This window comes from Eublepharis macularius, chromosome 3, assembly GCF_028583425.1.
Source record: "Eublepharis macularius isolate TG4126 chromosome 3, MPM_Emac_v1.0, whole genome shotgun sequence".
NCBI classification, from domain to species: Eukaryota; Metazoa; Chordata; class Lepidosauria; order Squamata; family Eublepharidae; genus Eublepharis; species Eublepharis macularius.
Genome location: NC_072792.1, coordinates 164204872 through 164326767, shown reverse-complemented (window position 1 = coordinate 164326767; position 121896 = coordinate 164204872). Strand labels below are relative to the sequence as shown.

The 121896-nt window shown below is 42.1% G+C and overlaps 1 protein-coding gene across 1 annotated transcript; it reads right to left on the bottom strand.

Moving 5' to 3' along the window:
* Window positions 1-4072: 4072 nt before the first annotated feature.
* TRPC6 (transient receptor potential cation channel subfamily C member 6) lies at window positions 4073-115001 on the bottom strand. Its single transcript, XM_054973969.1, has 12 exons — window positions 114868-115001; window positions 36067-36841; window positions 30976-31155; window positions 28146-28310; window positions 20458-20674; window positions 17022-17243; window positions 14654-14918; window positions 10467-10662; window positions 8988-9191; window positions 5668-5751; window positions 5105-5180; window positions 4073-4326 (listed from the first exon to the last, which is right to left on the bottom strand). Exons 1-12 carry the CDS (start codon window positions 114999-115001, stop codon window positions 4175-4177), a joined length of 2670 nt encoding a protein of 889 aa, XP_054829944.1. The 3' UTR covers window positions 4073-4174.
* Window positions 115002-121896: the final 6895 nt, after the last annotated feature.

Genomic DNA, 121896 nt, shown 5'->3' with positions numbered 1-121896 from the left:
TTTTACACATGTACAGACACAGACACTTTACTTTTTTATTTTATCCACATTTTCCCCTTTTTCTTTACACATTTTCTCAGATCCAAAATCTCCCTTGCCCTTCTGTTCTCCCATGCACTCAGTGTTTTCATCTCTGTTCTTCTCTCCTCCCAATCTAATTCTGAGCTTATTCACCTTCTCTTTTGATACACCATTTTATAAAATAGCCACCAAGAAGCAAATCTTAATTTGTGCCAGGGCTTACAAGGACACAGATATGAAGTATCTTTATTGTGAGCATATACAGAGTGCCTTTCCCTCACAGCTTGAAATCACTCATTGGAAAAATGGTTCTCAAATGAAAGGCTACGATTTCCGTGCTGGTCTATCATTATATCTAATTTTGAACCCTAGAGTGTGGATCATAAAATTCTCACAATAGGACCCGGAACAGACAGGGTATTCATCTCCAAGCCTGGGAGAAGCCCCAGGTTTGCATAAGAATATGAAAGGTGAGTTGGACAGAAAGAAAGGTTTGCAAAAGTTCTTATATTGCTGTCTATATTAATGATCTAGCTTCTGTTATTAGAGAGCCACTGCCAGAATTGCATCACTGATAACGATGTCCACAAATGTCAGTGGTGGTACCAGTGCCTTCTCTGGAAGTATATCTTGGATCAAGATTTGGAACAGTTTTTTCTTCGTTTCCAAATCTATAATCTGGCACATTAAAAGGTTCCAAGGGACAAACTAGATAAGAAGCCGGAAGATCTGTGAATGGTTCAAATGAGCTTTTTAAATTACAAAATAGCAGCTGTGAGGAGCACCAAATTAAAACCAAGGCTTTAGCCATGATATGTCCATACTTCATCCCACACTATTTTCTCACCCTCAAAAGTCCCTCCCCAAAGTAGCTGTTTGCTCTTCCACGGAATGTCCCCTTCCTCAGCGGAGCAAGTAACAACTCTGGGAGTGGGTCTTTGAGGTAAAAATTGGACTGGTAAAAAGATTATCCCCTCCCAATACAACAAGGCTCCATTCTCAACAAACACTCCAGAAATCTGCAGCATTTGAGTCCGGGGGCACTTTAGAGACCAACAAGATTTTCAGAGTGTAAGCTTTTGAGAGTCAGAGCTCCCTTCTTCAGACATCAGGAGCTGATGAAGGGAACTCTGACTCTCAAAAGCTTACACTCTGAAAATCTAGTTAGTCTCTAAGGTGCCCCATGACTCAAATCCTACTGTTCTACTACAGACCAACATGGCTACCCAACATGGCTACTCACAGGTCTCCCAACATTTCATCTATTCAGGGGTCATTTAGTAGAAAAAGAGCTGGAGGAACTCATTAGCATTACTCATTAGCATATGTCATGCCCCTTGCCATCACTGAAAGTGTGTCATGATTTGCATGTGCCACGCCCCCTGACATCACCTATCCTGGCTGTTTTGAACCCAATCCTGACTATTCAGGGCCGAAATTGGGCCCAAAATGGCAAAAAGGGGCTGAAAATGGCTGAAAAAGGGCCCAAAATCGTCAGGATTGGGACACTGCTGAGTAGCAGAGTGATCCACCACCTATCAGAGGCCCAATCTGGGCCATTTTGGCCCCAATCCAGGCTGAAACGGGCCCAAAATGGCTGAGAGTCAGGTGGGCAGGGCCACCTAATATGTGACCTCTTTGGGGAACTGCCAGAACTGCGTTCCTACGCGTTCCCCCTCGAAATGAGCCCTGCGTCTATTTCACCTGATGGTGGCTTTCAAGATTTGTACCTTTAGGGAACATTTTCCAATCTGCTGAACATTTGCCACAAAATCTTTCAAATTGCAGAGGAGTGTGGGTCCTGTTTAAGACCCCAAGAGTCTGTTCACACTTGTTACTGGCTAGGCCTCTCAGGCCTCTGCCCCCTTCTCTCACACAAAGCGAGGGCCAAACAGTACAAAATGCTCAGCTTCACAAATTATCAACAGTATTTTTTTTTTAAAAAAATGAAATGAGTCTCAGAGGCTCCAATTGGGAGGATCATGGAGGGAAGGGGTTTCATAGCCCTTTCCGTTGCTGCTGTTTACCCATTCAAAATATCCCTTCAGCAGCTTCCCCCTCCCCATGTTGTTGAACACAGGGACCAGTGGTCTAAGGCGGTTTGTTAAGGATGGCCATATTTCAAAGGTTTTTTTTTAACAATTCTTACCCTTGTGCTTTCTTATATTCTATAAAATACCTCTGATCTATACTCTTTTTCACAAAAAAATCTCATTTTGTTTCCCCTCCCTGAGAGAGGCCCTTAAAGCTTCTGAACCCTGAGTTCGCTGAGCCGCTGGCTCACATTATATTATATGGATCTAACCATATGCTCTAGTACTTGACCAAGTAGTTAAGGCTAACCCCTTTTGACTGAAGATTCCTAAAACTGTTATCTTCTCGACAAGATGGTTTCATGCAAAAGCAAAATAACAAAAAACAATATGCATTACTGTATCTTATTGCACTTAAAAATACACACAAATAACTTTTGCTTTCCAGACAGTAATCAATAAGTCATCAAGGAAACTGTCTTTTAGGTTGTTTGGATTGCAGCTGAAAGGTATTTGAACCCGTAGAGGGTTTTTGAGTCAAGTCTGCAACAGTTTATACAAGGCAAACTCTCCAAGAACATCAATCAGTCCATGGTCTGTTCTGACACCGTCAAAGGCAAATTGATCCAGCTACAGTGTCTTCCAGCTGAACCACAACTGGCCTGAGTCAGCTATGGCCATTAAAAGTAACCATCTCCAAATAGATAGAATTTCCCAGATTGCACTCGGTCATGAATATGGATATAAAATGGTTGCATTTCATGGACAGCAGTTGTTTAAATTCTTGATACAAATGGGAGAAATGGCAAGAATTTTCAAAGAATGTGTCCCAAACAATAGATCAAGGAAAGCCAACCAAAGAAAATTACCCCTCACCACATTCCCAAGCTTCTTGAAATTCTGTTAGCTCTATTCTGGCTTGGTGGCATTTGTTCCTACAAGATGACTAAGAGCGGGACCACAAGTGACGCCTGACACAGGTTGGACACTAGTCAGCTTCCCTCAAGTTTTGATGGGAAATGTAGGCATCCTGGTCTGACTGCTGTCCAATGGACTTTTCAACTGTCACTTGTCCAACATTCCGCCAAGCTGCCTACATTTCCCATCAAAACTTGAGGGAAGCTGGCAAGTGTCCAACCTGTGTCAGGCATCACTTGTGGTCCCGCTCTAAGTGATGATTTGTACAAGCCACATGAATGACTACAAGTGCCAAGCAACCAGAGAAGCACTGTCCATCACCTCTTACAAGGGATACTTCAGAGTTGCTATGTAACAATTCAAACATCTTTTCTAACATCCACCATCTATTATAGCTTCATGCTGGTATGAAACTGGCTGCATCAACACAGTGGCTACAGCTTCAGTGAGTAACTTGGATGTTCTTTGGGACAGAAAGGGGGGCTTCTGGTATTTAGCAGAAAGAATTGATGGTTGGTTCATGGGAAGGGGCACTGGATACTATGGGGAGAAGGGACCATCAAAATGCTCACTGCTTAGTACTAATTTAGTCACCCACCCATTTAGCTGTAGATAGGGGCTTTATGAGTTATTGAACCTGATATTAAAGGGAAGGCCACTTGCTTGATTAGGGCAACTGAATTCCCAACAGAGTGCACCTAAAAGAAGTGATGCTGTCAGGGCCTGTCCACACTTGAGTGCCTGTAGCCTCTGAGCCTATGCAGATGACCCAACTGCTCCAGGATGTGTGATTAGAACTCCACTCTTCAATGATGTTATTTGGAAAACACAGATTTCAATAGAAGTTACTTCCAACTAAATCTGAATTATTGTGTTTGTGTGTATTGCGGGGGGGGGGGGGTAGAATCTTGATTTCGAAATAACAAGCTGCATCTTTTAACTATGATGTTTCTCAAGTCATGTTTTGTTTGTTTAAACTTCAAATTATCCCAGAAGACTGATTTTTCTGGTAGATGGGATTAGATACCTCTGACTCAAATGCTGGTTTCCTTTAGTTACACATAAAGAAGGGGCATCCCAGATGTATCTGCTTTTGTAATCTGCTGTAAAAATGTCAACTACATTTGAAAAAAATAAAATACAGTTAATATGGCTTTCAACAGACTGCCAGCTTTGAGTTTCTTTTCAGAAAGAACTTCATGTTATCTGTTAATTTGTTCCTGTTTTGGCTCAATGCACAATTTCTCCCCAAGTTTTCTGATGAGTTCTGCCAGGTCTTCTGTGTTCTGTGATTTTTCTTCAAGGAGTTCATAACGCAGGCTTGAGATGTCCTGTTTAATTTCTTTCAACTCACCTGTAAGGGAGAAGATAATAGGTTTAGGAAAAAGAGAAAACGGGCCATAACCTTTAGTGCTAAAGGTGATTTTTTTTAAAAAAAGTATGTATTTTGATCTTTCTTTTCACATTTTGTGGAATTATTGCCAGCTCAAAAAATCACATCATTGCTTAGGAAAGATAAAGAGAGATTGAGCAAGAGGCTTAAGTACATGGGAAATGTATCCTTAATAAACATCAGATATACCACGTGCTAACTATGTAACATCCCCTCAATGAAATACATCTGCTGTCTGAAATGTGTTTGACATGCGGAGAGTTTACAAAGTGCTGGATGGGGAGCTGTGGAGGAATTCTGTGCTGGGAGTGCTGGGAGATGAGCGTGTCAGGAGTACATATTGTGTATGCATATATGTGGATGTGTACAGCTTGTATGTATGATGCTTGTGGTTCCTGTTATTTGTGTGTATGACTGGTCATGCTTTGTTTTTACTTCACACTTGTTTGAAATGTATCTTTACATGAGTGCAACGTAGGATAATCACTCCTGGCATTGTGGATAGGATGCTGAGCAATTACGCCACACACGCCGCACCATGCCTTGGCTTTTTGTTCTTAAAACTGTTGTGACGTACCACCTTCGAGCTGTATTGGCTAGGACGGGCTAGAAATTTAAGTGAAGAAAATAAATCTGTTGTAGCAAAGTCTCTGTAAAAATATAATCTTTGGTTAACCATTTTCTTGCCCCAGTTCGGCTACGTGATATTCAAAAGACATCTGCTTTAGAAGAAACCCACCTTCATTGACTTCATCACTCTCCTTGTCCACTTGAGCTTTCAGTACATATCTTTTAATGAGGCGTTTCATGATCTTCTAGCAAACAGAGGCAGAAAAGACAATCTGTCAGGCGCTGGCTTGTGCAGGTTTTACTCGCCTGTTCAACAAGTCTTAACTCTCAAGTAAATGATTGCAGGATCACGACTTAAAATGCAAAGGCATACACATGCAGTACAGTAAAACTCACCTCAGGATTTATTGCATTGGGCCAAAGGCCATTGCAAACAATAAAACAGTAGCAAAAACATAAGCAACAATACAGATAAGATATACAATACAAGCTGAATAAAACACTATTAAGAATTACACTATTGTACAATGGCACTTTTCTCCTAATAACATAACACATAACAGACGCCGTACACCGTACACTGCTTGAATCATGCAGTAACCGTTACAAAATCTCTGGCCACATGCAAGCAATTTATTGTCTACTGAGTTTCCTGGATCACAGACAATCTGTTGTTTTCATTTACTGGTCCAGTTTTATTATTGTTAGTCTCTGTTAGGATCTAGAGCCTACCTGATACTTCCTTTGAGGTTTAGTTAAGCTGTTTAAATTGAGGTCCTCTGTGCTTTTTATACTTGAATGCTTTCTTTGGCCTATCTGGAAAACAGAAAGAGGAAAAAAACTATTAAGCAATGAAGATTCTTAGCTGCTCTTCCTTTTCTTTCTACCGCCCACTTGCATTTTTTCAACAAAAGTCTTATGCCTGGAATGCACATCACAATAGGGTTGCCAAAAGATGAAGAAAAATGTCCTCTCTCTTTAATAGAGGCTTATTGTGTGGAAATGGGCAACTGAAGCTTTTCATGGCATGGAGATAAATGACATCACCTGGTAAACAATATCCCATTAAGCCCCTTATTAAAGGGACAGGGCAGTTGACAATTCTACTTGTAATATCTTAAAATTAACATATATTAAGGCAAAAGTTTCTGGGTGTACCAGAGATCATTTCAACAGACGTGTTAACTCTTTCTTTTGTGTGTATGTTTATATGTATGCACAGAGTAATACAGATGGCTCCAGAAAAAAATGTAAAACAATGGGGCCAATGAATCAATTGTGAAATGAAAAACAGCTCTGTCCATGGCAAACTGGACAGCCAGTTTGGTGTAGTGGTTAAGAGCAGCAGGACTGTAATCTGGAGAACCAGACTGATTCCCTCCACTTGAAGCCAGCCGAGTGACCTTGGGTCAGTCACAGCTTCTTGGAGCTCTCTCAGCCCCACCCTCCTCTCAGAGTGATTGCTGTGGGGATAATATTAACACACTTTGTAAACCCCTCTGAATGGGAATTATGTTGTATATAAACCAAATGTTGTTATTATTTCTTATGAAACCTCCAAAAGAATATAGAGTCACTCTCCTAGACAGCTGTTCTTACAGCTTGGTTAGAAGTCACTGCTTGCAAAACTTGCCAGCTTGGAATATAATGTATGAATGGGGCAAAGGTGGAAGTTGGGCACTCACAAAAGGGTCCATTTGATTCAGGAACATAAATTTCAGCACTCTAAGGCTCTCATATTATAGAACCATTACTTCTCCTATAGTTGCTTCCCACATTGCTTTAGTCAACCTGTGAATCCTAGCAATCACATGCAGGAGCTGATAACACAGGGTTGCACCCAAACTGAATTTTACACTAATGGAAGGTGTAATTTCCACCTTTCCCTCTTCCTGCTGCAGACCCTCAATTTGATACTTGTCCCATTCCCTCGAGTAGCATCTCAGAGAGATCAATGGTCTACTGTGGCTGGTGGGAGGCAAGAAAAAAATCAGAATTCACCCCACAGTTAATTTCCAGCACCCCTCTCCGTGCAATGATCACGTGAAACTTTCGTATCACTGGCTCCACCCTCTCCTATGATCTCTAAAGCTCAGTTGTTAGTGGAAATGACATGGGAAGCCAAAGTGGGATAGCACCGGCAAGAGTCCAGACCTCTTCTACAATGTAAGAAAGGGCCCGAAGTCTTTGAACAAAACAAAAGGAAACTCTCCGGTCACCAAAAATCATCTCGCAAGATTACAGAGAATATGCTGCTTTTCTAAACTCAGAAATCCTTCTACAAGTCCACTATACCCATGTTAAATATTAACATATCTTAAATCATTGGCCCATATAGTTTAGTACATGCATTTTCAGGCAATAAAGGACTTCCCCAGCACCTGCCACCCAACATCTTTTAACTGGAGATAACAGAGTGAAACTGGGATATGTGTTCTTCCACTGGGCAATGGCCCCACACCCCACCATTCATATGAACAGGCTGTGCATGTGAGCGCCATTTGTCAGGGCAAGCCACCTGATGTATGGATGGGTTTCCAAATCAAAACATGAAAGGAAGTCCTATATTTGCCAGACCAATGGTTGCATTACAACACAAGACCGCTTGGTGGCAGGATCTGCTACTTTTTCAATCTTTTAATGTTCTGGAGCTTTTCTTGAAGCATTAAATCAGCAGAAGTTGAGCTCATTGCTCATTTCCCGGGATGACAGGTAAGCAATACCAATTCATTACACCTACAGAAGCGAATCATCAAATTAGAGGTAACTGATAAATGCCTTGTCTTGTGAGATACGGAACTGCTCGCTTTAATATTAACCTGTTGCTTCTGCTACAAGTTGGCTTTTAACTTTTTTTTCCAATGGAGGAAAAACAGACTTGGAAGAGTGGTTTTTTTACAGTGCGTGGTTTCCTTCTGAAGGTCACCCTACCCCTTGCGTATCATTAGTTTCTTCCTCCTAAAGCTTTGATGTGTATTCCAAAGTCAGTACAAAACTGGCCAGAGGTTTACTGAACAGTCTCCAACTGGACTTATTTCTTGTTTCCTGCTAAGTGGATAAGTTGCTGATATGGAACAAATTTACACTAATAGTGGCATTAAGGGTGCCATGATAATCCGCCAGGATAATCTGATGTGAGTGCTGTAATGTGGGTGTTGTTGTTCATCCTGAATCTTTCTATGGCCAGTTTTATCTTAGATATTTTTTTCCTGGTGGGTGGGGATGGCATACTCAGCAGCCGGATATGCTAATTCTAGGAATGAAGGTGAAACGCCAAGACACTGGGATGTGCACACAAGTGAGTACTGCAATACCCTCAATGCAGCGTGCATTCCAATCCATAACCAGTCCACACACAGCGACAGCCCACTGTTATAATGCACACTGGTGTCCATGAACCCAAAGAAAAGAATCCTGGATGCAAAACGGTTGTTGGTAAAAGCAAGGCTATTTCTGTGAACTCTCCACAGATGTGAGAGAAGGTGCAGAGGCAAAGGCAGGAAACATAGGAACAAAGAGATGGGTTTTGCACATCCCCAACTGGTTTATTCTGTGCAATTATAATGATATCGTATCTGTACGGATGGTATAATGGCACCTTTTGTTTTGCTTTGGCATCAGATCAAAAACTAATGGGTACAAGTTGGCCATCAATGAAATCCGAAGGTTTTTTAACCATAAGAAATATAAAATGTTTCAGTGAAATGCTTCTAGGACCATGGGTTTTAAAAGATGTTGATAACGTTATATTTATTCTATATTAAATGTATTTGGGGGGATTTCATTCTGATGCCAAAGGGTATCTTCACACAATAGATTTTTTGGTGAATACTCTAGAGGCTCCCCTCTCAAATCCAGTAAACATTCATGGAATCATCTTGATAACTTGGGCTTTGTCAGTGAAAACCTAAATTGTATTTATTGTTATATGGCATGGATTTTCCCCCAATTAGCCAAGGAACGGATAACGTTATTTTACAGTGAACATGGTGATGGTTTATCTTGTTTCCTAAAGTTACCTGGTGACGGTTTATCCTGTTGCTTAAAGTTACCTGATTCATCTCTGCATCTTCGTGGAAACCTTTTTTATGGCAAAGTAACAATTTATAAATCCATTTCTTTATTCTGAGTGAGAGGTAAAGCAGAGATTTAGGGCTAGGCACTAGATTAAAAGGTACTGGAAGTGTTCTGCCCTCCTCAAAATAGGAGAACCACAGTTTTGCTCTTGCAAACTTCCATTCCACATCAGCATCGTCCTGGAAGGCACAAGAGAAGAGTTCTTCAAAACCTGAAACAGGACATGTTTTCTTAAATAGCCAAGAACCTCCTCTTAACAGAGATGGATACATGCCATCAGAACTTTTAGGAAGAATACTTTAGTCTTTGGGAAGAGGTTGAGGTTACTGGAAGTTTGGATATTCCTATGAGTCAAACCAACAGAAAGCCCTTTCTTGCAGCTTGGAAATGGCATTTTATTCATTGTCAATTATTACAGAATTAAGCAGATCAGTTTCAAGAGAGAAACCAAATTTAGCTAGCATGAGATCACCAAGCCTGCATAACTCCTGCACCCAGAGAAACTGACCCCATATTCTCATGTAATATTTAAATAAAATAGAAGAGATGAAGTTGGTGAGGATATCTAGTACAGGGATCCCCAAGTGGTGTCCATGGGCACCATGGCATCCATTGACACCTTTCCTGGTACCTACCAAATATTTTTTAAAAGTGGGTGGGAGCAGGTGGGATTTCTGTTCAGCAGGGCTTCTGATTGGCCACTGGAGAACTGATTGGCTGTGCAGATTTTTAAAAAGTTGCTACAGCTGCCACCCCAGCACAAGGATCTTCACTGTGTAACTGTGTATGTATGCATTGCAAGAAATGATTTTTAAACAATATATTCATTTTAAAAGTCATGCTGTTAAACAGAGTTTTTGCATGAAATGCTGTAGAGTTACTGTTAAAGAGTTGTGCATAACTTCACTCCTTTGGTGGCTGGCTCTGCCTCCCAGGGCAGCCATTTTGTGGTTGCACCCAACCAAGTTGTGTCAGAATTCCAAAAGTGCCCATAGACTCAAAAAGGTAGGTGACCCCCAATCTACTGTTCTGCCAAAGTGGTTTGAGGATAGAACAATTTGGTATTCAGTCTCTCAAGTCCATTGAACTTTCATCAGTTAACTGAAGTTTATCCTGTACTCCAAGACTTGCGTGAAATTATTTTATAGTTGAACTTACAAAGTCCAACTTACACCCTGTCCTAAGATAAAATATAACAATAAAATTACATCTGACAATTTGCCACTCTTTTTTAGTACTTGAACCATCCAGACCTGAGCTGCCACCATCATGGTAGAGCCATTTTGCAATACTCAGTTGTTTCTGGTTTTCAAACAACTATTTAGAATGTATCTAAACAGGTTTTAAAACAAATATTAAGCTTAGTTACAAACTTATCTTTAAAAAATACGGTTCCCCAAAACAAAATATAACAGCACAATGAGAAGAGCTAAGAAAACTCAACCAAGTTTTACCTCAATCTCCTGAAAAGAGCTGTTGATCATTGCAATAAGCATGTTCAGTAGAACAATGACCATGGTGACATTATAGACACCATAGAGGACATAACCGATGTTCTCGATGAATTTGTGATTATAGTTTATAACAACTGATTTCACTTCTGAGAGTCCAAATATTGCCCAGAACAAAGTTTTGAAGCTTTCTTCTACTCTAAAAAAAGAGGGGAAAAACAGGAATATGAAAGTAAAAACATATTTCAAACTGATATGTAACATTTTTATATTGTCTGAGGTACACATAGGAAACCTATATGATGCAGGACCAAAGGAACCTTAAAAGGTTGTACTTATTCCTCATCATTGGGAAATAGCAGCTGATTCATTCATTTGGCTCATAGCTAGAGACGGGCATGAACCAGAAAAAAAATGAACCATGCAGTTCGTGGTTCGTTGCATTTCATGAACCACGAACTTTCATGAACCTGCCCCGGTTCGCGAACCGGTTCATTTGGTTCGTGAAAATGTCACATCCAGGTCAGCAAATCGTCACTTCTGGGTCAGCAGAAGGTCACTTTGGGCCAGCAGAAGGTCTGCAGGAATTCCATCCCCTGTTGCCTAGGAAACTGATTGGCACCAGGCTGTCTGCAGTAACGAACCAAAAAATGAACCAAACAAACCAGCCTAAAGTTCGTGGCGGTTCATCAGAAATGGGCTCTGACGAACCGTCTGTTCGTGAATCACGAACCAGCTCGGTTTATCACGAACTTTGGTTTGTATTTCGGTTCATGGCCATCTCTACTCATGGCTGGGATGACGGGGCAGGAAAGAACCAAATACACAAATACTACAAAATCCTTATAAAGTCTCATTGGAAATAAAGAAGGGAAGTTCCATGGCACTGAATGTGGTCATAGGGCTACAAACAGCAACAACAGATTTTCCTTGGTGACCTGAACGTGTTAATCTATTTACCAGTAGGTCTCACATTATTTATCACCAAGGATTATTGTCCCTTTTTAGTCTATAAATAGGAGGCAAGCTGGAAGATGATCACTTTCTTACAAGTTTATCAATTTAGTATTTATAATCTAGTATCAATTTAGTACATATCATCAGTTCATACAAACCACTAAGTTCAGCTTATGTGTGGGCACATTAATGATTTTTCCCCTTTCCTGATACAGCTCTTTTGCCCATAACCTTCAGCCTAATCCCACACAGAGAAGGGGGTGGGGTGGAAATCTCACTCCAATCACATTTTTTAAAATTTTTTTAAGCTGGATTGCTAAAAGGTACGATGCCAGTGACCTGGTGATATACGGGTCCTTATCTTGTAGAAGAAAAGAAACGCTCTGATTAATATTTGTGAGCTCGTTCTTCTCAAGTATCAAGGTAATCCATCTCTGTCTCTCCTCACTGAAATTGGGACATTCAATAACTAGATGAGTGAAGGTACCTCTCTTCCCTGTATTGCAGAAACACCAGCATTCTTAAAAGGGAACTCTCAAAAAGTGACCTTTCATTTCTGAGGTTAATACAGCATTCAATCTAGCAGCAAAAACCTATCTCAACATCAGGGAACTGTCATGGACTCTAAATATGCCGGTAAGGTAGCTGGGAGTTCAATTCCTTTGTAGACAAGGGAACATACCCTTCTTGCTTGCTGATTTGTGCTTCTGGAATCTAGCATCACTAGCTGCTTTATGACCCTTTGGAATGCGGTTTTCTCACTTTCCATCGAGAGTAGTAAATCTGGAGTAAAGCCTAATTGTTCCTGTCTCTGATTAACCCGCCTCTTCCAGTTACTCTGGAAGGAATCTTCTCATAGTCTAAAAAAGAGTTTAGATCTCTAGTTAAAAAGAATTCTGATTCTAATGAAGGAATTGCTAATTCTTGATGAATAGCTAGATGGAACACACACTTTGGTAACCGGATAATTTTTCTCAGGAATTTTAATAAGGACTCAATAGACTCAGATATACTTTCTACCCACACCCCAGGGCCATGAAGTATCAGTTGATAATTTTACTCCTTATAGCTGCTGGGTAATACTTCCTCCTTCTGTGTGAAAAAAACTATCAAGGCATTTAAATATGGTGTTACCTTATAAGAAATATATTGGAACGGATTTTTCCAAGATAGGTCTTGGGAGGATATCATTCCTAAATATCTAAATGTTGTTAGTTGTTCAGCGTTGATATTTGCCATCCTCCAATCCTTTTTCTTCAATCAGCATCCTCTTGCAGAAATAACTACTTTGGATTTCTCAGCATTTATAGTTAAACCTTCATCAGCACAGCAGGAGCTAAAACTAGCCAACATGCGTTTCAACCCTATCAGTGTGTGAGATGATAACACAGTATCATCAGCATAAATTAGAACTGAAAGAAGTTGACGATTAAGGATAGGTGCATGATGAGTAGGCCCTGAAACGGCTTTAATGATATCACTGATGTATAGATTAAATAAATACGAGGATGAAAAAGAACTTAGTTGAACACCTTTAAAGGCTGGGATAGAATCTGTAGTCTGACCTTCAGGGCTACATCTAATGTTTGTGTCTGTGCCTTGGTATAATCTAATCAATAGCTACAGCAAGTGTCTGCTAATCATGGTTTCCTTCAGCTTCTGCCATGGTCTAGTTCTAGAGATGCTATCAAATGCATGAAGGCTACATACAGATGATTATTTACTGAAGAAGTATACTTCTCAATAAAATGGGCTAAAACCAGGCAGTGATCAACTGCAGAACATCCTTGGCGGAACCTGCCTTGTTCCTCACTCAAAATTCCTGACTTCTCCATTCATTCTTTCAATTATGCTTAAATAAGCTTCATATAGTTTCCCAATAACTGAGAGGAGGGTAATTGAGCAATAGTTCTGTAGGTTCTTTATTCTTAAAAATCGGTACCACCAGAGCTTTCTTCCAAATAGAATGAATACACCCTGAATTATTTATCATAGAAAAGAGAGGGTACAAAACTTAGGTCAGTTTGATTGTAGTAGATCTATTGATACTCCATCCATTCCTGGTGCTTTTTCCGATTTCCTGTTCTTTATTAGTTATTCAGTGGTCTCGATTGCCAGTGGTGGCCAAGGTTCCAGCTCCCCAATCTCAACCAAATTTTCCACTTCTATGTATCTAGTTATATTCCCTTGATATAAACAACTGAAAAAAGTAAACCATATATCCAGAGAGATGCAAAAAGGGATAAATGAAATATTCTTGCTGTTCTCAATATGTCAGAACTGTCTATTGTTTCCATTGTGGGTAGGGGATATCAGAGCTCTCCATTTTTTCATCAAAGTTGTCCATTTCTTAATGATTACTAGTTGATTCCGGCTCTGCATAGCAATCTTAAGTCTGGTTAAGGTATATTCTGATTGTTTCAATCTAAACTCTTTATGATAAGCTCTCACTTTTCTCAGAAGAATCCAGCATTTATAATCAAACCGATCATTCTTCCTTTGCTTTAGTTGGTTAAGGCAAAGTAGTTTGTATACAGATTTACAAAAATCTATGATCTGGCTCAAAGAATCATAATAAGATGTCACATCAACCGCTGAAGCACATTTGTTGTGCAGAAAGTGGCCTTCTTGTGAATGGATTATAGAACAAATTTCTTGTGATATCATTTTCTTATTTTTATTCTCTGGTTGATCTGCTCTGTGTGCAGAGTTGAAGATGGTGACTTAACTGCTTGTTTATCTATGGTTAAAGTTAGCATAAGAGGGAGATGGTTACCTCTAAGGAAGTCACTCACTTTAAAATCATAGATCTTAGTTAACACCTCTTCCAGTACAAGACAGTAATCTACTGTGCTGGCACCTTTAGGCATGTTAATGGTAAGGGAAGGCCATTCAGCAATAGTAAGGGAAGGTCACTGTGCAAACAGCTTCAGTGGCTCCCTTCTGGCAAAAGCGATCCTTTGCTTCTCTCTCCTTTGCCTCCTACCTGACACAATCCAGCCCAGCTACCCCCACTAGGTTGATCCGTCAAGTGCTCCATGGATGCTTGCATGGAGCTCCCCGTTCCTTCTCAGCAGTTCACCTCTCTGGCTCTTCCGGTGCCTGAAACTTTACTCTGATGTCACATGTCAGTGTCTGCCATGCTGCTGCCTGAAGATCCAAAGTGGGTTCTGGAAGGGCTGAAGACTAGTAATTGACAGAGAAGAATCAAGATTTTGGGAACAACAACTTACGTAGTGAATGCTTCGTTTTGCTTTGCTCCCAGGTAGTAGGAGTAGAGATTAAACATTCCTATCATGAAGGCCACAAACACCATGATAAATATCACCATGAATTTGAATATGTCTTTCACAGTTCTGCCAAGGGATATCTGCAGTGGCCCAAAACTTTCATTGGCTGGTAGAATGTAGGCGATTCTTGAAAAGCTTAAAACCACAGCGATTGCATACAGGCCTTCAGATATGATTTGAGGGTCTGATGGATCCCAATCTATTCTAGCTATAAAAAAAGAGAGAGAGAAAGAGAATATCTGTTTAAGATGTTGATGCAATTTTGTTCAAAAGGAAGAATGGGCTAAATCCTCAAATGGGGTAAATTGGCACTGTTCCCTAGAAACAGATGGTACAATTATTATTATTTTTAAAAATTTCCTTCTGTGCCTCTTTGTAGCCTCATGCCACAGTAAACCTAGTCAGTCAACAAATCCTAATTTTTACAAAACCTTTTTATTATCCATAGAGCTTGGTTGCTGATACACAAAGTAAGCCCAACATATTGGTACCCAGTGAAGAAGCTAATAATCATATTTTGTGGAGAACTAAACTCAGCGTAAACTGTAATAATGGTGCACGCAGGAGTGCATTCCAAGCTCATAAATCTGGACGTACTTCTGAGTAAACATACACAGACTTGGCCAATTGCATTGCAATCATAAGCAGAGTTGCATCTTCCTGAGTCTATTTTAAGTCAACGGTCCTAGAAGGGTATAACATTGATTAGGATCACATTGCTAGTTTCCTATTACCTGTGAAACTGGCATAGTGTTAAAGGGTAATGTACACTTCACTTAAGTTGCATCTCTTCTTTCAACACATTATTGGAGGCCTTTGGTGTTTCTGAAAAGCATGTTGGTACATAACTCTCAACTAATGATAGAACCAATGAATCTAAAAATAACAAACTGCATCTTGACAATACATCTCTCTCTAATGGTGGCATGCCCCTGGCACAATGAATGAATGGTATCTCTGGCAGAAGAGACTTGCATCAGGAGAAGTCTTCTTGAGCTGTTAGAAAGCACTACCATTGGCAGAATGGATCTTCAGGATTCTACCCAATGTTCTGTAGCGGGTGGTTTTCTTAGCATGGTATAAGATATAACTATATATGTGATTGCCTTTCATTAGTTCACTGCCAAGGGTAGAGAGATACTGCTGGTCTAAAGGGGCATCTTCCTTGGGTTTTAACATGTAGACATTAATACATTCAATGTAAACGGGGGGATTTCTTTATATGTTGCAGGTGACGGGTGATTTTTCTCCTACTTTTAATGTCATCGCTACTTGTTTCCTGTTACTAGATATTGCTAGAGTGCCATATGTTTCCAACATTATTTTGAACAGCACTACAGCACTACATATTATTCTTAAACACAGTTCTTATTGTACCCGAGATAAGTTTAATAGAAGTGATTTTTAAAAATCCACTTCTGGTACCGGTCTGTCCAGGGGCACAGATACCTTGCTCCCGCATGGAAGCAATTGTGCAGCACGGTTGGCCTGATGTGCAGGCAGGGTACCCTTAAGGGTCCAGAGCCCTTTGCCAAGCTGAAACCTGGGTGCAGAGACAGTTCGGAATGATGCGGTGGCTTAGGCAAGATGCTGGCTGCTGTTGCCAAGACAACCACCAGATTCCATGTTCTCTTCAAGAAATGGGAAGCTTCTGAAACATGTGGCTATTTAAGTTTTTATTTTATTTATTTATTTATTTATTTACTTTAGGCTTTTATGCCATCCTCCTTGCAAGCGGGCTCAGGGCAGATTACAGCAGTTTAAAACACATCGTATAATTTATACAAGTTGGGGAGTGACCTAGACAAGGAAGACTAAGAGCCAAGCTACAAGTGACGCCTGACACAGGTTGGACACCTGTCAGCTTCCCTCAAGTTTTGATGGGAAATGTAGGCATCCTGGTCTTGCAGCTTGGCTCTCTGACTGCTGTCCAATGGACTTTTCAACTGTCACTTGTCCAACATTCTGCCAAGATGCCTACATTTCCCATCAAAACTTGAGGGAATCTGACCAGTGTCCAACCTGTGTCATTCGTCACTTGTAGTTTGGCTCACAATCTGAGGCCAGCAGAGGATGGGGCAGAGAGGCAGGAGGAGGAGGACAAAGATTTGGCCTAACTACCTCCCCCCACCAACACTGAGACCAAGGAGCTCCAGATTGTTGAGCCCAGTTGACAGCTGACAGGTGGAGACAGGGGAAGGTGACACCAATGCCGGACACAGACAAAACCACTCACACTCTAAAAACCTAGTAATTTACAATTGTTTTTTGGATTCATACACAGATCTTCATGGTTCATAAATAAACTCACCCAAAGTGTAGTACTTTATGCTAGGTTCCAGCATTGCTGCTGACATGTTTGATTGAGCAACAATGTTCTGGGCTCTGGAAGCATGCCAAAATGCCATAAACCTTGCAATGAAGGAAGCAGCAAAAATAGCTAACATGCCAAAATCTAGCATATTCCATAACTCAAACAGGTATTCCTTGGGACCCTGAGACCAAATTTCTTTACATTCGGACCATATCATACCTATGGAAGGAAAGAGAGAGATCACACATTACATTAGCTTACAAGGACATCAGACAGAAAGGGGGACATTTGAGTAGGGTTGCCAGGCTGCGACCCTGCAGATCTGCAGGGAGCTTCTAAATTTCCCAGTATAGCAGGAGATTATTTCTCTTACCAGTTCCAACTTGTAACAAGCTGATGTGCTGTACAATAGGAAGAGGAGGACAAAGGGCCGAGGAAGGGTCAAATGGTGGAGAGACTGGTGTCGTCTTATCTCCTGCTGTGCTGGGAAATATTAAAGTACAGCACAGACTTCCAGGTCGCAATCTGGCAACCCTGCCAATGGAAGGTATTTTAGATGAACGGATATATGTGTTACAACACCCTTGTTACTTTAAATTTTCTTTACAATTTCAGGGTATCCATTCATTTCTTCACGTCTCCCATGGTCCCAATTTAATTTTTAAAATTACATTTTTAGATTAGCTCTCAAAGTGTGGCAGTTAATTAACTGGAAAGCAGTACCTTACCAAGCTGAATTTCTCTGATGTTGCATTTTAGTGCCCTCCAGTTGTCAATATTTTAATATGCTCATTAGTGTCAAGTTATTCCCGTGCCTGGAGCAAACAACTTTCCTTTAAAGACTGGCTACAAAAGATCTAATTCTTACAGGGCCATCCTAAGCAGAGTTGCCCCATTGAAATTAATGGGACAGCTGCTTAGGACAGCACTGACAGTAAGGCAAAGCAATCTGCAATGAAATTAGTTTGGTTTCATTTGGTGCCTGTTGTTAATTCTAGAGACGAATAGTTCTCCAAGCCTCGGATCCTTTCTAAACAACTTGTCACCTCTTTGTTCTGCGTAAGGCTAAGAAGAAACAGAAGACAGACACCCTTTTCATATCTGTATCAAGAGTAATATGTATATATGTTCGAACTGGATCCTTTTTTCTGAAGCTTTTGAAATGCAAATTGCAAATAAATTAATAACAACATGTCACTTGCAAGCTACTGGGTGTGTTTTAGATGTGACTATCAAGTATATTCTGTACTCTGCATATGTTAACTTACTAGTTTTATGTTTGAGAATGAGATTTATTAACACCCATTCAATGAACCTGATTCAGGGGAGGGGCTGTGGCTCAGCCAGAGAGCCTCTGCTTTATATGCAGCAGGTCCCAGGTTCAATCCAGTTAAATGGAGCAGGTAGGAAGGGATGTGAAAGACCTTTCCTTAAGATTCAGGAAATGCTGCCAGCCTGAGTAGGCAATACTGATGGATCCACTTGGGTCTGATTCAGTATAAGGCAGCTTCATATGCGTTCATAAAATTTATCTGTATTGGATCTAATCGGAACTTTCTATACATAAACTTTACATGGTCCTGTTGGGACCTGGGAAGACTTCAAGAGATGAAGCGGCATGCAAAATGCATAGGGATCTTTGAGTGAAACAGTTAGGGAATTTTTGGGGTGCTCTATTGTTTTCTATATGTGAGTCTTTGTGGTCTAAATTGACTAAAGAACTTGGGAATAAAACCCTTCTGTTTGCTTGTCACCCCTCATTCCATCCTGTACTCTGATTGTACTAGCATGAAAGCCTTGCTGTGTACAAGGTCTTGGGGATGTTCTTCCATAGCAATATAGAGATAACCATAGAGTCTTTCTGATAGTTTATGTTACATGACCTGAAAGGAAACATAATCTCGACCTGTCAATCTATCATGTCCTGAGCATTTACTTGACCACTTAGGTATTCTTGTAATGATCCTCTGTACTGTAAGCAATTGTTATTTACTTGCATCATGCCTGTATGATGGTATAAATGTAGGTGCAGCCTGATTGTTGGCATGCACCCTGTTGTAATAGTCTGCGCATCAGGCTTATTTGAGAATTTCTCATAATAAACCTTTTCTGCTTCTAAAATCACCAAGTTTGAAGCCCTGATTTATTATTCAGACAAGGAGAAAAGGGGGACCTCATAACTGGCAAACAGAGGTAATAAAAGTTTTCCCCAACAGAAACATAACAAAATTTCTTTTTCCACCACATCATCATTTTTTGTCTCTTCTTTGACTCTGTATTAGTGTGTCCCTTCTTTCTGTATCCCGATTGGTGGAGCAGAGCAAAAGGAAACACCTTGCAGCATTTGATACCCACTTAAATTTACATAAACTAAATACAGAATCTATGTGACTTTGCAAAGCAAAGTTGGTCCGCCAGACATGACAAAATAGCCAGCACAGAGGTTGCTCCAACAATTTCTAAAACTTAAGAGTTCAGGAGGGAGAAGTTGAGCTGATTGTACCACTATTTAAGTTCCATGTTGAGCCAATGAGGGGAGGTCAAAAGCAGTATAGAGGTCAGTCTCCTTTTCAGGAAACCAGCACAAAGCCATAATTCTCCACTCCATCCCCTCGTTCTCTTGTAATGAACAGAGGGGCTGGGAGAACTAAACAATTCACTGTTAAATGCATTACGTAGTATATATACGCATTCCTCTTCATCCCTTGGCAAGAGCAGAGATGGACACTATCACCCCTAAGGAGCTAGTATTGGCTATGAGTCTCTCTACACATTACTACGTACACTCACATGCAGGATTGTATGTGTAGTCTTCAATTCACATGCAGGCTGTTCTTGCTTGGCACATGTGCATGCTGCTTTCATGGGAGCTCCCTTTGTGTGATTGCACCTCCAAGTGTGTCCAGAGGGCAGAGCACCAATTCAGCTCTGTTTTCGGTGCAAGAACAAGTACTATAGGCTCCTTCGAATTGCCAATTTGCATTTCTTTAAGGGGTGAGAAAGTGTCAAGATCTGCATTTCAATGAATGGATGTGGGGGAAACTGGGAGACTTTTAGCAGTTGATATCAAATGTGTGAATGTACTCACACAGAGCAAACTGAAGTGTCATCGTGCAAGCAAGTGCATGGAAAGTTGGAGGGGGGCCACGTGGAATGAAGTTTATTGGAGCATCCCTAGGTACTTAGTAATGTGTACAGAGACTCTATGTGTGGTCCCACTGAAGGAACAGTGAGAGTATAAAAATAAAGATGATAGCATGGTTGGTGTACTCTTGGATTAAAATATTAAACAAACAGCAGAAGCTGACACCAAAATGGACGTTCTTTCCTTTGTGTTACTTACTTTGTTACAGTGAAGTAGAAATGAATCTAACAGAATACCAGTCCTCTTTGCTGACTGCAAAAAACAATTTTATGAAACTTTTATTTTTACCTATTACCCAAGAGATAATAAGCATCTCCATCCAGGAGAAGCACGATGTTTTCATCCTGAACAGCTGGGCCTCATTATCTGTTCTAGATTCATTAGGTTTTATTTTGGTGCCATCAAATCTGTCTGCCGCATTCATGACCAGCAGCCCCAGAAAAATGGTGAAAGAGGCAGCGTGTGCCACGAACTTCATGAACGGTCCACGCATTATCCTCCCCAACTGCAAGGTACATAAAAGAAGGCAAAAAGAAAGAACATTAATTTATTTCAATGTTAAGGAGACAGCTGGCAAAGAAAAATAACAGTCAGGTACAGGGAATGTATTGTGTAAAACATACCTTTCTCCAATAATCCAATTTTAATTATCTTTTATTAGCCATCTGTACCTTCTTACCACCTGTCTGGTGCTCAAATCATCCAGGTACTTAAGGTCTATGAAGTGGGCACGGGGCTGGCAAGTGGAAATATATGATATTGCTGGCTGCTGCACATTCCCCTCACCCAAAAAAACCAGCAGCAGCATTTCCCCTGCAACCCCCCCCCCCCACACCCCCAAAAATCCGGCAGCAGGGTTTTCCCGCATAGCAACTGCATTAAGTTGTCAACTTTCTGGGTTGTCTCCAGCTTCATTGCGTTTTCCCCCCAAATCTGCTTTGGCATTGTACTCATTGCCGGTTTGGAAACCATGTGGACAGAACGGTGCAGATTTCTACCCTCGGGTATAAAAAGGGGTGCAAAACGTGGTCTCAGGTTCAGTTAGCTCATTTCATGCTTCTTCTGTTGTGTAAGGGGCATAATTGTGTCTTTGCATGTATGTGGGGAGAGAGCCAGCATGGTGTAGGGGTTAGAAAGTTGCACTAAGATCTGGGAGAACCAGGTTCAAATTCCCTCTCTGCCATGGAAGTTCACTGGGTGACCTTGAGTCAGTCACACGCACTTAACCTAACCTACCTCACAGGGTTGTTGGGGGGGGGAGTGGAGGAGAGGAGAATTATGTAATCCACCTTGGGTCCGCATGGTGGAAAAAAGTGGGGTATAAATGAAGTAAAATAAAATAAAAATCAATAATAAACAATTGGAAAATCCCCCCCCCTAAGCCAAAATGCTTCCTTAGGGGTTGAGTAGGCCAATTACGCCTCCTTTTTCCCACCCTTCCTCCTCTTAACTGGCCCTCCATTGCCCTCAACATTCCAGGGATAATGAGGGTTCTCAGTGGGTCATTGCAGGGGCATCTTTTTAAATTTACCAATATTTTGCTGCACGCTTCAGGAGTCCCCCAAATATGCAGAAACCCATGCTTTATTTGTGTTGGTTCTGTTCCACTGTCAACAATGATAGTCAGCCATTAAGTTTGCTGCTAGAGGGAACGATCTTGAAGCCTTTTAGAAATCTGAGGGAAAGGAGGGGAATGAACAATTTCTTGGTCCTTGGAAGCTGAATTCAGACTGGCCCTATGATTTGCCTTTTTCCCCTGTCTCCTGCAAGGCACAGGACTTCAGGAGTGACATGGGACATAGAGATCAGAGGAGAGGGAGAAGTTGGTAGAAGCTGTAGCTGCCTCATGTCCCAATTCAGAAGCATTTAAAGCTAAAAGGGGATTCTCCAGATTGCCATAAAGGATGTGCACAGACATTTTATTTGGATGAAGATTTAGGTCATTTCTTTGCCAGTACATTTCCACCCAGATGCTTTTATATCACAATGACACAAGTCTGGATTAGTTAATCAATAAGAATAACAACATTCAATTTATATACCGCCCTTCAGGACACCTTAATGCCCACTCAGAGCAGTTTACAAAGTATGTCATTATTATCTCCACAACAAAACACCCTGTGAGGTGGGTGGGGCTGAGAGAGCTCTTGGAAGAGCTGTGACTGACCCAAGGTCACGCAGCTGGCTTCAAGCGGAGGAGTGAGGAATCAAACCCAGCTCTCCAGATTAGAGTCCCGCACTCTTAACCACTACACAAACCACTACACCACTACACCAATCAAGCAGGCAAATGTTGCCATTTGTTTCACTGGGAACACATTTTTCTCTCCATCTAGAATACACTGCCTTTGCATCTAAAGCAATGTTTCTGTAGATACAATTGCACTAGCAGAGTGCAGTTTCCCTGCCTCCAGGAACAAGACTGGTGGGGTAGCATTTCAGGCTACTGTGGAAGGGGGGGGGAAGTAGTGCTTCACAGGGAGAGATCATTACACCTATGGAAATACTGGTCTTGCTCCAAACCACTCTTCATCCGACCCAACCGAGTGGGATAAAGTTTTCAGGAATTGTAGCACTCAAGGCATTCTTCTTGACAAATTATAGTCCATATCACAGACAAGGTTTACATAGGCAGATGTTTAAAAGAGCTATCAGATAAGGTTAAAGCTGGGGAGGAGGAATGGGCTATTCTGTCAAGTGTATTTTTTAGTGCCTGTTATGTTTTGTTTTTTTTAATGGACCTTGCGGTTTACTATTACATCATATGCTTGCTGGTAGAGGTTACTGTGGGCTAACTTGAGCCTCTTCTGGAGGTGGGATCAAAATGCGCCGGGTTTTGTACATTACACAGACCTGTCTTGTTTTTTAAAACATTAAGGGCAGAGACTTGACTTAATGTTATCTAAAGCTCCTACTGTGGATGTACAAGGCAGTACTAGGAGCTTCTTTGCCAGTTTCATTAAATCTATCCAGTTCCAGACCCAACGTTTTAAAAAGCAGAAGGGTAGATTACAGATAATCCCTTTGTGGTCAAAAAAGTGGTGGAAAGAATGAACTCATAACTTTGCAGTAGTTCAAAAATATGGGCTGCCATTGAGATTTTGCATGTATATGAGGCTCCCAAGGCAGGAAGAGCATCAATTTACTGAGCCAGTGACACCACTCAAGTGCAGCCTCAGAACTTTAAATATGTACAAGTGGGGGACTTGCAAGATGATCTCAGTGGCTGTTGCTAGGCAATCATAACAGTTCAACCAGTATTCCAAGTTTGGTTGTTGTCAGTAAAAGGTGTGTGTGTGTGTGGGGGGACTTGCAAGGGACATCTCCTTTCCCCCTCCCCCACCATGTCCTCTTTCCCTTCACTGCCCCCCATCCCCTCTCCCCTTTTCCTGCTTTCTTCTCTCTATCCCACCCACCTTTGTCTGCTCCCATCTTCACTTTTCTCCTTCCCCCCCAGCAGCTTCTCCCCTATGGCCCAGACACGGTGCTGGCTGAGCCAGGCCCAGTTGCATGGTGGGGAACCTACAAGAACTTGCAGGGAGTACTTCACTTTCCCCTGTATCCCCCTTCCCCACAATATTTCCTGCTCCTGGCAGCCCCCATATGCTCACCTTTCCCTACATCCTTCTCTCCTTTAAACACACTAAACAACTTACCTGTACTCACAACAACCCTGAAAGGTAGGTTAGGCTGAGAGTGTTTGACTGGATCAAAGTCATCCAGTGAGCTTCCGCAGCAGAGTGGGGATTTGAACCTGGGTCTCCTGAATCTTACTCTAAATCTCTAACCACTACACTACATTGGAGGGGGGGCTGCTGCTGAACAGTAGCAAGTAGCCAGGCCTGGTTGAGTCATGAATGACTAGTAGTACTAAGTCACTTGGTGGTTGATTCTGGGCCTGGCTCCAATAAGTCCTCCTTCAAAGGCCAAAAGAGCCCTGGAAAGCTCCCCCCCCACACCTTTTACTGACAACAACCAAACTTGGAATACTGGTTGAACTGTTATGATTGCCTAGCAACAGCCACTGAGATCATCTGCATAAAACTACAGGTTCTCCTTTTATCATTTTGGATTTTTTAAAACCATCATCATGTATCTTTTTTGGCTATCAGGTTTTTTTGCAAACCTGGGGCATTTTTCAGATATGTAGGGAGATCTGTTTTGCCTGTTCAAGGCTATTAGTATATAAAATAGTTCCAGTCAAATGTGCTCCAAAGGTTGCAGAATTTCAGTATTCAATACATATTAACAAAAATAGAGCATTCATTACAGTAGCATTGGAGAGAGGGAGAATTAGGGTGGGTGGGTAGAGATAATGATATTGACTCATGTGAGAATAACGGTTCCATCCTAAGCAGTTATAAGTACCCCCTTCTATGCACTGAAGCCTGTGGACTTGGAAGGATGTCTTTGACTAGCCTTTTCTTCCAGCTGAGGGAACCCACACAGCCTCCTATAATTTTGGGGAACTAGGTTTGTTTTGAAATGTAAACCTTCCCCTCAGTTGCTAGATGTTTTTATGGCAGCAAATATAAAGACTTTGTGTTCACTGCCATGAGGTAAGATTTGTAATAAGAACTCAGAGATCACTGCAGCAGGAGGTTTATGAAAATAACAAACATTTATTTACATACAGAACAGGCCAGCAGCCCAGGTCTCCCAAAAGTCAAAGGAGAACCCTGGCTGAGGCACACAAATTTAAGCTAGTTATGACTTCAGATTGTGATTTTCATTCCCTTGAATGCTTTCAAGTACAAATGGTATCTACTAGGTTAGAACCCTTCACACACATACAGGACTCCACCCGCACCAGCCTGCCCTTTCCCAAGAGTCAGACTAAAGGATACGAGGGCTGCTCATCACCAGAGACAGTCCTCACATCTCCCAGAAGGAGAGCTAAACCACTCTGCCACATTATCAGGCAGAGCTACCCTTGACGCTGTCTGCTCCTTTGGTGAGGCAGATACCAACCAATTGCTGCTGTGCTTCCCTTAAATATTCTGTGCCCCTCTGAAAGGTGATTGGATGTTGGGGCAGCACTTCCATTGGCTCAGGGATGAAACAGCTGAGTGGCTGTTTTACCTTTCAGGGGCAGGACAACCTCCTGTCTATCACGGTGTCCACTGAAGCCTTTGGATGTAGAAGGGGGAGGGGAATTGTGGCTCAGTGGTAGAGCATATAGACAGTCCTGTGTTCAATCCCCAGCATCTCAGTTAAAAGGATCAGGTAGGAGGTGACAGGAAAGACCTCTGCCTGAGATCCAGGAGAGCCAATGCCAGTCTGAGTAAACAGTATTGACTTTGATGGACCAATGGTCTGATTTATTGTAATGCAGCTTCTTGTATCTGTGACAACTCTGCTTAAGAGGTCACTGCAAGAAAACAAAGGGCACACATAAAGAGTAATGCCAGTTGGAAGAATGAGATAGGAAATATACTTAAAATGCATCATTACCAAAGCTGCTTGAAAAGTAACAGAATTCTGGAAGGCATATAGAAGGCTGCCATTTGAACAACCCTATTTGCATAGGGCTGTGGAAGGACATCTGTTTTGCATGCCCAGAGTCTCAGGCTCACTCTCTGGCATTTCCAGTTAAAAGACCTAGGGTGGCATGTAGTAAGAAAGATCGGGGGGGGGGGGCTCTACAGCCAGAGTAGCCAGTGTTGAGCTAGCTGTTCAAAGACCTGACATGAACCACAAGTTGATGGTCCAGCATCTGCCAGTACTCACACAGCAGGCCCATCAAGAGTGGCTTGAATCCACCCAATTCTCTTGGCTCTCTACGTCCTCCCCCCTCCACTTGCCCTTAGAAGTGCCAGAGTTCAGCCTTTTAGCCAGAGCTCTTTTCCTTTGCAGTACCAGTTCAATGAGTTTGGTTCTCATTGGCAGCCAGCTCCCTTCAACATTTCCCTCCTGATGCATCATTGTGGTTAACACACAGTTATGTACCTCCTGTGTGGCCTCCTCTTCAAGGCACTTAACATTAACAATAATAAAAGCTGGACTGCTTGCCTGGGGTGTGCAGCATCCACCCGATGTGCTGATGCAAATGAACAATTCCATGCAACACAGGAAGAGGAACTTCTTGATTGAAGTGATTAACATTTCTGTGCATTGATGACAGTATAAGAAGTCCTCATTTCTAAAATTATATTTTCTAATTACTGTCTAAAGTGCAACATTTAGGAGCCTGACCAATTTTTTAAAAAAGGATGTTTGAATGAATAACGAGCAAATCAGTTAAAGGAATATACAATGAAAGCACCTTCAAAACACAACATAGTTTATGCCACAATTAACGTGGACTCTGTCAAGGTCAGGAAGCCCAAAATGCTTTCACAAGTTTGGGTTGCAGGGTTTTTTCCTGGTCCATCCTCTGGTGAAGTAAGTAAATAAATAAAAAACCAGTTTTGCCTTTTCTCTTGAAAAACAGTCACTCGCTTCTCTCAGCCTATGATAACGACCGCTGCTCTCAGTAAATCTTGTTTATACTGCCAAGTTCTTTTTTAATGCTTCTAAAGGGATGGTCACAGATCACAATGATTAAAGCCTACTTTGAAAATTATAAACACAATAACTTGACTGTGTTCTTTTAAATTGATTATCTGTCCATGTGCTGGGATGGAATTGGGAGACAGATGCCAAGGGAAAGAAAAAAGTAAAAATCCAGAGAAGACAAGAAATAAGCCAGGAACCCTGCAGCACCTTAAACACTAACACATTTTTATTCTAACACAAGCTTTCATGGACAAAAGCATGACGCCTGGTGAAGGAGGAGGAGGAAGAAAGCAAAGGAGGGGGAAGAAAAAAGAGAAGGAACACACATGCAACCAGCTGAATGGCAGAAAAGCCAAGCAAGGAATTTTGCAAGTTAAATATTCAAAAGTCTCAGTTTTATTGGCTGTATGTGTCTGAAACTGCGTCATAGGTGGGCAACATGAACTTTTCTCTTCCACCACACAGACTGCTTCCCCATACTGAAAAAGGCAGGAAAAGAACACTTTGGGCAGCCAACTACTCATTCATGCTGAAATTTCAATTCATAGTTAATATCCCTACATATAAGAGGGAAGGGGCAAAGTGACTGGTGAACTAATAGGAAAAAAGCCACCTGTATGAGATACAGATTAATCTGGTGTCCTATGTTTCTGCCTACAAAAACTCTTCTTCTTTTTTTGCCATCAAGTCACAGCCAATTTATGATAACCCCATAGGATTTTCAAGCCAGGAGACATTCAGAAGTGGTTTGCCATTGCCTGTCTCTGAGTAGCAACCCTTGATTTCCTTTGTTGTCTCCCAACCAAGTACTAACCAGGGCCAACACTGGGCTATCCACGTCAAAAACTCAATCCCCATAAAAATAGACTTTAACATGTCACAAGATCCTCTTACTAAACTAACAAACTAGAACGTCAGTTCAAAGACAAGCACTCTCACACATGTACACACATCGGTAGACATTTGCACTGGTGAATTTGTTTGCAATGCTGATATAACACGTTGCAACTCTACACAATATCATGTTTTGTAACGCTGCTATATATTCTTTATTGTAAGCAGATTTGTGATGGTAAAACAAGTGTAAGAGTCACAGTGTTTGTCTAATTTTCAGTGCAATTAAATATAAATGCTCTAGTTTCATAGGTTTACTGATTTGAACTGAGAACTGCTACGCATGTAATTGAAATACAACAGGCACAGAAATCACAGCAGCTGAGACAATATCTTTCAGTCACTGCTCCCTTCCATCCCTGCTGCCATCACAAATATGAAATAAATGAAATAGTTTAACCTAATGCATTCACTGCTTGTTACTGAGAATGTCAGGGCATATCATCCTGCAGTCACTCCATTACAATAAATAACATGGCAGTGACGCATTGCTGAGTGCCTTTTAGCTCAGTTTCAAATATGCCTGTAGACAGGGTGTAGAAGTTATTTTTTTAAAAAACCTGTAGCAAGTTTGCACGTAGTACCTTGCTGCATGGAGCAATCCAGTAAGCCGCCGATAGGAACGGCAACCCAACCGCAACGGCAAGCACCACTAAAAACTTCACCGCCATGGTCTGTTGTCGTAAACCTGACAGATTCTCATACCAGATAGAGAGCAGTTGCTGCTGGCAGTTGGGATGTGCTACAAACTAAAGGACAAAGAAAAAGAGTATAAGAGAAAATTACGACTCATCTGTCACTCAAAATTTGCCTGCTTATAGTACACAGAACATATAAGAACAGAAAGAAGTCAGGTGTGAGGCATTATTGTGAAGAAAACAGAGCAGGTTCTTCAGCTTTGTCACTGTGTCCAGTATACGCATATGACTGTTTACTGGAAGAAAAATGGGGCTATTCATTCACAGGACACACTAGATCTCGTTTTCGATAATTTCATGCTTTAGAAGGGTTTTTTTTTCCCTGCAGGTTTACCCAGAAGACTCTTACTACAAATAGAACATAAGAAATGCCAGTCTGGGTCACTGAAATGGCGTATTTTGCTCTCTATTTCATTCTTGGGCATCGTTTGAAAGATACCTGAGGGAAGCTCACAATCCAGCCACAATGGTGTTATCCATCCTCTTTTATAAGATCACAGCATCTGGCAGGAGACATTTACTATCTTTGAAAATGTAGGCTTCACTTTACGGCATCTTAACAGACATATTTAAGTAGTTATCTGTACAGCAGGCACCTTATGTTACAAGACATTACAGACCTTTGCCTCTCTGTTGATTTTCCCTGCATATTTGAAGAATGCTTAGAATTTGTGTTGCTTGTATTGGCGCAGCTTTCAAGACAAGTGAGAAGCAGATGTGGTTTGCCATTGCTTTCCTCTGCAGATCAACCCACATCTTCCTTAGTGGCCTCCCATCCAAGTTCTGACTGAGGGCCAAACTACAAGTGACGAATGACACTTGAACGGCAAGTGTATTCCTCCCTGTTCACTTACCCTCCACTTGCTCTCCACTCAATCCAATTGCCGTTCAAGTGTCATTTGTCACTTGTTGCTTGGCCCTAAGGCCAACCCTGCCTAGTTTTCAAGAGCTGACGAGACTGGTCTATACCATGCCAGCCTCCCTCTCCAACAATAATCACTATCATTTAGGCCACTCTTCTAATTTGCAACTATTAGAAGCTTTGTCCTGTGTTAATCCCAGAGGGGCAGTGGCATTTTACTGATGAGGGGACTGAGAATGAAACGAGTAGTACAATCCTATGCAGAATTACTCTAGACTAAGCCACTTGGGCTTAGAGTTACTCCGTTCTATAAACTCCCAGTCCAATTATTTATACTGTGGAGCACATTAACTCTCAAGCTGGCAGAGACTCTGTTTTGTCCCAGTTGAGATATTTTTTACTAAGTATTTTCCTGGAATGTTGCATAAGTATAAACAAACATCTGAATCTATACACATATTGCTATAAGGAGGCAAATCCCCTTTGACTAGAAAGGTTAAGCTGGATATAAAGTATCTACAGTGCCATTTTTTTTATCCTCCAATGAGTTAACTCTTTATAAACTGTGCTTCCTCCTGGTTTAGAAGTGATATATAAAATTGACTGTATAAAATTGCAAACAATGTAGTTAGGATAAGTCCTATACTGCATATTCTGTTGCTAGAGGCATCCCCCATTTTTACTGTGCAGTGCAGTTCTGTTCCCTTCCCCACCTTTGCCATTTGCTTACTGCATGGCCACAGTGATAGGCTTCTCAGTGACTGATTTTACACTACAGGACTATGCTGGAAGCAAAGAAAATCCACAGGAAAAGTCGTGCAACATAGAGCCGAAACAGACGTGATGAAATACCTAGATTCAACTCGTGTTCTCTTAGGTTTGTCGGGAAGTGTAGGAGTCCTTGCAGCTTAAAGTTTAGCATTTACAGAGCAGCAGAGAGGTAAGTGCGGGTGTCCTTGCAGCTTAAAGTCTCCCGGTGCAGCCAGGCATCGCTCTGCAGGGCCAGGCCGGGTGAGGGGAAGGGAAAATGCCGTGATGCACCTTGAGAGTGGGAGGAAAGGCGCCCCACGCCTGCACTTCCCTCCCTGCTGCTCTGTAAATGCTAAACTTTAAGCTGCAAGGACACCTACACTGTAAATGCTAAACTTTAAGCTGCAAGGACACCTGCACTTCTCTCCCTGGTGCTCTGCAAATGCTAAACTTTAAGCTGCAAGGACGCCTACGCTTCCCGACAAACCTTTAGGTAAGAGAACACGAGTTGAATCTAGGTATTTCGCCACGTCTGTTTTGAGTCTTAGAAGGTGCATTTTTTTCCTCTGCACAGAATACGGGAAGTCATGCAGACTGCTCTGTACTGGCACCTCCATATATGCATGTACTGCTGGTTTCATTAGGGCCAAATGAATTTGCAGACTGTTGAGAATCTCCTTGCAGATTTCTCTTGGCTTGCTAACTCTTGCAGGTAAGGCCAGTGGCACATAGTTTCTAACATGCTGGACTTACGGTGCAATCCTAATCAGAGTTACTCCAATATAAGGCCACTGGAATCAATGGGCTTAGACTGGAGTAACTCTGCTTAGGATTGCAGCGATACTCTATCGCACTAAGCAAAGTCTGGAGTCTTCCTCTAGCCCAGGAAGTCTTCCTTCAACTTAAGTCCCTCTTCCTCCAACAACTGAGCCCCTTAAGTTGAAGAAGTTCCCTGAGGCTGGAGGAATTTTACTTCGGCCTATGAAAGGACAGCATCCAGTATGTGTCATACTTGAGTATTGTCATACTTGAGCAGGAAGACGAATGAGAAGGAATCAATGGAAGCATCCCCAAGTCCAGGCTTAAGAAAGGTCAGAGGCTTACTTTTTTAACTTCATATTTAATTGCGAGTTTTAAGCGACTAAGGCTAGGACGCCCACGCTCCCCGTGGTTCATCTCAACGTCGCCATTCAGAATAGCTTCCACTTCTTCTGTGTTTCTGCACAGATCTAGAAGTCCGACTACAAAGTCCTTGCACTGCATAGACAGTTTTTTGTAATCATTCTATGAAGAAAAAGAAAAAAAGGCTGAAGAAAACATTCTTTACGACCACCAGCATAACAAAAAACACACCTGGACATATTCGATAAGGCCAATAGCCTATCTAACCAAGGATCTGGTTTATGAAGGCAACCAGCATCCTAATTTTTCAACAGAAATGTAAGGACATGAAATTTTGTTCTTGGATTCTGGCCACTCGCGACACAATATATACGTATTGTCTAAAGGACGAGATTGAGGAGTGTCTTCCCACTCCTCTTCCATGTCCGTGCAGAGGAGTTAGCCATGTTAGTCTGTAGTAGCAAAATCAAAAAGAGTCCAGTAGCACCTTTAAGACTAACCAACTTTATTGTAGCATAAGCTTTCGAGAATCACAGTTCTCTTCGTCAGATGTACGAAGAGAACTGTGATTCTCGAAAGCTTATGCTACAATAAAGTTGATTAGTCTTAAAGGTGCTACTGGACTCTTTTTGATTTTGCTACTACAGACTAACATGGCTAACTCCTCTGCATCTTAAACAACTGTGTAATTTCAGCAGCATAGCAAGGAAGCCAGTGCACTAAACTCTGTTCCTCTCATTATTGGATAACTGCTTAGTTCAAAATAAACACTTTAAAGTTCAAACTGTTCTAGGTATAGGGAACAGCACAGAAGGCTGTGAGTGTCTTACTAGGCTATACAATTCACAAAAGGCTGTATTACGACATCTTTTACAGAGCATTTAAGCAGAATGTGGGTACCCACAGGTCCTCCAGTATTGCCAATAACAAACAAACAACAGTCGTGTCTTGTTTACTGCAGCCCTTTACCAGAGCATGCGATTTAAACCACACATCTTTCTGCTACTCTGTGCCATAGGCACACATTTTGTAGCTGAAGAAATTGGATTTTGAGGGCTGTAATGACAGGGGCATTTCTTGGTAAACAGCAACACAAATGACTGCATACTTGTCTGTTTCTACTTGGATCTCCATAAAGAAAAAATGTTGAACATGAAGCAGCCCCAAGATAAAGATCATAGCCCACAGAGGGGCATGTTTTTGCTTCCTAGCGAGTTACCAGTCTTGCATTCTGCCTGCAAAGCCCATAAAACAGTTTACTGTATGTTTACTTCACATCATAGCAACAAGAAGCTCAATTTGTTTTGCTTTTTTTAAATAAATGAGGTTTAATTTATGTTTGCTCAAATCAGTTGGCAGTACTAACAGAAAACCTTCATTGGTAAGAATGTGAATCTGATTTCTCTTCAGTAGTCTGTTCCTATTATGAACATCTGAAACTAGCACAAGCAGCACATGTAAGGCCCAAAGGTATATATCAGTGGCTCATGAGAAAAGAGACTTTGTGCTTTGTCCAGAGAGGTAAATGCATCTGATGAAGTGGGATCTGGCTCACAAAAAGAGTGCAATCCAATGCAGAGTTACTCAAATCTACACACATGCAGAACAATGGCCTTAGACTGGAACAACTCTTCATAGGATCGTACTGTCAATTTGTTACAAGAATGAATTCAACTCTACCTATATGGTCTCCGTATTGCCCTACTAAATCTGAATACCAATTCTGAGAATGATGTAAGTTTGGATCCTATTGGGGAGAAAGACAGGGTATAAATGAAGTAACACAACACAATAAATAAAGAGGATATATTAATCCTACCTTGCCTACCTATCAACAGTTGAGGGTGATTCTCTACCACTCTGAATTGACTGATGACTCTTGATTGTTTTAAATGGGCCTCTTCTTATAATGTCACCTACTCCGACTCGCTATTTTCTCTTGTCTGAATTATAATATAACTACTTTGGAAGGACACTCCGAGGAAGTGAGCGCTGACTCACAAAAGCTTATGCTGTTAAATGTTGTTAAAGATTAAAGACCCCACTGAATTCCTATTTAATTACAAGATGCCTTGTTAGTCTGCCACTTTTTGGCTGTCCCCGAATTTAAGTTCTGTGCATGTCTGTGTTCCACATTAAAGATCTCACTGGAAACCTAATTCGTCTTCCTGCTCCTAATTCTCCGAAGTTAGAATATTCTTTCATCCAACACTGTAGCTTAGGAATTTATAAGCGCACCTGCTCGACACTATTATCCTTGCCTCTCCATTCCCTCCCATCCCAAATGAGAGTGTGAGGACATTTAATCCCTTCTGAAACTGGGGAGGGAAACAAAGGGCACACAACTATTGAGCATAGGGCTTTCAAGGCAAGGGATTTCAAATGAGGTCTGCCAATGCCTGCCTCTGAAGAGCATGCCAGCACTTCCGTGGTGGGATCCCACTGAAGTACTTACCAGGACTGACCTGGTTAGCTTCTGAGATCTAATGAGATCAGGCTAGCCAGGGCTGTCCAGGTCACAACATACATGCAATATACATTCACAATAGTTATTAAGTAAAATAATTCATCGTCATCATCAAATGTGGTATGTTTCTCCGAGGCCTTGCAGATTTTTAAAGCAACACTTTTTTTAAAAAAAAACTCTCACTGGCATTCACTGAACTCTCTTTCTTTCCCTGATTTACTGTTACTAAACACAAATGGCCACTTTTAAACATAAAATGATGTCACAATAACAAATCAATACTAGACAATGGTTGCCAACGTCTAGGTGGTGTCTGGAGATCTCCCAGAATTACAGCTGATCTCCAGACTTCATAGATCAGTACCTTTGGAAGAAATGGCTGCTTTGGAGGGTGAGCATTATAACATTATACCTCCCCCTCCTCATGCCCTCCTCCTCAGGCTCCATACCCCAAATCTCCCATGAATTTCCCATCTCAGAGTTGGCAACATTGGCACTTGACTGTGGCCAATAGGAGGTGGAGGCACTTTCTGTCTGATAAGTGATTTCCACGCTCTTTGCAAGAGGTGCTTGGGGCCATCAGGAGCTGCTGCTGCTACGACCAGGAATCATAATTCTACGCATTGCTGTTCTGTGAGGAGAGCTATTAAAGCTCCAGTTCTGAAATCTTCCAGGGATATGAGCTGTTCTTAAGCTACGGAGTAACTTTGTCTATCCAACCAGACTCACCATGAAGGACTATAAAGGTTTTCAGGTCAGGCTGGGACTTTGCCTGGGCCACAGCAGTATCCACTCTACGCTTGCATGAGGCCCAGCACTGGCATTCGGTTATTTAATATTTAGAAATTTTTATGCTACTCTCCAGGAACCTACCCGAGGCAGCTTAGAAAATAATTAAAAAAAATTTTTTAAAGGATATTAATTAAAAGCCATCTCAGCACAAAAACACAGAACATAAAAACAGACCACTGACAGCTTGAAATAATAGTTTAAAGACTAAAATACTGTTCTAAAAAAAATCAATCCCCTAATTAAAAGCCGGGGTGAACAGAAATGTTTCATGCTGGTGCCTAAAAGAAAGCAATGTAGATGCAAGGTAAGTTCTAAGGCCTTCCACACGAGAGGGGCCATTCCTGAAAAAGCCCTGTCTCTGATTGCCACCCACCTCACCTCTGAAGACAGAGCCATAGAAGAGGAGGCAGCCCTCCAGCTACCTAAAGAAATGTGATGCTGGAGGGCAAACAATCAGGGAAAAGCTTTTACCTTCATGCTCTCCTGGTGGGCTTCTAGAAGCCTTTTGATGGACAGAGGGATGGTGATATAGACAGACCATAATTTAGGCCTGGTTCGCATGAATGTTAAAAAAAGTCCAGGCCAATAGAAAAAGGGTACAAGCACAGAGAAAGGACTGTTCTCTCTGTTATGCTCTTTGAACACATGAACACCTGAATCAGAGCACTGGTCCATTAAGGTCAGTAGTGTCTACTCAGAACAGCAGTGGCTCTCCAGAGCCTAGGAATACCATACACCCCCCCCCGCCCCCACCCATCACACCCCACCCCCACTTACCTGGCTGGTGGGGGGGGTGTGCACCTTCTGTGTGTGCTCCCCTGCAGCGCTGTGCGCTCCTGTGCGCAGCAGCCGCTTGGATCGGCCCAGTTTGGCCTGAATTGGGGCGGCTGCGGAGCACGGGAGCCCCTGCAAAGTGTAGGCGTGCTCCAGGGGGGGAGGCGCCGTGTGATGATGTCACTTCCCAGAAGTGACATCATCATGCTTGCGGGAGCACGCGCAACCTCCCCCCCCCCCCCCCGGAAAGGTGAGTGCCAAGCCCCAAGCCCCCCGTGGGGAGGTTGAGGGGGACTGGCAATCCTACTGGAGCCTCAGGTGGAGGTCTTTCACCTGACCTTCTACCTGCTCCTTTTTACCTTTTGAGAGGCAGCGTGGTGTAGCCGCTGGTGTTTAACGAGGACCTAGAAGGCCCAGGTTAAAATCTGCCATGGAAGCTTGCTGGGTGATCTCTCTCAGCCTAACCTACCTCACAGGATTGCTGTATGGAAGAAATGGAAGAAAGAAGACTGCTGTTAGGAGAATCAGGGAAAGAGATACAATAGGCTACGGGGGCAGAAGATTTGGTAAAACAAGCATAAAGCTGAGCACAGAGATGAGATCTTTCTGAAACAAGGCATAACTAATTTATGTGGGCATGTTTTGCAACAGGGAAACTCCCTAGATTTTGTTTTTATTTATTCAAGTATTTATACTCTGCTTTTCTCCCCGATGGGTACCGAAGCACTTACAACATCATTCTTCCATCTTCCATTTCATCCTCACAGCAACCTTATGAGACAAGTTATGCTGAGAGAGAGCAACTGGCCCTAAGTCCCCCCCCCCCGTGAGCTTCCATGGCAGAGTGTGGACTCCAACCAGGGTCCCTCCATCCTAGTCTAACCATTACACCAAGCGGCTCACCATTCATGAAAAGGAACATTAAAAGCTGGAAACCACCAGCAGCTGCCTGAAGCAATGTGGTCCCTTCTACCACTTCATTCTTCTGCAAGGGTGAACACCTCACTCCCGTCATTCCCGGCTGCTGAATGACCTCTTACCTTGAATTCTTTTTCAATGTTAGCGAGCACAGCTAGCTCATTGCTGAGTTCTAAGGCAGTCATGACTGGATCTTCACTGGACAAGGACAGGTAAGCCGGGCTTGCCAAGCCTTTGTAGGCATTGATCCTGGACCTGGAATGGCTGAAAGAATCGTGTTTCTGTTTCTGATTGCATTCGCTACATTTGCAGAAGTAGTCGTGAGGCCTTTCGATACGAGCTCCTTTCCTCAGGAGGGTGTGGACGATTTCGTACTCGTGGCAGTGAGAGGCCAGGATGATGGGGGTAACGTCGTGAGAGAAGCGGGTCCCGTCCTCGTCGTAGGCATAGAAGTCGTCGTGCTGTAGCTCCGACTGGCTGGGACTCGTGGCGAGCCTCTTGCCTTCAGCAAATGCAGGATGGCTCAAGATGGCTTCCACTATTCGGACGTATCCTTTGCTGATGGCCAAAAGCAGAGCATCCCCGACACGTGACAGGTTCTCCTTCCTAAGCAAAAGTTCAGTGATCTCCAGGTGCTCGTTCGCTACAGCCAGCTGCAGTGCATTTTGCCCCATGTAGTCCACACAGTTCACGTTCAGCGAAATGCATTCTTCCAGCATTTTACGGATAACGGGAATATTTCCATATTCTGCTGCTTCCAAAAAACGTTCCTCTTCTATAGAAAGACTGGTCGAGCGGTCATTAAACATATATGCTGGGCCTCGATTGGCAAGCCTCCGCCCTTTTTCCCGAATGACAGTCTGTTGTCGGAGGGCATGTCTGTTCTCAACGCCTCTACTGTACAGAAAGAGAGAAATTGGTAATGTTTTGATGTTTTTTAAAAAATGTGTGTTTGAGCCTTAAGCGATACTAAATGATATTTCCTGTCAGTCAGCTCCTTGCAATTTATTACAGGCTAACAAAATAAAATTAGTCATTGTTGGTTATAATCTTATAGGGGCCTGCGACTGATACCGGAGTGTAATAAAGATGGCAAGATCCAACATAGGCCATTTTCACATGCCCAAAGCCTCCGGAAGATCGCGCGAAACTCATGGCATGAAGCGTCTTCCTAGCACTATTTCCCGGCATGATCCCGTTAAATGGCATGATTTCTGACATCATCTCGCCATTAAAGGGGATCGTGCCAGAAATCGTGCTAGGAAGACACTTCGTGCCGTGAGTTCCGTGCGATCTTCTGGAGGCTTAAGCATGCGTGTAAAAACAGCCTACGGGATACCTTACATTGAATCTCCTGCTCTGAACTGTTTCAGATTATCCATTATTTTTAAAAACACAGCCAGCTCTTCCATTTTTGCTTTTGTAGCTTTTGTCAATGAACCCCCACATTATTTTCTGAACTCAGCAAAACTGGAAAGCCGTTTAGGAAAGGGATTTTTTTTTTTTTGCTGACATGTAGTCTATAAAATAAATGTTGCATATCACTAAATAAATGCAAGATTGTTTCTCCCATGCCAGTATCCTATATCTACTACTCTCATATGAGAAACAGTAATGATCTATTGACCCTATAGACCTGCTTATCAACTGCATTGGGTTAGTTGTTGTTAGTCTATTATTGGAGCAAAATAAAACAAAATCTAGGGGGACTTTAAAGAAATCAATATTGTTAGTCTAGAAGGTACTATTAGACATTTCTTTTATTGCCCTGCTTGCCAAAATGTAATTATTTTCTAATTATGTTGGATTCTATGCATGTTGCTGACGTTTATTCATTGTTTATTTATTACAACCCACCTTTCTCACTGAGACTCAAGGCATACTACAAAATTTGAAAAGCAATTCAGTCAGAAAGCAAAGACCTCCAATACTCAGTGCAGTAGGACTAGGATTACCCTGAGCAGGGTCAGTCCTGGTTAGAACTTGGAGGGGAGACCACCCAGAAAGTCTAAGGTTGCTACGCAGAGGCCGGCAATGACAAACCACTTCTGTTCCTCTCTTGCCTTGAAAGCCACATGAGGCTGCCATAGATCGGCTGCAATTTGATAGCGCTTTTTTCACCACTACCACCAGGAGTAGGATTACAGATCTAGAAAACAACGCGAACAAAAACCGTTGATGGTTTGAGTGGTCTTTTATTCTACACAATCTTACCATTTTACAATGTTTCTTGACCATATTGTTCTTTGTCTGAGAACCAGAGTTTAGCCAACAGCCCCCTTTTTGCACTCACTTTTGCTTCTACTATTGTCAAAAATGGCTCAATCTTTCTGTGTTTTCAAATGCCCTTTTTCTATTTACTGGTCCACGTCTTGAATGCTAAAAGAAAGCATGTAAAACCTCCTGAAGGCTGGCTTTTCAGGCTCAGGGGAATTTTGACCTAGCTCCAGGACTACAATGCAATGTTCCAGTAGCTCTCAGGAGATGGCAAAAAGAGAGATAACTCTCTAACCAAACTCCAAGGAACTGTCCCTTTATATACTCTCTTATGACTGAAGAGAGAGCTGGGAGAGGAGCTCTGTGGGGCTATTACTAGTTAAATGGGTTGGGATAAAAGCTGTCTTAGAGCCAAGCTACAAGTGACGCCTTACACAGGTTGGACACTTGTCAGCTTCCCTCAAGTTTTGATGGGAAATGTAGGCGCCCAGGTTTTACAGCTTGGCTCTCCATTACAGCTGCAAGACCAGGATGCCTACATTTCCCATCAAAACTTGAGGGAAGCCGACTAGTGTCCAACCTGTGTAAGACGTCACTTGTAGTTTGGCTCTTAGAGCCAAGCTACAAGTGACAAATGACACTTGCCTGGCAAGTGAACAGACTCATGTGTATTCCTCCCTGTTCACTTGCCATTCACTTGCGCTCCACTTAATCAAGTGCAGCGCAAGCGAACAGGGAGGAATACACGTGAGTCTGTTCACTTGCCAGGCAAGTGTCATCCATCACTTGTAGCTTGGCTCTTAGCTTCAGTTTAGTGGGTTCCTGGGCTTGGTCAGACAATTTGAACAGGTCTCTTGAACCCACTTCACAGGGACTTTTTGAGCTGTGCATAGTGGTCTGCATGGTTCCCTGAAACTATGTAAACCAGCACCTGGGGTCTTTTGCATAACTCTTCCTGAGCATCAAGAAATTGGATGAAAATGACAGAAACACTTCTGATTATTGAGCAATTGGTTAGACATTTGACAAAAAAATTTCAATTAAAAAAATGAAATACATCAAAGTTTGATTCAGCTTTAACAAGAACCAGTAGTTAATTTGTCAGGTAGGCAACTTTGACTAAACTTCCCGATTTTGTGATTATCGGGATTTACTAATGCATCTGGACTACTCATTTAATGCTTGTATCTGGTGTTCTGGGCTTCCTCTGCACTGACTCACTCTGATAGTCTGTGCCAGATGCATTCTCTAGACCCAGGCTAAAGAGCATCTAATTAAAGTATCTTCTAATTCATCAGAGTTATCTTAGGTCGGGGATGTCAAGTTAAACCCATTTGAGTGTTACTGCCCTGGTAAGTTGATCTCTAGGTACAGAGCACTGCAGCACAGCAAATACTATCTGATGAAGGAAGCTTTGACTCTTGAAAGCTTATACCCTGGAAATCTTGTTGGTCTTTCAGGCATTTCTGGACTCGAATCTTGATTGATTGGATTTTTAGCCCGCCCTCCCCACAAGCAGGCTCAGGGTGGATTAGAATCATAGATAAATTACAACAAATAAAACCAAGAAAATACAACTCAGTACCAACATGAATTTCAACATTCGAGGTGGTGCACCCTTCCCCCTGTCCTTGCCCACCATACACAAGGGAAGAAAAGGGTGGAGGCGTGGGTTGGTGAACCTCTAACTCCTCAAGCATGGGGAGGCAGATGGACCATATGCTCCCCCCTCCACTGGCAGGAGACCAGCAGGGAGGCTAATTAGATGTATCTTGCCCTTGTAAATTATGAACTGAAGACAATTTGTCCTCTGAGTAAAGGACAAAGTAAAACTACCACAACGGAGAAGGCCTTGCTGCTGGCCTTCAACCATAAACAGTGGAGACAGAAGGCTACACGCTCAAAATGAGCTAGGAGAGAGATTAAGTTGGTCAGGAGAAACCTCTGAAACTCTTAACTCCAGCTTGCTTCACATAGTGAGAATCTTGGTGACCATGTCTTCACCAAAGAGAAGAATTAAACAGGTACTTCAGATGAGACCTAGAGGCATCATTTTGGGTCTGTAGGGAGCATCTATAGCTGTCTCTCTCACAGCTTGATGAATCTTTTGGAACGTCCCAATATTTTGTGATTGATCCTAGCCCCCATGACAGCCATTTTGCAGCTGGCTTCTCCCTCCCCTGGGCAGATGTTTTGTGATGACATTCACTCAATGTTCTCAGAATTCCCAAGCAGCTCACAGGCTCAGACTGCTGAAGAATGTCCTGCTCCACCTACTTACAACCTCTCTTTAAATCTTTCCAGTACCACAACATTTGCAGTGTGAAGTGCTCTGGCAAGACAGATTTTTCAAACACCTTTCCCCCTCCCCCAGGGCACACTACAAAAAATCCTTTGTAGAAGAAAAATGATTAAGTTGAACAATGTTGGTCACTTCAAAATAATCTGAAGTGCATTTAGATAGACTGTCTAGCATTTTCAAGAGTTAAAGAAAATCCCCAACAAAGCCTGATAGAATTCACTCTTTCTCCAAATCTCTCAAGTAAATATGAAGACAAGTTACATTTTTAACATGGCAGGAGCACATAGAACAACTTAGGTGTCTGAACAACTAAGGTACTTGACCATGTGGTAAGAGGCCTTTTAATTTGATTTGTTTATTCTCGCATCAGGGGACTCCTGTAAACAGGGAACCATCTAGCAACTGACTCAGAATTTAACATCCAAGAACCTCAACTTTGCTTTAAAGCGCTCAGTTATGGCTATGGAGAAAGACTGAAAGTGTGTGGCTTTATGTATAGAATCTGGGAAGCGGATGCTAGGACATCACGCTGCGCTGCCAGTTGTCAATCACTGATAAGAGTTGTCATTTTTAAAGACCACAGGATTTTACTCATGTGGTGTTACTAGTTACCTAATAACAACAAAATCCATCCACTTTGACACTTCTTCCATCACATCGCCCTGGCAAGAAAAGCTTCACTTACTAAATATATGCCCAGCTGCTGTTACATCAATTAGAATAGCGTGGCAAACCCAGCCATTACTCTGCATAGCTTCCAGTTTGTTCCACATGATTATTATCTGCCAATAAGAGAATAGCAAGTTCCTGACCTCCGGCAAAAACTAATTTGCAGCTGGGTCTTGCCGTCCCCAGCGACATTAAGCATCGCTTACTCAAGCAAAGAATTTTTCTCATCTCATTGCTGCTCGCTGGTTCTGCATTCATTTTTACTGATATAAAATGTCTCTCTTTTTTAAGCTTTCACATAAAAATGATACAAACAGCAACAAAACTGTTTTTATGACATTTCACTTCCTCAGGAGCATAAACTCATGTTATATGTAACAAGGGACATATAAAAAACACCTGACATTCTTAGAAGAGGAAATAAATTTTGTTCCTAGGCTGGGTGGGCTTGAGAGTTGTCACTTTCAGCAAGGTTTACATCTGTAAAGCTCAAGTTTATTTCACGTATCAGATTCATTCATTCATTCACTCATTCATTCATGGCTTTTCAGCTAAGTCCCAGAGTGACTTAGACTTCAATCCACTGCAATATACAATGCAAGTATGCGAACATACATGAAGCTGCCTTATACTGAACCGGCAAAAACAAGACAATTGGTACAGTGGGAGAATTCAGTGCAGCCGTCATTTTCTTGTTGCTTTTACTGAATCAGACCATTGGTCCATCAAGGACACTATCATCTATTCAGATGAGCAGTGGCTCTCCGGGGTCTCAGGCAGAGGTCTTTCACAGTTTGGTGTAGTGGTTAAGAGCGGCATGGCTCTAATCTGGAGAACCAGGTTCGATTCCCCACTCCTCCGCTTGAAGCTAGCTGGGTGACCTTGGGTTAGTCACAGCTCTCTCAGTGCTCTCTCAGCCCCACCTACCTCACAGGGTATTTGTTGTGAGGATAATAATAAAACACACTTTGTAAACTGCTCTAAGTTAAGTTGTCCTGAAGGGCAGTATATAAATCAAATGTTGTTGTTGTTGTTATCACCTACATCCTGAGATCCATTTCACTGGAGATGATGGGGACTGAACTAGGAACTTTTGGCAGATTCTCTACCACTTTGGTTGGAAATAGGTATGGAAGGAAGTTTTTCTGCTTGCTCCCATCTAACTTTCTTTTTTTCCTTTCTTTGTTCAGAGTTCCTCTTGCTAAATTCTACCAGGCTATTTTACTCCTTTTAAGTATTTTCAATTAGAGTTAATTGCTAAAATACACAACGAAAGAAGCTTTACCCAATTGCTGCAGCACCTGCTGAAGGCCTCAACTAGATGCAACAATGTCCCCGTGTCTTATTTAAAGAAATTCCTGGGGGCCCAACCCTGAAAACGAACCTGATGGCACTCTGGCTGGGCGGAGACTCAGAGCGGGACCACAAGTGACGCCTGACACAGGTTGGACACTTGCCAGCTTCCCTCAAGTTTTGATGGGAAATGTAGGCAGCTTGGCGGACTGTTGGACAAGTGACAGTTGAAAAGTCCACTGGACAGCAGTCGGAGAGTCAAGCTGCAAGACCAGGATGCCTACATTTCCCATCAAAACTTGAGGGAAGCTGACAAGTGTCCAACCTGTGTCAGGCGTCACTTGTGGTCCTGCTCTCAGGTGGTCTTCTCCTGGCTAGACATTCATATACAGCATAGGGGAGGAGGCAGGGAGACAGCAGATGTGAGAGGTCGTGCTTGCCAGTTGATGAGGGAGCAACCAGGTGCTGCAAGAGAGTTGTGCACCTAAAATACCAATCTCCCTACAACATGGATCTAATCAGGGCTATCAACTGATTTAAAAAAATTAGGCAAGGCATGCCTCTGATCAAATTAATCCACACTATGGGATTTCCCATTACTATGGATGGATGGATGTGAAAGTTGGACAATGAAGAAAGCTGTCAGGAAGAAAGTTAATTCCTTTGAAATGTGGTGCTTAAAAAGTCCTGGTATGTGCCCTTAAAGCACAGCCAAACTCAATAAAACTGGCCTTACTGAGCAATGTTTAAATTCCCCCTCCCCACTCTTGAATGTCCAGCAAGGGTCAGCGTAAGTTCTCTTCTCAAGGTCTCCTCTCCTCCTGCTCCCTGTGCTCTCACCTGAAGAGGTAAGAGGGTAGAGAGACCAGAGACGGAGCTTTTTTGGAAGCAGCATCGTGCCTAAGGAAGCATGTTCTCCTCCTTCAGGCTCACCAGGCACCTACTTTCCATTCCTTTAAGTGCCAGGACAAAGTATTTTTTAAGTACGGATTTCCATCTTTTTAAGATGATTCATGGTCTACTCCTAGCCTAAGGACAACTCCTTTTAGATTGCTCTATCATTTTATGTGCTTTTATGCTTTGGCTTGTTTTTCATGATAGTTTTACTTGTATGATTTTAATTATTACTGACTTGGAGTGTTTGATTCAGTTTTTAGTGTTATGATTTTTTAATTTTACGTTTTGTTTTGTTTTATCGTTGTGAGCTGCCTTAACCAGGTCTGGGTCAGGAGTAGATACAATGTTTAAATAGATAAACATCTCCTAGCATTCTGACAATCCAGAGACCACCAGGAGCAAACTGCAAAAGATTTCCTGCATATGTTAGATGGTTCAGTCTCCTATCCCTTTATTGATAACAAAATGGAGCTGGATGAAAAACTGAAAAGAACCAAAATTATGATTATCTTGTAAAGCTTCTTTACCTTTCTTCCTCATTCTCGCCAAGAAATCTTCTGAAATTGCCACCCCTTCCTCCTAGAGACTTTTACCATAATAGATACATGTCTAAAATCATCAAGAATATCTGTTCAGACACAAACTTTCCATTCAACAGTAATTCATTCTCCTCTTAAGGATCAAAAAGAAGAAGGGGAAGAAACTCATTTCTATGGCTAATGAGAATTGGCATCGTCTCCCTGTAGTTAATAGTCCAGATTTAGCTCTGAAAAATCTAATAAATGTACAGTTAAACGAAATGAAAAACGTTAAGTGTTCCCTATACAGTCACAGACAGGTTGTCATACGAATGGAGTATCTCCTTCCAAAAGAATAAAACAGGTTTAAATGTATGCTATAAAGAAAAGGATCTTCATAAAAAGCGTATTTGTAACATATTGCTAAAGATATGATTTAGATTGTGACGCAACTTTGGTGAAAAGCACTGGGGTACTGTGTTGTAAGACCAGTAAACACTCGTGTGCTTACCTATGAACAATTTATTTACTAGAACTATCTGGATATACTTGAACAAAACTTGCCCCGGTGGAATCAAATTGCCAAGTCTTAACCTAGCTTGCCTTCAGGCCCAAATCATTCTTTAGATCAAAGTAGCAACTGGCCATTGCCTGAAATTAGTAAGGTGTCTACTGCTGTGAATCAAGATGAATAAATGATGTAAATAATGTTTGAAACTGCCGCCCCCACATCACTTTACATGAAGTTGGGGGCAGCAATGGATAACAACTGGGTTAAAAAGGAAATATAATACAAATTTCATAAAGGAAGCAAAATGCCACAGGACGGTAGGCTGAAAGAAAGCAATTTGCCCGAAGTCACCCATCATGTTTCACAACAAGCAGTGATTTATACCTGGATCTTCTACATTCCAGTACTCTAAATACTAAGCCATATAGTTATTATAACTGCTTGGATTGTTTAATCCTTTTCCAATGGAATGGGAAACGCATTTCTACTAGTAACTCTTTTTATTTCTGAGTTGTGTAGCTGGGCAATTAGACAATCAGGATTGAGAGACTCCAGCACCGGACAGTAACAGAAAATCACAACACAACTTTATAAACCAGGCAGACTTGACTTAATACTAGGCTTTCCCCTCTTGTCTCTCTAGGAGGCGCTTCCCATCCAGACTCCCCTTTGACCCCTGAAGCCAGGAACTATTGTCAGTTTTCCATCCAAGGAAATGGTTAGAGGCGCACGCCTCCCTTATTACAGGCATCATCTCCCCTTAATTTCAGACAGGTGAAAAGAAAAAAAAATCCCATTTCATTGGGAATTAAATTTCACACTGATAAGAGTGAGCACAAGGAAGCAGGATAACATTGGGCTGTACGGTTTTCTTCCTTTTTCACGGGGTTAATGTAGCGGTTGGAGTATGTGTGTCTATTTTTAGGTAGTGCATGAATAAGGGGAACTAAAACCTTCCTCCTTAGTTTACTACTTTCCATTCATATTAATATTTTTCTCCCAACTTCAAGCACTGGAGCAAGGCGTGGCAGGAGTTAGGATGACCCGTGATTCTTAGCACAGCCCTTATATGTGGTCAGAGGACCACTTCCTCTTCCTCTTTCATCGATACAAAAGCTGTATGGATCCAGCCCTCACATTTACTTTACGTTGCTTGTCTTTTTTCCCCTGATGGGAACTGCAGTAGTAATTGCAAGCAATGGACATTTGTAGTGGAGAAGTGATGGGGCAGCATTTAAAATCTCTGAAATTTGATCTTCTCGTCATTTTAATGTATCTGGTTTTAAATTATGCATGATCTACTCAAAATTAAGGTTGCCAGATGCTTGCTGATGTTTTGCCTCTCTGCCTACCAATCACCAGAGGTAAGCCACTCGATGATCACCCACCACTGGCAGGCAGCCCAGACAAGCAGGTGCGCACGCCTCCATGCTCCATTGCCACTTCCGGAAGTGACACTGCCATAGGGGGCGAGGGAGAGCATGTGCTTTGCGCCAGGGCAATTTCTTAAGAATGGGCTTTGGGTGCGAAGCTTGCATGCTCCCCCTCCATGATAATGTCACTTCTTGAAGGCACAGAGGCACATGTGTGGGGATTAACAAGGTGAACCCCTGCACTCCCAATCTCCTGCCAGTGGCCAGGGAGACCTGGCAATTCTACCCATGATCCTGGGGCATATGTAATCTTAGCAAACAGATACATTTTGAACACACATTAACAGCAACTACCAACCAGTTACCACAATGAATGTCGCCAATTCTGCAGACCCAGAATTCCTTGAAATGTCGCTTGTTAAATTGTGGGGAAAAAATGAGCAATGTGAGCATATGGAGTGCCTGAACTGAAAGAAAGTGACATGGTAAGCAGGGTCCAAATAGGACTGAAAAACCAGAGAGATCAAGAAGATGGAGCAAAGTGTTTGTTCCCGGAGAGAGAATGGCATGTGTGTGTGGGGGGGGGGGAGATTCCCTGGACTTTGACTGGTTTTGTAGATTTGTTTGCTGTTTGTTTTGTATATTAAGAATCTTTTTGGCAAACTTTTTTCCCCCACATTATATTTCACAGCTCTCTTAGGAAAGCCACTACAATACACAATAATGTTGCACCAAATCAACGACTCAATCTAGCTTATAAAATCAGCATGCAGAATAAACAGCAAGGCAGCCTTGACAAACACATGCCAAAAAGAAAGTAAAATCATAATAAATAAATCTCTCTTTTGAAACTTTGAACATCTAAGTTTTCCTTCTATTTTTACAGGGTTTAATAATATATGATCACTGTAGCACTTACAATAACATACCAGATGCTTGCTCCAGTTTATCTACATACATGCAAGCCCCATGTCACCATATTGAGGAAAATAACCTTTCTGACTTTCACTGATCTCTTGCACCTTTTACCTGCGACAGACTCTCTTCATAATCAAAAGACCCCAGATTTTACAGAACCATGTTGCCACTGTAAAGATTATGATTCTAGATTGGTAGCTGTATTAGTATGTAGCGGCATATTATTTGTCCCGATATGCATGAAAAACAACTACTTGAGGTGGTGGTGGTGAAGGAGAGTGTTGTCAAGTCCTAGCTAACTTATGACAACCCCTGCTACAGTTTTCAAGGCAAGAGACTAACAGAGGTGGTTTGCCAATGCCTGCCTCTGCATAGCACCCTGGGTCTTTACTGGAGGTCTCCCATCCAATTTCTAACCAAAGCCAACCCTGCTTAACTTCCAAGATCTGATGAGATCGGGCTTGTCTGGGCTAATTGAGGATAGCTAAATAATTCTGCCTTTATAATGCTGTTGATTGAATTCAGGGCAGTATCTCATTAACTTGTCAAGCCAGGACATTTTTATCCTCTTTCCATGCCCACAACCCTACTGCTGAAACCTAATAAACGTGCTCAAAATAAAACTTATTGCCGAGTACCATTACGGAATTAATTTCTGTGGTTCTCTTTATTAATAAAATTATATTATATTGAAACATTTAGGAATACAAACATAAACCCAGAAATACTTAATATTCACTTTGTCAAAATAGCACAATACATTGAAAACGTGCAGTAACATGAAATGTAGAAATGAATTATCAGACCTGATTTTCACAGTTACCGTTACAGACATGTATTAGATGTTAAATGTCATCCCAGCAGAAAGGCTCTTAACGAACTCTTAGTGGGATACAACCAGCAGTTCCATTAGTAAAAAGGGAATGGGAGGACCCCTCTGGCTACCAAAAATGGTGGGAATGAGTCCTGCAGGGACAAAAGTCCTGTGGGAAAGGGATTGTAAATAATCCCTGAACTGATCAAGAATGAATGAAAAGGTCGGCTGGACCCATTCCCCTGTATTTAATATATATAATTTTAAAATATGAAATAAGGGAATACTACTTAGTAATGCTTTTCTCTGGTCTAATTAATTCATTTGCAGTAAAATCCTAAGCAGAGTTACTCCAGTCTAGGCCCACTGAAATCAATGGGCTTAGACAGGAGTAACTCTGCTTAGAATTGCACTGTCGAGTGCTTAATATGGTAAGCAAAATTTGGACATTCTTTTAAACAAAACTTCTTTAATGTTAACACACACTAGTAACATGGGGCTCTGAATGTACGCTTTTCTATTTCTTGGGGGGCAGAATGCCTGCATCCCAAGCAGCTGCAGAGCTCTCTACATCTTTTGAGGGTTACATTTTCATAACAATGGATACAACCAGGAAATCAAGGTCTGTGCAGGTGCTGTATTAATTAAAATTCCATCAAATCTCTAGAGAGGTGAGTTGTAACAGATCTCTGGTTGAGATAACGATTGCTGAAATTAAATAAACCAAGAGATATGTCATCCAGGAGCCTTTTACTTCAGCTGCTATTTAATTAACAGTCGTTAATTACTGCACAAAACATCCATCAAGCTGGTAAGCCCTTCCTTTTGCCATTTTCTAATACATACCTGAATATTCATTCGGTTACTTATAAATTGTTTTAAAAGAGCCCAGGGGGTGACAATTTGAACCTCCCCGTTTTCTACACCTTGCTGAAGTCTAAATTCTCATGGAATTAACAAATTTAGTATTTTTATATTTTGCTGTTTGCCTTAACAAATGTTCCAGATGTCCTTTGTTTTAAGGTTGGTTTGCAGTAGAGCAAGATTTGAGTCCAGTAACACCTTAAAGACCACCAGGATATAAGCTTTTGAGTGTAAAGCTTCCTTCATCACAATCAAGGAGTAATGGAAGTTTCCTTAATGGTCACCCAGTTTTGTACTGGAAGCCAAAGGCAGGCCCCAAATGGGCTACAATTGCTAAGCCTTCTTGCCTGTTATAAATTTTAATTCACACAAATAAAGCTGTTGTTTGGGAGTCTGGACAGGAATACTCCTTCTTGTTTCAGATCTATCATAATTACTTTAAAAACGGAGACATTTCTGTATTTTACACTATAAGAAGAGGAGGTACAAGCACTGTCCTTTACTCAGGTTTCAGAGTAAAACCTCTTCTTACTATGCACTCTGCTAACATATATACTTCCTGTTGAATTTTGTGCCTTGGCTTGCTCAACAAAGAAGCAATTGATCTAGTTTTTAAAAACAATTTCGCCACTATTAGCAATGCTATGAACCTCTTACAGTATGTGTTATTCTTTTATGTATGTTTGTGGCTTTATTATGTGTATGTTATGTGTATGTATGTGCATGTTATGTGTCGTCAAGTTGCCTCCGACCTATGGCGACCCTATGAATGAAAGACCTCCAAAATGTCCTATCATTAACAGACTTCCTCAGATCTTCTAAACTGGAGGACGTCGCTTCTTTTATTGAGTCAAGCCATCCATTTTAAGTATTCCTCTTTTCCTACTGCCTTCCACTTTTCCTAGAATTATGTTTTCCAGAGAATCCTGTCTTCTCATAATGTGACCAAAGCACGATAGCCTCAGTTTTGTCATTTGGCCTCTAGAGAGAATTCAGGCTTGATTTGATCTAGTACCCACTTATTTGTCTTTTTGGCTGTCCACGGTACCCGAAAAACTCTCCTCCAGCACTACCTTTCAAATGAATCAATTTTCTTCCTGTCAGCTTTCTTCATCGCCATACATGGCAACGGGGAATACCATAGTTTGGATTATCTTGATCTTGGTTCCCAGAAACACATCTTTATTTACAAGGAGCTTATCTAGCTCCCACAGCTGTCAGGTTCAGAATGCTGTGTTGTTGTGCTGCTTCGCCTAACCGACTCCATCTTTAATCCTTTCAGTGTTTAAGTGCTTTCTCCCCAGGTGCCAAGGTTCCCAGGCAGCTATCTCACAGAAGAGGATTGTTTTGGCTACCGACGTTCCACCAAGAACCGGCCTTGGGAACTTTCACTATCCTGACTTCAAAGGGAATGTTTTGAGAACTATGGGGGGAGGTTGGGCCTTCTGTGATCTGTTACTTTGTACCTCATGCTTTGCTAGTCATTGGTAACAATGCATATGTACCAACCTGAATATTGCATTCAGGCCTGTGGACTATAATGATCTTTTTCTTCATTAAATGCTTTTTGGAAACAATGGACTATTGTCTAATTGCAGAAGGCAGTCTGGAGTAAGGTTATTATCTAGCCACGATTCTGACATTTTGTTACCAATCACTTTTCCAATGCCTAAGCCGGATCAGACGGACTCCAAAGCTGTCCCAGTCAGGGATCCTTTGTTTGACCCGTATGCCTCTCCCGGCTCTCAAGGTTTGGAATCCCTTGAACCTGTACCGCGGGGAGACAGCTCCTCGGTTACAACGATTTATACCCTCGCTCCCAGCAACGCAGATACGCAGCCTAGAGCCACAGCCGTGCCACTCTTCAACTTGCCCACCCCGACGCAGTGGGGTGCAAGGCCAAGGGAAACGAGAGAGCGGAGGGCTAGCGCAATGTTTACACAGCTACAGTTGGATAGCCGGCGCAGTCTGGAATCCATACCCGAGCAAACCGGTGGCCGACCGTGGCTGTTTTGGAACAGGACGACCGAACAAACGGAATGGGAAACGTCCCGCCGTGGCGCCCTGAGTTGGGATTATGCGGAAGTCACCCCGTGGTCGGGGCAACAAGATGTAAGCGAGCACCAATGGGTGCAGCTTCAGAGCCGGACGATTGCCATTGACTCAGGGATCTCGGCAATCACTGGTCTGACGAAAGGAGTGTTAGCGGCGAGATCTCAAGAGGAACAAGGGTTAGAAACACCCTTGCTGTGGCAGCAGACGTTAACCACAGGACCGCTGCCCGAAGCTATACCAACTTCACAGACGATGAGAGATGTGGGGTCCACGGAATTACGGGAGGAGGAAACTACGGATAGAGTACAGCTGTTGGAAAACAGACTCTTAAGCATGGAAGAAAGTTTGGCGAATGCCGTCCACCTGCTGTCCGTGCTAGTGGCGGGAGACAGAAGTCAAGTTCCACCAACTGGTCTACCTGACATCAGCCAAAGTTTGGCTAACCTGCAAAATCAGCTGTGGCCGCAGCAGCCACCAGAGACGGGAGACGAGGACTCGGTCACCGGGGAAGGACCCTGCCCAGATGATCCTTGCCCCGATCAATCGTTTGTACCAGGAGATGTCGGCACCGGTGGGGGAGGTGGAGAGCCATGCCCAGAAGACCCTCGTCCCGATCGCCCTACAATTCCGACGGGCAATGGGAATGGAGGAGGTGGGGGAGAACCAGGACGACCGCTAGAGCCATCTTCCCCGGTCGTCCCACCACCCACAACTCAAGCGAGTCAGCCCCCAAGTCTTCCGAGAGGAACCACACCACCGGTCATCCCAGGAGCGGACAGGCCTCTTCCAACGCCGGGGCCGCGAGGGGATACGGTTCCCCTTCAACCCATCTCTCCTCACCCACCTCCGTTGCGGCCAACCCCCACTCCTCTTCAGCCAGCACCTGGGGGCCCACCGAGGGAGCGTCCGACACCTTCTCGGCCAACACCAGTACATCCGGCTCCAAGAGGACCCCAGCCAATCCCCCAGCCGATCCCGGGGGCGCCGGGGATTCCCCAGCCGATTCCGGGAGCGCCTCTGCCGCACCAACCTCAACCCTACCCTCAGCATCCTCCGCCACAGCTACCGCCAACGCCGCGACAGCCTCCTTTACAACTCGCTCCGCTGGACGCCTACCCAATGCCGGCACCAGCTCCTAGACAAGATCTTCCCATGGGATGGGTCAAACTGGACGCTACGTTTGATGGAGACCCTTCCAAACTGGGATTTTTCCTTGTGCAAGTGGTGCAATTTTTCAACCGATGGGGACATCTTTTCGGGAGTGAGGCCAGTCAAATAGAGCACCTGGGATCACGTCTCCAAGGTAAAGCTGCCGATTGGTATGTGGGATTGTATAACGTGGGGGCCCCCGAATTAGATACACTCCAAGGGCTAGTGGATGCGATCTGAGCCCAGTATGAAGACCCCCTAGAAGAAACCAGGGCCAGAACGGAATTGCAAGCAGTTAGGCAAGGCAGCATGTCGGCTAGAGACTATGCTACAAAATTCCGACAGCTCGCTGCCAAATGCCCAAGGTGCGAGGAGTCGACCAAGATTATTTTATACAAACAAGGGTTGAATCCTAAACTGCTGGACCGAGCTCTCATGCAAGATAACCCTCCTACGCTGTTAGGGTGGATACAATTGACCTGCGAAGTTGAAAATCGTTTACTAGAAGTTCGTTTAGTGGAACAACACCAACAACCTTCGGGCCAAAGACGGTCCTCCACTCCCCTCAGGGGAAGCCGGGGGGCTGGATACGCTACTCGTGGAGCAAGAGATGCTAGATGGCAACAAGGGCTATGTTTGCAGTGTGGCCAAAGTGGTCATTTTGCGGCACAATGCCCATATCGGCCTGTGCAAAGACCTCTGCTCCAACTAAGACGCCCAGCCCCCGCAGCCTACCCAGCGCCAGCGCGCCCAACTCCAGCTCCAAGAACCGCTCCAAGAGGTAGGGGAGCGACGAGGAGAAATCTTCCCGAGAGAGGGTTAGAATTGGAGGAAGTTATGGAGGCCGATCCGACTGCCCTAATAGGGGGAGAGAGTCCAGAGAGCCCCGCATCGGGAAACGAAATGGATCTGTCGTAAAGGGGCCCAAACGGCAGATCAAACCTTCGGGGGTCCCGGTTCTAAACCGACCCCATGGGTCCATACTCTTCATACCAGTAACGTTAGTGAATCCGGACAGAAAAATGCATATCCGTGTACAAGCTCTAATTGATTCGGGCTGTTCCAGAGACATTATCGCACCAGCTTTAGTTAATGGACTAGTGCTTCCAGTAAAAGATTTGGAAATACCGGTAATTTTCGAGCAAATGGATGGCACCAACATGAATCCAGTCACTACCGAAACCACACCGATCATAACTGGCATGGGACATCATTGGGAGGTGAGATCATTCGTCATTAGTGCCACAGAAAAATACCCCCTGATCCTGGGAAGCCGGTGATTATGCGATCATAACCCCTATATCAACTGGGCAGAGGGAAGCATTACATTCACCCATGAATCATGTAAAAATCACCGTTGGGATCAAAACTGGGGCAAGGACCCAACTATAAGTGAATCTGCTCTCCTCACCCAAGAAGAAATCAATCAAATACCCAAGCAATACAGAGCATACACTCAAGCCTTCACCGAGGAAGTAGCTAATGCTTTACCTCCTCACAGGAGGACGGACTGTGCAGTAGAAATCATACCGGGCGCCTTGCTGCCCAAGGGCCGTCTTTATCCCATGAGCCCCAACAAAAGAGAAGAGCTCCGCAAATTCATCGATCTCAATCTTCAAAGGGGATTCATCCGCCCTGCTAACAGCCCCCATGCAGCGCCGGTGCTCTTCGTCAAAAAGAAGGATGGGGGCTTAAGACTGTGCACCGACTTTCGGGGACTCAACGCCGTCTCCTCCAGCAACGCCTACTCCATCCCGCTCATCAAAGATCTACTCAACGTCGTGGCTCAAGGTAAGATCTTTACGAAACTGGATTTAAAAGACGCTTACTTCCATGTCCGTATTCGAAAAGGGGATGAATGGAAAACCGCGTTTAACACACCCCTCGGCCAATATGAATATTTAGTTATGTCTTTTGGCCTGGCCGGGGCCCCATCGGTTTTCATGTCCATGATCAATGAAGTACTGCACGAATTTCTATATAAAGGCGTTGTGGTGTACCTCGATGATGTGTTAATCTATTCGGAGACTGAAGAGGAACATGTGAACCTTGTAAAAGGGGTCTTAACCACTCTCATGGATAACAAACTGCCCATTAAGCTCTCAAAATGTGAGTTCCACAAAACAGAACTCACTTATTTAGGCTATTGTATTTCTCAGGAGGGCCTAAAAATGGATCCAGGCAAAATACAAGCCGTATTAAACTGGCAAACCCCCGCGACCCGCAAAGAACTGCAATCCTTTTTGGGCTTTGCCAACTTCTATCGAGAATTCATTGCAAATTTCGCTCAGATTACACTCCCCCTAACGGAACTATTAAAAACCAAAAACAAGGGGGACCAAGCCAAAAAGCCGAGCGCAAAACTGCCATGGACACCAGAATGCCAAACAGCGTTCAATCACCTTAAAACGCAGTTTGTCTCAGAGCCCGTTCTCCAACACCCCGATGAAAACCGCCCCTTCATAGTGCAGGTCGACGCCAGCGACATGGCGATTGGGGGCGTGCTCCTACAGCGGGGGGCAGACGGACAGCTCAAACCCTGCGCCTTCCTTTCCAGAAAGTTTTCAGAGGCGGAAAGGAATTGGAATGTATGGGAAAAAGAGGCTTTTGCTGTAAAAGCGGCTCTCACTAACTGGAGACATTGGTTAGAAGGAGCCCGCCATCCGTTCGAAGTCTGGACGGACCATAAGAATCTAGAGGCCCTTCGCAGCCCTCGCAGGTTAAACGCCAAACAACTGCAATGGGCGGAATTTTTCTCCAAATTCAACTTCACATTAAACTTTCTCCCGGGCAAAACTAATTTCTTGGCAGACGCCCTATCGCGCATGCCCCAACACAGAAGCAAAAAGGAGGAGACAATTGACACAGTCTTTTCGCCTACGCAATTAGGGGGCGTGGTGACCACTCGCAGCCGCACAAACCCCTCCCGTCAACCCGACCAGGGATGGAGAGAAAAGCTAAAAGGAGAAGTGGAAAAGGAGGGGGGGGGGAGGCACCCAAAGACAAGCTGCAACAGTCCGCCCAAGGGGAATGGCTTTGGGGAGATCGCTTCTATGTACCCAAAAGTTTGCGAAAAGAAGTTTTACACCGTTGTCATGATGCCCCCACGGCGGGGCACTACGGGTACTTAAAAACGCTTCACTTAGTGCAACACCAATTTTGGTGGCCGGGCATGCACAAGGACATTTCCCAATATGTTGCGTCTTGCCCCATCTGTCTCAGCGCCAAATCCCGAAAGGGAAAACCCCCAGGACTCTTGCAACCATTAGAAACGCCCAATTGACCATGGGAAATAATCTCTATGGACTTTATCACTGACCTACCCCCCTCAAAGGGGCATAACTGTATTTTAGTCGTGGTTGATCTGTTTTCCAAGCAAGCTCATTTCATACCGTGCACCACAATTCCTTCCGCTAGAAAACTGGCTGATATTTTTCTCAAAAATATTGTAAAAATACATTCTTTTCCATCAAAGGTGATCTCAGATCGCGGCGGACAATTCGTTGCCAACTTCTGGCGGGAGCTGTTACAACTGCTGGGCATTGAACAAGGTCTCAGTTCAAGCCATCACCCAGAAACAGACGGACAATCAGAAAAAACTAATCAGATACTAGAGCAATTTCTCCGTTGTTACATTAATTTCCAACAAGATAATTGGTTTGACTTGCTACCCTTGGCGGAATTCTCATATAATAACAGCGTCCATGCTTTCACAGGAGAAACTCCCTTCAAAGTCGTCTATGGCTTCCACTTCAAACCATTTCCGTTTGAAGCGCTCCCCCCTCCTACTACAGCTTCCAAAGACGTCACCGAATGGTGGGGGGAAGCAGCTCAACAATGGACTCAAATCAAAAAGCACCTCGACAAAGCCAAACAGGATTATAAAAAGTACGCCGACCGCCACCGTGCGGCGGAATGGGATTTACAACCAGGCGACCTTGTTTATCTTTCCACAAAGAATCTGAAAGTAACCCAAACCAGCCGCAAGCTCGCATTAAAGTACCTAGGACCTTTTTCCGTTCGCAAAGTAATCAACAAAGTGACTGTTGCATTAAATTTACCAAAGAATCTACGCCACGTACATGATACCTTCCATGTCAGTTTATTGAAGAAAGCCCCTCCTGCAAACCAGTGGCACACCCATGCTCCTCCCATCCCTACTTTAATCGATGATCAGACCCACTACGAAGTTCAACAAATATTAGACTCTAAAGTAAAACGTAATCAATTGTTTTATCTCATCAGATGGAAGGACTTTGACTCTGGGTTCGATGAGTGGGTGAATTCTGTACATGTACACGCTCCTAAACTAGTTAAATCCTTTCATTCTCGCTATCCACATAAACCTGGGGGGGAAGCATCTTAGAGGGGGCAGAATGTCAGGTTCAGAATGCTGTGTTGTTGTGCTGCTTCGCCTAACCGACTCCATCTTTAATCCTTTCAGTGTTTAAGTGCTTTCTCCCCAGGTGCCAAGGTTCCCAGGCAGCTATCTCACAGAAGAGGATTGTTTTGGCTACCGACGTTCCACCAAGAACCGGCCTTGGGAACTTTCACTATCCTGACTTCAAAGGGAATGTTTTGAGAACTATGGGGGGAGGTTGGGCCTTCTGTGATCTGTTACTTTGTACCTCATGCTTTGCTAGTCATTGGTAACAATGCATATGTACCAACCTGAATATTGCATTCAGGCCTGTGGACTATAATGATCTTTTTCTTCATTAAATGCTTTTTGGAAACAATGGACTATTGTCTAATTGCAGAAGGCAGTCTGGAGTAAGGTTATTATCTAGCCACGATTCTGACAACAGCTGCTCTTCTAAGTCTCAGTCTCCTTCTGATTTCTTCATTGCAGTCTCCCTGTTGGTTGATGATTGAACCAAGGAATAGAAAATCTTGGACAATTTCAGTTTCCTCATTGTCAACTTTAAAATGAGGAAATTGAAATAATAATAGGTAATAAATAAGATAAAGAATCCTAGTTCCTATTGAATCTTTGCAGAAGTTCTCTTGTCCTTATGTCAATAAAGTAGAATCTTCTGCAAAATTCACAATTTCGTTATGTTTCCTGTTATGGTCCAATAATACTAGGAATTCTGTCTAGAGATGGGGGATGGAAAATTTCCCAATTTATTCTGTTGAAACAACTATGTCCATGACATACCATACACAGTTCTTTGGGTATGTAAAATTCATGTATCAACAGTTTTTACTGACTTAATTTTTCCATAAATTTAAAAATAATGTAAGGGAAGTGCATGATCCATTGTTTTTACAAGTAGTCAAATGAAAATAATTTCCACATAAAGCTGAGGATTTGTCTGATGTAACATTTATGCCACACCATTTTTTCCCCTAATCAAATACTTCAGTTCACATATTTGTTGTTTTGGGGATATAAAATTAACTTAGGATGCTTTAAAAATTGTTAATTAAATATAAGTCAAAAGAAGTAAGCGAAATCAGATCATGTTCTATTTAGGGCACTAGAAATTTTTACCTGCAAGGAAAGAATAATGTCAGGCCCTCAATGGACAAGTGTGTGCAGCCTATAACAGTTCAAGCTCTAGCAATTTCAATGAAGAAGGACCACATGCCGCAGAAATTGGGGAAGAACATACTTTGGATGAGATCCCAGAGAATCACTGCTAGTCAGAACAGACAATATTAAGCTTGAAAAACCAGCTATCTGACTTGGTACAAGGCAATTTCATGTCTCCATGACCACTTGAAACATTTGACCTGTGGCGAACTTTCAGTTATGGGAAGAAGACCTTTCCTGTACACTTTAGGTTTTCAAATGGCAGAACTGGCTTCTCTGAGACTGTAAGGTGCCTTGATATGTGCCAGCCATTTAGTTTACTTGTTAGTTTTCCCCCTAAGATCCTTTAATCTGGACTTTTCGGGAATTGAACCTGGAATTTTCTATAGAAAAAGAATGTCTATAGAAAGACCCATCTTTTCCCATCTGTCTTAGTCCTAAGAGGGCTGCTGACTCTTGGCTCACAGTAAATCCTATCAAAATGTAACAATAAAAATATTAAAGATAAGAAACATTGCAAGAAAAATTTAAACATGCATAAATCATGCATGGATAGAACTGCTCTTAAGTCTCAGCATGTTAAATCTAGGCAAAGGCATTGGAATTTAAATAACTGTTCTTACATAAGACAGTAAGAGTTCAGTAGCACCTATAAGACAAATACAATTTGTGGTAGGGTACGGGCTTTCTTCTACTGCTACAGACAGACTAACACAGCTACCCATCTTGATCTATCTTGCATAAAAGAAAAGATTGGAAGAGGAATTTAATTTTTTTTTTTAAAAAAAAAACTTGATTCTACTGTTGGTATGTTAGTCTTCACTACATGGGATGCTTTTAAAGCTTTTTATCACAGGATTATTGATAAGAGAACTGGACAATAATAAGAGAGATTGTAGGGGGAGGAGATAGTCTTAAAGTCTGGCAGCCCAGCATAAAATATCAAGTTCTAGCAGAGACAAAAGATTTAATAGCTGACAGAAATAATGTTGAGAACCTCCCTAAAAGAGAAAGAATTCTCTACTTCCCAAGCATCTTTTATTACAGAAGAGGTAACACAGCAAATTGCTTGCTAGCCTATAACTTGGAAATGAAATATGCTCACTTTCTCATTTTTAAAATGTTTCTTTGAAGGCAGTGAAATATACAAGCATCGGCAGTACTTTCAAAAAACATGACCACAACTATATTCAGGACAACAGATTCTTGCGGGGGAGATGTGCAATATTTAGACAAGACCAATATGAACAGTAAAGTTTTTGGTGGGCGGATGTGATCACTTAAACTGGCAGTTGTAAAAGATTAACCACCGCAGAAGCCAATAAAGGACCATTGCAGAACAACCAATTTTTGTTTCCGATGTCGTTTTACTGATTAGGCAATACCATAAACACCCAAGTTGGTGATGACCGTACAGAGAGCGAACCCCCGCTGGGGGAGGAGGGGGTTCCTCCCGACGGGAGAATGGCAACGGGTATGCCCGGCTGAATATCCCGTTTCGCTATAAACACGCTTCTTCAAAAGCCTCCATACAATTGCCTGGAATTACATATATACAATCAATTTATATACATACATATCCATACAAAAATTATATCATTTACACAGGAGTTATAGTTTGAAACTACCAATGAAACATCAGTAACTACCCTCCCTACGTGCTTACCAATAAATTCATTAATTGCACAGCAGGAGTCGTCTACCATTGAATTTTCAATGGAAAATTCAATGGTAGACGACTCCTGCTGTGCAATTAAATGTGTATGTGTAAATGATATAATTTTGTAAATGATATAATTTTGTAAATGATATAATTTTTGTATGGATATGTATGTATATATATTGATTGTATATATGTAATTCCAGGCAATTGTATGGAGGCTTTTGAAGAAGCGTGTTTATAGCGAAACGGGATATTCAGCCGGGCATACCCGTTGCCATTCTCCCGTCAGGAGGAACCCCCTCCTCCTCCCCCAGCGGGGGTTCGCTCTCTGTACGGTCATCACCAACTTGGGTGTTTATGGTATTGCCTAATCAGTAAAACGACATCGGAAACAAAAATTGGTTGTTCTGCAACGGTCCTTTATTGGCTTCTGCAGTGGTTAATTTCGTTTGTGACCGTTCCCCACTCTTGGCTTTTGGCGAGTTGTAAAAGATTAACATCGCAATGATGTGCAAAAAGCTGTTATAGACATTCCAGTCGCAAAGATGTTATTAAAAATATAAACCGGTATTTTTAAAAAACTGAGTATACATAGTCTCTGAGATGATTTCTATAAAAATGACAGAGAGACCTTCTCATAACCCACTGCTTTACCAAGCCACCTTCAATAAAGTTATAATGTCTGGTCCAATCCTTGAAACCTAGAGAGAAGCAAGTACTTCTCAGAACCTAGCAAAGATTGAGGGTGGCACTACAAGTGACGAATGACACTTGCCTGGCAAGTGAACAGACTCACGTGTATTCCTCCCTGTTCACTTGCCATTCACTTGCGCTCCATTTGATCAAGTGGAGAGCAAGTGAATGGCAAGTGAACAAGGAGGAATACACGTGAGTCTGTTCGTCACTTGTAGTGCGACCCTCAGGGAGAACTGCAGGCCTATCTCCTTGTTTAATCCAAAAGCTGAGATCTTTACGGTTTCAAACTATTTTATCTATATTGACAAGTTTGGATTCACACACAGATCTCTGTCAATAGGTTACTGTCCAGCTCCAAAAATCTTCTTGCAATTGCATGCCTGGACAGAACTGGGTTTGATTCCCCGCTCCTCCTCTTGAAGCCAACTGGGTGACCTTGGATCAGTCACAGCTTCTAGGAGCTCTCTCAGCCCCACCCACCTCACACGGTGTTTTGTTGTGGGGATAATAATAACATACTTTGTAAACTGCTCTGAGTGGATGTTAAGCCATCCAGAAGGGCGGTATATAAATCGAATGTTGTTGTTGTTAGGGGGAAAGAACCATCAGAAGACTTCTTGGTCTTCCATAATTAGATATGGCTCAGCAGTAGCTACTTTCTGAACCTTTGCATATGTTTTTGACCGGTGAAAAGGACATGAGCTGAAATGACAAGTGTTTGAGTGGCACCAATTCAGTGGTACACTGCCCCCAAACACAGAATAAACCTAACAGATCTAAATCTCCTTTAAAAGCCATCTACACTGGTGGTCATCTAACCTAGTGGATTCTCTTGTATTTATCAACAAACCTCAATTTGCAGATGTTTTGAACGCCATTAAGTAGGTTTTCCTCTCACCTGTTTTCAGTCATCTAAGCATCACTTGTATAGCTATGTGGTTAATGGAAAAAAATCCTCCCTCAAATGCTTTTTTATAAAACTGCTCAGGGGAGAGAGAGGGATGCTAATCAGTTCTCTCAATGGACTTCTGCTTCCAGTTTGCAAAATCAGTTTTCCCTAAGTTCTACTGTAGAATGGAATCAATATAACTAGCAATAGTACATACTGTTCCAGAATACAGCGCTTTTTAAAATAGGCATATCTGCATGCATTTTAGAAGAGAGTAAAGGCTAACAGAGAGAGAGTAGAAAAGAGCAAGAGTCCAGTAGCACCTGTAAGACTAACAAAATTTGTGGTAGGGCATGAGCTTTCATGAGTCACAGCTCACTTCTTCAGATACAGCTAGAATGTGAGTCCATCTGTCCTTATATCTTGGTGAGTGCAGTGATTTCAGATGCCCAATGACAATAGCAGGTGAGAGACAAAAACCAGTGAATGACAATAGCAGGCATGATTGTATAGGGTGGGGTATGCATAGGGATGGTGGGTGTGGAGAAATCAGCGTTGATAATGAGACAAGAAGCCTAGGTTTCAATTCAAACCAGGTGGATGCATTGTCTTCAGCTTTGTTATCAGTTGCAATTCAGCAGTCACTTGTCATTTTTCCAAGTGAGGTATAAATAATGATTTGCCAAATTCTGCCGAATGGTAGTATTTACAATTGCAGCATTTGTTGGTGTCCAAATACAGTCCGGCAGCTTTGAGTGCTCCAGAATCTCCCCCACTTCTGGCGATTCTTATTAAATCAATAAGGTAAAGGTAGTCCCCTGTGCTAGCACTGAGTCATTACTGACCCATAGAGGGATGCCGCGTCACGACGTTTTCTTGGCAGACTTTTTGTTATGGGGTGGTTTGCCATTGCCTTCCGCAGTCATCTACACTTTACCCCCAGGAAACTGGGTACTCATTTTACTGACCTCAGAAGGATGGAAGGCTGAGTCACTCTTGAGCTGGTTACCTGAACCTGGCTTCTGCAAGGATCGAACTCAGGCTGTGAGCAGAGTTTGGGCTGCAGTATTGCAGCTTACCTCTCTGTGCCATGGGGCTCCTTGCTGAATCAATACAAAAAAGCAAAGTCTACAATAATTGGATATAAATATTTGTGGTCGGTTAATAAATATGGTAATAGGAAGAAAATTGATTCAAATGAAATGTGGTGCTGAAGGAGAGTTCGAAGAGACCATGGATAGCCAAAAAGACAAATAAATGGATACTAAATCAAATCAAGCCTGAATTCTCCCTAGAAGCTAAAACGACAAAACTGAGGCTATCGTACCTTGGTCACATTATGAGAAGACAAGATTCTCTGGAAAAGTCAATAATGCTAGGAAAAGAGGAAGACCTAAAATGAGATGGCTTGACTCAATAAAAGAAGCCACGTCCTCCAGTTTGCAAGATCTGGGCAAGTCTGTTAATGATAGGACATTTTGGAGGTCTTTCATTCATAGGATCACCATAGATCGGAGGCGACTTGAAAGTACATAACACACACACAATAAATACGGTACACAGAATCTTAGAGATATATGGAATAATCTGGTGCATTCAATTCGGTTAAAGCAATAGGATAAGGCTTTAAGGCATATACCCATTGCCGCTATGGATATTAGGTTACGACTTGCGATGTATTCAGCAAAAAAAATATGTTTAGGGTATATTGGGCACTACAGCATCTTTTTACTAAAGGTTTAAGCACAGTGTCTAACTGTTGCCGATGTAAATTCACAAAAGCATATCTTAAGCATATGCTTTGGTCATGTTTAGTCATTCAGCCCTTTTGGGAGGAAGTTATCATTCATATTAATTTTGTGTGAGAAAACTCATTTATTTTTGAGGATGTTAATGCACTGTTAAACTACTGGCCTGACTCTTGTAATCTAATTGATGGTCAACAGAAATGGACCCACCATGCCCTTACACTTGCTGAAAGACTTATATTTCAACCTTGGAAAGACAAAAGCCGACTTCCTGTAAATTACTGGATTGAAGACCTTATAAATGTATCAACATTTGAACATATCGCATGTAGAAGGCAACTGCACATGGAGTTATGTTTAGGTATTTGGAAATATTTTATAGATACCTATTTGCCAATAGTGGTTTTTAACACTGTTTTTTTTTCTTGTTTCTCTCCTGTTTGCTTTTTTATTTTTTTGTGTGATTTTGCATTAATAAATTTAAAAAATTAAATATAACAACTTTTATTTTTTAAAAAAATGAAATTTAGGGTGGAGGGGAGGTTAGTGTGCTCTGCTTTGAAAACACTAGGTTGAGATCCCTCTTTAGCTGGATGTGTTTCTGTAACATGTTAATAATGGGTTAAGAGTTGAACAAGAAGTTTAACATACCAGATTCATCATCAAATGTATTTCCTTTTTCTGTTTGGTAAAATTATATTAACAAGAAGGGGACTTGGAAGGGCTTGCAGGCAGAATCCCATTCAGTCTCACTTCCCCTCACTTACTTGGCTCTACACCACTCTCCCATACACACTCCTGCTCTTGTCTTTCCCTCTCTTTCTTCCCACCCTTTTGTTTTTTCACGATGTCTACATATATACCGCCATTGCTATCTGGAGGCTTTTTAGTTCCACATTTTAAAAAATCTCCCCTGGGTTTGCAGAATCCTGTATCGTAGGCCTGCATAGTCCTACTGTCAGATTTTTTTAATATATGGTGGGAGAGGAAGGAATGCATAGCTACTAAATACATAAAATATGCAGGGTTTTTCCAATTAAAAAGTATATTTATATAAATAAGCAATTATCTAAAGATAGTGGGCTGTATCCAACCATCCATAAACTTTGCAGAGTGGCACTTCCGCCTCCCAAAACTTTGCTCCAGGGGGATCAGCAACCTGCAGGAACAGCCTGCAGGAACAGCATCAGGATCGAAGTGCAGATCTACAGTGGAAGAAAGAATCAGCAGTAATCGCCATTCCTTCTTTCACAGACTTAAATAACATTAGATCTTTGGCAGTGGATAGGTATCAGAAGCCGTAACGCAGAATTAAACATGCATAAGCCGCTTGATTTCAAGGGGCTTCATGGCACTTAACTCTGTATCAAATTGCGGCCACAGTGTATGCTGAGCCACAAAAATTCACAATCTGACCTCCTACACTGTTCCATCCAGTGACATTAAATGTAACTCGTCTACTCTTTTTGCAAGTGCTTTGCTATTTTACCAGTGAAAAGCTTTCCAAGCTGAGTGTAGCCCCAGGGAATATTGGTGGTGAGCTAATCTTTATAGCTTAAAAATATTAAAACTGTTAAGCACTTCACATCCTTACATTGTATGTAGTTATATGAACAGATCGCCACCCTCAATATTGTCACCACACTCTCCCAGAGTTGTAGCATAAACAACAGAGCTATACGGATAGGGGTTGGCTTGGTTCTTCAGTTCAATGGAACAAAGTATTTGTATTTATATTGTTTTAAAAGTGTTTTTATATGTATGCCGTAAAGCTCTTCAAGCACTAAATATGGTACAGAAATAAAATAAAAATAAATAAAAGTAAATGGGCTACAATATTTGAGAGTGTGGTGGGAGGTAGAGATTCATTGCCATCACTGCTTCTACCTTTAATGGCTAAAAGCCAAGTTACAAGTGACGAATTACACTTGAATGGCAAATGAACAGACTCACATGTATTCCTCCCTGTTCACTTGCCATTCACTTGCACTCCACTTGATCACTATGAGTTCACCAGAATTCTTCTTCAAGCTTGGTATTAAGAAAAAAAGAGTTGAGGAACAATACTGCTGAACACAATGAAAAATCCTACTCTGAATAATCTTAAAATGGAAGAAGTGTTATACAGATTCAGGATGCTTCCACATGGGGCATGGAAGGCAAGAAGCCCCCGATTTGAAAGGGAGATACTACACAGTATATTACTACACAGAAACAAATCGACCGGGCCAGACTAGTACCCAGAAACAGCCTGCTCCAGGACAGACCTAAAGGAACTAACAACAGAACACCACTGGTTGTCACCTACAGTCCCCAGCTCAAACCCATCCAACATATCATCAGTGATCTACAACCCATCCTGGAAAATGATGCCTCTCTCTCAGAAGCCCTGGGTGGAAGACCTCTCCTTGCCTACAGACAGCCCCCCAAACTGAAACGACTTCTCACTTACAATCATGAATCGGCTAGCAGAATCACCAGAACAGGTACCAGGCCCTGCAACAGACCCAGATGCCAGCTCTGCCCTTATATCTACCCAGGAAATACAATTACAGGACCCAATAGCATCAACTACACTGTCTCTGGCTCTTACAATTGCTCAACCTCCAATGTGATATATGCCCTCATGTGCCTGTACATTGGACAAACCAGCCAACCTCTGCGCAAAAGAATAAATGGACACAAATCTGACATTAAAAATGGTGACATCCAGAAACCAGTGGGAGAACACTTCAATCTACCAGGACATTCCATCAAGGACTTAAAGGTCACTGTAATTCAACAGAAACCTTTCAAAAACAAAATCCAATGGGAAGCTGCTGAATTGGGATTCATATGCAAATTTGACTCAGATTGAATAGAGACTATGAACGGTTATCTCATTATCAGAAGTAACTGATTTCCTTTACAGAAGCAAACTGATCTCCATATCAGAAGCAGCTGTTTGCATCTACTCCTCCCTCCCCTCTCCACCTATTTATCTGACCAGTTTCTTCTCGCCCTCCATGCATCTGACGAAGAGAACTGTGATTCTCGAAACCTTATGCTACAATAAAGTTGGTTAGTCTTAAAGTGCTACTGGACTCTTTTTGATTTTGCTACTACAGACTAACACGGCTAACTCCTCTGGATCTATACACAGTATATTGCAGCTTTCCCCTTTAAATTGGATCAAAGGAGGTTTTCCACTTCAAGGGAGGGATTGCAGGCCGGGTGAGAGAGAAGCGTCCATGCGAATTCTCCACCCACATGGAGGCAAGACAGGGAGGGTGGGTCTGAGCTAAGTTCTACATTTCCTCCCCCCACTCTTTTGCCCTTTAAAGGGCTTTTTCTCTTTTCCCAGCTGAGCCATACTTCAGCTTTGCAACTTGATGCAGCCAGGAAAAGGAAGGTGGTTGCAGGGCTATGGGAGAGCCTGGCGTAGTATCTGCTGCATCTGTGCTTTTGTGCAAACAAAAGGAAGGAAAGAGAGACAGTGGAGAGCAGTAGCAAGCAGTGCAGGGACAGAGCATGTGGATGATCTCACCTTGCAGGTGCTTCCTACTCGTTCCCATGCTGCCTGATGCTGCTGAGGATGTTTTCACATGCCCATGTGGACGCAGCCTCAATTATGTTAAACCACGCTTGGGACAAAATAAGCAATTCTTTCAAGCCCTTTACTGACAGCTATCTCTAGCACTCATGGGAAAGCATACTCCACCTTACAAGGGATGTTTCGATATACTGTTCCCTATAATTTATGCACAATTCCTAAGGAAGACTGGGATTGCTGCCTAGTGGAAGGCATCACTGATCAGTGGGACCAAAATTTCACTCCTAGAATAGAAGCACTATTAAACTTTCATTAGCACCAGATTGATGTATACTCCAGACACCGTATTCCTCATCCACAATAACTCAGATTGCAGCTGAGAACTCAAGAAGTCACAGAGGCATAAAATTCACTGCCAGGCAGGGCTTTTAATTGCAAAGACTCCCATGGTAGCTTTGTATTTTTTTTCTCCAAAAAATGTAAGACTTTGAGTTGCTGAGTTGTTTATTTGGACTGTTATTTCATCCTTCCCCAAAGATTCAGATAGACATTTATGGATATACAATGAGAATCTAGATCATATGCATGTGCAAATATAAAACTGCCTTATACTGAATCAGAGCAATGGTTTGTCAAGGACAGCTTTGATTTCTCTGATTGGCAGCAGCTCTCCAGGGTTTCAAGCTGGGGTCTTTCATCTCACTTACCACCTGACTCTTTTAAACTGGAGGTGCCTGGGACTCAACCTGCCCTCCAACTTAGCCCCGGTTCCTGCTCCAGCATGGGTTACAAAATGGTATTTAGAATTCAAACAGCACATTCTCTGGCCCAGTGCAGATATCACTCTAAACTGTAGTTTGATGATTTGATGATGAATTGCTCCCTTCTTCCTTTGCACACTGTGGTTTCACCCCTCTTGTTTTATAGTAAACCATAGTTTGCCATAACATCAAAACAAGTCAAAGCTGAGTTTGCACAAAACATAGTTTGCTTACAAACTGGAATTTTAAACCATGATCAAGTCCAAGGCTCATTTATGTAGTACCAAACCACAGCTTAGCGCTAAGTGTGGTTTGAATTCTCTATCCCATCCCAATAAAAAAACTGCTCATTGGATATTGTACAACCTCAGACATATATACTAATTCTTCAAGATGTGCCCCATAATTATTTCATATGCCTTCCCTAACAGAGATTTCACAACGTATCAAATGAATCAATTGAAATGTGGTGCTAGAGGAGAGTTTTGTGAATACCATGGATGGCCAAAAAGACAAATAAGTGGATACTAGATCAAATCAAGTCTGAATTCTCCCTAGAAGCTAAATTGGCAAAACTAAGGGTATCATACTTTGATCATATCATGAGAAGACAAGATTCTCTGGAAAATTCAATAATTCTAGGAAAATTAGAAGGCCATAGGAAAAGGGGAAGACCTAAAATGAGATGGCTTGACTCAATAAAAGAAGCCACATCCTCCAATTTGCAAGATATAAGCAAATTTGTTAATGATAGGACATTTTGGAGGTCTTTCCTTCATATGATTGCCATAGGTCAGAGGTGACTTGACAGCACATAACACACAAAAGAGATAGTTCAAGTTAATGTTTGCTTCCTCCCCTTGTCTTTCTTTACCATTCTGCTGTCTTCATATTTATTTTAATATGGTTCCTTGAGGAGTCAATATCCTTTATTAAATGATCCTCAGGAGACACTTTGAAAGTTGCAGTAATCATTCTGAGAACAAGAAAGGGACAATATTTTCTCATGAATCTAGAATAGGAGTCCCAACCTAAGAATGTGTTCCTAAGGGTAAAGACATATTTAGCTCTGCTTTTCTGAAAACAAGTAAATTGTAGAACTTCCTTTGTTGTAGGACTCTCTCTCTATATATAAACAGGGCAGGAAAAATCTGATTTCTAAATTAGTCCTTATTTAGATAGACCTATCAATGTATATGGCACTTTGCAGAGCAATATGAGTAAAGAACAGATTCCTGCCCCAAGGAATTTTTAATCTACATTTTAACAGTGGAGGGGGCAAGAGACATTAACACTAACACAGAATGTCAAATGAGATGAAGATACAGAGGGCCAAGCTACAAGTGACGAATGACACTTGCCTGGCAAGTGAACAGACTCACGTGTATTCCTCCCTGTTCACTTGCCATTCACTTGCGCTCCACTTGATCAAGTGGAGCGCAAGTGACTGGCAAGTGAACAAGGAGGAATACACGTGAGTCTGTTCACTTGCCAGGTAAGTGTCATTCGTCACTTGCAGCTTGGCCCAGAGAAGGTGGGATTTGAGGATAGATTGTAATTAATGTTACCATACCAATTTTTAGTTTAATCCATTGGGCATAACAAGACTTTCACCCTTCTAAACTCACTGAGCTTAAAAGCACGTAACTGTTTAGGAGTGACACAATAACCAACAATAGTCCAGTAGCACCTTTAAGACTAACCAACTTTATTGTAGCATAAGCTTTCGAGAATCACAGTTCTCTTCATCAGATGCATCTGACGAAGAGAACTGTGATTCTCGAAAGCTTATGCTACAATAAAGTTGGTTAGTCTTAAAGGTGCTACTGGACTCTTTTTGATTTTGCTACTACAGACTAACACGGCTAACTCCTCTGGATCAATAACCAACAATACTAAGCACTAGTCAATAACAAGCCTTAAAATACACAAAGACCAGAAGTCAACAATGTTATCACACACTTCAGAAGTTTACATCAAAAAGGCTCCACAGTCTCTCTCAGCCTAACCTACCTCAGAGAGTTCTTGTGAGGATAAAGCTTATTTAGTTGTATAAACAACTAAACACATGAAACTGCCTTATACTGAATCAGACCATGGGGTCAATCAAGGTCAGTCTACTCTGAATGGCAGCGGCTCTCCACAGTCTCAGGCCCAAGTCTTTCACATCACCTACAACCTGATCTGAGAGCCAGTTTGGTGTAGAGGTCAAGAGTGGCAGGACTCTAATATGGAGAACCGGGTTTGATTCCCCACTCCTCCGCTTGAAGCCAGCTGGGTGACCTTGGGTCAGTCACAGCTCTCTCAGAGCTCTCTCAGCCCCACTCATCTCACAGGATATCTGTTGTAGGGAGAGGAAGGGAAGATGATTGTAAGCTGCTCCGAGACTTCTTCTGGTTATGAAAGACGGGGTATAATAAAACCAACTTTTCTTCTTCATCATTTACTACTACTACTACTACTACTACTACTACTACTACTACTACTACTAGTAGTAGTAGTAGTAGTAGTAGTAGTAGTAGTAGTAGTAGCTGGAGATGTTGAGGATTGAACCTGGGACCTTCCGCATGTCAAGCTCTACTAGTGAATCCAGGCCCTTCCCCAAACTAAATAAAGAAATACATTTTAAAAAACCCGAACTGCATTCCTATTCACAAAATCTCTGTCAATTTTCTACCTGCCACTTTAAAGATAGCCACTTTTTATATAAAATGCTTGTTGAACAGAAAATAAATGCTGGCTAGGTTGACCTGATCACAGTTTGATACTGTTCTAGCAGATGACATAAAAATATTCCTAGGACAGGAAGAGAGGGGGGCAATACAGCAGATAACTTGTATTATTAACACAAATGCAGAATCTGTTCTCTTCTGAGGTTTTGGTACATCTGCTTTCAAGGACCATCTCTCATCTGGAATTGAATACTGTAGAATCTTGCCAGTTTTCCATCCCATGTCTCAGTTCAGATTAAAATGCAAGCAAGAGGAAAGCAAGAATGCTTCGGGAACTGCCATATCCTACAGCCTCACTGCATCTGCAATTTTATCTTTAATTAGTGGTTTAGCAGACTCTGGATTGACTACTATAAAGAATAATAGAGAACCTATATTCTTTTAGTGTCCTTGAACATTTAGGGCCAAATAGCAGTTTACAAGGGAGTGCCAAGTTGCTCTTTTTTAAAAGAGCTGAGCAAAGAAGTTACCAAAAAAAAAGTATTTATGCATTTTCTCTCCTGTTCAACGCTGAGACCCAGAGGAAGCTGTTTCCCATGAGAAAGGCAGAGTTATTGACCATACCCTCAGAGCAAGAAGCAATGATGGGAAGTTGTCCTCCAGAGGGGATCTAAGGGTAAGAATTTACCTCAGTTCCACGTGTTCCTGAGTGTGGTGCTGTTTGATGAGAGAAGACCAGGTTCAAAACTCTGTTCAGGTACAGCTCACTGAGAGGACTTGGTCAAGTGACATGGAAACTGTCACTCTAAGGGCCTAACCAGAGGTGACAGTTTCCACATATATACTTGCAGGTAACTTGAAAATGCTGTGTCCATCTGGTTATTACCACTATCATGGAGGTAAAACACAGATGTAAAAATGGCCATAACCATACAGACAAAAGTTAGTAGTTGTACAAACGGAAAGTGTGACATCTGGTTAGGCCTAATCCAGGACTGTATAACAACAACAACATTCGATTTATATACCACCCTTCAGGATGACTTAATACCCACTCAGATCAGTTTACAAAGTATGTTATTATTATCCCCACAACAAAACACCCTGTGAGGTGGGTGGGGCTGACAGAGCTAGAAGCTGTGACTGACCCAAGGTCACCCAGCTGGCTTCAAGTGGAGAATGGGGAATCAAACTCGGTTTTCCAGATTAGAGTCCCGCGCTCTTAACCACTACACCAAACTACACCAGACCAGACATCCACGGTCCTACACAAGTTCCTGTAACTTGCTGTTTTTGATAGAAACCCCAGAACATAAATTCAAAATGCTCTGAGGAATCTAGCAAACTACAATATATGGCTGCCGGTGTGTTGTCTTTGGGTTACCTCATCACATTTATTTATTTATTTAGATTTATATTCCACTCACCCTGTAAGCGGGCTCAAAGCAGATTACAACCATATAAGTAAAAACATGGTAGCATAAAACAGTATAAAGAATCAATATACAAATAGTTAAAAACAGCAGTGCATGTATGGCACAACCCTCCAGTGTCAACAAATCCATGGGGCAGGGTGGCCAGCTGACAAATAAACAGCAAAACCAGGGGGCATAACGCCCCCCCCCCATGTCAGGAGGCCGGTTAGATGGCTCGCCCACCTCAACCAGCTCATGCCTGGTAGAACATCTCTGACCTACAGGCCCAGCGGAATGATAACAAATCCCGCTGGGCCCAAGTCTCCACAGACAGGGCATTCCACCAGGTTGGTGCCAGGGCCAAAAAAGCCCTGGTCCAAGTTGAGACAAGGCGAACCTCCTTGCCAGGTATCACCAGGGACCACCATTTATCTGCTGAACAGAGCACCCTCTGGGGAACGTATGGTGAGAGGCGGTTCTACCTGTTCTGTTTCAAGCAACAAGTTATTATTCCTCAGCAGCGTGTAGATCCTTAGTAATTGTATAAACATAACTACAACACATATTTTTAAAATTGCACTTTTTTTAAAAGGTGGAATTCTGAACAAACTGAAGAGCAGGCCTCTAAATTTTCCTTTGAATCTGCCTCTGCCTTACATATTCACAGATCCGAAAGAGCAATTATGTTCATCTTCCCAGTCCCAAGTTGTATATGGTAAATGTAACCTAACTTACACATTTATGGTTTGGTAAAAATGGTTCTCTGAGCTGCCTGGCAGAAGTAACACATAAATAAATATTTTTGTTTGTACCAGGACCATTAGCAGCCAGGACAATCATTTCTCTGACCAGTTCCCATGTGACTGACATCCACAGAGACAGGTAGGCATTAAGGTTTTTCACCCTAAGAAGAGTAGGATAACATTTTCACTCTGCTGACTAGCACTGAAATTGTTTTAATGGTAGAAATATGAAGAAATCGAATGTGAAAAGGACTTGTGCTAAAAGCCTTCATATTATTGGCCTGCCTTCAACACATTAGTAAATCCCAACGAGGGATGGCTATGGATCTGTCACAAAATACATTCTAGAGCGTAAAGTGAACTGCCTTAGCTGTTGCTATTTGCATTTATCAACCACCATAACACTTTTAATAACACTAAAATCTCAGCCACACTTGCAGAAAAATCTTTCAGCAGATAACCACAAACAATTTGGGAGATACTTAGGAGGCACTATGACCTAGAAATAACAGGAACTCACTATCAAAATAGCAGTATTTGAGTCCAGTGGCACCTTAGAGACCAACAGGATTTCTCAGGGTATAAGATTTTGAGAGTGAAAGCTCTCTTCTTCTGAAGAAGGGAGATTTGACTCTTGAAAGCTTATTCCCTGAAAAATCCTACTGGTCTTTAAGGTGTCACTAGACTCTAATCCTGCTGTTCTACTACAGTCCAATAAAGCAACCTACCTGAAACTATCGGAAAAGGCTTCCTAACAAAAGCAATGTTTGAAGCCTCCACAAGTATACTTTAGCCCACAAAGAATCTACACCTCAGTAAATTTGGTATATACACCCACCACTTCACACAGAAGTAACTCATGAACTAGATTATACAACCCATCCATATGTATACAATACCTGAAACAGGAGGCCCATTTCTAATGCACAATCGCAAGGTTGTATACAAGTCTGGGTCTCGGTGCGCTGTTATATTGCTGGAATTACCAACATATGAACGAGGGATAAGTGAATGTTCCCTATTTTGTTTCATTTAATATTAGTTTATGGTTTGGGGGAGGAGGGGGCAGGGACAAGTGTGTCAGCAACACACCAATACACTGACAGCACTTCTGGTAAATACCAGATATGACGTCATGGGATGCTCTAAGATTTGAAAAAATGTTAGAACCCTGACAATAATCAGGCTTCCACATTCTGAACCAGTTGCTGTTCCTGGATAGCCTTCCAGGGCAACTCAACATAGAGTTCGCTGTCCCATCAAGCACATTACTATTAGTTTGACTGGTAGCACTTCCCCAAGACCTCCAGTGGAAGTCTTTCCCAACCTTTCTCCTCCTTTTCCTAGGGAAGCCTAAAACTGAATAAAGGACACTGAGTATACGAAACATGCTTTACGACAGTGGTATGATTCACCAGCTGGCAGTTGCTTCTAGTGTTCATGAAAACAAGCTGATAAATCAGGCAAAACAGTTTCAGAATTAGGTTTGCATTTCCCCAGGAGACTCGAGTAGGCAAAGACATCTTTAATTGCAAATTTGCACTACATTATAGAAAAATAAAAGAATACTGGAAGGCTAAACTCTGTTCTGCTATTGTCTGGCCAGGGGACACCTGATTAATTCACAGGTTATAATGGTGTTTATTAGGTTGAACGTATTCAAAAGAAAACTAGTAAAGTGCTAATAGAAAGATGTCTCTTTTTTGGGCAGGTGAAAATAGAAGGTATGCTGTACTTTAAGCACTATTCAGTTCATAAGTAACTAAAACAAAACCTGAAGCATTTGGTTCAAACCTGATTAGCCCTACACAAAATGACTATAATTTATATAAGCCACTGTACTCTGCCACCTACAATCCAAAGTAAATTAACAATGGGAACTTAATTGTCCTTTCACTTTTATGTGTCTACTGACTCTTCAGAGAATACCCCATTTGTCAAAAAATTGAAAATGTGCACTGTAACCTTGCCTTTAACCTTCAGGGCAAAAGAATGTATTTTGCATTTCATTCTTATCCCATTTGTATCTGAGGTCCAGCCTTCCAAAACTGAATCTTTTCTACCTCCTAAAAATTGAAGAACATAAAGTAAAATGAAATTATTAAAGTGAAATATGCTGCAACAGGACTGACATTTCATTCATACAGGATCTCTCGCTGGCCTGTGTCAAATTGGTGACATGGCCTTGGATTAAATTATGGATGGTGAAAATTTTATTAGCCAGCTGCCTTATGTTACAGTGCAAGAGAAAAGAATGTAGATTGCTTCCCAAAGTCCTAATAGGCTCCAAAGAGATACCATTAGGATCAAAATGAAATATCTCAATCCATGCTTGAATGTTATCTTCCTGTTCTTGGTTTTTAGCATAAAAAAACCCTGCACTGAAACTAAATCTTTTTTCTATTAGAAAGATACTTCCATCAGGGTAAGTGGGTGGTTTTGGCTGATTCCCACAGCAATTCCCAAACCAAGCCCCGGACCGTGGTTCCTCCGAACCTGAAAACACAGCACAGACTGCAGTAGAAGGGAGGAGACAGGAGAATTCCATTCTTGTGGTACTTTAAATATATGAGGCTGCCTTATGCTAGGTCAGACCATTGGTTTATCATGGTCAGTACTGTCTGCTGTGACTGTCAGCATATCTCTAGGGTCTCAGGTCAAGGACTTTCATATCACCTAGTACCTGATCTGTTTAACCTGAGATGCCAGGGGTTGAACTTGAAACCTTACACATGCACAGGAGATACTTTACTATTGAGCCACGGTTCCTCCCCTCTATTTTGGATCCAACACTCTTTACTTTAATTTAGATTTAATTTATTGAATTTCTAAACTGCCCTCCCCATGAGCAGGCTTTTTGTAAGGGAGAAAGCACAGAAAATAAAAGTGGGTCCCGTAGGATTCTTACAGTAGTCTTGGAAAGAAGAGCTAGGCCACTAGATAATTCATAGTTATTGGTAAAGACATGCACAGAAATTGTTTTTGGATTTACCACACTGAGTTTATTAAAACCTTTGATTGGTTTATTTAATATTGTCACAACATACATTTGAAGTTATTTGGATTATATTTAAATTGGTTTCATGGGAGACACCATTGTATCAGTAATGATTTCTCTTCCAACCACTGAAATAAATTTTGCAGGGATTCTACCCTCACTCAAAGTATCTTCCATCACAATATTCAAACAGGAAAGAAAACAACTACTTATTCTCCAGATTATTAAAAAAAATTAATAACCGAACAGTCACCACAGCAAAGTAAAATTGGGGGAGAGCAGGGTTTTTCTGTCTTCGTTTGAGTGACTGAGTTTTGAAAACAAATATAGATTCTCACTTTACAAATGCTTGTGAATGACAGTTATCCCATAGTTGCTTGATTTAAGTACAACTGAAAATGTATCTTGACTCTGTACAGAGAAGAACTGAGCTTCATCATCACTGATGTCTCTTGGCACACCCCATCCCTCCCCATTTGCAGAATATGGGCCACCTATCATAGTTAAAGGGATCCTGGGTCTCTGCCCCTCCCTGCCTAACATGTATACAGCCCCAGTTAACAATATCTCATGCAAACACATACCACTGGAAACGCCCTCCTAAGTCAGTTCAATTAAACGTTTGTTCTGCTTTGATGGAAACATGGGCTAAGTGTTCTAGTTGGATGAGGTGTCTATCAGGGAAGTGACCGCTGAGTCATCCTCCTCCCAACCTGCCTCAGAATACAGCCCAGGAAACTGAAAGATTGTAGCTGCTGTGTCCAGGGTCTGAGGCTCAGGCCCCGGACTCACCAGGAGAAGAGGACAGGGGACAGGTGGGAGACAGTGGTGCGGCTGCCCCAGTGGACACCCAGGTCCAGAACCCACCGATACCAGAGGGAGGGAAAGAAGCTCCCAAGCCTCAGAGGGTCAAATGGGGCAGGTGGAAGCCAGCTAGCCCCACCCTCTGGTGGGAGGCTATGAGCCCAGGAAGGGAGGGCGAGGACAGCCAAGAAGGGACTTGACCAGAGGGAGAGGACACAAGAAGCAGGGACAGACAGACAGACAGACAGACAGACAGACAGACAGACAGACAGACAGACAGACAGACAGACAGACAGGGAAGGAAGGGCAACCAAGGGCTATGCCTCAACCTGCAGGCAGGCTAAAAGGAGTTAGCCAGGACCAGGTGAGGCTACGAGCAAAGCAGCCACAGGTGGGGCTGCCTGAGGCTATCAGCAGAGAAAACCCAGCAGCCAGCAAAGGAGGTGCAGATGTGGCTGCCCAGAGCAGCCAGCAAAGCAACCACAGGTGTAGCTGCCTAGGACAGCCAGGGCCATGGCTAGAGGGCTGGGGGCGTGGTTGGCAGGTGGAGCCGGGAATGGATAAAGGTATATAAGAGAAGTTCTCCCACAAGGTGGTGTGGTGAGTTAGGAGTTGGAAGTGGGTTGTGTAGGAGTGAGGAGAGTGAGAGAAAGGATGGGAGGAGAAGGAGGAAGGAAAGAGAGAAGGAAGAAAGAGCAAAGCGAAGGTGAAGAGGGTGCAAGCTGAGGAAGGCTGGAAGTAGGAGGAGGATGCAGGGACCCTGACAGGTTGAGCAGGCCTGTGAGTAGTAGAGAGGGAGCAAGGGTGATGTATACCTCCCCTCCTTCCACAGAGCAGGGACTTGTGAAGTCCCTGTCCATGGCCAAGGGCTGCAGTTCAGGCACACCGACGCCATGTGCAGCTATACCCCTGCCAAAGCCTGACATGCTGCTTTGCCAAAAATAAACCCCAATTTATGAGCTCCCTACATCATGCTTCTCCTGTGTTGCCTGTTTGAGAATCTAGGGAAACTTAAGATTTCCAATGTGAAAACTGATTAAATTCAAATGCAGCCTACATTCGCAGCCCACATTTTAACAATATGCCTAAATTTAAATGAACATGCTCTATTTCCTTCCACAGTTACAACAAAGGTCTTCTAAAATCTGTCTTTAGTCAACATTATGGTTGCTTTTCTTTACGTAAAAAAGTTAATAGAGCATCTGTAACAGCTTTCTGTAAGACTTTCTAATGCCAAATTACGCAACACAGATTAGCCACTTTAAAAAATCATTCCCAAACGTGAGCACTTGTACACAGAAGCTAAAATATTTGGAGTATTTTAAGCAACATTTTTGGCAGTCTTGGAGAAGTACGCCTGTTTCCAAAACATTTCAGCAATGTCTAAAAACGTATTTGTCTATTTCAGCAACGCCTACAAACATATTCATCTATTTATTCATATTGACCTCTCTTTCTTAAGTCAGCCTTCTTTCACCTCAGTGACATCGCTTCATAGCCAGATCTGATGTTTTGATGTCCATCCATTCATTTCCTGATTCCCAAGAGGCTGATGTCCCCCTAGTAACTAATCCAGAAAGCTCCTACCAACATGAAAAAATATCTTGTAAAACCAAACCAAACAAAAACGTGCCCAAATGTTTCCCCTTGCCTCGTTACTGTTTTGTCTTGATCACACAAGGAGGTCTAACAAGGTTTCAAACTGACACTCACGCACAGCTATGAGGTGGCCCAGAGAACGGGACTCTAACTTGCCTTTATTTTCTGAAATTGGTACAAGGTTTGAAATAATCCTTGAGCTGATCTTTAAAAAAAACGTGACAGGGCACAAAGCAAATGTCTCTTAAATTTACAGAACCAAAGCTGCTGAGGTATTTTGTAAGTCAGCAATGATGCTTTGGTTGGATCCAGCAGGTAGCAGAAAGCTTCTCGTGAAAATGTAGTCCCCTTCTCACAGAGGCCGGCTGCCATATTGGTACTCATGAAAAGTAAAAATTATGGTCCATAATAACCACCAGAAGTGGGGAATCTAAGTCTCTGTGTTCAGAGGGAGTAAGGTTTTAGTCATGAGTATTAAATCCTTTAGCTTTACTAGCCCTGTATTTTAGACATTCCACAGTAACGACTGCCTGTATTTGGTTTGACCGTCTGCACAAACTGCAAGCAAAAGAACAGGTCCTTCGATGCTTTTCAATGATGAGACTGCACAGGTATTTCAAAATCCAGGTTTGCAGAAATTTATCCTGCGAGCTTATCAAGAACTTGCAGCTTGCCACAGGTCAAATCTGTATCAAACTAAATTTCTATCTCATCATCTTAACAGGTGCTTATAAACTCAACACTCTGATTATCCATCAATAGATCTACCATGTCCCAAAGCTGTCCCCTAAACATTTCTGGTCTTGATTTCATCTTTTCACCCATTGTTAGGGCTTAGACTAGCTTGTGACACTCATTGATCGGTCTGTATTTGTGTGAATTTTAAATCTCTCAGGGAATGGTACAATCAGGGAGAGGATAAGAAGGCAGTCGATGGACCAGTCCACTATAAGATTGTGCACCAGGAAGGTAAAACTTTAAAATAAGCATGTTTGAAGGCAAGGATGTACATAATGGTAGAATAGCTCAACCAACAGATGGCAAATGCCTTCATGGTATCACACCTTCCAATATCTCAGAATCTGAGACCGAAAAGTAAGCACACTTATTTAAGTGTTAAATGGAGAAGTTTTTTATCCCTTTCTTTATCTACAGTGCCCAGAGCAGCCATAGTCTCCTTTCTCTGCTCCTTTTTGTCATCACAACTCTGCAATGTAAGTTGGTGTGAGAGAAGCGACAGGACTGATTTCACTTAGTTTCATGGAAGAGTTGAGACTGGAGGCCAGGACCCCCAGCCTGGGGAAACCTGGCCAGGAGAAAAACCCTTCAAGAACCACAGCAAAATGTAGAGAGGGTTGAGGTTTAGTCTCCTGGCTCACATTATAAATCTCTGTTTCAAAATAGACTCTTCCCTATACCCAGCTTTATTCATGAATGGGAAAAACTCATGAAAACAACGATTACCCATTTTGGCTATGAAGTTTAAAAGCTGCCTTTCCCCCCAAATCACCACACACTCCTATACACACAAAGCTGCTTGAATATAAAAGACATCAAGAGAACACAAAATCTCAAACTGCAGATCTCTCTCACACAGAGAGAGACCTCATCACTTTTCCTCATCATTGGTTTCTCAGACTTACCTGGTTTGGTGTATGAGGTTTTAACTGCTGGAGTAAACAAAGCCACAGTCTGCATCTTTCTTCCTATTCACAAGTCTGCAAATTAGGTGAGATAACCAGCAAGGGTGGTGGAGCAAGCAAAACCTTAACACCAGCCTCAGTCTGTATCATGCAGCCTTGCCTGCCAGTAAGTATATGCATTTGTCTTGGTCACCTTCTGTACAGCAGGACTACTGTCTATACCTAGCTTTTGCCTCTGTCCCTCCCGCCAACCACAGAACTGTCTACCTGCCAGCAGATGCAAGTAGAAATTTTTCTCTGCTTATTAGGCACAGTCCCAAGCAAGGAATAGCTCATGCAAACAGGACCAATTCTTATTCAGGATCAAAATAGCAAAGAGTCCAGTAGCACCTTTAAGACTAACCAACTTTACTGTAGCATAAGCTTTCGAGAATCACAGTTCTCTTCGTCAGATGCATGGAGGGTAAGAAGAAACTGGCCAGATATATATAGGTGGTGAGGGGAGGGGGGAGTAGATGCAGATCAGTTTGCTTCTGATGAGATTAGTTTGCTTCTGTTAATGAAATCAGTTACTTCTGATAATGAGATAACCCTTCATAGTCTCTATTCAACCCAAGTCTGACTGAGTCAAATTTACATATGAATTCCAATTCAGCAGCTTCCTGTTGGGATTTTGTTTTTGAAGGGTTTCTGTTGAACTATGGTGACCTTTAAGTCCTTGACGGAATGTCCTGGTAGACTGAAGTGTTCTCCCACTGGTTTCTGGATGTCGCCATTGTTAATGTCAGATTTGTGTTCCTTTATTCTTTCGCACAGAGGTTGGTTTGTCCAATGTACAGAGCAGATGGACCTTGTTGGCACATGAGGGCATATAACACGTTGCAGGATGAGCAGCTGTAAGAGCCAGAGATAGTGTAGTTGATGCCATGGGTCCTACAATCATATTTCCTGAGTAGATATGAGGGCAAAGTTGGCATCTGGGTCTGTTGCAGGGTCTGGTACAAGTGCTGGTGACTCTGCATTGGCTAGCATGTGAAGAAAACATGTGCAGCAGTGTATCTGCATGGTGCAGGAATTTGTAGTTGCCAAGCAAATTCAAATTCAATGGTCTCCATGCTCATTAGTGTTAGTAATAGATGAATCCCCCACATTCAATTCAGGAACTGTCTGACAATTATGAAAGATTCCCCTCTCCTAAGAGTTCTCAACTGTTTTCTAATTGGGCTCTTATCCTTTGGCTCTTAGCCAGAAAGTCACATCCTAAAGCTCAACAATTTAGCAGAAAGAGGGCAGACTTCCTTGGTGCGTTGAAGTTTTCCCCTTCTTCTTTTTCCGGTTCCTGTTGTAATTTTTTCTGTATTGTAATCTGATCAAGTTCCCCACTAGGGAGAAAAGATAAAAGGGCCCACCCGTCTTGTCCCTATGATGAGTTCCCCATGTGAGTTCTTCACAACAGATTTCCATATCTTGATTGACTAATTGGAATTACGTTAAGATATCAGACTATGTTTACATCAAGCAGAAGGAGATGCGATGGAGGCATGAGTAAAATAGAGTTGCCTGATAGAAATCTGGCTAACACCCAGGTCAGCAATGAATAGCCATAGAAGGAAATTTGCACAATGGAAAGTAGGTCAGGATTGTAGCAAAGTTAAAAAGTTTATGCGATTGAAATCACAGGAGGATTCATTGTTAAGTCTTTTTAGTGGAAAAAATGCTATAGGTGAAGAGAGATTAGTCAGAAGGCGAGAATAAAAAAAAGAACAGATTTCATCAGGATATACAGATAAAGATTTTGAAGTCGGTTGGTTGGATAGATGCTGATAAACCAGGTAGGAAAGTAACCAGGCTCCTACAGGAGAAATGTAGAAAAGAGCTCGTTCATAAAGCAACACTTCCTGTGTTCGTTTGTCTTGTGTAAATATCTTATTATAGAGCTGGGAGCATGAGAACTCATTATCTCTGTGTACAACCAATTTCTCCATAAACACTGCTTTATTTTAACTGCAGCTGGGAATCGTGAGTGGTATTTTTTTTTTTAAAAAAAAAAATTATGCTAGTGGAAATACCCATTTTCCAATTTCTCAGACTGCGTGCAGATGTGACGGTTAGTGACTTGTAGACACCAGCAATACAAATAATGTACACACTGCACTGAATCATCCCCTAAACACTTTCAAAAAATGTAGACAGCTGATACCTTATGAACACCAGTAAAAAGTCCAGTAACACCTTTAAGACTAACCATCTTTATTGAGGCATAAGCTTTCGAGAGCCACAGCTCTCTTCGTCAGATGCATGGAGGGCATGAAGAAACTGGCTAGAGATATATAGCTGGTGAGGAGAGGGGGGAGAGGGTGCATGGACTGAGGGCCATGTAGATGCAAATCAGTTGCAAAAGTCATGAAAGAGGTGGAGGGCACAATCCAGGCTGGGAGTGACCCCTTCCCTCCATTGCTGAATCTGAATGGAATGCCTGAAGGCAGTGACTTCTGGTAATGAGATAACCATCCAGAGTCTCTATTCAGTCCAAGTCTGATTGAGTTAAATTTGTATATGAATTCCAGTTCAGCAGCTTCCCGTTGGATTTTGCTTTTGAAATGTTTCTGTTGAACTATGGTGACCTTTAAGTCCTTGATGGAATGTCCTGGTAGACTGAAGTGTTCTCCCATTGGTTTCTGGATATTGCCATTTTTATGTCAGATTTGTGTCTATTTATTCTTTTGCGCAGAGGTTGGCTGGTTTGTCCAATGTACAGAGCAAAGGGGCATTGTTGGCAGATGAGGGCATATATCATATTGTAGGATGAGCAGCTGTAAGAGTCAGAGATTGTGTAGTTGACGCCACTGGGTTCTGTAATTGTATTTCCTGGGTAGGTATGTGGGCAGAGCTGGCATCTGGGTCTGTTGCAGGATCTAGTTCCTGTGTTGGTGATTCTGTTAGCTGGTTCATGGTTGTTAGTGAGAACTCTTTTAAGGTTGGGGGGCTGTCTGTGGGCAATAATGACCTCAAAATCAATATAAATTAATGTGCATGAAACACAAACTAAAAAAGTCACACCATCTGAAGCTCCATGATACTGCCCACTGTGCAGAGGCACCAACTGCCTTTGCAAGACATGCACAATGGGTCAAGAAGAGTAAGTGTGAATCATCCATTTTTCTTACTTAGCTGTTGTCTTTGCACAAAATGCCATTTCAACAAAGTTCTCCATCACAAATTCCCACTTATACACTTGAACATATTGAAACACGTGAAATTGCCTTATATGAATCAGGCTTCAGTCTATGAAGGTCAGTACTGTCTCCTCTGACAGGCAGCAATTCTTCAGGATCTCAAGTGGAGATCTTTCACATCACCTACTACCCAATGCCCTGACCTGAATAGCCTAGATAAGCCTGATCTTGTCAGATCTCAGAAGCTAAGCAGAGTCTGCCTTGGTTAGTAATTAGGCGGGAGACCTCCAACAAAGACGAGGATCTCATGCAGAGGCAGGCAATGGCAAACCACTTCTGTTAGTCTCTTGCCTTGAACATCTCATCAGAGGTCACCATAAGTCAACTATGACATGAGAGAACTCTCCACCACCACTACCCAATGCACAGGATCAAACCTGGCACCTCCCAAATACAAAGCATGCTCTTCCACCAGCTCCATCCCATGTTTAATAAATTCAGTGATGGGTATTCAGGAAGGAACTGGAGGAATTTGTTGAAGGAGTACTTTGCATAAACACTGTGATTCTGCAGATATGGGGGCAAACTGTTGTAACCCCATATCACACACCTTGAGACATGTGATTGGCTTTCCCTACTGGGTCTCATATTCTACTCTCCTAGTGCTGCGCTGCAGTTACCTCCTGAGTCACTCAGACTCCCATCCTCCAACATGGCTAGGGACAGCAATGCAGAATGGACAGAAAATTGCTCTGATCTGGGCGGCATTTTTCACACTGCTTACCAGGCTCCCAGAACGACACTGCTTACCAGGCTCCCGGAACCACAGCATCTTCCTGGTGCAATGTTCCGTGGCTGGTAAGCAGTGAGAAAACGGCCGGTATCTCCACTGGGTTTTAACTTATAACATCTCTTTCATTGGTTCAATGCCACAGAGGCAAACCAGGAATGATAATAGGATTCCATTCACTCACCTCTGTCCAATTTCCTCCCTTACATCTGTTATACCCCATCAGTATTAGGAGTCTTCTGGTAAAACTTTGGCAATAATGGCATTGCTCTGCCAGTGCAGATTTCACAACACCTTCAAGGGGATTTTGCAGTGATCCCACCCTAAGATAGGATCACATTCTTAGCAGAGTGCAAACAAATAAGCACAGAGTCAACATTTGATGCCCATAGCCAATGATTTCCTAGCAAAGATCCATCAACTATGAATTAATGTAATATTAATCAAATTACACACCCCTACAAGAAGAGATCAGGAACCAATATGAACTGTCTTTTCTTGGAAAGGCTAAACAAATGGGTCTCCTTCAGGAGTCATTAGCCTTGGAGTATTACTTCCCTGTCGCCAGACTAATGCAATCACCGCAAAAAAAAAAATCCAAATTTATATAAATACAGAAAAAAATGCAGTTCATTACTTTAAGCATAGACAATACATGAATACATAGACAATACTGAAAAACATGTTTAATTTTCAAAATAACCAAAGCAATGTTTTTTCTTTTTTAGTCATTCTATGGACAGTGCAAGAACTAATCTTTGGGAGACAAGAAAGTTATATTCAAAGTCATGATAAGAAGAGCTTAAAAACTGAATTTAAAAAATTCAGATTTCACCGCACAAACATAAGCCCACTTCCGATACAACTTTAGTAAAGAGAAAGCTACTGCCATAATTTCAGGTGGCTAGCCATGTTGGTCTGCAGTAGAAGGGTTGCTGGGTTCCCCTGTCCTCCCAGCAGGAGGTGGGGAACCCAGCACTTACCTTCCCCCTGACTTCCTCCCACGTGCATTCACAGCCCGCACAATGACATCCCTTCCAGGAAGTGTCTCCTGCACTCCACAGTGGCCCAATTCGGGCCTGATCACGCCCGCGGGGAACCCAGCACTTACTTTCCTCCCTTTCCAACCTGCAACTATAACTGATCCACTGACAGCAGCATGATGTGCAACAACCTCTTGATTTCTGCACATCAAGCAGAGGGAGGTGCACAAGAGTAGGCCAGACTGTTTATTTCTTGGTAGCTGGCAATCCAATGTGCAACCATTGCTGGTGTGCCTCCTAAGCACTGACAACAATTTCAATGGCCATGCTGCAGTATCTTTAAGAAATTAAGCTGGTGAAGCATTTCCTAACATGGAGAATAAACTGCTACAATAAATGTCACCTCCTTATTTTCTGTTTGTCTCATTGCTGCCAACAGAGCTTGAAAAACGGTAATAATCCAAATAACATGAAAGCATCTCATGTAGCAGAGTACCAGTGAGTAAACCCAGGTGCATGCCAAGCTTGGACTAAGTACTTATTTTTCTATTTTTCTACAGTTGTTGAGCCAGTGTGGTGTAGTAGTTAAGGTGCACAAGATTCTAATCTGGAGAACCAGGTTTGATTCCCCACTCCTCCACTTGACGCCAGCTGGGTGGCCTTGGATCAGTCACAGCTTCTAGGAGATCTCTCAGCCTCACTCACCTCATAGGGTGTTTTGTTGTGGGGATAATAACAACATACTTTGTAAACCGCTCTAAGTGGGCATTAAGTTGTCCTGAAGGGCGGTATATAAATCAAAAGTTGTTGTTGTTGTTATCATGTACCACAAAGTTAAAAAATCAGAGTTAGCAAAGATATAAAGAAATGTTTTCAAAATGCCAGAGTGATAAAGTCGGAGAGATTAAACTCTGTGGGACACTGCAACTCCTTACCACTAAAGAACCAGGTGGGGGAAAGTGTACTTTTATACAAAAGTATAAAAGCAACGTGGTGCAGTGGTTAGAGTATCAGACTATGATCTGGGAGACCCAGGTTCAAATCCCCGCATTGCCACAGAAGTTTGCTAAGTGACTTTAGACCAGTCCGCAAACTAGAGACAAACCACAGGATTGCTGTGAGGAGAAAATGGAGAAGGGGAGAATGTTGTGCTTTCAATACCCGTGGGGGAGGAAAATGGGGAATAAATGAAGTAAATTTCAAAAGCACAGAAGACCTGCCCTCTGATCAGTGTGGCTGCCTTGACCAAGGGGAGTCTTTGTGTCCCTGCTAGAAATATTATCCATGTGGTACATTTGTAGATTTCCTCTAAACCCTTTCCCAATTTCCTCCCAGAACTGATCCTACATGATTTTGCCATGCTTTGAATATGTTACTAAAATGGTCTGAGGAACACCTTAACAAACTAAAATGGTTTCTCATATAAACACCCTTACCACAAACCGCAGTAGTTTCAAAAAGTTCTTCCAAATGACTAAAAAGTCTGCAAAACCCATTTTGAAATATCTTTATTGAAATCATTATGAAAAAACCCATTCGCGCATACTGAAGAACAAACCTAAGGTCTCGCCCTATGAAGCAGTCCAAACTAATCTAACAGCCTCCCTGCCCACTGCTTTACCAGCAGTAGCAAGCCCCTCGCTGGAGAAGAACAGGGAAAAACAATCATCTCTCTGGCATTAATACTCAACAGCTGTTCAGTGGCAGGGATCTGGCAACAGATCATGGGGGAGGCAGCTAAAGAGGCATACTGCACTTGCTGGGCAGTTTACAAAATACAGCCTTATCAGAAAGGCAAGGGGAATTGTGATGAAAAGTAAAGGAATGACACCAGAGATCATAAGAATGAGGGTGAGCCTTTAATAAATGGACCCAAGTAGGGATACCAGCCACAGCATTCTCTCCCCAACTTGACAGTCAGCTAAAATTCCAGTGCCCGCACATCTACTGAAGAAACCCCCACGTTCAGAAGCAGTATGCTGGTGACAAACGTTAAGGAAACAGCATGCCTTTGCTTGTGACTAGAGACGGGCACGAACCGGGAAAATTCCGAACCATGAAGTTTCTGTTTTGTCATGTTTCACGAACCACGAACTTTCATGAACTTGCCTAGTTTGCGAACCGGTTCATTCGGTTCATGAAAATGTCACTTCTGGGTCAGGAGAAGGCCTACAAATTCAATAATGTTCCCTCCAACTGGCAACTTCTTTCCAGGGTCTTGAGAGGAGAAAGGTCTTTTAGAACCTGTGCTGCACTTCACTGGAGATGCCAGGCATTTTTTTAAAATTAGTAATTGCTATTACTGTATAGCAAGATCTCTGGGAAGGCCCTCTGAAAATGTGCACCTTCCCAACCAAGGAAGCACCTGGTCTGTACTCTTCCTAAAAAGACTGGAGAAAAGCAGGTTTGGGAAAGAGCATACCAAGAGGAAAAGGACAAACTTCCCTTTCGTTTTCTGTGCCTACCTGACTCCCTCAAACAGTTTTCACTGCCACCAAAGGACCTTACACCTCTAGTTTAACTGGTAATAAAGCTGGTTATAGAGGTAGTCCTAAGAATGGTCAGTGCATAAGGAGAGCTGTGAGGGAAAAAGGAGATCTTTCTTGCTTAAACAAAAATAGAAATCATTTATAAGAACGTAAGCATGATGGTTGCAAAGTTTTGACAAGCATATTCATTTTAGAATAATTAAGTTTGGTGGTTTCAAAAATAATTATCTCTTCTTAAAGGTATATTCACAGATTCAGTCACACACAGTAGTTTTTCCACACAGTTGTTCATTAACAGAATATACCCTCTTCTCATCCACACAGACATGGATTTACTCAGGACTTTCCACATAGCTTCTCTGACCTAGATAGAATAATCGTTCTCTCAGATATACACAAACTGACCCAGGCGCACACGCTGTTTGCCTGACTTAGACAGAATTGGGCTCTTTGGGCTTCCACACAGTTTGCCTGATTTAGCCAGTATCCCTCCTCCAAGACACCCAAGACTGACTTAATCTAAATCTCCTGGCTGGTTAACTTTCTTGGAGAAGCATAAAGACTCTCTCTCAGGCTACACACAGTTTGCCTGACTCAACTAAAATGAACACTTTGTCACAGCATGCTGAGTAAAAACTTCAGTTGGCTCCACCCCCTAGGATACAACCACCATCCAATCAGAGCAGACTTCAGTCATGCATTCAGCCCCATCCTTCTTTCTTCAGAGGCCTGTATTTAAACTCACTGTAAAAAATGTAAAACCCTACATTAGCAAACAAAAATAAGATCCAAACTAAATACGCTACATGCAAAACATGACTATCAAAAAACCAAACATGCTATCAAATACCACTAGACGGAGCAGTTTCGTGTTGGTCCACAGTGGAAGAACAAGATTTGAGTCCAGTAGCATACTAAAGACCAACAAGATTTTCCATGGTATAAGCTTTCCAGAATCAAAGCTTCCTTCATCAGATACAAGTAGGAATGTTGATCCCTGAGCTCATATCCCAGTCAGAAGGTGGGAAGGGTGTTGCAAAGAAGGGAGTCAGGTTGCAAAAGTACAGTGCAAAACATAATCAGCTTGAGTAGAACAGGGGAGAAATGCTTAGGTGTAAGAAATACAGAAAATTTGCATCTGTAACTAATAAGATAATAATCCTATGTCCTTGTTCAGCCCTGGGGGGTGGGCTGGGGGAGGGAGATCTACCTGATCAGCATTAATGCAAGTGTGAGACTGGTTTCTGACTAATGCGTACGAGTAGTGTATGTAAATGGAATATATGAGTAGTAATATCAATGGTGATAGATAGGAAATAGTCACAGAAAATACACTGTCGATAATAAAATTTGGACCATCACAACTCCCCCACCCGTGTCTTTGTTATATTATTTGAGAGATGAGGGTCTGGTGCTAGGAGATTTCCCCATGGACTTACAAGAATGTCACAGATTCTACAATCTCAGCTAGAAGAAAACTGGTACACTTGTGCCTTGCTCCAAGAGACCTGACTAAAGCAAAAGGCCCCTGGCAGTTTTTTTTTTCCTCACCCTGATTGATGCCAAAGCACATTAGAGGAACCAGGAGGTCTTAGCAAATATACTGGGAGATAAACTCAGGTGAACTCAACAGGACTTGCCTCTAACTGCAATGCAGGTGAGACAACCAAAGCTGATTCTCCATCTATTTAATTGTAATTCCGATGTTTTGAAGAATTATATATGTACTCAGTATCAAGTCGCAACTGATTTATGGCAACCCCATCAAGGAGTTTTCAAGGCATGTGAGGAGCAGAGGAGGTCTGTCATTGCCTTTCTCTGCAGGGCAACTTCAGTCTTCCCTGATAGTCTCCCAACCAAGTTCTAACCGGGGCTGACCCTGCTTAGCTGCTGAGATCTGATGAGATCAGGCTATACCATGCCTTTCCCCCACCTTTTTAAAAAATTACCTCGGGAGTATCAGTGTTGTGATTTGAAGGGCTTTTATTGCATGCTATTGGAGACCCCATAATCTTCATAAAGTGAGAATTATGTTAAGGCATGTTTGGCACAACGGTTGCTAGAGAGCTAATAAGCACAGCGTTTTCTGTAAATGTCACTCTATCGGCTTCATTTCTTAGCTACATTTATTAGCTGCCATCTCAATCCCATTACAGTTGTGAGAGAACAAAAAACTTAAAAGAGATTTAACTAGTACATTATGCTAAGAGCTTTCACAGTTAACAGTCTACTTCACTAGGTTATCCCTTTCATCCATCTGATGGGCTAGGTGGTTGCTATATAATGAACAATGCACAACCCGCATTTCCTTTCTCTTATTTGGCCAGCTTATTGAGTCACCCACGTTCTCATGGCGCTAAATAAGCACTGTGCAGAAACTGACAGGAAGTAGTTCCGGATGCAGAATTCTGGGGTCCCCCCCCCCACACACTCTCCCTTCTCCTCTGTTTGCAGCCAGATCCTACACCTATTTAATCAGTCCTATGGAGTTCAATGCAACTTACTTCCAAACAGTGCACAGTGCTACAGTCTTTTGGCAAAAGCACTCAAGGATTTCTATATCATAAATACTACCAGGATGAAATTTTACTAACGTTTCTATCTTCCATGGAAGGTCTCCCCCGCCCCGCCCCCCCCGACCCAGCCCACAAAAAACAGGACAGTTTTTGGTGGATAGTACAACATGCTTCTTGCTGTTTCTCACTGTAGTTGTGCAAGTATACACAGTTTATCTTCTACATCATCTTCCATGGACTATGCTGGGTCTAAATGATCAAGTTGCCTATTACTACCTGGAAACAATTCATCTACAATTCCACTTGCATGGGATGTTGCCTGTGGTAGAATTTGCTTGTTTTTAAAGGAAGTTCTAAGATGTATTTACAACAATATGTTTGAAAAGTGTAAGCAGACACCCTGAGACATTCAGCTGCACATAAAATTCTGTTCTTGTCAACTTCCTGGAGAGATGGACCTCACATGCTTATCAGTACTCCTGAACCAACAGAACACAAATATCAGAAAATGAATATGGTTCTTTTACCATCTTAAGCCAGGGAGGGGCTGTGACTCAGTAGCTGAGCATGCAGAACGCCCCAGTTCCAGTCCCTAGCATCTCCAGTTAAAAATACCAGGTAGAGGGTGATGTGAAAGACCTTGACTTGAGATCTTGGAGAACCACTGCCTGTCTGAGAGCCAAACTACAAGTGATGCCTGACAGAGGTTGGACACTTGTCAGCTTCCCTCAAGTTTTGATGGGAAATGTAGGCATCCTGGTCTTGCAGCTTGGCTCTCCGACTGCTGTCCAATGGACTTTTCAACTGTTACTTGTCCAACATTCCGCAAAGCTGCCTACATTTCCCATCAAAACTTGAGGGAAGCTGACAAGTGTCCAACCTCTGTCAGGCGTCACTTGTAGTTTGGCTCTGAGTAGATAGTACTGATCTTGACAGACCAACGGTCTGGTTCAGTATAAAGCAGCTTCCTATATTATTATTAACAAGGCTTTTACTCCACGTTTCTGTCCTCACTGGGCCACTGAGGCAGTTAACAAACTTAAAATATACACATTAAAATCTCATCTTAAAAGCTATTAAAACCAACACATAATTGCACCCTTAAAACAATTTAAAACCAGAATGTAAAATGAATACAAAAAGAAAAAAAACAGTTAAAAACACTGGGGAGGGAAGAGGGATCACTGGGGAAATGCCAAGCGGAACAAAAAAAGTCTTCCCTTGTTGGCAGAGGACATCAGCAGAAGGGGACAGGCGAAACTCCAGAGTTTTGGCATCACTATTGAAAGGACACTCTCCCAGGTTGCCACCTGCCTAATCTCGGAAGGTGGGGCCAATTGAAGCAGGGCTTCATTAGCAAAGTGGTCAGGGAGTAGGCAGTTCTTCAGGCATAGTGGCCTCAAACCATCTAGGGTTTTAAACATCAGCACCAGCATCTTGAATTGTGCCCCGAAACAGATTGGGAGTCAGTGTAGATGAGCCAAGACTGGAGTGATATGTGCCCTATAAGCCAATCCAGTCAATATCCTGGCTGCAGCATTCTGCACTTGCTGCAGCCCCACAAACAACGCATTGCAGTAAACTAATCTAGAGGTAATCAGAGCATGTACCATAGTGCCCATCTTTTCTGCACAGGAAAGGCTACAGCTAGTTAACCAGACAAAGCTGGTAAAAGGCAGACCTGGACACAGTTTAAATAATTTTTTAAAAAGCAGCTGCCGCCTGATTACCCAGCAATAGGCCTGAGTCCAAACTACAGACCTGTTCCCATATTCCTATCTTCCGTTATTTATTTATTTGTTTGGAAAATAAATATGCCACCTCTTCAAACACCTGGTCAAGGCAACACACCAAGTAAAAACAATACAATAAAGTCATTTAGATAATGACCACCGTAAAATTAGCAAACTTAAAGCAAGCCTTCAAAACCCTATTAAAGCCATATTTCTATATTTTGTACCAAGGTTGTAGCTAGCTATATCATGTGAGAAAACACAAATAAATAAACTTCAAAGTCACAGATGCAGCTGCTAAAGGGACACGGGCCCAGAAACTTACTCGTCATCTTTTTTAAAGCAAAAGCTTTTTTGGTTTATTAATAATATCCAGTGTATGAATGAGTTTGTAGTTGACGAGAACAATATGCCGACAGAACAGAGCACACGTTCAAAAGTCTATCTTGCTCTGTCTACCATCACATTCATTGATTATAAGATGGAAAACCATGATCTGGATAACATGTCCGTCAGCTGCACTGGTTACCGGTTGAGTACCGGGTCCGGTTCAAGGTTTGGGTGTTGACCTATAAAGCCCTATGTGGACTGGGCCCAGCATACCTTCAGGACCGCCTCTCCCCATATGTTCCCCGGAGGTCGCTTCGATCAGCCACTAAGAACTTGCTGATGGTCCCTGGCCCCAGGGAGGTCCACCTGGCCTCTACCAGAGCCAGGGCCTTCTCAGTTCTGGCTCCGACCTGGTGGAACTCTCTGTCTAAGGAAACTAAGGCCCAGCAGGATTTGTTATCTTTCCGCCGGGCCTGCAAGACGGAGATGTTCCACCGGGCATTTGGTGGGGGCTAGGCTGTCCTCTCGCTGGCCATACCACAGAAGACCTTCCACCACCCATGCAGGACAATGCTGCATTTTAATATTTAATATTCTACACCCGCCAATTTTAATGGTTTTTATACGATGTTTTAATGTTTTTATAATGTTTTTACTGTTTTAAATTTGTTGTCAAACCGCCCTGAGCCCGTCTGATGGGGAGGGCGGTCTAAAAATGTAATTAAATAAATAAATAATAAATAAATGTCTATGCATACAAAGCAAATATATGCAAAGGAATATGATAATAATGAAGGTGCTCATGAAGACTAGAAAGGATCATTTATCAGGATACACAGGCTGTAAAGAAAGGTCATTGTGGCACTGCCAAATATATGAACAGTGCCGTCCTAAGTAGAGTTACACCATTCTAAACCCACTGACTTTGATGGACTTAGGAGGGTTTAACTCTGCTTAGGATGGCACTGTAAATTCCAATGGGAAAGGTAAGCAGCCGTTCAGAACAACACGTAATACCAAGAACCAGAAATAGCATTCATGTGTCTCAAAAGAGAACCAAGATTTATTTGGTGGGCTTATAAAAAGATGTTCTTTCAGCAACACTGACCAATGCCTTAATGGAACAGCTAACTTTCAAAGTCTGGGGGTTGGGGGATGATTCATTCTTTACTGAAGCATACAGAATAATAGATATCTTGGAATAAATCATAGGTTTCTCTTGGGCAAAGCTTTGCCTATCCTTAAACACAGCCTACCAGGAAAATTTCCTGCTCAAGCCCCTTTTAAATGAGTGGGAGCCACAGGCTTGAATGAAAATGTCTAACATAAATAAGGAGGGTGGAGGAAAGGGTGAGAGGCCACAACACGATATGTAAGCAAGAAAAGAGATCATATTTTCTGAGCAAGCTAATTGCATTTTTCTGCTGAAAGTTGATTCATTATTTTAACATTTATAAGGAAATGAAAGTCGACCATGCAGAAATATGACTAGAAGATGCAAATTACACTCGATACAGACAAATTTCTCAAGTTATTTGAACACTAATTTTTCATTGTGCTTAGCACCACATTACTTAGGGAATAAATGGCTATTAGCAACACGCTTGAAAAACATCTGAGGTTTGAAATACTGCAGCATTTTCAATTACCATTGATTCTCTTGTGTTATGATACATGATTTGAGGATTCATTTCGTAGACCAGAAAAACCAAGTCAGATCAAGATCTAACATATTTATGTTAATGCCTGACCCTTCCCCCACTCCCCTTTGTATTTTCCTGTGCAGATTTCAGATTAATCTCCATGTCAGAAAAACGATACATTCAGCAACCCTTAGGAGATGCAAATTCATGTCTTGAGCTACTTCCCCTACTCCCACAAACATACACATTGTTGAATGTGTATGTACGCATGCTGTACTTTTACCAGGCACGCTACAAGTATGAGCAACAGAACAAGAAAGCAGAGGAAGGGAATCTCGGGAATCTACAACAGAGTTTGTTTTCCCCTTCCTGTTACAAGTAGTTATGCATGTATGTGGCCAGAGGCTCATATAATGCCAGTAGCATAAGAGTCAGGCTGAGTATCTATTTCCCCTCCTGTTGCAGGAACTTAATCCTGGATGTGGGCCTTTTGGCCCAAAGGGCAACAGCCAGAGGGTCTTTGGCTTTTCATCCATAGCTTGCAACCTGTGGGCGTGAGTGTCCCAGCCCAATGGATACAGAATCAGCCTAGGAGTTGGAGTTGTACTATATATTTTGTAGCGGCTGTTATTTGTGTTTCTTTGTAAGGTGCTTTGAGTGTCCAGTAGGAAGAAAAATGGGATAGAAATACTCTAATCAGTAAATACTACTAGCTTCTGCACATGGTACGAGGAAGGAATGTGACTGATGAGTCTTTATGGGAGATTAGTATAGGTCAGGAAAAAAACCAGCATGTGCTGTTAAGGGGCAGTATGGGACAGGGTGGGGAGTTCAAAGGTACATGAAGATTGCCCTCTCTTCCATACAGCTCTTGCATGTATTGATAACAATCCACATGATACAGGATCAATCAGATTCCAGTGCCTTGAATTATTGGTCACACTCAAAGAAATCATTATCATTCACATAAGTAATCAGTCCTTTATTGGCATAAGAATACATAAAGTGAAGCATGACATACAGACCGCATTAGGTTACAATTAAATAAATATACCATCAAAATAGCTCTTTACATCTTATCAGAGTGCAGCTTAATAGCACACGGCTGAAATATAGCCACCTTCTCAGTTATATCCAGAGAGGAGTCATTCAGAAGGAAGAAGATCTTAGTGGGGTCAGAAAGTCCCATCTTATTTCCCAGAATTGAATTTAGATATTTGCTATGAATCTCTACATAAAAAGGACAACAGAAGAGGTTATGTGTGACTGTTTCAACACAACCTAGCTTACAGGGACAGAGTCTAGCCAAATATGGTACCTTTTGAAATCTTCCATATAGGATTGCAGATGGCATACCATTAAATTTGGCCAAAGAAAAGGCTCTGCATTGTTGTGGAATTTGCAGAGAATGGAGATATGAAGCCACCTGGCCTGCTTTCAGTGCAATCTCCAGACTCAAGGGAGAACAAGTTTTATTGGCCGCACTACAAAGATCTTGTGATTCAATGTCAATTCACATAACAATTTGTCTCATGAGCACATCAAATTGACTTATACCAGGCCAGGACATTGGTCTGTATAGTTTTAGGTGGGTAGCAATGTTGGTCTGCAGTAGAACAGCAGAATTTGAGTCCAATGGCACCTTAGAGACCAATATTATATCAAACCCCTTAAGAAACCATCTAAATTCCGGGTCAAGGCACTTATTCTTCCATCCGGCAATGTTCCATGACAAGATGTTGATGTTTGAGGATGGAAGGTCTCCTACCAGTCAATCAGACTCTGTTAGTCATTCCAGGGATTTATTTATATCGAAGAAAACGCTGCCATTCCTTGTAGACTTATGAGTAGGATTAACTACTACCTTATGATCACTGTTGTGGCTCTAGAAACCAACATGATTTTCAGGAGATTTCAAGAGTCAAAGCTACTTCTGTCTGAAGAAGAGAGCTCTGACTCTCGAAAGCTTACACCCTGAAAATCTTGTTGGTCTCTAAAGTGCCAATGGAATCAAATCCAGAGTCAGTACAGTCTACTCTGAACAGCAGCGGTTCTCCAGGGTCTCAGAAGAAGTCCCCCTCATCACCTTATGCCTGATATTGTTTTTCTTTTCACTGGAGAAGCCATGCTGTTCATATCATAATCATTTAAAAAATGCTAATTTACCATATACTGGGGAGATAATTGAGACAAAGTATTAGGAATTATTTTAATACTCAAAATATGTAATATAAGTATGTAAGTGTGAGATACAGGTATTATTACAATTATTAATAGTTAGAAATTAGCTAATACATTTTGAACATATTTATATTTTAAATACAATTCAGGAGCAAATTGACATAAAGGATATTGGTTATTTGCAGATACACAATAAAAGTGTTTATTACAGGGGACATTTTTAATTAGATTTCTACAAAAGATACATGCGGGGCCTTATTAAATTCCACATGATCATTAGCTTAACAACAATGGGCACAAGAAAACAACCCCATCTGCGAGACTTAAAAATTAGCTACCCTCTATAATAGGTTTCTGTCACCACATTTAAAAGCTTCCTGGTCATTGTTATTCTTTTTTATAAAATCCTTTGTCTCAAACTATTTTTAAAAACTTGATCTTGCAAAAAGTCCCTTCTGGTTAGCACGAGTGATTTACTGTCCTTGCTATTTTTTTAAAATAAAATGTTTTATAATTGACAACTCAAGTGCTGGACTCAGGAAATCAGAAAACCTAAACCTGTTAAAGGTTTAGGAACAGGGACAATGAAAAGCTTCCACAATTTTAAACGATTCAAGAATCGTACAGAATTCACCTGAGTACCTAAAATAAGACCTTTGTCAGGTAAATTTTGTTCCAAGATTTTCAGGTGAGGAACAAGAACATGAGAGGAAAGCCTAGGAGCCAATGAGTCGCCCATGGTGATCAGATAAGCTTCATGGGCTGAGAGAGTTTCTAGAAAACAGGCTGGAAAGATCTGTATTTACAGATCCAATTTACCAGGCAAAGAACTGTTCTTGAACAGTTCTGATAACTAAAAGGAATCTTGTGGCATCTTGAGGCCAAACAGATTTATTGTGGCATAAGCTTCTGTGTATCAGAGGCCATATCATTAGATTATAACATATGTTCTTAGTTGGCAGATCAGCACAGAAGTATAGGAGGGTACAACATAGCTGAGGCAGCAGTGTGCTTAGTGCTGTACTGAACTTAAAACAATCCATTATGGGAAAGCATTCTGTCCTCCAGCATCTGTCTCATACAATACAAAAACATTAACAACTCATTTATTTGGGATTATCTATACCCCCAAAACATGATATACATTTGCAAACATTATACACTAGTAACAAAGCCCGTTCTGGGAAAAAATACAACAGGCTCTAGAAAGGGGCAGGGGTGGGCACTGCCACTTGCTTCACTCCTGATCCCATCTGGGTGAAGGCAAGGGGTGGGCATTGCCACTTGCTCCTTTCCTGATCCCAGCTGGGTGAAGGTGAGGGGTGGGCATTGCCACTTGCTCCTTTCCTAATCCTAGCTGGGTGAAGGCAGGGGCAGGCATTGCCACCCGCACTGTTCCTGATCCCAGCTGGGTGAAGGCCGGGGGTGGGCATTGCCACCTTCTCTGCTCCTGATTCCATCTGGGTGAAGACAGGGAGCAAGCATTCTCACCTGCTCCACTCTTGATCCCAGCTGAGTGTAGGTAGGGAGAGGGCATTGCTACCTGCGCTGCTCGTGATCCTAGGTGGGTGAAGCCCAGGGGGCAGGCATTGCTACCTGCTCCACTCCTTTTCCCAGCTGTGTGAAGGTAGGTGGTAGGCACTGCCACCTTCTCTGCTCCTGATCCCAGCTAGGTGAAGGCGAGGGGCGAGTATTGCCAGCTGTTCTGCTCCTGATCCCAGCAGGGTGAAGGTAGGGGGCAGGCATTGCCTCCTGTTCTGCGCCTGATCCTGGCCTGGGTTTCCCACCACAGTGCACTCTCAGAGGGACAGGTTGCCTCTTATGCACTTCCCTCCATGTCAGCACCATCTGGGGGTGCACCAGGGTAGGAGGTAAGTTGTCTAGAACACACTTAGCCTTTTATATAGTAGGATAATAGTGTAACTTCATAGGTAAAGATAAAAGAGAGAGTCATTCAATCCTAACTGAGGCTAAACTAAAATTTTGGATACTGGAAAGATAAATAATATATTTGGCTGCCAGACAGAATGACTTCCAATTTTATATTGCCTGGGAATTTCAGGCATTTAGTGTGATAACAGGGTGACAATAAATACTTTTGATGGTACTCCAAGGTAGTTTTATCAATAAAGTAAACCATTATGTTTGGATTTTTGTGGCTGATATTGATATAAATAGGGTTTTACCCATATACATAAAGAGTGGCATGTTGCTTTAAAGTTTCTGTATTTTATGAAAACAAGAGGAACCAATAAAGGATGTTACTGTTAACGAAGTGGGTGAGTTGTATTTCCTCCAGCATCTGTCTCATACCATACAAAATAAATAAGCTCTGTTATCTAAATATAACAGGGTTAAGATCAAGGTCCTTCAACATTTCACAGAGGAAAACAGAAACACTCCTATAAATGTCTATTCTCAAACCAACGATCACTGCCTAAGACATCCCTCACCTCGACCACTGTCAAACACGGCTGAATATTCTCTCAGCTGTTTGTGGCATTCATTTACTCTGAAAGAACCTGTCCACTAATTTAAAAGTCAAGAAAGAGCTTGTTTTGTTGACGATATTCAGAAAAACTTAATTCCCCACCAATATGTTACCAGTAGTTCAAAAATGGCTTGTCCATGAGGCAGTGCTGTAGCAGAAATTACAAACACAGACCTAGGTACACAAGCAGTGCTCCCTTCCGTCATCACTGTACATAGGTTATAGGACTACAACTTCTAGTGCCTATGTCCTTGTTTGATGCTGTAATATATTTATTGAGCTGAGCAAAGGTAGGGGACTGGGAACGTCCCTTGCAAGAATAATACTCAGTAAACATATATCAACTGGCATTGTGTATGCAGTGCACAGATCTCCAAGGATCTTGAGGAGAGAAGTAAAAAGTACAAAAAAGAAATGAAGTGCAAAGTGTCTGTCCACAGTTGCCTGATAAACATAGAAACAGAGCTAAAAAGGAAAAAGTATTTTCAAGGTTTGTTGCCTTTCTTTCTTCCCTAGTCCTGAACCTTGGACAGCGACCCAGCCCACAAAAATGTAGCAGATAAAGGTATTTCCATCATTTACACAGCCTAAGACAGCAGTGGCCAATATGTAAAACCTGAGAGACCAGACACTCACCAGCTGAGCTGTAAAGGATTGGAACCTCTACCATCTTGCCTAGTAAACACCAACTGAAGATGACACAGACTACTACTACTACTACTACTACTACTACTACTACTACTACTACTACTACTACTAACAACATTAAATTTATATACCACCCTTCAGGACAACTTAACTCCCTCTCAGAGCAGTTTACAAAGTACATTATTATCCTCATGACAATCACCCTGTGAGGTGGGTGGGGCTGAGAGAGCTCTGAGAGAGCTGTGACTAACCCAAGGTTACCCAGCTGGCTCCAAGTGGAGGAGCGGGGAATCAAAGCTGGTTCTCCAGATTAGAGTCCCACGCTCTTAACTACTACACCAAACTGGCTCTCTTCCAGTTCAAAAGGAGTGAGCATTCTAGAGGCTACCTCTGGAACATCTTCTCCTTTTATGCAGAGAAGAATACATGCTTAGATTAGCAGGGATTTTGCCTCTTAAAATTTAGTTACTGGGTGGGGTGCAGAATACAGACAGATGGGGACACAAGCCTAGCAGCAGAGCCTAATTATTTTTAGTAGAAAGGAAGCAGACGCCACTCCAAAGTGGTCTATTCCCCTAAGGTAAAACATTTTTTAAAAAAACACATATACAAACATTTGGAAGGAGAAGGGAAGAAAATTAACACTATCTCTTGTTTTCTAGCAACTGACTCCAAAGGCTCTTGTTTATTTACAATAAAAACCTCTGCCTTTAAGTTCTGGTTAAACGACAATTTATGACTTTCCCCAAGCAACACAGTGTAACTCTGGTAATTAACAGCGCAATCTTAAAGCAGAGTTACATGCTTGTAAACCCACAAATTTCAGTGGGCTTAAAAGCATATAACTCTGCTTAGGATTGCACTAAGAACTAATATCCTGCTCTGAAGTTTATGAGCTTAAAAAGGATGTAACTCTTCTCAGGATGGCAAGGTTAGTGTAGTGATAGGCACTGTATAAAAAACACAATGATAACGGAGCTCAAAGCTTTATGCTTCAAATTAATTCTCTCAAAAGACAGTTTGACTCACCTTCTAAAATTTGTAGCATGGACACTTCAAAATGTTTTCTCTAACTGGTATATACATTTCAGAAAAAATGACAGAGACATAGGCCGTCGTCACACGGCCATAAATTTAGCGCCAAACTAGTGCCATCTCCCGCTGAACGCTCACCTTATTCCGGCTCTCTTGCGATTTTGCCATTCTCCCCAATTCACGCTTTGTGACTCTTTATGTCGTCTTTATCCACTTCCATGTGAATGCCCTGGATCGACTATGAATGCTTCACAACACCAAAACGCTCACTCTCCCTGATCATCTGTCTCACCTAACACTGATTCTCCTGCCCTACACTCCCACAAGCCCCAGCGCGACCCGCAATTAAGCCTCAAAGTAATTCTTTTTTAAACGTCAGCCTTATAGCGCTATAGCACTATTCTGCCATGGGTGGGAAACCTCTGCTACCTATCACGGTTGGCTTTTGGGTTGGCCCAGCACAACATTGGTATAATAGAAGAGTGATATAATGCAAATATTAAAAAAAAAAAATTAAAAGGGGCAGGATTTTTAGGGCCCTGTTTCTGGATGCACTTTGACTGACTGTCGAATTGCGCTTTTCCCTTTTAATGTGACTGACTGGAAGCGCAAGCAGTTGTCAAAAGATGGGAGAATCCGTTCTAATAACAATAACAGAAGAAACGATTTCTAGTGCAAAACTGACGAAATAAGGGCCTGTGTGACGACGGCCATAGTAGGCTGATTTCACATATGTTGGATAATGCACTACAGCAATTGTTAGTAACTGGATTTTCCTGTTTCGTACAGGAAAATTCAGTTGCAAAATGATTGATTGCTAAAGTGTACTGAGACTGCATTATCCAGTTACGTGTCCACATATTTTGATAGGATAAAAAATAAGTAGCAAATGAAAAACATGCCATTGGAATTACAGTTTCCAGAACTCTAGAATGCAATAATTGCAGTTTTTGTGGCTCCTGCCTGTTAGAAAGATGTATTTTGAAACACCCATAACAATACCAGAGCTAATAGAAAACTCTAATCTTTAAAAAAATGTTTTGTTCTGGCTGAATTTGATTGAAATACATCCACCTCTGCTCTGACTGTCAGTAAAAGCATCCATCCCAAATTTCATTCTGTCTAAACAACGCTCAAAAATAAAATGCAAGAAGGATCTGAGTGTCAGACAGATGGAACAGCTTCTGATTTGTCAGCGAACATTCCTTGCTTTCAGACTCCTAGTTTCAAACAGCTAATCTGGGTATGGCCACCATTTTTCACTGCATAAATATCAGTGGCCATGATGAGACATCACAAGTAACACTCCCAGCATCCTTTGCACCAAGGTCATCTTGTTACCAGTGTTTGTTGTACCACGAACCAAACTACTATGGTTTCTTTAATCACTGAATATGCACACCTATAGTATACAGCTCCAGTTGAATAGTGCTCCTTCAGTAACAACATTTTAAAGAGAGAATGAGACAGTGAGAAACAAAAACAGATTCAGAGGCAGAATCTGCCGAGTTCTACATACCCTGATGTTTTTAGAAAGCCGAGTCAGCAACCTGGCTTATCTTCTTCCATTCCTGTAACTTAGCAGGGCACAAAAATGCCCACAACTCTCCACTACGGAACTTTCTGCTCACACCCACAAGCGCACACATTTCTCAGAGCCAAGCTACAAGTGACGTCTTACACAGGTTGGCCACTTGTCAGCTTACCTCAAGTTTTGATGGGAAATGTAGGCATCCTGGTTTTACAGCTTGGCTCGCCATTACAGCTGCAAGACCAGGATGCCTACATTTCCCATCAAAACTTGAGGGAAGCTGACAAGTGTCCAACCTGTGTCAGGCGTCACTTGAAGCTTGGCTCTCACAGTCACAAAGATCCCCACCTCCTAGCAATGCTGTCCTCATTTCCCCAATATAATATGGAGATTGGATGAAGCACTGTTTGCAACATCAGCAAATGTAAAATAGATGACTGTTGCAATCCTATGTGGACATACTGCAGTCTAACCCCACTGAAATCAATGCAGAATAACTCTGCATAGGACTGCACTGTCAGTGTTGTCAGGCATACATTGCTTTATGACTTTATTAGCTCTTTCAAACTTTATAAGAAAACAAACTAACCCAATCAACAGTCTTGTGACTAACACGTTTTTGCTCTATTATAAATGGAGGGAAGGCAACGGGGAAGATACTGCTAGCTGACTAGCAGCAGTTGAATAAGGTCTGGGCTGTGCACACTTCTCTTCTGCTTGGCACAAAACTCCTATTTATTTCCTGCAAGACTAACTGTTGCAAGCATAACAGCTTAACTAACTTCACCTTACTTAGCAGTGATAGCACTCTTCTGCTTGAAATTAGTGGCTTGCAATCTACTCAAATAGCAATTTGACTGCCTTTCTAACTCACCAAAAAGGAAGAATATTTACAAACAAATGCGGCATTTCCCTCTGTTAGTAGAAGGAGGAAAAGACATGGCTTGTCTCTCTAACATTCGAGCCTTTTCCACTACCGCGAATGTGCATCAAGAATTCTAACTGGATTGTGTACACTACAATTGCTTTTATACCACCACAAGGAAACAGTAGTTTGAGCCAATAAATTCTGAGCATGGGACAACTTGATGGCATGCAAAATCATGTTGCTGATGTTAAGTGACGTGTGACCTACTCATGAGGGCTTTGGGACATGCAGGAACCCAGAAACCCACTGAACTGTAAGCATGCACCCAGCCACCTGATATGCTGTCTGTAGCTAATTATAGTGATTATAGTAAATAAATCATCACTGCTAGCATAAGGAGCGCTTGCCTCAAGAGAAAACCAGCATCGCGAGATTAAGTTTGACTTTTGGAAACATTGTTTGTGCATATCCCAAAATTCCTCCTTGAAATTAGTACATAGTAATATTATATATTTAATACCATTGAGACATCTGGCCTGCTTCTTTTTCTACTTCACAAAGATGTTTCATTTTCAGGGACTATGAGTTCTACACCCTCTTGTTTCATATTAATATTATGTGACATTCACTGACATTCGCTGACCTATAATCAAAGGATTATGTGTTTGGCCTTAATAACACAAAGAGCAGCAATCTGCAAAGATGCATAACTTTTCATGCTGGACAGCCACAATTAAACATGAAGGAACTCTAATATAGGAGACTCTTAAATACAAGGGAATTAATGTTATTTTAACAAGAGTTAAAGAAAACATCTTTATGTAAAAAAAAAATGACCACTCCAACCCTCAACTGCTATAATCTTCTCCTTTCACAAATGACACTGGCTGTACAGTGCCCAGTCAAACAGCACTCTGTGGATACTGGAGCGGAGTTACTAGTAGAAGTGTAGTGGCTATGAAATGATGGTGACAGCCAACAGGACAGGCTTCATATGAATGGGAACTTGCTTCCTCCAGGGCAGGGTTCCCCAACATAGCACCCGTGGCCACCATGGCACATGCCAATACTTTCCATGGTACCCACCAAGCTGTTCAGAAAGCTCCCTTCCTCAAGCTTTCCTTTGTTTCTTTTAATTCCTCTTCTGCAATGCTTTTGCAAAGTGTGGCAGCCATTCTGTGTTTGGCTCCACCTCCTGAGGCAGCCATTTTGGGGTGGCACTCAGCACTCCCTCTCAAAATTCCAAACATATCCACAAGATCAAAAGGGGGCGGGATGTGCTAATGTAAAAATAAATTAAAAACTGAACCAAACACACTGTTCTTTAAAACTACTACTGCAACTAAAGCACCAACAAGTGGCAGTAGAGCTGTCACTGAGTGGTTCTACCGCAAAGGATGTAACCACCTCAAGCTCGCATCAGATTCCAAAAAAGCCACTCAGTAGCTCTGCATCTGCAAAGTTCTGTGGCCCCAGCAGCGCTGCTCTCACCATCCCTTCAGGAGCCCTCAATGAGTTGGGATAGGTGCGGCCTACCCCACAAGCTACTGCCGAAAGGTAGTAAACCTTCTTCATTCTGCCCCTTCACTGATACTGACTTGTTTCCACAAAACAGAGCTGAGGGAAGGGAAAGAAATGGTTCCAGCAAACATGGAACTGACCAACAAGCACATTGGCCAACCAGCAATAATTTTATCACCCACAAGGACTGTGTTTGCAGGTTTCCTTCCTGTGCACAGAACATATAGCATGAATTGCTTTGCTGAGTTCTATTGTTCCAAGAGTTTTCCTGTCAGAAACTGTATTCACAGTTGGGACATACTACTGAACAGTAATGGATTTTCTATCAAGTGTTTTGTTTTGCAATTACAAAATGTGTGTGTGTGTGTATCTGTGCGAGAGAGAGAGAGAGAGAGAGAGAGAGAGAGCGAGAGAGAGAGATTTTCTGTATAACTGACAGCTAAATACCCTCCATATGCCCAGCCCGAAGTTTTCAGTGCAATTCAAAACAGAATGCCCCTCTTTTAAACCTGTTGACTTCAAAGGACTCAGAAATGTGCAACTCTGCTATGGATTTTACTGCTAAATGCCTATGAAACTGGACCCTTTCTGCTATATTTATGAAATTTGTCAGAAAGGATGCTTTGGGTCCCTGAGCATATCATCCAAATTGGAAGTGGAAAGGCAAACAAAAATTAGAGCTCGAAATGTTTAGTTAATTTAAGGAGAAATACTAAGAAAGTTTACTCAGAAGTAAGTCCTATTTTTATTTAGTGGCCCTTTCTTCCAAAAAAGCAAGAGTTGCTGTCTCAGTTGTCTATATAACAGAACAGTTTCTTCTGTATCACTGACACCCCCTCCAGCGCCTCTCCAGTGCCCTCGCACCTGAGGCCACCGCCTACGTGGCCTCTATGGGCGCGCCAGCCCTGTGTGTATACCTTACCTTTCAAACACTGTGACAATATTTGGACTCTATGTTAACAGCTGCAAACATGTGTTTTCTTGTGAAGAATGCAAAACTTCATATGCAAGTGGTACGAATGGGTGTTTCCTTGCATTTCTGCACATAGATACAAGCTACATACTGTGTTCATTTAGGATGTGTACTGCTGATTCACAACCTAATGAAACTGGAGTTTATTATGTAAGCAAAGACTTCTCCACCAAACTGCACAATCAATCAATCCATCCAGCTGTCTTAATTTATGGTGTTCTCCAAATAGACAGACAGTTTAATATAAGTTCTGGCTCTAAATGACTGTACAAGTTATGAAGCTTTGCCTGTGAACCTTCCAGGGAAATATGCAAGTTGTTCCCCATTAATCACAGGAAGATCATATTTTCACAGCACGTATTTTCGCCTTGTCATAACATATCACCTGCCCCATATACCATGCAGCGGATACACAGATCTACCATTTGCCCTGTAACAATTAGCTTATCATTTCCCGCCCCCCCCCCCCACTATGTTATAGGTTCAGAGAAGGTTATATGTTACGGATATCATTTAGAAGGCTATTTCTATTGATGATATTCTATATAGGTACTTTTGCATGCCTACTTAACTAAATTTTAAATATCACACCAATAACACATCAAAGCAACAAATCCCAGAGCAATGACTCAGGCAAGACCTTGGAAGTTCAAGAGACCTCAGTGGGTTTTTAGTAGCATCTCAAGTCACGTGGCCTCACCAGACCAAATGCTGCTGTACACCTACCTGCTATTGGTAGGACAGAACTGCAGAAAAGTAGAGGTACAGGCGGCAGACCCGGCCCACAAACTGCCCTGATAGATGCAGGGGCCTGCTTCTGAATCTCTAGCTGCTTGACGTTCTAGAACTCTGCAAGCAATCTTGCAGACTCATAAAACAATACTTTAGGCTTTTAATATATGCTTGATAAATAAATGATAATAGATTTAGAACGTGTAGAACTTGTGGGCATGTGAGGAGTCTGGCAGATACAGGAAGACACCCAGTAATGTTGGTTTTCCAGGAAAATTTGAATTGAAAAGTTTTCTGGATGTTTTTCTGTTTCAAGTTTAAATAATTTAAATAATGTTAGCAAAAGAGGGCAAATACCACATACACCAGCCTGGCCCATGTAAAACGAGATGGCTGATCTGCAGCACAACAGACTTAGCACATCTAGAAAGACAAAAAAGATATTTAAATATGTGGGGAGGAAAAATACAATATTGGACTTTCTATCCCACATGACTGAAGATGTCTTTTCATTTGTATGACATAAGATTAATAAGATAACTGTAGGGGAATAAAAGCTGTAATCTTTTTACTTGAGGCTAGCTTACTCCCTTTACATTTGTGAAGTGCTAATCATTCCACACCTACCATAACACAAACTTTTATTGCTCCTACAACTTTGGTGAGAAGTCATTAAGATTCTGCTTCTGCAAAATGCTACAGCATTTGGGTCAAGTCTAAACAGATTTTTTTCTTCTCACCCTGCAGAGGGTTTAAATTTTTTTCTTCCCCACCATAAACATACCAACTTCACAAGTTACAGACATAATGCCTCTGAATACCAGGCCAACAATACAAAAACAGAGAAAGAAAAGATGCTCCTTCTCTTGTTATTGGTGTCAAATACCCTCTGCTACTATAACCAGGGCGGCACATGGCCCACACGATGACACCACTTCCTGGAAAGGGTAGGAGGACCTGGCAACACTAAATCCAATGTGTGTGTGAAAGCAGACTCTCTCTTCATGGATTTAGAACAGCTTTGTTCAAATAATTGGCCTTGTTGCAATGATAGCTTTATCATTCTCTAACTTGTCTTAGCTGTGCCTGTAGTTATCAATCTCTAAGCTTCCCCCAAGACTATATTTTTTTCTTCATTGCACTTCATTTCCCTTCTTGTCTTTCTGCTTTTTAGAATTTCACTTGCTGGTCTTCCTTTTAACCCACCTCTTTTAAATAAGGAATGAGCGGATACAACTCATTCCTTTCATTTCTTTTTTGATTCTACATGTAATTGTTGTTATTAATTTTTGGTCCATCTCATTTTGTCCCTGGTTTTTATTTTCATTCATTTATACCATTTATATGCCTATGCCAATTTTATATCATTTATGTGTCACTGGTACATAAATAACACTGAAAAATGCAGGCATTTTTATATGAAAAATTCAGCATGAGGAAACAGAAAACAGTGCAAAAGTTAAGGGTTATGGGTTTATTCTACCAAGAGGAATGAAAAACTTATATGGGCATATTCAAATCTAACCTTTAAAATTAGAATTCAAGCTCATCTTTACTATTAGGGTGCCTTCGGGACCTCTAATGAGAGACGATGGGGGCAAGCCTAAGCAGGTATACTCAGAAGTAAGCCCCATTTTATTCAATGTGGCTTACTCCCAGGAAAGTGTTCTTAGTATCGCAGCCCAGGTCAAGATCTTTTTGAAAGTTCCTAAAACTTTCTGCTCTGGTTGAATAAATGGTAAATGGTAACACTTATACGAAAAATCTTTCAAAGCTGATTTCTCTGAAGATTCAGATCAGCTGCAAACACTGATATTAAAAAAATTAAAAGAACAGAAATAGCAAAATAATCAAGAAGGCATCCAGCAGCAATATAAGCTAATTATGAAATAGCCCAAAATGCAAGCTAAAACGGAAGGTTCTCATTAGCTCCATTCTAGAGGGGATTTCATCAGGACCTTCCCAGCAGCTCTTGCAGTGCATTCCTAAACGCCAGCAGCTTATTCCGCACATGTTGGATAACGCACTTCCAATCCTCTTTATACATCATTTGGAATGCATTTTTTCATGTGCGGAACAAAAAATCCACCTCAAACGATTGATAAAGTGCATTGAAAGTGCATTATCCAACGTGTGCAGAATCAGCCAGAGTGACACGCTTGTCAACTCACTGACATCAACAGACTTATTAGATTGCAACTTTTCGTAGACTGCACTATTAGCGAACAGAGAAGTCCCATCAGGAGGCTTGCTGTCTGAGAAGAGCAGGGCCCAGTGTGTGAATATTAACAATGATAACAGGGCTATACCAAATGTTCTCTAATTTCAATATTTACTTGTCAATATAGTCGCTGAACTTGATAGCAGAAGAAATACTCTATGTGCATTTACATTGTTTCATTATTGTTTGATGTCCTCTTGTTTCCCTAGCTACTTCCTTTCGACATTATTTTTTTTCCCGTTGGCTCTCTCCATCCTCAGATTCAGACTTCTTTGCCATTTAATCTGATTGTGGTTGAGCTCTCACGGTTTTGTTTGCAAATATCCACAGCATCAGCTGCAGCACCGTGCCATCAAACACCAAACAATGTATTCACTTCATTTACACCCCGCCTTTCTCCGCAATGGGAACACAAAGTGGTTTACATTGTTCTCCTATCCTTCATTTTATCCTCACAACAGCCTTGCGAGGTAGGTTAGGCTGAGAGAGTGTGACTGGCCCAAGCTTCCATGGCAAAACGGGGATTTGAACTGAGGTCACTCAGATGCTAGTCCAGCAGTCTAACACTGGCTCTCATACAAACCAAACAGTTTATATAGCCAACAGGAATAAATAATATTCCAAGAAAATGAGGCCAAGGGTTGTGAAGGCAAAGAAGGAAATATCATGGAAATATGGATTAGGGCACATTATATTTGGTGATACACATGTTTCCTAGTGAACGCTGTATGAACTTTACTGTAGTTTTTTTCTAGCATGTTGTATAACTACAAGGTGCTCCTTCATCTTTGACAGCCAATTAAAAATAGCAGACAGTATCAGATAAATGTTCTCTAATTGTTAGAATGGGCCACTTAACTTTTTCCATCATCTTTACTGATTTATATCTCTTATCTTACAGTTGGACATAGTGTTAATTTTTGGCCAGGCAGAATGTCACATGATAGAAAATATGAATAATTAAATCTCAAACAAATCATAGTTTATGCTATCGCATAAAAAAAGATCTTAGATAGCTGCATAGGATAACATACAATAGTACTAATGCAGATAGTAGACCAAAGTTAGGGCTGAAAGAAACCTCATAATGATCTAGGTGAAAAACTTAATTTTGTAATGTATGTTACGGGAACTTCAATGCACTTAAACTTAGATTTAATTGAGAAATGTTAGGAGACTTATTTCTTCTTGCCTTTATCTGCACCATCTTTGTAGGTTTTAATAAGCATTTATATTTTGATATCTTGCTTTATTTAAAAGACTAGAGTTTATTTTAATAAAGAAATTATTAAACTCTTAAGAGGAGTCTCTATGTCTTGGTGGGGAAAGCACTGCAAGAAGAACCCAATAAATTATTTTGTACTGACAAACTGTTTCTCTAAAAGTAGTAAAATCTGTTTTCAGGTCTCACTTCAAGGTCTAAACACTGATCAGAATTTAAGATAAAATCTTTAATCTGGACATCTGGAAGCCTTAATGAGACATGGATCATCATTCCATCACAGAAGATGAAAATAGGGCTGCGAAAAACAACATCAAAACGATACAAATGTGTGCACAAGTGCCAAAAGGCACACAAAAAATCTTCAGTTATTACCTTTTTTTTTTAAAGTAAGCTAAAAGGAGAATGGGGGCCAATTTGGCACCTGATCTGAATTCTCCTCCCCACACAGGTGCTTACAGTGCAATCCTAAGCAGAGTCAAGCCCTTCTAAGCCCATTCAGGCCAATGGTTTTAAAAGCATGTAATTCTGTTTACAGGAGGTCTAAATCACTGACCTTCTAGTTGCAGCCACTAATTTCATTTCAGCTCTAACTACCATCAGTTGTTTCGCATTCCAACTTCTACTGCAAAGAACATTTTCTATAAGTAAACACAGAGCATCCCCCTGCAGTGAACAGCCAATGTATATACAACTATCAATGGAACTCACGCTCACATTAATCAATGTGACAGCATTAGCTAAGGCTGTAATCTTATTCACATTTACATTTACTTTATGATTTCCAAACATGCAGGCATAAAATTTGGCTGTCATGCAATCCCAGTTTTCCTTTCCGTACCTAACTCCTCTTGTTTCTTCCCTGCACTTCCCCACCCTCACCCCATGCAAATTATTGCACAGAAATTTCAGCAGGTGGAAAGATTATTTGTTCTTTATCTAAAGACTGTAAATCAAACAGTGTAATCCTAAACAAAGTCTCACTCTTCTAAGCCCACTGACTTCAATGGAAGGGTGTAATTCGACTTAGGATGACACCATAAAACTCAAAATACCACACTTGCTTAAGCATATTTTACCCCCAAAGTTACTAAAGGAGCTTGTTTTAATACTAGGGCAGACTTTTTATGTTGAGTATATACTCTTTATAGCTACTGAACCTCATCATTTTAATTGCTTTCCTACAGATGTTGACTCCTACTAGCATTTCACTTCTGTGCCTAGCTGTGTCAATATAACTTGACGACTTCAAGTGGCATAAATCAAAGAGCGATGGATAACCAAATGACTCACGTTAAGTATTTAAAATACAAAGGAAGAATATTAGTGAGATAGAAAGTATACCTCTTAGAGCCATCAGAGAATATTTCAGATTCTTGTCAGGTAGCTTCATGTAATCACTTCTTTCTTTTTTTCCCCCTTACATGGAGGATGACTTTAACCCAGTCACATTACAATATGGAGATTGTTTCAAACATCCATATTCTTAATCGTACGGTTTAATTCAGAGGTACTTACTGATAAGTCAGTTTGGTGTAGTGGTTAAGAGCGCGGGACTCTAATCTGGAGAACCCGGTTTGATTTCCCACTCCTCCGCTTGAAGCCAGCTGGGTGAACTTGGGTCACTCACAGCTCTCTCAGAGCTCTCTCAGCCGCACCCACATCACAAGGTGATTGTTGTCAGGATAATAACAACACACTTTGTAAACCACTCTGAGTGGCCGTTAAATTGTCCTGAAGGGTGGTATATAAATCAAATGTAGTTTTGTTGTTATATCAACAGACACACATGCACACACCAATTTAGGCTGAAATTCTTCTTCCTAATTATTTAAACAGAACAGCATTTACAGTGCTTTTTAGAATTACTGTACTAACAGTGGAATCCTAAACAGAAGTACCCTCTTCAAAGCTTGTTGACTTCAATGGAGTTAGAGAAGTGTCACTTTGGTTAGGACTGCCAGGTAAAAAACGATACATGTTATAATCCAATTTTGCTGAACTCTGGCTTATCCTGAACAGAGCTGGTTTGACAGTGGGTGAGGGGAAGACACTGTAGGCCATCCTGCCAGTGTCACATGAAAATTTACTTGTATTCTGGCTTTCACATTCATGTTTCCAAGGTACTTTGCATATTGCCAACACAGCCTATGGCTGCTTGATCTTGACTTCAACCCAGGCTTTTTTAACCATCTCTGAAAGTGCTCAAAGCATTTCTAATTAACTAGGCTGTGCTGAAGGTGCGCAGTCAATGACAATCATTCTGCATTTTATTCTGTTAATGGTCCTCACATTAGGGTGAGGGAATGCATGGTGGACAACCGCCAAAATGAAATCATTGCTGCTGTTATGTAAGGTGGAGTCCAGCTGTCATACACCTACTTCCTCCCACACTCACACAGACACAAATGGATGTGACACATACTGGTGTGATTCGTGATACTACTACTCTCTCGGTCTCAAGGCACTGTGTGGTAGAAAACAGTACATCTCTCCTTTCCACCATACCATATTCCTAGTTGGATTCACTACTGTTTCCAAAGGCACAAGTCCTTGCTCCCACATACCATAATTTCTCCACCTCCCTGCTCTTGCAACAGCCCAATATGCCCCCTTAATTGTGTTCGCGAGGGTCGCCCTGCTCCTGGAACAGGATGGGGGACATATCAGGATGCTACAGAAGAGAAGTGGGGAAATCATGTACTACAGATACAAGAGCTTGATCCAAGCTCATCTTCTCCCACAAATCTTAAAATATCAACTCCATTTAAAACATTAACATTGAGCATTAATTCCTATTTCTGACTGCTGGAAGAGGGCCTGTTTAATTTCCTTTCTCTTTTGCACCTGTACTTTCCACTCCTCTCCGTCCTCCATACACTGGATTCTAGGCAGAATACACTCTGTTTTGTAGGCTACAACTAAAAGATTATGTGTTTATTTTCTTTACTTTATTTATAGTCCACCTTTCTCCACTGGGACTCAAAGTGGATTACAGAATATAAACAATGCAATCAGGCATCGTAAAACAACCAGGGAACAATGCAACTGGACTAGGATTAGAGAATTGGAGAACAATGAGATCAACAAACTGCCTGGAGCTAAGGTATACAGGCAGGCCATTCCACAAAGTGGGGGCCATCACTGAGAATGCACATGAATGGGCAGCTGCCAATCTTACCCATTTACAGGATGGCATTTTTAGAAAGCGTTGTTCAGATCGGTGGATTTGTTGGTTCTTGAAAACTTCTAGACAGGTTTACATATACACTTTTATCTGCGTATACACAGAAATCTTGTATACATACTATATGCTTTGCATCCAGTAGCACCTAAACACTAATTACATTTCAAGGGGTTATGAGCCTTCGAAAGGCAGAGCTCCCCGAATCTTGCTCTTCTACTACAGACCAACATGGCTACCCATCTGATACTATGCATTTGTGTTACATACAATATAAAGATGTATTTGTTTATAAAACATCCCCACAAGGGCTACAGTTAGAAAGGACTCCAATATTGGTTGCAAATATATTAACAGCAGTCTCTCATCCCAGAAATATGTTTTTTTCCAATTTTCATCCTAGTTCCCTATCTTACATTTTTTGTTGAGATTGTGGAAATTTTGTATTTTTGAGTCTTATACTTTTCATCTGATATGTATTTGTCATATTGAACAGCTACATAAATGTTTTAGGAAGAAGACAACAATCAAATTATGCTGTTTTTTTTTTTAAAAAATGCATCAACTTGTAACAACAAGTAGTTTGCTCCCCTCACAGGGTGATTGTTGTGGGGTAATAATAACACTTTGTAAACCGCTCTGAGTGGGCATTAAGTTGTCCTGAAGGGCGGTATATAAATCGAATGTTATTATTATTATTATTATTACACAAACTTTCTGCTTTCCTAACACCTGAATTCTGGCTACAGAGATGAATTTGCATCCAGGTTGTACCAATTCAGATGGGGGCTCAACATGATACAATTCTCACCCCATGAAAACTAGCAAGCCAGAGAGAAGACTAGGTTAAACTTGGAGGGGGGAGTTTGTTTTGGCATCTGGATTGCTTAGTGGAAAGAATTCCCCCAGGGGAGAAGCAAGTCAGTCATATGAGAACCTATTTGCATTCTGAAGTGGTACCCTCAGAACACTTTAGTACAGCAGTGAGAAGTAGACCGAACATCAAAACATAACCTGGCAAATTACATTCCACTAAGCCTCATATAAAGGGACAGGGCATTTTTCTCCAGACCAGCTGGCAACCCTAACTATCTGTACTCAATATTTTTCTAATTTCCTCTCACAGTAGTCATAGTTCACAAAATGGGCAGTGGTATATAGAACCAGTGACTTGGAAGAAAGCCTCCATGTTCTCACCAGCAAATGTCATGGGATAGCAGCAGAGAAAGACACACATTACAAGGCAGCGGTGAAGGCAGGACTAGCTGCTGGCTGTCCAGGTACACCAGGCACAGCTGCTTATATCAGCGGCCCATATTGGACATGCCTGGTCAAGTAAGCAGTGTCTACACAGTACTGACTCAGACACCCTCAGCCTCTGATGCCATTTTGTCATATCCTCCAGTAGGTCTAAGGAGGCCCATCATTGTCTAAATAAGGATCTCCACAAAGCAGCAGCCAAACTCTTTTGCAAACCACCGCTGGCCACTGCTCCCCAAGCCACTTTGCAGTCTTCCTCCAGCAGATATCCAAGATCGGAAATTTGCATCCACCCAGCGCATCAATCTGTTTTCACAATCACTTGAGATTAGGACTCTGCATAAACATGCACTGGAAGAGCAAGACACACATTTGAGGTCACTACGCAGAAGCCTCCAGATTCCATTCCTGCCAGTTACAGAATAGCAGGTTATGGGAAAGACTCTTTTTTCTGCTGGAGACTTTAGATTGAGAATGGTGTAGTAACACAGTAACCTGTTTTGCACTGAATCGGGTCAGTACTATGTACGTTGACTTTCTAGGGTCTCAGGTAGAGGCTTTCCACTTCATATACTACTTAATCCTTTTTAGCTGTAGATGCCAGGGACTGAACCTGAGACCTTCTGCATGCCAAGCTAATGGCTGATTCCGCACACGCTGGATAATGCACTTTCAATGCACTTTTATCAATCATTTGAAGTGGATTTTTTGTTCCGCACACAAATGATCTATAAAGAGGATTGGAAGTGCATTATCCAACATGTGTGGAATCACTAAATGTTCTGCCACTGAGCCAGGGCTCCACCATCGTAGTTCCAAGTTCAATCTGATAGGTGTCAGCAGGTGTTGGGAAAGACCTTTGATGGACATCCTGTTGAACTGATACTCATTGGAGTAGACAAATGAGGGCTAAATGAAGCAACTAGCACATAAAGGAGAAGGCTGGTCCAGAAATCTTTGCATCTAACTTTATGAAGAGGAGGTTATGGCTCAGTGGTAGAGCACATGCACTTAATAACACTTTGTAAACCGCTCTGAGTGGGCATTAAGTTGTCCTGAAGGGCGGTATATAAATCGAATGTTATTATTATTATTATTATTATTCACCGTGAAGGAACCTGGATCAATTTCAAACATCACATGTAAGAAAGATCAAACATCACATGTAAGTGGAGAGCTATGGGCAGCCAAAAAAGTTACTACCGAGGTTAATAGATCAATGGCCTGGCAGAGTATATGGCCCTTTTTAACGTTCACAATTTACTAGTACTTTAACCACCCAAGGAAAACACTATTGATTTTATGTCTTTGCATTCTTATAAACCTCCAAAGGCTCAGCTGGGATGTTTAAAGTTACTAATGAGAAGTCTTTCACTACCTTAAAAACTAACAAAACTACACTCCAGGATCTACTTAATGCATTTTAAGAAGTGGGCTCTAGTCCACCTGCTGGAATAAAATTTTGTTAGCCTTTTAAGGTGCCACCAGAACTACTGTTTATTTTCGCTGCAACAGACTAACACAACTAAAGTCAGTGATAAATCTGCCTTGTACAGTGTACAGAATGCAACTCGCTCACCACTATCCTCTTACAAATACCCGACATCATTCACTACTATCACTCCGACTTTGCAGTGCAAACACACATGCTCTGCTCAGTCCCATATTTCTGTCACTCCCACACACATCCAGTGCCATTAGAAAATCCTATACATTTTATAGAGAGCTTCTGTCTCTACTCTACACATTTCTCCTCACTACTACTCATAAAACTGCTGGTACATAGAGAGAAACCCTTGATATTGCACAAATCCAAAATTGGGCAGGGAGGAACATACTCTGGTGGGAGTCAACCTTTACAGCAGTTGCAAGTCATATCCAAAGTATGGCAATTATATAGCACACATGTAACCTCTCACTTCTTTTCACATGATTCTTTTCTCTAGCTATGAATCAGCCAGAAACACAGCACAGATGAAGCAGGGAAGAATAAACCCCTGTTTTTGTATTGTTGCCCAGTCTACAGATCCCCCTGCTCCCTGTTCAGGTGTGCCACAAATGCCAATGGCACTTGTGTTGCACACTCCACAAATATTACCTCCGCTGTCCCCTTCTCTTACTACAAGCCCCACATGCACATAACCGTACAAATCTGGACAGACGCCACCCACATCCTAATTTCAGGGGTGCTTTTAGCCTAGCCTACCTCATAAGGTTGTTGTGAGGACAAAGGGTAAGGATAAAATGTGCATCACCTTGGAGGGAGGATGGGATAACAACACCTTGGAGGGAGGATGGGATAACAACAAAACCGAAGTCTAGAGATTAACTGTAGCAGACAATATCTTCCTCATTCTCCACACCCACATAAGGTTGCCATACTCCAGGTGGGGCCTGGAGATCTCCAGGTATCACAACTGATCTCCAGGCCACAGAGGAGAAAATGGCTACTTTGGAGAGTGGACTTTACACTATTATACCCTACTGAGATCCTTCCCCAAACCCCACCTTCTCCAGCCTCCATCCTTAAAATTTCTAGGAATTTCCCAACCTGGAGCTGGCGACTCTAGGCTACCTGTGCAGTCCAATTTTCTCGACGTTTTTAGCTTGATTCCCCCCCTCCCCTTGCCAATTTTCTAAGCCATGTTTTGGAGAACATAATAAGCCCCCAAGAAACACGTCCTTTCTACCGCCCCAGCCTCCCGCTTCAACTGCTTCGCCTCACCCAGCCCCAAGCCCCTCCATTCCCCAAGCCCCTCAAGCCCCGCCTCGCTTCGCCGTCCTCCAACCCGCCAAGCCTCCCGCTTCGGCCGGGCGAGCAAAGCGAGAAGCGGCGCAACAGGTTCAACTCCTCTCCTCAACTGCGCTTCTTTGACTTCTGCCTGTCCCCGGAGTCCGGCCCGGGGCGCGGAGGGCAGAGGGAGAAAAGGGGAGACGTCCAACCCGCCCTCTCCTCTGCCCCTCGCCAGTACACCCCACCACCGTTGAGCAGGACAGCAGCGCCTTCTCCTCAGCCTGTTGCAGCGCCTGTCTCAGAGCGCGCGCCGACGCCTTCCTCTCGCACCACCCTTCGCATTTCTGCCCCATCCCTTCCCTGGCGGGAAAGCCACTCACGCGGGGTAATAAGCGTAGGGCGCCATGCAGTTCTCCTCGCAGGGCTCCGAGTCCATGAGCAGATAGTCCTGGCTGTCGTTCCTCCTGGCTCCGCTGCCCGGCGAGCCGCTTTTCCGAGGCTGGCTTTGGCTCATGATGTTGATTCCCCCCTTCTCGGGCTCCTCAGGCAATCCCAGCCGCTTTAGGAAGGGACGAGGCGGCTATTCCCCCGCGCCACAAGGGAAAACCAGGCGCAGAGGAGGCGCGACTCTCCTCAGAGCTGAGTTGCTCTCGCCGCCCAGTGGCCCGCGGAGAGGAGTCCAAACCCTAGTCTGCGTTTGGGCGGCTCGGCGGCCCCATTTTGAGGCAGGGGAGCCGCGAGGGGGCTTCGGGAGCCCCAGAGACCGAGCCGGAGCCAAGCGCGCAGCCCCTTTCCTTGCCTGGGTCGCGCCCGCCAGTCCATGCAGGCTGCTCGCAAGGCGCGCCAAACAGCCCCTCGAGCCACAGACTGTGAGGAGAGGAGGCGAGGAGTTACTATGTCAACCAGCGATAACCACCCTCCCAAGTCGTCATGATCCAACCAGCCCTTGCAAAAAAAAAAAAAAAAAAAAGGCCGGGGAGGGGGCTTTAAAAGTTTATACGCTTCCCGCCAGCCAGAAAAAAAGAGAGAAGAAAATCGGGAGAGGAAAAAAAAAGTTCTAGCCCTGCCCAGATATGCACCCTCGGCTACTCCTTTCGGTTGCCTGCCACCCACACTTGCAACCGTTATGTTTTCGTCTTACGCTGAGAAATAATAATGCATCGTGAAAAGAAAAACCCTCAGAGGCATCCTGTTTACAGAATGCTTTCAAGGACCTAATATGTTCTTAAGAAGGATGCTTTTTAGAATAATCCTGTGTAAATAAATCGGTGCTCTTTGGAAACCAGCTCTTGTATTTGAGGGAAGAGAGATACCACACTTGTTATCATGGCTGGCGATTAATCTGCCTTCTCAAGAAACAGGTTTAACAAGTCTGCCTTGTTTTTTTAAAAAATCACTAATTCTGTTTAAACAATAGCAGGACTTTCATGTAAATGCAAGGATAAGGCTTGTAGATGAAAATATATTTCAGCCTCATGAGAAGTGGATACCTAAAAAATTGTGTTTATCTGGACGTGCCAACAGATTTGTTTTCCCCTTGGCATGTTGATTATTAGACATCTGGTTTTCTATTCTGCACAGCCCTCTGGTTCAAAACTGCAGGATGATTTGGCTAAACTATTATTTAATAGTAACAAAGAGTTGCTAAATGCAAATCATCAAGTCCCCATAACTCACATGCCCCCAAAGTAAGGGAAACACCTGTGCTTCCAGCCCACAAGTCTGCTAAACCTGCCCTTAACACACTCCCAGCCCTATGCATGCATGCTCAATAGTAGGAAGCTTCAATATGTTTGATGGGACCTACTCCTAGGTAAGATTTGCAGAGGACTGCAGCCTCTAGTAAACATGAGACAGGAAAGGTAAGGGATCTCTGTGTCACTTTAAATACCATTCATTAATTGCTCACCATGTTTAAGATTCACAAATGATTAATTAAAATCGTGCTTGAAAAGTACACATCTTTTCAACTCCCTTCTCCACCCACTCCCCACTTTGAAGGCGTACTAATTGTACTGATTTTAGCCTACCTTATTGCATTGACTTAGATTTGCCTACTTTATTGTCACATTGCCACGTTTCATATTATTTTTAGGCAAGTATCCTCAATTTTGAAAGAATTTCATTTCCTTTTACTAGATCATATCATACCACAGATAGTTACGGCTGCGATGTTGGTAAAGAAGTCAGAGATTGCGCAGGATAGCCTTTCCTTGGTCTGGAGTTACTATCAGTCTTAACATTAATCTTTGGTTTTAAAAAAGGGAACAATGGTAATACCACACGAATACCCTGAATATTCTCTGAATGTTTCTTCTGAATTACTGCCCCTGAATAATTTGAGAATATTCTTGTGCAACTTATGCTGTTGTCTTTTTTGTTTGTTTGTTTATTTTTCCACAATTCAAACTGCAGTGCACGTTTCTTTATAATATAAGATAACAAGTTAGCCAAACATTATTGTAAGTTGTATCTCAATCATTTTAAACAAGCTTCTGAAAATTTTACTGGGTGTGTTAATTTAAAAGCCCTCCCTTCTAAAGGAGTATGATTACATTAATTTTTCATTGCTAGATTACAGAACCCCTTCATAAACAGCATTTCTACGGACAGGGCAATATTCCTAGAAGGGGAACACAATGAACCCATGGTTCCTGCTCATAGCCTATGCATGTTCATCTCAACATGGGCATAATACCAAAATCAAAGATCCTCAACCTTGTTGAGCCAGTGGGCACTCCTGGAATTATGAGAAAGGATAGTGGGTGCCACTATAAAATGGCTGCCATGAGAGGGAGTGATTTCAAGCTGTTGGAACATTCCAAACCAAGCATCTTCCTGTGATGGGGCAGCTATTTCCAAAGGGGTGCTGTCTGCTGGACCAATGGGTTCTTCTGAAGCACTATACCATTTTGGTGCAGTAGTTATGAGCAGCAAGGCTCTAATCTGGGTTTGAACTGGGTTTGAGTCTGCACTCCTCCACTTGAAGCCAGCTGGGTGACCTTGGGTCAATCACAGCTCTCTCTCAGCCCCACCCACCTCACAGGGTGATTGTTGTGGGGATAATAATAACATACTTTGTAAACTGCTCTAAGTGGACATTAAGTTGTCCTGAAGAGCGGTGTATAAATCGAATGTTGTTGTTGTTATCCATTAAGGTGTAGGAAATCCAGGATTGGCTCTTTGCTGGGGTAAGAGTTATTTTGAAGAAGAAGCAAGTGGGCACCAGGAGACACATTGGTGAGCACCATGCTGGGGATCACTGACCTACATACAAACTGCACATGTGCAACCTCTGCCCTTGCGATTAGAAATATTTGAAAGCAATATTTCCAGTCAAAAGGATGGAGCCCATGTAATACCGCTTTAGGTACGTGTAGGCACCGTGACCACAAGTTAAACACGTGGTAATGGAGACAGCACATCCAATCCTCCTCTGCTCGTGTTTCTGACTGGCAGGTACACTGAGCTGCTGTAATCCATGTTCAATCATGAAATGCAACAATACACAAAGTGCACTCAACAGAAAGTTAATCTTATGCTTATGTTCCCACTGATTTTCAGCTAAAATGAAATTATGAAACACAAGGTATTTTGAGGGAAGCACAAAGGTTTTTGGTACAGGTGTACGTTTAGGTTTGATAATCACTGGGAATTATGTGGAAACTGTACATGGTATCTCTTCATACAGCATAGATATTTGCTGGCATAGTGATTACATCTTTTGGTAGTGCTGCTTTTTCTTTGTCCTATTCCAACTGTTTTGGGGATGGAGGAGTCATTCGGAGCAGTGACTAAATAGCATCCCATTATGGAAATTATAATGCAGTATCTGGGAAACAATGTGTCTGTCAACAATAGGCAGAAAACCAGAGAGAAGAATGACAGGATGGTCACTCAGCAACATGATTGTTTGTCAGAATAATCACTATAATGCTCGTGATCACATTTATATATCTGTACTGAGGAATAAACACTGTGCAAGATATGCCAGTTTGGTGTAGTGGTTAAGAGCAGCAGGACTGTAATCTGGAGAACCAGGTTTGATTCCTCACTCCTCTGCTTGAAGTCAGCTGAGTGACTTGGGCCAGTCACAGCTCTCTCAGAGCTCTCTTAGCCCCACCCACCTCAGAGAGTGGTTGTCGTGAGGATAGTAATAACACACTTTGTAAACCACTGTGAGTGAGCGTTAAGTTGTCCTAAAGGGTGGTATATAAATCAATTATTATTATGCATATGTAAAAAATATTTCTTTTTCAATGCATAGATTTGTGGCAGTCCTCACAATGGGACCATGGGAAGAAAAACACAAAAGACACAACACATGAATATTGCTCGTACAATTAAAAAATACATCATGAATGAAGACATGAAGTTTAGATGTAGACCTGGTCCTAAGACACAAAAATCTTTCAGGGAAGTTCAGCTTGCAGCATGTGGCATTCCAACTTGCAGCATCTTTCAAGTATATTTTAAATTGTTCCCAAGTATCCTTTATTCTAAGTGAAGTTTCACAAAGCTGCAATTTGACATTTTGAAATACTTCTAAAAATTTAGGGCAGCTTGTACTGAGAAAAGTATAAAGGTGTCATCAATCATGGAATCAGTGAAGGAATTCAGATTGATTAGAAAATTGTACTGCTGACATGGTGCTTTTAGGAAGGCTTATGAGACATTTCTTCTTCCAAGGCTTTTGGTTAATTTTGGACGGTTATTTGTATTAGCTCTGTTTTTACTGACATTGGTTACATTTCAGAAGGTAATGCTGGTTTCTGCGGTTATTAGGATTTGTAGACTTTTAAAAATATATGAGTAGAAGGATTATTTTTGTGCAATTGGGTGATTCCACACGAGTGGTTTTCCGTGCTTCAGCTTCCAAATGACCTCGATTTTTCTTTGTGTTTCCACACGTGGGAAGGCAATCCTAGCAGCAGCTTCAAAGTCACTGCAGGTTTTGTCCGTTTTTTTTCCATCCTGCTTTTCCCCGACTTATTTGTCCATTCGCAGCAGATTAGGGATTTTAATCATGCGGAATTCTTTATCCGATGTTCTCCCCACCCTTGCCCTTCTCTCTCTCGCCCTTCGAATCAACTAAATTTGATTGGCCGATCATGTTTTCTAAGCCACACCCACTACCCTTTCCCTTCCCCTCTTTTTTTTTAAAAAAAAATTGTAAAAAACATTGCAACGTTTCTACAAGTCTGTGCAGAAACATATCCTGTGCCACATGACAACAGCTGACCAATAACAGGTCCATTTTTCAAAGTGCCAAATTTGTTACTTGTTGCTTGCTGACAGTTGACAGCTTCTGAGGTAGAGGGAAAGTGTGATGGAGGGACTTCAGCGTTCAACTAGTGGTCGAGGCATTTCATGGAGGGAGAAAGAGACCTTGGACTTGCTGGATTTATGGGGAGAGGAGAAAATTCAGGAAGCCCTCTCCGTTTCACATAGGAAGATAGATATTTTTGAACGGATATCTGAACAGATGAGGGAAAGGGGACACTACAGGTCGGCAACTGAATGCTGAGTATTTCTCCTGCGGTTCACACATTTTTTTCATGAACATAGTGCAGGCATCAATCGTGGATTTCATGGCAGGAACAATCACGCATATCGCTGACAGTATAATCACAGCTCGAGCCCTCATTTTCACAGGAAACAACTGATACCAACCACCACACCATCCTGAACAGAACACCACACCACACCGCTCACGAAGAAAGCGGGAAAGATAGAGGCGGGGTCATTGGTAACAATTTTCCTTCCAAATGTCAATAGCCAATACTCATTCCACAATATCAGCAGGAAGTGCTCTGGCCTATCCAATATGTTTATTTGATGCAGCGTTTCTATGTAGCAACGTGTTTTTGTGAGAAATTTTTTTCTAATGTGTTGGTTTGATGCAACGTTTATACGTAGCAACGTTTTTTTGGGGGGGGGGGTAAAAAAAAATGAAGATGTGCATCATTAGACACTTCCCCTGGAAAAAGCAATGAGGAATCGATTTTTATCCTGTCAAATCCCGCACGGTGGACTTTGAGCATGATGAAATGAAATGTCAATGCGAAACAAAAGCCTTAATGTGGAATCGGGGAGAAGTGGATTCGTACGACTCCACTGCGGCATGACTGCTCAGGAAGTCCGATCAAAATTTATCATGCGGAATCCCCCCCTGTTTCTTCTCCTGTTAGCCACTTTGAGTCTTTGAGGAATAGGTGGAATGAAAATGTTATAAAATAAATACGCAAACAAAATTGCAACAAGTGTTTACAAGTAGGCTTGCCATCGCCTGCCTGTGGCAGACAACCCTATCCACCCTTGGCCCCACTTTCCCACACTCAAGGAACTGAGGAGCTGGGGGGGAAACGCTCAAAAATAGCTTCTATAACTACACTCTAGGAATTTCTTCTTTCTTTATGGTCTGTACCATAGAAAGTAGGGGAAACTCCTAGAGTGCCACTGAGAAATAATATCACATCCTTCCCAAGCTCCACCCTCCCTAGGGCAGGCACCATCCTCAAAATCTCCCAGCATCTGCTAAGTTAATGGTTTCAACCCTGTTACAAAGCAATAGGTGTAGGTGGAAAAGGTCTAAGAGGGCTGGATCCTATGAACCCATTCAGCTATGGGCAAAACACATTCTTGCACTGAAGGAAGGCTTGGCTGTTAGTGAAATGGATTCATAGGATCCAACAGCAAACCAAATAAGTCTATTGTCAATGTGAACATCAAAACTTAAAAACACACCTGCTAGGTTTGTGTTCCATTTCCATCTGAGTCCAACTTTCTCTTTCACGTAAAGCTCAGTCAGTTGCCCTGGAGGACAACAAAGGGCATAAAAGCCCTTGTGTTATCTCCTAACACTGCTGTCTGGACTTTCACTGCCTGTGGGAGGGTCCTTTTTGTCCTTTCTTCACTAATCTGTTTCATTCCCTTTTAAATCCATCTATCCATAGATGTCACTATGTCCACTGGCAATGAATGTTGTGATTTAATAATCTTAATTACCAGTTGAGTAAAGTAGGTTTTCCTTTTGTCTGTCCTGAATCTATTGCCCATCAACTTCATTGGGTGACCCTGAGTTTTAGTACTATGGAATAAGGAGAAAGAAATTCTCTCTATCCACTTTATCTACCCGATGCAGAATTGTATTAACCTTTACCATGCTACCCAATCATATTTCCAAAATGAAAAGCCTCAGACTTCTTAGCCTTTCTGCACAGGAAAGGTGATCCAATCCCTTAATAACCTTGTTTACTCTCGTGTGTATTTTTCTCAGGTCTACAATATACTTGTTGAGGGACCAAAAACATGTTACGTGTGGCATGAGTCGGGACACTGGCACCCAACCCAACTCTCAGTCACACATTCACATGGCAACTAGCCTTTAAAAACCTCTGTCACTCCAT

Bases quoted from the DNA above. Each gene is read 5' to 3' on its own strand.
- TRPC6 (XM_054973969.1), bottom strand. From the start codon at position 115,001: ATGAGCCAAAGCCAGCCTCGGAAAAGCGGCTCGCCGGGCAGCGGAGCC. The intron at 31,156-36,066 runs GTAAGAGGTCAT...TTTTCTTCATAG, and splicing joins ACATTGAAAAAGAATTCAAG to AATGATTACAAAAAACTGTC. The intron at 28,311-30,975 runs GTAAGCCTCTGA...TTTGTCCTTTAG, and splicing joins TTAAATATGAAGTTAAAAAA to TTTGTAGCACATCCCAACTG.